This window comes from Procambarus clarkii, chromosome 39 (genome assembly GCF_040958095.1).
Source record: "Procambarus clarkii isolate CNS0578487 chromosome 39, FALCON_Pclarkii_2.0, whole genome shotgun sequence".
NCBI classification, from domain to species: Eukaryota; Metazoa; Arthropoda; class Malacostraca; order Decapoda; family Cambaridae; genus Procambarus; species Procambarus clarkii.
In genome coordinates, this window is record NC_091188.1 from 36,055,380 (window position 1) to 36,199,558 (window position 144,179).

Consider the following 144,179-nt stretch of genomic DNA (forward strand, 5'->3'; position numbering starts at 1 on the left):
TCCCAAGTGATAGTTTTGCTTCCAGGTAAAGGTAGGGTGACCGAGTCGCGGTTCGAGGGACCATACCAAGTGATGCGACGGTTGGGTCCAGTGTCGTACGAGATTGGCAAGCCGGACAGACCCCGAAAGAAACAGGTGTGTCACGTAGACCGCCTGAGACCTTTCTTCACTGTGGAAGGAAGAGCCGCCAGGCAGGACGGAACGGTGTCCCGAGAACCCCAGCTGAAGACGGTTCTGTGTGTACAGGGGGGCCGAGAACTCCCGGATGAGGAAAGAAAGTGGTCCAGGGCGGACGGCACCTGTCTCACCAACACTGAGAGTCTGACAAAGATCAAGGTCAAGCCCATCAAGGGGAAGGACGACGTAGTAGCAGATGCCCTATCCCGCATACACTAACCAGACATGACTCTTATTTTAAGGGGAGGGGTATGTGACGGTGTTCCCCCCCTTATAATTCTCCCACGCCTGTAGTAAGAGTCATGTCCACTTTTCCCGAGCGTTCTCTACGTAGCAGGCTTCAATTTGATATATGGGAGAGAGTGGAGTGTTCTCGGAGAGCCGAGAATTTAGTGAAATAGTAATATTTTGGCCTGTGGTATAGGCCCTTTAGGAAGCCAAGATGGCGCTGGCTTTCCTGATTCTCCGCCAAAACTGTGTGACGTCAGTGGCACCGGATTGGTCACCGACAGCAATGTGGCACCGGGAGCCAATGAAAACCTCCCGTGGCGAAAGTGACGTCACGAAGGAAGGGGGTCCGGGCAACGCACCGCGCTGGCGCCATCAGTCAGACACGACACGTCAAGGAGGTTGGACGTGCGACGATTGGTCCTGTCAGTTTGACAGTTGTTTCCCGCTCCCGTGGATTTACGCGTCACCTGAAGTCTGCCAGTACTCTGAGAGGTCTTCCCTAGTTCATGTGCTGAACCAGAGAGGGAACTGACGGTTATTGAGCAACAAGGGCTCCAGTCAGGTACTGTGCAAGAAGAAGAAGTGAAGCCTGTTCAGTGACATATGTGACGTCTGTGGCAGTTCACCAGTTTGTGACGGCGTAGTGGCTGACAGAGCCACTGGGTAGCTGAGGAAGGAGAGGACAATTGGGGATTCCGGACGACTGCAGCTGAGACGTAGGCGGCAGCCGTTGTTGGGAGAAGTCGACGGCCAGGAGACTGACTCCAACTCTACCAGAAGTCGAGAAGGAGCACGGACCTGCAGAGAAGAGGGCACGGAGACGACGCGCTAAACGGTGGGACGACGAGTGGTTCCGGTAGGACACGACGACGTGTGTGTGGGGGCGTTCCTGACACGAGGACCAGGAGCTACATCTCGACTCTCATCGGAGGATAGGTTGAAGTAGGTGTTTCTAGTTTCCCTCCCCATTCCCCTTTAGTTAGCTATGTTAGTCGGCTATATTATCTAGCCTGAGGATTTTATATGTCGTGAGCAAGTCTCACCCGTGTCACAGTAAGGCACCAGTTTGCCGTGTAGTACTATCAAGAGTACTTATAATACTTATGTTGTTTATTGGTGTGTACAGGCACCCGGAACAAGTGATAAATTTACTGTGTTTTGTATATCTTTCTACGGATTTGGATGTGAACATATAGTGATAAATTATATATAATATTATGCCAGTATTTGGAAGTTAGGCTGTGTGCCCAGAAACTATTTTATTTACCATTTATTGATGTTTGATTTGTATACATTATATATGTCTATGTTCATGCAGTGATTAATCATTTGTGAGTACAGTGAGTTATTGCGTTATCGCCCACGAGAGAAAGTACTGAAAACTCCAGTGTTTAATACTTCATAATATGTCATTGAATGAAGGGCAGTGAAAACCATTACAGTGAGTCATTGTAGCATTGATTGTAGAAACGACTGTTTGAGCCTGAGTACAGTATAACTAAGTAATATGTGCTATTGTGCCAATATCGAGTGCGAGTTTCTAGTAGTATTGGAGAACTTAAAGAAACAGCGCGCGTGAATCTAGGAAACAAACAATAAACTTTCGCGCGGGGCCAGGTGATCAGCTGATCGTGACACTTGACGAGGAGGGGAGGTGTTGCCACTTAGTGAGTGCATAATATTCGTGGGAACTACTGGCCGCAGCCAGGATCAGTTGATTTATTTATTATTGTTTGGCCGTGTGCCATCTTTCATGCATTTTAAGTAAAATACAAAACTACCTTTGTGTTTATATCATCCCCTCCATTGATCTTGTGGCTATATTATACTGGAAAGCAAAGAGTGATAAAAGTAAGTACCTGTCTGATTCCTGATCTTTTGAGTGTGACCTTGCCAAGGCTACCACTAATTCAACCAGTCCACTGAGGTGTTACTGGCCACCTAAAACACCAGTTGGCGACCTTGTGGTTAACTGTAGAGCCCGATTGTTGGGGAGGGCACATGACAGTCAAGTGAACGAGTCGTGTTCCCACTCCTTCTCAATCAGAGGCCGGTTGAGATTGACTGGGAGACTCTCCTGGCGTGCAGTGGCGCCGTGAGGATAGAGTGAAGTCCCGCAGGGCTACGGTGAGTGACCTTGAGATAACTGGTGGTCACCCCAGAGATAAGAATAGAGTAGAGTAGTAAACCCCAACATTGGCGACCTCGCCAGGATCTCGATCGAAGTAAAGGTTGCAGTGGTGATAATTGGCAGTGGTGTTGGAGATCAGGTGCAGGTTATCACTCATAGCACAAGATGGAGGATGATAAAGTGACGAGGTTTATTGACTCTAGACGCGAACAGGTGCTGGAGGAGTGCACCAAGGCACAGTTACAGGCAATAGCGGATCATTTTGGAATAAAGCTGAGATCTGCCAGAGTTGGTGAAAGAAGACTAGAGATAATGGCTCAGCTCAGGGCACGAGACGAAGCTTTGGGGGAGGAACGGCCCCAAACACCTGCCAGTGTGGGTGAACACCTGAGCATTGGTGGAAGCAGCAGGGGATCCAGCGGCAGCAGGCACAGCATTAAGCTGGAAATAATGAAGTTGCAGCTGGAAGCACAACTGAAGCGTGAAGAGCGAGAAGCAGAAGCACAGCTGAGGAGAGAAGAAGCACAACAGCGCAAAGAAGAGCGAGAAGCACAGCAGGGCAAAGAAGAGCGAGAAGCACAGCAGCGCAAAGAAGAGCGAGAGGCAGAAGCACAACTGAAGCGTGAGGAGCGAGAAGCACAGATGAAGCGTGAGGAGCGAGAAGCACAGTTGAAGCGTGAGGAGCGAGAAGCACAGCTGCGCCGGGAAGAACAAGAGCGAGAAGCACAGCTACGCAGGGAAGAACACGAGCGAGAAGTTAGGCTGAGACAATTGGAAATAGAAGCCAACCAGGAGGTAGAGCTGAAGCGAGCTGAACTAGGACTAGGTGCACCTGCTCCGCCGCAAACGGAAGACCGACGAGTGAGGGAACGAGACCTGTAGGTCTTTGTGCCTAGTGAAGCCGAAAGTTTCTTCGATCACTTTGAGAGAGTTGCTGCTCTGAAGAGATGGCCGAGGGCGGAGTGGGCGGAGTTAGTTCAAAGGAGGCTCACAGGTGAAGCTCGTGAAGCCTATACTATGCTCGACTTCCAAGAATGCACTAACTACGATGCGGTAAAACGAGCTGTGCTCCATTCCTTCAAGCTCACGCCGGAGCGTTACAGAAAGGGGTTTAGGGAATGTACCCGTTCACCAGGAAAGTCTTATGCGGAGACGGCGAGGCACATGGAAAGAAAGTTCCTTAAGTGGCTGGACTCTGAAGGAGCGAGGTCGGTCGAAGAGGTCAAGGAACTAATGGTCATGGAAAAGTTTATGTCCGTGCTCCCTCCTGAGATCAGGGTGAGGGTAAAGGAGGCGGACATAAAGGACCTGAGGGCCGCAGCCGACCGAGCCGACATGTTAGAAGAAGCCCTACGCCCACGCCGAGAGGGACAGCACCGATCACCCGTGTACTCCGGAAGCAGTAGGAATTATAGGAGGACGGATGGATGGAGGACAGAAGCGAGTTCTCCCAAGTCCCACCGCTCGAGATGGGACGACAGAGGAACAAAAGGTGCTGTAGAGCCGATAGAGGAGAACCAAGCTGAGAGCTCGGGAGCTGTTACTGCAACGAAGGAAACTACAAGTGGTGCGAGAAAGACACAGGGAGCGACGGCCTCTGAAGGCAGTGCTAAGGCGAGCGGTGGCGGATGGTCTCCGCCAAGGTTCCGCTGCTACAACTGCGGAATAGTCGGACACGTCACGCGGGAATGCAGACGCCCTAAGCAGCGGGGACACGTAGCTTTAGTGATGTTCGAGGACCAGAGGGCCGAGGGAGTGCGGGATGAACCCGTGCTGAATGGGGAGAAGAAAGTTCACCCATTCATGTGTCAAGGAACCGTAAGGATGGGGGACGCAGACCCCATCCCAGTGAAGATGCTAAGAGACACCGGGGCTGATTTTACCCTGGTGAGTGAAACCCTGTTCCCCGAGGGTTACGAAAGTACCAGTGTGGGGGTGGCAAGTGTGACCACTGTGGGAGGCCCAGTGAGAGTGCCCCTACACCAGGTAACTTTGGATTCCGATTACGGCTGCCAGACCCTAGTGGTGGGAGTCTGTACATCAATGCCCAAGATGGAGGCACAGGTCATCTTGGGGAATGACGCATGTGGAGGATGTGTCCTCCCGAATCTCGTGAAGGGCGAAGAGTGCCTAGAACAATACAAGGAGACAGGCGGAGAGTTGAACGCCTGTGGGGGCGAGAAGGGAATCGCACCGGTGGCGATCCCAGTTTGTGCTGTAAGGCCGAGACAGCGCGAAGAACAAGGAGGTTGTGGATCTGATGGGGCTGAGGAGACGACTGACAACCTGGGAACAGATCACCTCTGCGTAGGACCCGGAGAACGAGCGGAGGGCGGAGGAAGCCCGAATGGTGAGTTGCAGGTGACCCTCACCAGTTCTCTAGGGGTAGTCCGCACTCGTCTCGGAGAGTTGCAGCAGGAGGAGTTCCCCGAATTGGTTGGTGAGGCCAAAGGAGGACGTGTGGGTCCTGAGAAGGCTTACTTTCCATTCATCTATATTATATATGCCCTGCTATCCATGCTGAGGGAACGATGGACACCAGGAGCGACCGTGGGAACGGTGTATAAATACGTCCAGAAGTTCAAAGAACGTCTCACCCTAGCGAAGGAACTGGCTGGGAAACACCTGAAGGAGGCACAGCGTAAGATGTCGGAGTGGTACGACAGGAGAGCTGCGCAGAGGGATTTTCAGGTCGGATCCCAAGTGATAGTTTTGCTTCCAGGTAAAGGTAGGGTGACCGAGTCGCGGTTCGAGGGACCATACCAAGTGATGCGACGGTTGGGTCCAGTGTCGTACGAGATTGGCAAGCCGGACAGACCCCGAAAGAAACAGGTGTGTCACGTAGACCGCCTGAGACCTTTCTTCACTGTGGAAGGAAGAGCCGCCAGGCAGGACGGAACGGTGTCCCGAGAACCCCAGCTGAAGACGGTTCTGTGTGTACAGGGGGGCCGAGAACTCCCGGAGGAGGAAAGAAAGTGGTCCAGGGCGGACGGCACCTGTCTCACCAACACTGAGAGTCTGACAAAGATCAAGGTCAAGCCCATCAAGGGGAAGGACGACGTAGTAGCAGATGCCCTATCCCGCATACACTAACCAGACATGACTCTTATTTTAAGGGGAGGGGTATGTGACGGTGTTCCCCCCCTTATAATTCTCCCACGCCTGCAGTAAGAGTCATGTCCACTTTTCCCGAGCGTTCTCTACGTAGCAGGCTTCAATTTGATATATGGGAGAGAGTGGAGTGTTCTCGGAGAGCCGAGAATTTAGTGAAATAGTAATATTTTGGCCTGTGGTATAGGCCCTTTAGGAAGCCAAGATGGCGCTGGCTTTCCTGATTCTCCGCCAAAACTGTGTGACGTCAGTGGCACCGGATTGGTCACCGACAGCAATGTGGCACCGGGAGCCAATGAAAACCTCCCGTGGCGAAAGTGACGTCACGAAGGAAGGGGGTCCAGGCAACGCACCGCGCTGGCGCCATCAGTCAGACACGACACGTCAAGGAGGTTGGACATGCGACGATTGGTCCTGTCAGTTTGACAGTTGTTTCCCGCTCCCGTGGATTTACGCGTCACCTGAAGTCTGCCAGTACTCTGAGAGGTCTTCCCTAGTTCATGTGCTGAACCAGAGAGGGAACTGACGGTTATTGAGCAACAAGGGCTCCAGTCAGGTACTGTGCAAGAAGAAGTGAAGCCTGTTCAGTGACATATGTGACGTCTGTGGCAGTTCACCAGTTTGTGACGGCGTAGTGGCTGACAGAGCCACTGGGTAGCTGAGGAAGGAGAGGACAATTGGGGATTCCGGACGACTGCAGCTGAGACGTAGGCGGCAGCCGTTGTTGGGAGAAGTCGACGGCCAGGAGACTGACTCCAACTCTACCAGAAGTCGAGAAGGAGCACGGACCTGCAGAGAAGAGGGCACGGAGACGACGCGCTAAACGGTGGGACGACGAGTGGTTCCGGTAGGACACGACGACGTGTGTGTGGGGGCGTTCCTGACACGAGGACCAGGAGCTACATCTCGACTCTCATCGGAGGATAGGTTGAAGTAGGTGTTTCTAGTTTCCCTCCCCATTCCCCTTTAGTTAGCTATGTTAGTCGGCTATATTATCTAGCCTGAGGATTTTATATGTCGTGAGCAAGTCTCACCCGTGTCACAGTAAGGCACCAGTTTGCCGTGTAGTACTATCAAGAGTACTTATAATACTTATGTTGTTTATTGGTGTGTACAGGCACCCGGAACAAGTGATAAATTTACTGTGTTTTGTATATCTTTCTACGGATTTGGATGTGAACATATAGTGATAAATTATATATAATATTATGCCAGTATTTGGAAGTTAGGCTGTGTGCCCAGAAACTATTTTATTTACCATTTATTGATGTTTGATTTGTATACATTATATATGTCTATGTTCATGCAGTGATTAATCATTTGTGAGTACAGTGAGTTATTGCGTTATCGCCCACGAGAGAAAGTACTGAAAACTCCAGTGTTTAATACTTCATAATATGTCATTGAATGAAGGGCAGTGAAAACCATTACAGTGAGTCATTGTAGCATTGATTGTAGAAACGACTGTTTGAGCCTGAGTACAGTGTAACTATGTAATACGTGCTATTGTGCCAATATCGAGTGTGCGAGTTTCTAGTAATATTGGAGAACTTAAAGAAACAGCGCGCGTGAATCTAGGAAACAAACAATAAACTTTCGCGCGGGGCCAGGCGATCAGCTGATCGTGACACTTGACGAGGAGGGGAGGTGTTGCCACTTAGTGAGTGCATAATATTCGTGGGAACTACCGGCCGCAGCCAGGATCAGTTGATTTATTTATTATTGTTTGGCCGTGTGACATCTTTCATGCATCTTAAGTAAAATACAAAACTACCTTTGTGTTTGTATCATCCCCTCCATTGATCTTGTGGCTATATTATACTGGAAAGCAAAGAGTGATAAAAGTAAGTACCTGTCTGATTCCTGATCTTTTGAGTGTGACCTTGCCAAGGCTACCACTAATTCAACCAGTCCACTGAGGTGTTACTGGCCACCTAAAACACCAGTTGGCGACCTTGTGGTTAACTGTAGAGCCCGATTGTTGGGGAGGGCACATGACAGTCAAGTGAACGAGTCGTGTTCCCACTCCTTCTCAATCAGAGGCCGGTTGAGATTGACTGGGAGACTCTCCTGGCGTGCAGTGGCGCCGTGAGGATAGAGTGAAGACCCGCAGGGCTACGGTGAGTGACCTTGAGATAACTGGTGGTCACCCCAGAGATAAGAATAGAGTAGAGTAGTAAACCCCAACAAGACACAACTCCTGAGGGCAATTGGGCAGAAGTCCTTAGGGGATGTCCCAAGAGACCCTGGTTTCCAAACAGGGACGGCATCACCCTTCCAAACACCAACGGCATCGAGCCAGTCCTCAGGGACTGACGATGACTCCCAGAACCGATTATAAAGACTCAGTAAATACTGAGATGTGCACGGAGAAAGATGGCGAAGCATCTCATAATGAATGCCATTGGAGCCTGCCACCATAAAACTGCAGAGGGGCCAGGGCAAATCTAAAGGACGAGATTCAAAAACAGGTTTATGAAGAAGGAAAGATTGAGGAAGATGAGAACCAGAGCTAACAGAAGAAAAGTGGGAATCCAGTTCGGTCGCGACCTGTAACGGATCCGCCACAAGAGTACCATGGAGGTAAAGGACCGGCAAGACATCGGGAACGAACTTAGGCGCTATCTTGCGGATACGCTTCCAGATCTGCAGCAGATGAGTTTCGGACTTGATGGTGGAAACATAAGACTTCCAACACTAATGCTTAGCTGTATGGAAGGCCTTATGGGCCACCTCACTCTCCTTCCGAAACATAAGAAAAGAATCAGCCGTCTGTCGGCGGCGGTGTCTCATCCAGGCTGCACGCTTACAGCGGACAGCCCAAGCACAGTCCACATTACACCAGGGAATGCACTTCCGTGGTCTCCGAGAGGAAGAGTGAGGATTACAGCGGAGGGCAACGTCGAAGATGGTGTAATGAAAAAGGAGGAGGGCGCATGGGAGAGGTAGAATGGAGAGGTCAGAGAGACCAGCACGGAGGGTAAATAGGTTCCAGTCTGCCTTGGCAAACTGCCACCTAGGGAAGGAGAGGGGAGGGAGAAAAGAGAAAAAGGTAACAGGGATGGGGAAATGGTCACTGCCATGGCGGTCATCAAGAACCCGCCACGTGAAATCCAAGTAAAGAGACGACGAGCAGAGAGAAAGATCAAAACAGGAAAGGGTGCGAGTCCGAGAGAACCAAAGGGGTGGGCTCACCAGAATTCATAAGAAAAAAGGGAGGACAAAAGGATGAACAGTTCGAGAAGGCGACCCCAGGTGTTTGTCAGAACATCACCCCAGAGGGTATGTCGACAATTGAAATCACCCAGCAGGAGCACAGACTCCGGCATGGAGTCCAGTAGGTGTTTAAGATCGGGAAGAGAAAGCGACACATTTGGGCGGAGATAAAAAGGAACAAATCGTGTACCATTTACGCACAAAGACACGTGCAGCAGAACATTGGAGAGGCGACAGAAAAAGTAGGGGGACAAAGAGAACATCAGAACGAATCTAGAGAGCAGAAGAGGAATGGGCTCCAGCAAAAGGTGGGGGAGGGGGGGGGGGGACAAAGAAAAGAATAGCCACGGAAGCGACCAGGATGAGCACCAAGCATCGGCTCTATGGAGACAAACACAAAGGGGCGAAAACTAAAATCGGAACAAATCCACAAGGGCCGTGACAAGGATTTGAACCTGCTTCCGGGAGCATCCCAGACACTTCCTTAATCGACTGAGCTACGACAGGGTTAATAGAGTTGAAACCGAAGTTCTACTGAACATACTGGATCCCGTAGCCTCTCCGAAGCACAAACCAGGATTTTACACAACTCCCCCCTGCACCCGAGCTATGTCAATAGGCCGTTCTCTCTCTTTTTATGGGGAGTTGTGTAAAATCCTTATTTGTGCCTCGGAGAGGCTACGGGATCCAGTAAGTTCAGTAGAACTTCGGTTTCAACTCTTTTTAACCTTGTCATAGCTCAGTCGATTAAGGCAGTGTCTGCGATGCTCCCGGACGCAGGTTCGAATACTCGTCATGGCCCTTGTGGATTTGTTCATTTGATGCATCACGTTAGTGTGATCTTTGTGTGTAAAATCAGACGTTGGAGTGCATGGAAATTGGCGTAATATCCGTGAATATTCCATTGAAGAAAAGACATCGACAAGAAGAGAAAGGACAGCAACAGAGAACAATGAAGAACCAAAGGTGTAAAAGGAACACAGCACGGAAATGAAGCTCAGGATCAGGATCAGGGTCAGCAAAGTCAGGTTTAGAGAGCATGGGTAAATTGGGTAAGGATGGAGGGAAGGGAGCGGGAGGGAGGGAAGGGAGCGGGAGGACCGACCATAGATGGACGAGCAGGGTTTGGAGGAGGAGGAGGAGGGGGGGGGGGGACAACCGAGGGTCAAGGAGAGCAGCAATGGGAGGGGGCAGAAACCGGGGAGCGCACCTCAGCAAGGGCAGTAACCGAGAGGGAAGCTGGGGCCAGAGAAACCTCCAGAGCAGGGGGCGCGACCACCGAAACGGGTGACGACGGAGGGAGAGAGTCTCAGGCAGGGGGCGGGAAAGAAAGTGAAGCCTTCTTACCTGCCAGGGAGGAGGGAGGAGATGAGCCAGGCTTTTGCTACTGACTCAAAGAGACAGGCGTCCCAGCAACAACGTCCTGGGCAACAGACTCGAGCGTCTCAACAGAATAAAAAGAACGAGAGCAAACAACACGATGACCGCTGGGAGAGTGATGGACATCAGCCAGCACAGACAGGCGGCGTGGAGAACTAAGAGACGGAGGAGAAGGATGGGAAGGAGGATCGGAGGGAGACAAGAAAAAAGACACAGGAGACATGAAAAACTGGGCAAAAAGAAGGGTAACCCCAGACAGAGTACCGTTCCTTTACGTTCTGTCCCAAAGGGACAGAACGTAAAGGAACAGAGGAGGAGGCGGTGGGCGTATCTGGATCTAAGGCCTGGAAACGGTTATGAGACTGAGGAAGGTGTGAAGGACGAGGAGAGAAAGAGTGCAACACACGAGGATAAGAGACGCCAGCAAAATGGGGGAAGATGGCGAACTTGGCGCTTCGCCTCAGGAAAAGACAAACGTTCCCGGTGCTTCAAGGTGAGGACAGCTGCGTGACGACGGCTGCCTCAAGTTTGTAATAAACACACACACGGGAGAAGGTAGGGTTGGCCCTCACCGCAATTGAGGCAGTGAGCCAGGGGAGAAGTGCACTCCAACTTTGAGTGACCTTCGTCCCCACACTAGGGACTGAAAGAGACAGTACTCGAGCATCGGAGAGCACCATGCCCAAATCTCCAGCACTTATTACAGAGCCGAGGAGAGGGAATGTACTCCTGGATGGAGCACCTGGCACCAGCAAGAATGACCAAGGACCAAGAGACAAGGGGGAATGTTGGGAATAAGGATTGGGGGGAGATGGGAAAGAAGGAATCATGGCAGACTGGGAAGGAAAAAGGGAAACACCAAAAGTTCTCCTCCTGGGTAACCAAGAGGAGGACCCCCTCAGTTCAGAATATAAAGGACGAGGAATGGGGTGGAGGTGGTGGGCGTGTCCGGGTCTAAGGCCTGGAATGGTTGTGAGGCTGAGAAAGGAGGGAAGGGCGAGGAAAGGTGGAACGCAGCACACGAGCAGATGATAGGCTAGCAAAAGAGGAGAGACGGCGGACTTGGTGTCTTGCCTCAGGAAAAGATAAACCCCCAGTGAGGGGGGGGGGGAGGTAAAAGGTGCAGTATTCACAATGAGAAAGGGAGTCGTGCCAGGGAACGAGGTGGTCCCCTGGGGTGCTTGGGGCTCGACTTTACCAAAGAGGAGGAAGGGGAGCAGTCAGGAGGGTCAAAGGAGTAGCTTGGTTTGAGTCCATTGTAGCAGGAGGCTACAGAGCCCCCGGTCTTCAATCACAGTCCATCTCGGGGGCCTGGCCGCCCACCCCACAAGCCTGAATAAGAGAAGTCGTTTCAGTTTCCATGTGCTATTAATTCTAAAAGTCTTGGGCCTGGAACCAAGGGATACCACTTACCAGGGCAGCCAGCGAGGCCGAGCCTGGGTCAGTGTAGGAAAGGGTGCGTCATCCCAAGCGGTGCCCCCCCCCCCTTTTTAACAGGGGAGTCCTACTGCCTAATCCATTCTCCAACACTGATGCAAAGACCCCATTCTTTCTTTCGCCCCAGCCTGGACACCCAATCATCCACATAGGGCAGCCTTTCACGGGCAACCCCTCCAGCGGGTGGTCAGATGACTCACATGGCCCCCTACGTGTGTGTGTTGTTTCACAAGTACAACTCCCAAAGAGGGGCAGGAAACAGGGCGAAGGCAACCCTTACCGGTCCCAAGAAGGTGTACGTGAGCCCCCTCACCACGACAAGTAAACACTATGGAGGGGATCACATTGCAAAAGCCATTTCTTTTTTTAACGTAATGTATGTGCCTTATTCCATCTGCCCAGTATAGCCGCAGTACCGTTATCACGTCATAGTATCCGTAAATGCATTAAGGGGAAAATAAGTATGGATCTTATTGAGAAAAATTGGTGTAAAATTACGTACCACCATAAGGTTAGCATCATGATACAAATTAGCCAATTGAGATATTTGAGATATTCGAGATATTTCTGATAGTACATCTCCGAACACATCTGCACAGTTAATATTGCTGGAAACGAGGCATATACACACACATGATCAAATACTGTCGAGCACCATTGGAGACAAGTACAGTGGTACTGCGCCCTGATACAGAATTGACAACATCAACTTTGCACTGCATGTTGTTATGCCAAAGGATGGCAGTACCACCAATACTTTTATAGCAGAGAATCCCAGGAAGCAGTCTGAATGAACAGTCACACACAAATGACCTCTCGCAGATGTCTCGAACGCTCAACTTGATTGAAACAATCATCAAGACAAACCCATTTTAGCTAATTTCGACCTCACAAGTGTTGCTCCCGGGAGGAAGCTGTACCTGGCGTTCACTGCTACCACATCAACGAGTCTTCCCTATTGTGCCTGCCTACATTTATCCTGCTACCATGCAGAACAAACCCAAGCCCACTTGAAGGATAGCACACCTATCAGGAATAACCCTAGCAACAGGAATAATGCAGCTGTCCCTCCCTCTGGGGCCACTGGAGGGGGGCACCGACTCTCCCCTTGACAAATATAACAAAACATCTCAGCTGGGTGGAGCGACGTCAGTGACATGGGCCATGGATCAATTAAATAACCGTATGGATCAACTTAAACGAGCTGCCGTCCCTTGTTCTGACTTCAAGCGCTTTGCTGATAACCCATGGCTCAGGTTATTAACCCAAATACATGAAGAACAAATAGCAGTAATCCGAGAGCAGTCGACATTAATCATGAACCTGCAAGGTGAGGCTACAGCCATGCTCAGGAATAATCAAGATCTGTCTACCAGAGTCGACTTCCTCGAACAGGAATTAAGCTCTCTTAAGAACACAGTTACTAATATAAACCCAGCAGAAATCACTAAGAAGCAGAAGACATATTACAAAAGTTTGAAAACAATCTTAACACCCTACAACAGCAACACACTGTTACTCAAGATGAATCAGACCAGCATAAGCTCCTTGATTCTGTCGTTATCTCTTCACGCGATTTTTGTGGGATATTTGGGTTTGATTCTGATTAATTAATAATTAAAGTAGTAAATTAAATTACGAAGGACCACCCGCTTTTAAAGGAAAGAGGGAAACTGAGAATTTCAGATCATTAGATAAGATTCTAGAGAAAACCAGTGACTATGGATATGACTAGAAAGTATGATCATAAGAATAATTAATGGGCTGTATTATTAAAAACCAAACCTCAAACACCTACATTGGGGGGTTATTACTGGAGGTCAGTACGTCCAGGAATCAGTGTGGTTCGTTCACTAATTCTATTAATAATAATCTAATCCTATAATTAATGTTGAATATAATATTATTCATACAAAGAAGAACATGAATATGAGCATAATAATGAGTTACAGTAAATCACACATTATATTGTACATTCTGAATGTATCAAATTGCAAAGTTATGAATAAAAAGAAATAAGCCTTAGCTGGTAATAGATTCCTTTAGATAACCCTGGCAGTCCTCTTAATCTCCAAGTCTGGTACACCGACGAATGACACGGTTAACATGGAGAAGACAGCATGAGGAATTCGTCTCTCGAGCTGCAAGATAAATGACTACCAGTAGCAATTGATTTAACTACTCAATACATATTCAAGATTATTGATATCTACAGATAGAATTCTAATCACCTGTTATTAGGTGTTGTCTTGCCGCGTGACGTGCAATCACCCTACCATTAATACACTTATAAATGATGCATCAAATAAAAGTAATTAACTGTGGGCACTGTGTAAGTATTAAGATTGCCGTAATTACGTATCTCAAATTCAGGTGAGCTTATCCTGGATTAATACGTTTCAAGTTGGCTGATCACGTGTCGTCAGGAACCAAGTCTAGGGGTCCCTTATTTAACACCAGCACTAGTTGAAGATATTATCTGCAAGGTCGTTCACGCCTCACAGTGGCGGCTTTCATCTGTGGATAGACACACGTGTCCTATTTGCTGGACAATGGCGTCTTTTGTGAGTACGGTAAGCGTGGCTTTGCCTCCTTCTGGCCTTGCACGTGTCCGCTTCCCAACACCGTCACCGACTGAGGATGGCGTCGCGTCCCTCCCCCCATGCCGAGTCGACGTTCATTACACAAATTATTGGCATGAACATTAATATTTCTCGCATTCGCGCTCGAAACTCTAAAGACTGGACGGGTTTATTATTTAGAGGAACGAAATATTATTATTTAACTATTTAAGAATAGTAAAGATACAAGGGAGAGGAATTAATGTCTCCCCATAGCATTCATTGATGACGCTACCTCTATCGTGAGGTAAACGTTTTGATTCTAAAGCTCTATTCGGCTTTTAGTTAGAGAACAATTCGTCTGCAATCAGTTGTCATACAGAATGCTTTAATTATGGAGAATTGTATTTAATTCTCACACAAATTGAATATAATGTGTTTTACTGTAAAGAAATCTGACGCAATACTGGCGTCAGATGACGTGAGAATTCTAGCCTAATGCACAGATGAATTATTAGTACAGGAGAATTCTACGAGTTGTTAATTTTACTTACTACAATATTAATATGGTTAGTAATAAGTAATGAGAATACAACAATGCTGTATTCGATGTTGGAAATATCCAACAATTTTGCCCATGAAACTGTGCTGCCATCATGATCCAGGAATTGCGGAATAAGACGGGTTATACAATCCAAGCAAGTGACACCAAATCAGCTTAAAAAGTGGGTATCAAATCGTCTGGTTCAAATAACAGAAAAATTCGCGTTAAATTAGACAGCTGCTCCCACAATTCAGACCTTATCAGAGCCGCTGTCTCTAGTAAACACACTATTTATGTGAATGAATGTCTGACCAAGATCAGACAAAAATTCATATTTATACTACGTGGAATCTGCAAAAATTCCCCGGCAATTAAACATTGTTTTGTGCGAGATGGTAAAATTATAGCTAGGAAGTCTGAATCTGGAAAAACGTATGTTATAACCACTGAGGCACACCTCAATTTTTTCCTGGTTGACTGTGGGATAACAGCTGAATAACTAGAAGTTATTTTATAGTCTCATCTAACTACCAAAGTGTACTTTAGCTTTGCCTTTCCTTTCAGAAGGTTCTATTTTTTTAAATTGTCATCTTTGTTACTCTCTATTTTTCTTGTTTTTACTCTATTTTATATATACTCCTTACACCCTTATTCCATTATTCACTGGCTTTGCCAGTGCTCTCTAGTATAAACTCTATTATTCAATTTACCTGGGTGTATCTTTAATTAATCTACCTCATTTTTATCTTAGTGTAACTTTAGTAATTAAATATAGTGTAATTATATTATTTACTAGCTGTACCCTGCCACGCATTGCTGTAGCTCAGCAATGCAAATGCATGCGCATTGTTGAGCCACAGCAAACTTCCTTGTCCCCCTATCCTCCCCACCATTTCCCCCTACCCTGTTCCCTCGTCCTATCCACCATCCCCCACTCCCCGTCCTCTCGTCCTCCTCACCATTTCCCAATCCTTGCCATGCCCATATCCCCTTGTCCTCCCCACAATTCCCCCCCCGTCCCCCATTCCCACGTCCTCTCCACCATCCCCCACTCCACTGTCCCCTTGTCCTTGTAACCATTCTCCATTCCCCCGTCACTTCGTCCTCTTCACCATCCCACACTCCCCCATCCCCTCGTTCTCTCCACCATTATCCCCGTCCCCTCGTCCTACCCACCATCCCCCATTCTCATCCCCTCGTCCTCCCCATCATTCTGACTTTGGGTGCCGCAGCCACAATGGCTGGAGAATATATTCTAACACATAGGCCCTCTACCAGATATGTCCCCACCATTCCCCACTCCAGTCCCCTCGTCCTCCCCACTATTCACTACTCCCTCAAGATGTACAGTGACCACAACACAGCAGTTGCAACATCAGGATCTGCGGGTTGGTATAAGAATTCAACCAACTACGAACCACTTAGTTTGATGAAAGGAAGCAGTAGAGCAACAGAAGTACACTTTCATCGCATCACGCTTGGATACCCTTGTGCATGGGAAATAGGCTTACAGGTTCCAGAAGATGAGAGGAAATGTCAGAAATGCCCGACAGACCACTGGATCATTATCTAACACAGTGCACAGGTACAAACCATTAGGATTTCAACTTAGATTCAACAAAGCAGAAGAAGTTGTTAAACACATATGGCAAAATCTTACTGAAGCAATTATAAGAGTCATAAATACTCATACTCCGCCCAAGTAAAACAGAAACAAGCAACACTTAGTGGGCCAGCCAGAGGCTTAGGGCCCGCACAGGAATATCCCTGCAAAAAAAAAAAAAGAACAAAAATCCCTCCTTCGTCCAATGCTTTCTCAAATGATCTAATGTCCCCATCAGAAAAATTGGGAGCATCAAATGATCTGATGTTCCCATCACTGACAAATATGAATAACAGTTAAAAAAAACTTTTATTCATATGAAAAAAATAATTAATGATACTCATGAAATGAATGGTATGATAAAAAACACAGCTCAATTCCAATGCAATATCACACAAAATAATTAAATCAAAGTGAAATAAATCGAAATCTATGAAAATTCATTTTATCAATGCAATCAGAAAAATTGAAATGGAATTGTAACATATTTGTTATAGTGTGTGTTGCACTTGCATGCAACGGATGGTGCTGTTTAAAAAAAATGCATGATTTTACCTGTCACGGGTGTGGCATCTATACTTATACTCATGAAATGAATGGTATGATAAACAACACAGCTCAATTCCAACACAATGTCACATAAAATAATTAAATAAAAATGAAAATAGATTAAAATCTATGAAAATGTAATTTACCAATGCAATCAGAAACACTGAAATGGAATCGTAACATATTTAGTAGAGCATGTGTTGCTCTTACGTGCAACAGATGGCACTCTTTTTTTTTAAGAATGTTTTTACCTGTTACAGGTATCGCAGCTATATAGTAGGTATATAAATAAACACCTGTATTCGAATCGAACGTTGTGTCAAAATTTCAAAACAATCGGTGAAGAACTTTTGGAGATTACAGTGTATCTCTTGCGTTCAACAGATAGCACTGTTTAAAAAAAAAAAAACGTTTTTCCTGTCACAGTCGAGGCATGTATGTAGTAGGTATATAAAAACATGTGCCAATTGGAATGCAAAGTTGTGTTAAAATTTCAAATCAATCGGTAAAGAGATTTCGAAGATTTCCCTCACATGAAAAACACACGAAAAACATAGTTTAAAAAAAAACATGTTTTTTCCTGTCACAGAAGTGACATCTATATATTATGTATTTAAAAACCCGCTCGGATCCGAATGGAACGTTGTGTTAAAATTTCAAAGCAATTGGTGGAGAACTTTCGGAGATTAGCGATTTTAAACAAACGAACATTTACATTTTTATTTATATAAAAGTAAACCAATATTTTATAGAATTATCATACTGTCTCATTTCAGCGATTGCCATATTTTATTATTTTGTTTCTATACATATATATATATATATATATATATATATATATATATATATATATATATATATATATATATATATATATATATATATATATATATACCTAACCTAACCTATCTTTATAGGTTAGGTTAGGTTAGGTAGCAGAAAAAGTTAGGTTAGGTTAGGTTAGGTAGGTTAGGTAGTCGAAAAACAATTAATTCATGAAAACTTGGCTTATTAGGCAAATCGGGCCATGCATAGTAGGCTGAGAAGTGCGTTCTGGCTACTAGGTACGACATATATATATATATATATATATATATATATATATATATATATATATATATATATATATATATATATATATATATATATATATATATTTATATATATATATATATAAATATATATATATATATATAAATATATATATATATATATATATATATATATATATATATATATATATAAATATATATATATATATATATATATATAAATATATATATATATATATATATATATATATATATATATATATTTATATATATATTTATATATATATATATTTATATATATATATATATTTATATATATATATATATATATATATAAATATATATATATATATATATATATATATATATTTATATATATATATATATATATATATATATATATATATATATATATATATATATATATATATATATATATGTCGTACCTAGTAGCCAGAACGCACTTCTCAGCCTACTATGCATGGCCCGATTTGCCTAATAAGCCAAGTTTTCATGAATTAATTGTTTTTCGACTACCTAACCTACCTAACCTAACCTAACCTAACTTTTTCTGCTACCTAACCTAACCTATAAAGATAGGTTAGGTTAGGTTAGGGAGGGTTGGTTAGGTTTGGTCATATATCTATGTTAATTTTAACTCCAATAAAAAAAATTGATCTCATATATAATGAAATGGGTAGCTTTATCATTTCATAAGAAAAAAATTAAAGAAAATATATTAATTCAGGAAAACTTGGCTTATTAGGCAAATCGGGCCTTGCATAGTAGGCTGAGAAGTGCGTTCTGGCTACTAGGTACGACATATATACATATATATATATATATATATATGTCGTACCTAGTAGCCAGAACGCACTTCTCAGCCTACTATGCAAGGCCCGATTTGCTTAATAAGCCAAGTTTTCATGAATTAATTGTTTTTCGACTACCTAACCTACCTAACCTAACCTAACCTAACTTTTTCGGCTACCTAACCAAACCTAACCTATAAAGATAGGTTAGGTTAGGTTAGGTAGGGTTGGTTAGGTTCGGTCATATATCTACGTTAATTTTAACTCCAATAAAAAAAAATTGACCTCATACATAATGAAATGGGTAGCTTTATCATTTCATAAGAAAAAAATTAGAAAAAATATATTAATTCAGGAAAACTTGGCTTATTAGGCAAATCGGGCCTTGAATAGTAGGCCAAAAAGTGAGTTCTGGCTACTAGGTACGACATATATATATATATATATATATATATATATATATATATATATATATATATATATATATATATATATATATATATATACATATATATATATATATATATATATATATATATATATATATATATATATATATATATATATATATATATACATATATATATATATATATATATATATATATATATATATATATATACATATATATATATACATATTTATATATATATGTATATATATATATGTATATAAATATATATATATATATATATATATATATATATATATATATGTCGTACCTAGTAGCCAGAACGCACTTCTCAGCCTACTATGCAAGGCCAAATTTGCCTAATAAGCCAAGTTTTCCTGAATTAAAATATTTTTTCTAATTTTTTTCTTATGAAATGATAAAGCTACTCATTTCATTATGTATGAGGTCAATTTTTTTTTATTGGAGTTAAAATTAACGTAGATATATGACCGAACCTAACCAACCCTACCTAACCTAACCTAACCTATCTTTATAGGCTAGGTTAGGTTAGGTAGCCGAAAAAGTTAGGTTAGGTTAGGTTAGGTAGGTTAGGTAGTCGAAAAACAATTATTTCATGAAAACTTGGTTCATTAGGCAAATTGGGCCTTGCATAGTAGGCTGAGAAGTGCGTTCTGGCTACTAGGTACGACATATATATGTATATATATATATATATATATATATATATATATATGTATATATATATATATATATATATATATATATATATATATATATATATATATATATATATATATATATATATATATATATATGTCGTACCTAGTAGCCAGAACGCACTTCTCAGACTACTATGCAAGGCCCGATTTGCCTAATAAGCCAAGTTTTCCTGAATTAATATATTTTCTATAATTTTTTTCTTATGAAATGATAAAGCTACCCATTTCATTATGTATGAGGTCAATTTTTATTTATTGGAGTTAAAATTAACAAAGATATATGACCGAACCTAACCAACCCTACCTAACCTAACCTAACCTATCTTTATAGGTTAGGTTAGGTTAGGTAGCCGAAAAAGTTAGGTTAGGTTAGGTTAGGTAGGTTAGGTAGCCGAAAACAATTATTTCATAAAAACTTGGCTTATTAGGCAAATCGGGCGTTGCATAGTAGGCTCAGAAGTGCGTTCTGGCTACTAGGTACGACATATATATATATATATATATATATATATATATATATATATATATATATATATATATATATATATATATATATTGGTGTATACTGGCAGCAGGTTTTCTTTCAAACATGTTTCATTGAATATGACCGCATATTCTGTATTTATTATTTTCTTGTTTAGGGCTTCTATCCCTCTAACTATTTTCTTAGCATCAGGGCTTAATTGAAATAGGAGTTCTCCAAAACTCATTTTCGTACTTTTAAGGTGAAGAAAAGAAGTGATTTACTATAGAGTGTATTACACTTATTTGTATAATTTGCACGACGTTTCGAACCTCCATGGTTCATTCTCAAGTGAACAGATCTTCTTACAATACTAGTTGATTTTATACCCGCATTAGGTCAGGTGATAATACAATGAAGGTGAAAACATGGGGGGATACATAAGGGATAAACATAGGGCTGCAGAAGTCTTATTGGCCCATACGAGGCATCTCCTATCTAAACACAAAGATTAATCCAGTGTAATTGGCCTGTTATGTTGGACATTGTCTTCTGTGTTGGCATCGATATGTTCTTGTCTTGTCCTTACTCTCATGGTGGGTAGAGTAAATAGTTCCGTGACTTGAGTGTTCATGGTAGGTCGCTCTATTCTTATGTGAATTGCCTCAACAATTTGTAATCTTCTTGAATCTTGGGTTTTGTCTATTATGCAAGTATTCTTGTTCAACATTTCTCTTGTTAGAGTAATGTCATGGGCTTGTCTCATGTGATTCCTAGGGGCACCAGATTGAAGATGGCATATCAAACGCCTCGTCAGCTTGGTCGACGTCATACCTATGTACTTACATTGAAGGTTACATCCTTCGTGGGGGCAAGTGTACATGTATACAACGCTTGACTGCTGTAGAGGGTTCTCCGTCGGCTTCGGGCTGTTTTTGATAAGGAGTTCTATTTCATTATTTCTATTTTATTCATTATCTCTATTTCTATTTATTGTTCTATTTTATTATAGGAGTTATTTATTCTATTTCAAAGACAACAAAACGCAACTACTTCATGCTACAAACGAGTGGAGAAATAGCAACATCGACCATAGTATCCGTACCCGCATTGAACAACACCTCGACATCCTCACAGACCAACATCACCTCAGCACTGAAACAAGGATTATCAAGAAACTAACAACATTATATGGAGGACCTATGGCAATTCCACGACCAAGAGATGGCTTCCTGAACCTTGCAGGAATTAACCTCACTGAGGACCAAGTCACTCTCCTAAATCTGGGCATAAACTGTCATGTTATGTCCAGACCGAGTGAAATGGCCCGGAAAGTAGAGTTGGAAATTCTGTTGGACGACATATTCGACCTCGAGACACAAAAGAAGGTCACAACCAAAGATACCTTACAAGCAGAACTTATTGCAGAAGGAGGAAAGAATCGAGGCAACTACAGAAGCACCATACTGTCCCCCGAGCTTAAAGCGGCAGCTAAAAGCCTTCGTGAGAACAAGGAGATAGTTGTCAGGAGAGGTGACAAGTCGCCAATATATGTCATTCTTAAAAAAGACGAATATCTGGCGAAAATGAACATCATACTCTCTGACCAAACTAAGTTCCAAAGGGTAACGAAGGACACTACAGCCGAATTAAAAGCAAAGGTCAACAAACTGATCGAAACTGTGAACACCAAGAAATCCGGACTCCACCTGCCAAAGATCATTGGGGAATATAAACCTGGATATGCGTATGGAAATGTCAAGACGCACAAGCCTGGAAACCCACTTCGGCCAATCATTAGCCAGATACCCACACCCACGTACAGACTGGCGAAGCGACTCAACGGCCTGCTGACTCCTTATGTTCCCTGCGCCTTCAGCCTGAAGTCTCCAAAGGAATTTGTGGACTTACTGCGGGGCGCACGGGCCACAGGGATAAGAGCCTCGTTGGACGTAGAATCGCTGTTTACCAACGTACCTGTGGACGAGACAATCGGAATGATAGCCGACAGAGTGTATCGTGATCCAGCCTGTACTCCTCTTGACATGCCAGAAAGTATTCTGAGGAAACTACTCCAAGCTTGTACTAAAGAGGCACCCTTCTTGAGCCCGGATGGGCACATGTATAAGCAAGTAGATGGGGTCGCCATGGGTTCTCCCCTAGGTGTCCTGTTTGCAAACTTCTACATGGGTACCATCGAGCAAAAAGTCTTAGTCGACATGAACTTGAAACCGGCCATATACTGCAGGTACGTTGACGACATTTTTACACAGGTACCTGATGTCAGACATCTGCAGGAGCTGAAGGAGGCATTTGAGCAGAGTTCCGTGCTGCGTTTCACTTACGAGACGGAAAAGGATGGGAAGCTGCCTTTTCTAGATGTAACAGTCATGGAAAAGGGCGGAGGTTTCCACACTGCAGTCTACACAAAGGAAACAAACATAGGAATGTGCCTAAATGCCAACAGCGACTGCCCTGACAGGTACAAGAGGAGTGTTGTTAACGCATACGTCGACCGTGCTCTCAGCCACAGCTCAGAATGGAAGCAAGTCGACGAAGAACTCTGTAGGGTAAGGCAGGTCCTAGTCAATAACGGCTTCTCCAATGGTTTCATCGAAGACATCATAAGAAGGAAAGTGAAAAGCCATGCAACCTCCGAAGAGACAACTAACACAACACCTATACCCCCTATTAGACTATTTTACAGGAACTTCTTTTCCACAGCTCATAAAACGGAGGAAAGGGTCCTGAAAGATATTGTTAATAGAAACGTTATCCCTACAGACAAAAATCAGAGGATACAACTGACGATTTACTATAAAACCAGAAAAACGGCCAGCCTACTCATGAGAAACTCTCCAGACACAAAACAGAACGCTTTAAAAGAGACTAACGTCGTCTATGCCTTCAAATGCCCACTTGGGGACTGTAAGCTCCAAAAAACCCAGTATATAGGCAAGACAACAACATCTCTTTCTAGGCGTTTAACGATGCATAAACAACAGGGCTCCATTAAGGAACATATAATCTCTTCCCATAACCAAACCATCTCCAGAGAAATCCTAGTAAACATCACAGAAATCATCGATAAATACAGCGATAGCAGGCGGCTTGACGTTTGCGAGGCACTACACATCAAGAAGTCAACACCAGCAATCAACAGCCAATTATTGCACAACTATATTCTACCCACCTCAAGACTCCGCTCCAATATAGAAGCATCAAGAAATATGGACCAATAGGCTTTCTACAAACACTTCTATTCAATACCCATTGTTTCTGTTCTGTCTTGTGTTGATACTTTTAATACCCTATTAATATCCCCTAGTGTTCTGTCTTGTGTTAATGCCACATCACCCTTCCCACCTCACTCAAATGTAATGCCACATCACCCTTCCCACCTCACTCAAATGTAGATATAAAATCAGGGAAACGCAAGTTCTAATCAGTTGTGTATTTGTGAAGTCTTTGAAAATGTAATAAGTTTTACGAAACGCGCCCGTGTCGCGTCAGACTAGAAATAAAAATGAATTTTGGAGAAGTGATTTTTGATTTACCTCCAACAGTGAAGCGTAATGTACGAAAGATTGAGAAAATTCGTGTTAGAATTATTAATCTTACTTTTTCGGTCATATTTAATAATATATATATATATATATATATATATATATATATATATATATATATATATATATATATATATATATATATATATATATATATATATATATGTCGTACCTAGTAGCCAAAACGCACTTCTCAGCCTACTATGCAAGGCCTAATTTGCCTAATAAACCAAGTTTTCATGAATTAATTATTTTTCGACTACCTAACCTACCTAACCTAACCTAACCTAACTTTTTCGACTACCTAACCTAACCTAACCTATAAAGATAGGTTAGGTTAGGTTAGGTAGGGTTGGTTAGGTTTGATCATATATCTACGTTAATTTTAACTCCAATAAAAAAAAATTGACCTCATACTTAATGAAATGGGTAGCTTTATCATTTCATAAGAAAAAATTAGAGAAAATATATTATTTCAGGAAAACTTGGCTTATTAGGCAAATTTGGCCTTGCATAGTAGGCTGAGAAGTGCGTTCTGGCTACTAGGTACGACATATATATATATATATATATATATATATATATATATATATATATATATATATATATATATATATATATATATATATATATATATATATATATATTGTGACGATAATCTCTTTCAAGAGAGATTGAGCCTGCTCTTCCCTACATCATTACGTCAAAGTACAAGATACTATATAGAAGATACGTTCACCAGTATCGCCAAACGTTTTGCCCAGGAAGCAAATCGTAACCAGCACACCCCGACACCGGCCACAGCCCGTAAACAGCAAACTGCTCAGCCTGCCTGTTGCTAATTGGCTGATGTCTCGTCGCACCTGCACTCCACCACCACCACAAGTCGACGTCTGGGCTGCAGCGCGGCAGTCTCGTCAGAATATCTTTGTGCTCCATGAAGTTGACATCTCTCGCTGGTAGACTTAGCATTGGCTTTCGTCTACCAAGGGAGGTGGCAGCTTGAAGCCAGTATTCCAGCACTCATATTATTTTATTTTGCTATCACTGTAACTTATTTGTCTTAGCGTAACTTTTAATTTGCCAGTGATTATTCATGTTACTTTGTTTGTTGACTTGTCCTGCATTTTATGAGATTACCTTTATTTATGTCTTGTTTTCTAGAGTAATTAAAATTTCATTGTTTATATACTTGTGTTTTGTGTGTCTTCCCATTACCTTATCACTGACGAAAGGACAAACTTTTCTCTTTTTTTGTGTGATGTGACGAGGCCCTGCCCCCAGCTTTTGAAACAGCCGAACACCAACGCTTTACCGTCACATTACGTGGGGGCCTGTCCTAGGAGCTTCAATCAGGTACTGGTGCCAAATAGTAAATTTGTGGTAAGAGTATTTGGCTTTGGTAACGTAGCTTTTCACTATTTTCAATATTCAATTTTATTTTCATATGGTGCTGTGTGTATTGTGCATTCCGAGAGTAGCATATGGTGAAGGCGAGACAACATTGGATTACGTGGTGACTGTAGGCCTCAGTCATTCTCTTAATTGGTCATCTCTCCCTCCGTGTTATTACTCGTGTTTACCATCTTTTGTCCCTAGGATATTTCTCATATTTTCGGCAGATCATCATATTGGTACCCTGGTACTGTGGTCTGTCCCCGGGTCAAGTGCACCTAATCTTCTGCAATCTGACAGTAGGAGGATAAAGAGGGCCATAGTTCCTCTCGCACGAACTTTAGTTCCTGAATTGGGACCTCAGCAGCAGTTCTCGTCACCAGTTGACACCTCGCACCCCTACACGTCAGTCAGAGATGATGATATTTACATTGGTAGGGAATTAGCCTTCTTTTTCAGAGCACAAAAGTTCGCTAATTCTGTAAGTATCATATTAATTTCAGTGGGAACAACTTGCTTATGTCCTATAGAGACTCGGCAAGGTATGCCTACATTCTTGGACTACCTATTTTACTTTTGAGGCTATTAACTGTTTCATTTGTTTTAGAAACTTGGTTTCGCTTGTTTAGTAGGATTTTCTTGCCCTTATCCTCTTACATGAGTACCGGGTACAAGATTTCCTGCGACCTTGATTTATTAATCATTTATCATCTTGAAATTAACATTAATTGTTAAAGATTCCACAGGATAGGTACCAGTTGCCACGTTGTCCTGTTTCTGACATTCACCATATCACAACAGTATATTCGTTGTGTATTTATTTGCTAATTTCACCATGTTTCGTCTCCAAGCTCTCCGTGCAGATCCAGCAGGTGCAATAGGGACCTTAAGTCATGCCAAGAGGACTGAATTACAAACTCTTGCACATGAGTATCAACTAGAAGTTCCCTACCAAGCCAACAAAAATGAAATACATAACCTGTTACTGGATCATCTCTTAGAGGAAGGTAAGATAGACTCTGAAACTCACGAAACTTACTTTATTGCAGATAAAACTGATTTGGCAACGATGAAACTCAAACTAGAGCTGGCCAAGATCGAACGCGAGCAGCAAAGGGAAGCAGCTGCTATGCAAAGGGAAGCCCTCGAGCAACAAAGGGAAGCAGCTGCTATACGAATGGAAGAAAAAGAACGTGAAATCGCCCTCAAGGAACGTGAAGCTGCCTTAAGGAAAGAAGAACAAGAACGTGAGATTGCAATACTCCGTGAGCAGGAACGAGTACAGCTTGAAACAAAACAACTCCAATTGGAGATGCAACACGAACATGACAAACAACGAGCAACTCTGGCTATGGAATGTCGTCAACGAGAATTCGCGTTGGAAAATTCACACCTCGCTCAACGCCAGCAAGCTACCGCCAATCTTCCCGTCAGTTTCAATATATCACATGCAAGTAAGTTAATGCCACCATTCGTAGAAACAGAAGTTGATGTGTTTTTCACCACCTTTGAAACCCTTCCTAATCAACTTAGTTGGCCTACCGACCAATGGGCAACCCTTCTCAGAGTACATCTTACAGGTAGAGCTGCAGTTACACTCAGTACTTTGGCGTCTGAGAATGACTACCAGACTCTGAAACAAGCAGTGTTGGACGCCTACCTTCTCTCCACCGAAAGTTATGGAAGGAAATTCCGTGACCACCTGAAGGCAAGTGTTGCGAACCCGGATCCAGCGTCCGAGCACGGAGCAGTGACGACCGCACCATCTGTGGGTCAGCTCCCGAAACCCCCTCCAAATGGACGACGACACCTGGTGAGGACGACGTATATTGGCCACAAGGGCCAGTTTCCAGTCCTGTGCAGCTCACAACACAGCCGCTGCTGACCTCTGGTGAGGTGGTGCTCAGACACCAGCGCCATCTATGGAGTGGATAGGTGGGCGTTTGTGTCTGAGCCTGTAAGTGAGGTGCCTTAGTGTGTCCCAGTTATTGATGACGTGTCTGTTTACAGAGCCGACCAGGGACTGCTGTGATGGAAGTTGAGTCAGTCTACCCAAGGCAGCCGTCTCCATACCTTGTGCTTTGCTGCAGCAGCTGTGAAGTCGTCCCCCGGAAGAACACTGTGGTGTTACCCTGCCAGTGGAGTGGCAGTAGAAGGATTACCCGGGAGCGACTGCTGGAGACGATTATCCACTGGGGTACTGAGGACAGGAGAGTGATTGGTGGTATCACACGAGGCTCCTGTCTAGGGCGTTATTCTAATATCGTTCGTGGAGTGGCCTGACCAGCGTTGCGGGTCCGGAACCTGACAGCAGACCTGCTGGATTTGTGGTTGACGGCCTCCACGGCGGTGCCCCCAGTGGACCTGTGTTTTTGGCTGACCTGTGGCCAGGGTAGGCTCAGCTTCCCAGAGGATTCGTTGTGAGGCCACGAAGAAGCACCGAGGATTTAGCACCGAGAGCCTGTGTCCAGAGTCTTCAGCAGAAGACTATTGTGTTTCCCCTGTACAGTGTTAATACCCCTCCCCCTGTGCACTCTTTTATATATTATTTATTTGGTGATGGGAACAATTATAGTCTTAAGTTCTTAACTTTCTTTCCCTACCCCCTTTAAGTTACTTGCGTCACGGATCACATCCCTTGAAAGCCACTACTGGCTTGGGGTCGGATACAACTTCCTCTAACAACATCAGAGTAAGAACCCCGTTGCGTCCCGAGAGGGCCGTAACAGCAAGTACCACTACCTTTCTCGAATTTGCTAATACCAAAAGGAGATATTTTATGAAATGGCTGGAAGCAGCACATGTCTCTACCTTTGCAGAACTCGTCAACCTCATGCTAGTTGAAGAATTCTTGAGGCGTGTGCCGCCCCCTGTCCGTCTATATTTAGAAGATAAAGAAGAAACCGACTACCTAAAGTGTGCTAAGTCGGCTGACACTTACAGCCTCTTCCACCAGCTGACACCAGAACCATCTTCCAGTAAGAAGTCGTGGTACAGTTACGAGAAAGTGAGTACCGATCAAGCTGGGTCGCAATTGTACTGTAAGTATTGTAGACTCTATGGACATACCATAGATGAATGTGGTAAGTCTCAATACAAAGGAAACACCGGATCACCTAAACCCAAACAGACTCCTCCTAAGTCCGGTAAGCCTGTGATGAATGTTGGTGTTCATGTTAATGATCTTTCTTTTTTCAGTAAACACCTGTATACTGGAACTGTCTCTACCAACGGTTCAAATCCGGAGGGACGTTTCAAACTGAAGATTTTGAGGGACACAGCAGCTCTACAATCGATTATTTTGAAGTCGGCTGTGCCCAATATCGCCTACACCGGAGAAACTGTCTTCATCACTGACCTCACTGCTACCACTCCTTATCCTCTCGCCAGAGTCCACCTGGATTGTCCCTTCGTGACCGGAGAAGTCCAAGTCGCCATCAGGGAAAAGCCTTTTCCCATGCCTGGAGTGCAACTTCTCCTGGGCAAAGACTTGGCAGAAGACCTGCAACCGACCAACCTGATCGTCATGGACAAACCCCAGGTGTGTACCTCTGTAATGGATAATCCCATCTTTGAGTATGTTCCAGCAAAGGTTCAAGAGAGTGATGAAGTTTCTCCTCCGGTTTTAGTGACCACCCGTGCACAAGCTGCACGAACACAGCCAGCTGACTCTACTGCTACCGCTATCCCTCAAGACCCTCAGAAACTACCCCCGAATCTGACCAAGTTGGAGTTCCGTAAGTTACAGAGGGAAGATCTTACCTTGACACCATTATTTTTCCAGGCTGAGACTCAACCTGACAGTATTCCTGGGTTCTTCCTAGAGAACGAGTTGCTCTACCGCAGATATAGACCCAGTAAATTGAAGGAGGAGGACAATTGGGCCAACGTCGAACAACTAGTGATTCCTGCCAGCCTGCGGCCCACTATTCTACACCTGGCCCACGGAGCACTCTCCCACTACGGATTTAGCAAGACTTACCATGGAATCCGTCAAGACTACTACTGGCCAGGTATGGTAAATAGCGACAAACAGTACGTCAAACAGTGTCATACATGTCAGATGGCAGGTAAACCGAACATCTTTATTCCCAGAGCACCACTGATTCCCATACAGGTGCCTGCGGAACCTTTCCACAGACTTATTATAGACTGTGTTGGTCCTTTACCTCGGACCAGTTCAGGTAACGCCTATATCTTAACCATCCTGTGTCCTACCACCAGTTTCCCCATAGCAGTTCCAGTACAGAACATTACGGCTGCTACGGTTGTGAAACACTTATTGAAGATCTTCACCCAGTATGGATTTCCAAGGGAGGTTCAGAGCGACTGTGGCACAAACTTCACCAGTGATCTCTTCAAGAGGACACTGGAAGAGTTCAACATCAAACAGGTATTGTCCAGCCCCAATCATCCTGCTTCACAGGGTTCTCTTGAGCGTAGTCATCAGACTATTAAAGCACTCCTGAAGAAGTTTTGTAATGAAACCTCTAAGGATAGGGATAAGCAAATAGACTTAATCATGTGTATATTTAGAAGTCTTCCCAATGAGTCTCTAGGAGTATCTTCTTATGAGATGCTCTACGGACGTAAGTGCCGTACTCCTCTCAAGGCTTTCAAAGACTCTCTACGTGATGCCACCTTCAGTGAGCATCATAATGTGCCCCAGTTTCTTCAAAACCTACAACACATTCTAGAGAGAGTCCACAGTTTTGACCAAGATAATCTATTGAAAGCACAGGAGAGGATGAAGACTCATTACGACCAGACCAGCAAAGTAAGGAAATTTAAGCCGGGAGACTTCGTACTTGCTTATTTCCCTATCCCAGGTTCTCCTTTACAAAACAGGTTTTCAGGACCCTACCGCATCAAGGAGTGCAGAAACAACCACAACTACGTTCTAGAGACTCCAGATAGGCGGCGGAAGACCCAGTTGTGCCACGTCAACCTCCTGAAGCTATATAACGGTACTCCTCCCACTGTCATGATTAATTACTCTTCCTTTAAAGAGCCATACATCCACAGTGAGACCTTCCCTGCTTCTCCTCCCGAAAGCACTGACAAGGAGTCAGTGCTTTCTAATTCGGAAATCCTAACTGATCTTCCCAATTATTTTCAGAACAATCATAGTGCACCTCTTGTCAAAATCTTCAAAGAACATAAAGAGTTGTTCCTAGACGATCCCCAAGAGTGTAATGTTACCCAGCACGACATCCAACTGCTCCCTGACACCCGGCCGATTCGTCAACCCTTCTATCGAATCAGCCCTAGCAAGAAGGAAGTCATTCATGCTGAAGTGCAGTACCTCTTGGATCATGGACTGGCTACACCTTGTGAGTCCCCCTGGGCCTCACCCTGTATCTTGGTGCCAAAACCCCTAGGTAAAGTAGCCACACCATTAATCATTTTAACCAGTCCCCAGCAACGGTATAATTGGACCATGCAGCAAACCGTTGCTTTCGAACAACTCAAATTCCTCCTCTGTTCTAATCCCATTCTCGCCTCGCCAGATATCACCAAGCCTTTCGTCCTTCATGTCGACGCCAGTGGTACCGGCATCGGTGGTGTCCTGATGCAGCAACGAGGGGAGGAGGTTCTACCTGTCAGCTACTACAGCTACAAGTTGAAACCCCACCAGAGGAACTACAGCACTATTGAAAAGGAGCTACTCTCCATCGTCCTGAATCTCCAGCACTTTGCTCCATACCTACAAGGTGCCAGGTCTACCACCATCTTCTCAGACCACAATCCTCTCCGCTTCTTACACCAAGCCCAATTCCATAACCAGCGTCTTCTACGATGGGCTTTATATCTGCAAGATTTCAACCTGGAGATCCGCTATATCAAGGGTTCTGACAACATCATAGCCGACGCCCTCTTTAGAGTCTATGAAGTAGAAGCAACTCCAACTATTACTCCACCACATGAAGACATAACTTCTTCCAGAACCGCAGGCTTAGGAGGAGAGTTGTGACGATAATCTCTTTCAAGAGAGATTGAGCCTGCTCTTTCCTACATCATTACGTCAAAGTACAAGATACTATATAGAAGATACGTTCACCAGTATCGCCAAACGTTTTGCCCAGGAAGCAAATCGTAACCAGCACACCCCGACACCGGCCACAGCCCGTAACCAGCAAACTGCTCATCCTCTGCCTGCCTGTTGCTGATTGGCTGGTGTCTCGTCGCACCTGCACTCCGCCACTACCACAAGTCGACGTCTGGGCTGCAACGCGCCAGTCTCGTCAGAATATCTTTGTGTTCCATGAAGTTGACATCTCTCGCTGGTAGTCTAAGCCTTGGCTTTCGTGTACTAAGGGAGGTGGCAGCTTGAAGCCAGTATTCCAGCACTCATATTATTTTATTTTGCTATCACTGTAACTTACTTGTCTTGGCGTAACTTTTCGTTTGCCAGTGATTATTCATGTTATTTTGTTTGTTGACTTGTCCTGCATTTTATGAGATTACCTTTATTCATGTTTTGTTTTCTAGAGTAATTAAAATTTCATTGTTTATATACTTGTGTTTTGTGTGTCTTCCCATTACCTTACCACAGACGAAAGGACAAACTTTTCTCTCTTTTTTTGTGATGTGACGAGGCCCTGCCCCTAGCTTTTGAAACAGCCGAACACCAATGCTTTACCATCGCAATATATATATATATATATATATATATATATATATATATATATATATATATATATATATATATATATATATATATATATATATATATATATATATATATATATATATACATATATATAAATATATATATATATATATACATATATATAAATATATATATATATATACATATATATGTCTTTCCTGTCATATATAAAACATATATATGTTTTTCTACAGTCTTTCCTGTAGATATATATTATTAAATATGACCGAAAAAGTAAAATTAATAATTCTAACACGAATTTTCTCAATATTCCTTATGTTTCTCTTCACTGTTGATGGTAATTGAAAAATCAGTTCTCCAAAATTCATTTTTATTTCTAGTCTGACGCGAGACTCGAACGTGTTTCATAATAAATTATTATATTTTCAAAGACTTTTAGTTTACGCACACACAAGTATAACCTGCAAACACTAAAAAGAGTTCTTACTATGCTATGATTTAAACAGCTTTCATTTTATTTTATACCCGCATTTTGGGTGAGGTGATATGGTACAACAGTTTTGGATGAGGTGAACAAAACTTTCAACACAAGACAGAACACGAAACAATGGGGATTAATTGGGAAAATTGAAGGTAAGAATGGAAGTAACTGCAAAGGGCCTATTGGCCCATAATTCTTGATGCTTCTATGTTGGAACGGAGTTTTGAAGTGGGTAGAATATAGTTGTGCATTAATTGGCTGTTGATTGTTGGTGTTGACTTCTTGATGTGTAGTGCCTCACAGATGTCAAGCCGCCTGCTATCGCTGTATCTATCGATGATTTCTGTGTTGTTTGCTAAGATTTCTCTGGTGATTGTCTAGTTGTGGGAAGAGATTATATGTTCCCTAATGGAGCCCTGTTGCTTATGCATCCTTAATCGCCTGGAAAGAGATGTTGTTGTCTTGCCTATATACTGATTTCTTTGAGGCTTACAGTCCCAAAGTGGGAATTTGAAGGCATTGACGACGTTGGTCTCTTTTAAAGCGTTCTGCTTTGTGTGTGGAGAGTTTCTCATGAGTAGGCTGGCCGTTTTTTTGGTTTTATAGTAAATCGTCAGTTGTGTCTTCTGATTTTTGTCTGTAGAGATAACGTTTCTATTAACAATATCTCTCAGGACCCTTTCCTCCGTTTTATGAGCTGTGGAAAAGAAGTTCCATCAAAATAGTCTAATAGGGGGTATAGGTGTTGTGTTAGTTGTCTCTTCAGAGGTTGCATGGCATTTCACCTTCCTTCTTATGATGTCTTCAACGAAACCATTGGAGAAGCCGTTGTTGACTAGGACCTGCCTAACCCTACAGAGTTCTTTATCGACTTGCATCCATCCTGAGCTGTGGCTGAGAGCACGGTAGACATAAGCGTTAACAACACTCCTCTTGTACCTATTTGAGCAGTCACTGTTGGCATTTAGGCACATTCCTATGTTTGTTTCCTTAGTGTAGACTGCAGTGTGGAAACCTCCGCCCTTTTCCATGACTGTTACATCTAGAAAGGGCAGCTTCCCATCCTTCTCCATCTCGTAAGTGAAACGCAACACAGAATTCTGCTCAAATGCCTCCTTCAGCTCCTGCAGATGTCTGACATCAGGTACCTGTGTAAAAACGTCGTCAACATACCTGCATTATATGGACGGTTTCAAGTTCATGTCGACTAAGACCTTTTGCTCGATGGTACCCATGTGGAAGTTCGCAAACAGGACACCTAGGGGAGAACCCATGGCGACCCCATCTACTTGCTTATACATGTGCCCATCCGGGCTCAAGAAGGGTGCCTCTTTAGTATAAGCTTGGAGTAGTTTCCTTAGAATGTTTTCTGGTATGTCAAGAGGAGTACAGGCCGGATCATGATACACTTTGTCCATTATCATCCCGATTTTTTCATCCACAGTTACGTTGGTAAACAGTGATTCAACGTCCAACGAGGCTCTTATCCCTGTGGCCCATGTTCCCCACAGTAAGTCCACAAATTCCTTTGGAGACTTCAGGCTGAAGGCGCAGGGAACATAAGGAGTCAGCAGGCCGTTGAGTCGCTTCGCCAGTCTGTACGTGGGTGTGGGTATCTGGCTGATGATTGGCCGAAGTGGGTTTACAGGCTTATGTGTCTTGACCTTTCCATATGCGAATCCAGGTTTAGATTTCCCAATAATCTTTGGCAGGTGGAGTCCGGATTTCTTGGCGTTCACAGTTTCGATCAATTTGTTGACCTTTGCTTTCAATTCGGCTGTAGCGTCCTTCGTTACCCTTTGGAATTTAGTTTGGTCAGAGAGAATGAGGTTCATTTTCGCCAGATATTCGTCTTTTTTAAGAATGACGTATATTGGCGACTTGTCACCTCTTCTGACGACTATCTCCTTGTTTTCACGAAGGCTCTTAGCTGCCGTTTTGAGCTCGGGGGACAGTATGGTGCTTCTGTAGTTGCCTCGATTCTTTCCTCCTTCCGCAATAAGTTCTGCTTGTAAGGTGTCTTTGGAGGTGACCTTCTTTTGTGTCTCGAGGTCGAATATGTCGTCCAACAGGATCTCCAACTCCACTTGCCGGGCTATCTCACTTGGTCTGGACATAACGTGACAGTTTATACCCAGATTTAGGAGAGTGACTTGGTCCTCAGTGAAGTTGATTCCTGCAAGGTTCAGGAAGCCGTCTCTTGGTCGTGGAATTGCCATAGGTCCTCCATATAACGTTGTTAGTTTATTGATTATCCTTGTAATCGAGGCAACTACAGAAGCACCATACTATCACTATCAGAAGCACCGATTTTTATCATCACATTATTACACTCCCATCGTCATCACTACATCACTACACTCCCACCAACATCCCCTGTTTACTAAACTCCCAACATCATCACAACATTACTCCACTCCCATCGTCATCACATTATTTCATTCCCATCCTCATCATCACATTGCGCCACTTCAAACATCATCACCAAATTACTATACACCCAAAATCATCACCATGCACTTCGAACATAATTACCACGACTTCTATACTCACATCATCAACATCATCACAACATTACTTCACTACTAACATCATCACCACATTACTTCACTCCCAACATCATCATCACCACATTACTACATTCCCATCATCACCACCACATTACTACACTCCCATCATCATCAACATGATGATGGGAGTCACTCCCATCATCACCACATTTCTTCAATCCCATCATCATCACAACATTACTTCACTCCCAGCATCATCACATCATTACTAATCTCCCATCATCATCACCACATTACTACACTCCCATCATCACCACATCATTACCACACTTCTATCATTATCACCACATCATTACCACACTCCTATCATTATTACCACATAACTACACTCTCATCATCAGCATCACAACATTACTACACTGCTATCATTGTTATCATATTATTACAGTCCCAATCAATCACCTTCAATCTTCATGATGATGGGATTCTTCATTCCCATCATCATCACCACATTACTCCCATCATCATCACAACAATACTCCACTCCCATCATCATCGCCACATTACTCTAATCCCATCATTTTCATCACATTATTACACTCCCATCCTCATCACCACATTACTCCACTCTCACCATCATCACAACATTACTACACTCCCAACATTATCTCCACATTACTACACTACTAACATCATTATTATTATCACCATCATTACCATATTATTACACTCCCCTCATAATCATCATCATCATCACAACAGTACGCCACTTCCATTATCATAACAACATTACTCCACTCTCATCATCATCATCATAACATTACTCAACTCCCATTATCATCACAACATTACTACACTTCCATCATCATGTTCACATTACATCCCTCTCATCATTATCACCTCATTACTTCATTGCCATCATCATCACCACATTACTCCACTCCCAAGAGCATCACCACATTTTTTCATCCCGTCATCATCATCACTACATTACTCCACTCTCATCATCATCATCACCACGTTACTCCACCTGAATCCTCATCACCACATTACTACACTTCCAACATCATCACCATCATTATCATCATCAAAATATTACTTCACTCCCATCATTATCACAACATTACTTAACATCCGTCATCATCACCACATTACCACACTCCCATCATCATCACCATACTACTACTCTCCTATCATCTTAACCACATTACTCCATCCCCGTCAAAATCACTACTCATTTCATAATCACAAAATTACTGAACTTCCATCATCATCACCACATTATTAACCCATCATCACCACCACATTACTTTACTCCCTTCATAATCACAACAGTACTGAACGCCCATCATCATCACCTTATTACTGCACTCCAAAAATCATTTCCATATTTCTGCACTCCCAACATTACGACAAATGCACTCTCATCCTCATCACTACAACGACTACACTCATAGAATCATCACCACATTACAACACTCCCAACATCATCACCACATTATTACATTCTCAACATCATCACTGTCATTATCACCATAATCATCACACTATTATGCTCTCATCAACATCATCACTACATTACTCCACTCCCACCTTAATCCCCAAATTACTACACACCCAACATCATCTCTATGACTACTATACTCCGAGCGTCATCACCACATTACTACACTCCAAACATCATCACCACATTACAACACTCCAAACATCATCACCACATTACTACACTCCAAACATCATCACCACATTACTACACTCCAAACATCATCACCACATTACTACACTCCCATCATCATCATCGCCACATTACTCCACTCCCAATATCATAACCACATCACTACACTCACATAATCATTACCACATTATTACACTCCCATCATCATCACCATATTACCACATTTCCATCATCATCTTCACCTCATTTTTACACTCTCATCACCATTACCACATTACTCTACTCAAAACATCATAACCACACAACTACTCTTCCATCATCTTCACTACATTACTACACTCTTATCATCATCACCAAATTACTCCACTCCAAGATCCTAACCCTATTACTCCACTCCCATCATCATCACTACATTACTCTACTCGCATCATCAAAACATTACTTTACTCCCACTATCATCACAACTTTAATACACTCCCATCATCATCCTCATTACATTACTCCACTTAGATCATCATCACCATTACTACACTCCCAACATCATCATTATAATTATCATCATCATCATCTCATTAATACACTCCCATCAATATCACAACATTATTACACCCTAATCATCTTCACATCATTACTACCAATCCCAACATCATCACATCATTACTGCCATTCCCCTCATTATCACATCATTACTACCATTCCATCATCATAATAATATTACTGCACACCCATCATCATCACCACATTACTACTCTCCTATCATCATCACAATATTGATACACATCCACTATCACCACCACACTCCTCCAATATCCTGATTATTCCAACAATACTCAAGTCCCATCATCATCACCACATTGCTCGACTCTCATCATCATCACCACATTTTTACACTCCCAACATCATCACCACTTTAGTACACTCCCTACAACATCATCACGACTAATGCACTTCCAACATCATCACCATGTTACTACACTCCAAATATCATCACCATCAATATCACCATCATCACCACATTACTACACTCCCATCATCATCATCATCATCATCATCATCATCATCATCACCTCATTGTTCTACTCAAATTATCATCACAACATTACATCACTTCCATCATATTCATGATATTACTACTCTCCCATCATCATCACCACATTACTGAATTCCCAACATCATAACCACATCACTACACTCCCATAATCATTACCACATTACTACACCCCCATCATCTTCACCACATTACCACACTCTCATCATCACCTTACTACACTCTCATCACCATCACCACACTACTAAAACTCCCATCATCATCACCACATTACTCCACTCCCAAGATCCTCACCACATTACTCCACTCCTATCATCATCACTTCATTACTCAACTCTCATCATCATCACCACATTACTTCACTCCCACTGTCATCACCATTTTAATACACTTCCATCATCATCACCACATAATTACACCCCCATCATCACCACCACATTACTTCACTCATATCATCATCACATCATTACTACACCCCATCATCTTCACCACATTACTGTACACCAAACATAATCTCCATCATATCACCATCATCACCACATTACTACACTCCTATCATTATCATCATCACTACATTACTTCACTCCCATTATCATCTCAACATAACTGCACTCCCATCTTCATCGTGCATCATCACTACATTACTCAACTCCCATCACTATTAAAAAAATTCTCCACTTCCACAAATATCGGCCCATTACTCCACTATCATCATTATCATCACTACATTACTACACTCGCATCATCATCACTACATTCCTCCACTCCCACAATCACCATCACTTTAATACACTCCCATCATCATCACTACAATACATCACTCCTATCATCAACACCACAATACTTCACTCCCTACATCATCACCTCATTACTCCACTCCCATCTTTATCATCACATTATTATATTCCCATCGACATCACCACATTACTACACTCCCACCAACATCAGGCTGCTACGGGCTGCTTCCTGGGGGAGGTGGGGGGGGGGGGGGGTTATAACAAACGTCCCCGCGGCCTGGTCAAGGACCGGGCCGCGGGGATGCTAAGCCCCGAAATCATCAGACGATAACTTCAAGAGAAACACTTTGAACATCATCACAACATTACTTCACTCCTAACATCATCACCACATTACAACATTCTCAACAATATCATCACGAATAATGCACTATAAACATCATCACAACGACTACTACACTCCTATCATCATCACAACATTACTTCACTCCTAACATCATCACCACATTTGCACAGATACGAACCCATTAAGATTTCAACTTAGATTCATCAGAGCAGAGGAACTGTTTAAACACTTGGGACAAAATCTTACTGAAGCGACCATACGAGTAATAAATACTCATACTCCGCCCAAGTAAAACAGAAACAAGCAACACTTTGTGGGCCATCCAGAGGCTTAGGGCCCGCACAGGAATATCCCTGAAAAAAAAAAAAATCATCACCACATTACTCCTCTTCCATTATCTTAACAACATTACTCCTCTCTCATCATCATCATCATCATATTACTACACTCCCATCATCATCACCACCTTACTTCACTTCCATTATCTTAACAACATTTCTCCTCTCTCATCATCATCATATTACTACACTCCCATCATCATCACCATTACTTCACACATAATATCACCATATTAATACACTCCCAAGATCATCACCATCATAATTAAAATATTCACCATATGACTATACTCCTATCATCATCATCATAACGTTACTCATCGCCCATTATCATCACAACATATCTCTGCTCCATCAGCTTCACTACATTACTTAACTCCCATTATCATCATAACATTACTATGCTCCCATCATCAGGGGAGGGGAGCCGGTCGGCCGAGCGAACAGCACACTGGATTTGTGATCCTGTGGTCCCGAGTTCGATCCCCGGCGCCGGCGAGAAACAATGGGCAGAGTCTCTTTCACCCTATGCCCCTGATACCTAGCAGTAAAATAGGTACCTGGGTGTTAGTCAGCTGTCACGGGTTGCTTCCTGGGGGTGGAGGCCTGGTCGAGGACCGGGCCGCGGCGAAACTAAAGCCCCGAAATCATCTCAAGATAACTCAAGATCATCACCACATTAGTACACTCCCATCATCATCTCCACATTACTTTACTCTCATCATCATCACCACATTACTGCTCTCCCATCATCGTCACTACATTATCCACTCTCTTCATCATGACAACATTATTACACTCCCATCATCATCCTCGCCGCATTACTCCACTTCGATCATAATCACCACATTTCGATAATAATCACATTACTTCACCCTCATCATCATCATCACATTTCTTCACTCTCATCATCATCATCACATTTCTTCACTCTCATCGTCATCACAACATTATGTCTTTCTCATCATCATCACATCATTACTACATTCCCATCATCGTCACCACCACATTACTACACTCTCATCATCATCTTCACATTACACCAATCCCATCAACATCATTACGACTAATGCACTCCCAACATCATCACCCCGACTATTACACTCCCATCATCATCACCACCACAGTACCACACTCCAAACACCATCAAAATCATTATCACCATCATCACCACATTACTTCACTCCCATCATCATCTCCACATTACTACAATCCCATCATCATCTCCACATTACTACACTCCCAACAACATCATTACGACTAATGCTCTCCCAACATCATCATCACGACTACTACACTCCCATCATCATCACCACAGTACCACTCTCCAAACATCATCACCACATTACTTCACTCCGTTCATCATAATTACATTACTCCACTCCAATTATCATCACAACATTACTCACTTCCCATCATCATCATCAACACCACATTACTACTCTTCTATCATCATCGCCACTTTAATACACTCCCATCATCATCACCACATTACTCAATTCCCAACATCATATCTACATTGTTACACTTCTATCATCATCACCACATTACTCAACTCCCTTCACCACAATTATTACTCCGCTCCCATCATTGCTCCATTCACATCATCCTCATCACACTATTACTGCACTCTCTTTATCATCACCACATTACTGCACTCCCAAGATACTCACCACATTACTCTATTTCCATCATCATCACTACGTTACTCTACTTCCATCATCATCATCACATTGCTCTACTCCAACAGTCACCGCAACTTTAATACATTCCCACCATCATCACCACATTACTCCACTCCCATATAGTCATCACCACATTACTACACTCCCATCATCATCCCCACCACATTTCTCCTCTTCGATCATCGTCACCACATTATGCCACTCCCAACACCATCACCATCACCATCATTATCATCACATTACTACACTATCATCATCATCACCACACTACTATTCTCCCATCATCATCACCACAATACTCCACTCCAATCGTTATCACTACATTCCTTCACTCTCTTCATCGTCATCACTATATTACTCCACTATCATCATCATCACCACAATGTCAACAAAGTGGAAAAATGCTGACAGACCACTGGAACATTATCTAACAAAGTGCAGAGTCACAAACCCATAAAGATTTAAACTTAGATTCAACAGAGCAGAGGAACTGTTTAAACACTTGGGACAAAATCTTACTGAAGCGACCATACGAATCATAAATACTCATACTCCGCCCAAGTAAAACAGAAACAAGCAATACTTAGTGGGCCAGCCAGAGGCTTAGGACCCGAGCAGGAATATACCACTTCCCCCCTCCCCCCCATAAAAATACAATGCTCCACTCCCATCATCCTCACCACATTACTCCACTTCATCATTATCATCACAGTATTACACCCCCATCATCATCACCACATTACTACACACCTATCACCATCACCATGAATACTACACTTCAAATATCATCACCACATTACTACACGCCCAACATCATCACCACATTACTACACGCCCAACATCATCACCACATTTCTAAAATTCTGAAATCATCTCCACATTACTACACTCCCAAAAACATCCTCATGACTAATGCACTCCCAACTTCATCACCACGGCTACTACACTCCCACAATAATTACATTACTACACTCCAATCATCATCACCACATTACTACACTCCCATCATCACCACCACATTACTCAATTTCCAACATCATAACCACATTACTACACTCCTATCATCATCTCCACATTTCTTCATCCCATCATCATCACCACATTACTTCACTCCAATCATCATCCCTATTACTACACTCCCATCATCATTACCACACTACTTCCCACCCATCATCATCATCACATTACACCACTCCCACCTTCATCCCCGCATTACTCCGATTCCATCATCATCACCACATAAGTCCACTTATCAATATCACTATATTACTCCACTCCCATCATCATCATCACCACATTACTCCACTTCGATCATCATCACAACATTACTACACTCCCAACATCATCACCATTATTACCATCATTATCATCATCACCACATTACTACACTCCCATCAACATCATCACATTACTTCACTCCCATCATCATCACCACATTACTACACTCCCATCAACATCATCACATTACTACACTCCCATCATCATCACCACATTACTACACTCCCATCATCATCACCACATTACTACACTCCCATCATCATCACTACATTACTACACTCTCATTATCATCACTACATTGCTCTACTTCAAAGAACATCACCCCATTACTCCACTCGCATCATCATCACTACATTACTCCACTCCCGTCATAATTACCGCATTACTCTACCCCCATCGTCATCACCACACTGCTACACTCCCATCATCATCACCACATTACTACACTCTCATCAACATCAACACATTACTCCAATCCCATCATCATCATCACATTACTTCAATCCCACCATTATCACCACATTACTCCAGTCCTATTAACTCCTTCACCACATTACGCAACTCCCACAATCTTCACCAAATTACTTCACTATTATCATCATAACTAAATTACTCCACTCATCATCATCACTTTATTACTCCACTGCCATCATTATCACTACATTACTCCACTCATCATCACTATAATACTCCACTCCCATTATCATCACTACATTACTCCACTAATCATCATCACTATATTACTCTACTTCCATTATCATCGCTACATTACTCTACTCACATCATCATCACCATATTACTCAATTCCTATCATAATCATCACATTACTCCACTCTCATCATGATCACACATTACTCCACTTTCACAATCATCATTACATTACCCCTCCCACCAACTTCATCAGTACATTACTACTCTCCCATCATCATCATCATCACCATATTACTACACTCCCATCATCATCACCACATTACTGCACTCCCATCATCATCACCACATTACTGCACTAATCATCATCATTACCACGTTACTACACTTCCATCATCAGTACCACATTACTACACTCCCATCATTATCATCATCATCATCACATTATTACACTCCCATCATCACCACATTACTACACTCCCATCATTATCACCATATTACTACACTCCCATCATCATCGTCACCACGACATATTCCTTACTGTAAAATTTTACCCTCACTAATTTTTCTCTATCTTAGATATTTATTATTCCTCTGTCATATGGCAAAGCCTTACAAACAATACTTCATAAAGGACAATGTATCCCTTGAGGGCATCTGAAGATTCCTTCAACCTCCGAGCTATGACGAAGCCAACAATGACTGCGTCATCTAACGAAGTCGATGAAGAAGAATCCTTCATGAGATGGCTAGAAAATGATCAGTCTTTCGAGGGATGGCTACAAAACGGCCGCACACAACAGGAAACTGCATGTAAACAATGTGAAATGGCTGCAATAAATTATGAACGAAAACGTCGGGAACTGGAATATTATAAACAAAAAGAAAAGGAGCTGTAACAACAAATATTTGAACAACAATGCCAGCTCACCAAAACAATGATTTTGTTTCACAAAAAGAGGGACGAAAAACTAGAGGACCGTGGACAAAGCAACACGGATGACCTCGCACAGGCACTTCAAAACGTTACTGTGTGAAGTTACAAAAAGTTGGTCGGACCAGCCGCCGACTGATTTCTTAGGTCTTTGCAACCATTGAACATTAATTCTCTATAATAAATTTTGTATAACAAATAAATAATTAAATATATAAATAAATAAATATCTTTTTTTTTCCAATATTATTCTGTGTGTGTGTGTATGTGTACTCACCTATTTGTACTCACCTATTTGTGCTTGCGGGGGTTGAGCTTTGGCTCTTTGGTCCCGCCTCTCAACTGTCAATCAACTGGTGAACAGAATCTACATATGAAACTGTGTATGGAGTCAGCCTCCACCACATCACTGCCTAATGCATTCCATCAGTTAACTACTCTGACATTGAAAAAGTTCTTTCTAACGTCTCTGTGGTTCATGTGGGTACTCAGTTTCCACCTGTGTCCCCCTTGTTCGCGTCCCACCAGTGTTGAATAGTTTATCCTTGTTTACCCGGTCGATTCCTCTGAGGATTGTGTAGGTTGTGATCATGTCTCCCCCTACTCTTCTGTCTTCCAGTGTCGTAAGGTGCATTTCCCGCAGCCTTTCCTCGTAACTCATGCCTCTTAGTTCTGGAACTAGTCTAGTGACATACCTTTAGATTTTTTCTAGCTTCGTCTTGTGCTTGACAAGGTACGGGCTCCATGCTGGGGCCGCATACTCCAGGATTGGTCTTACATACGTGGTGTACAAGATTCTGAATGATTCTTTACACAGGTTCCTGAACGCTGTTCTGATGTTAGCCAGCCTCGCATATGCCGCAGACGTATTCTTTTTATGTGGGCTTCAAGAGACAGGTTTGGTGTGATATCAACTCCTAGATCTTTCTCTCTGTCCGTTTCATTAAGTACTTCATCTCCTATTCTGTATCGTGTGTCTGGCCTCCTGTTTCCAGCGCCTAGTTTCATTACTTTGCATTTACTCGGGTTGAACTTCAACAGCCATTTGTTGGACCATTCACTGAGTCTGTCTAGGTCATCTTGTAGCCTCCTACTATCGTCCTCAGTTTCAATCCTCCTCATAATTTTTGCATCATCGGCAAACATTGAGAGAAACGATTTTATACCCTCTGGGAGATTATTTACGTATATCAGAAACAGTATAGGTCCAAGGACTGACCCCTGCGGGACTCCACTCGTAACGTCTCGCCAATCTGAGACCTCACCCCTCACACTGACTCATTGTCTCCTGTTGCTTAGGTACTCCTTTATCCAATGGAGTACCTTCACTTTCACTCCAGCCTGCATCTCCAGTTTTTTCACTATCCTCTTGTATGGCACTGTATCAAAGGCTTTCTGACAATCCAAAAATATGCAGTCTACCCACCCTTCTCTTTCTTGCCTTATTTTTGTTGCCTGGTTGTAGAATTCAAGTAACCCTGTGAGGCAGGACCTGCCATCCCTGAACCCATGTTGATGCTGTGTTTCAAAGTTCTTTCGCTCCAGGTGCTCCACTAGCTTTCTTCCCACAATCTTCTCCATCATCTTGCATGGTATGCAGGTTAGGGACACTGGCCTGTAATTCAGTGCCTCCTGTCTATCCCTTTTCTTGTATATCGGGACTACGTTAGCTGCTTTCCAAATTTCAGGCAGTTCTCCTGTTGCCAGTGATTTGTTATACACTATGGAGAGTGGTAGGGACAGTTCTTCTGCTCCTTCCTTTAGTATCCAAGGGGAGATTCCATCCCGGCCTATAGCCTTTATCACATCCAACTCTAGTAAACACTTCCTTACTTCCCCACTGGTAATCTCAAACTCTTCCAGTGGTTCCTGGTTAGCTATTCCCTCTCTTATCTCTGGGATTTCTCCTTGCTCTAAGGTGAAGACCTCCTGGAATTTCTTATTCAGTTCCTCACACACTTCCTTGTCGTTTGTAGTGAATCCTTCTGCCCCTATCCTTAATTTCATAACCTGTTCCTTTACTGTTGTTTTTCTCCTGATGTGGCTATGCAGCACTTAAGGCTGAGTCTTTGCCTTGCTTGCGATGTCATTTTCGTATTGTCTTTCTGCCTCTCTTCTCATCCTGACATTTTTTTTTTTTTTTTTTTTGAGATATATACAAGAGTTGTTACATTCTTGTACAGCCACTAGTACGTGTAGCGTTTCGGGCAGGTCCCTGGAATACGATTCCCTGCCGTGAAGAATCGTTTTTTCATCCAAGTACACATTTTACTGTTGCTTTAAACAGAGGCTACAGTTAAGGAATTGCGCCCAGTAAATCCTCCCCGGCCAGGATACGAACCCATGACATAACGCTCGCGGAACGCCAGGCGAGTGTCTTACCACTACACCACGGAGACTAATAAATATTCATTCCTGGCATTCTGGTATCTTTCTCTGCTCTCCAGTGTCCTGTTATTCCTATAGTTTCTCCATGCCCTTTTACTTTGCTGCTTAGCTAGCATACATCTCTGATTGAACCATGGGTTTCTCATCTTCATTTCACTGTTTTACTTTTGGGCTGGGACAAACTTGCTTGCTGCGTCCTGCACTTTTGCGTGATGTACCCCATAATATCTTGGGCCTTCTTTTCCTTGAGCTCTGTTTCCCATACTATATCTGTTAGGAATTTTCTTATCTCCTCATAGTTTCCCTTTCGGTATGCTAACCTTTTGGTTTCGGTACCCCTCCTCGAGTTCAATAACCCTTCTTCAATCAGGTACTCAAACACCAATACAATGTGGTCACTCATTCCTACTGGGGCCTCAAAACCGATTTCCCTTATGTCAGAGTCGTTCAGGGTGAAGACCAGGTCGAGTCTCGCTGGTTCGTCATTTCCTCTCATCCTTGTGGGTTCTCTGACATGCTGGGTTAAAAAGTTACTAGTCACCACCTCCAGTAGTTTGGCTCTCCACGTATCCTCGCCTCCATGTGGTTCCTTGTTCTTCCAGTCAATCCTTCCGTGATTGAAGTCCCCCATGATGAGCAGGTGGGATCTATTTCTACAGGCAGCAGAGGCTGCCCTCTCAATTATAGTGTTAACTGCCATGTTGTTGTTTTCGTACTCGTTTCCTCTGTGTGTGTGTGTTTGTGTGTGTGTGTGTGTGTGTGTGTGTGTGTGTGTGTGTGTGTGTGTGTGTGTGTGTGTGTGTGTGTGTGTGTGTGTGTGTGTGTGTGTGTGTGTGTGTACTTACCTAATTGTACTTGCGGGAGTTGAGCTCTGGCTCTTTGGTCCTGCCTTCACAACAGTCAATCAACTAATGTACAGGTTCCTGACCCTACTGGGCTCTGGCATATCTACTCTTGAAACTGTGTATGGAGTCAGCCTCCACCATATCACTTCCTATTGCATTCCATTTGTCTACTACTCTGACACTGAAAAAAATACTTTCTAACGTCTCATTGGCTCATTTGGGCATTCAATTTCAACCTGTGTCTCCTAGTGTGTGTGCCCCTTGTGGTAAATTGCCTGTCTTTATCAACCCTATCAATTCCTCTGAGAATTTTGCATGTGGTGACCATGTCCCCTCTAACTCTTCTGTCTCCAAGTGACGTGAGGTTTAATTCCCGTAGTCTATCCTCGAAACATCTACAACTGGGCTAGAGTCAGTGTCCTCCTCTGTCAAATGTCCAAATCTATTTTAGGTAGCTACTGAATACACAGGGAGGGTATTAGGGAGGGCACTTTAACACAAATCCCAGATCCTTTGGGATTTGTGTTAAACCTTGGTTTGTGTCTCGGAGAGGCTGAAGGATCCAGTAAGTTCAGTAGAACTTCGGTTTCAACTCTTTTGTCCATGTCATAGCTCAGTCGATAAAGGTAGCGTCTGGCATGATCTCGCACATAGGTTCAAATCATCGTCACGGCCCTATTGGATTTGTTCATATGATACATACGCTATTTTGATTTCTGTGTGCAATGAAGTGAGGGCGAAGAGGGAGAACGGCCTATTGACATAGCTCGAGTGTATGGGGGGATGGGGGGGGGGAGGGGGAGGAGTTGTGTTAAGCCCTGGTTTGTGTCTCGAAGAGGCTGCAGGATCCAGTAAGTTCTGTAGAACTTCGGTTTCAACTCTTTTGACCATGTCGTAGCTCAGTCAATAAAGGCATCATCTGGGATGATTCGGAAGTAGGTTCGAATCCTTGTCACAGCCCTTGTGGATTAGTTATCATATGACATATTATGGTTCCACGTGTTTAAAAAAAAAAACCACACTCAGCACATTCAAAAGGTCGTTCATCCGTATACACCATCCTGTGTGTCTTCATACTTCCCAGATGCTTGAATCTCTTGCAATACTCTGACTCTGGATTTCCATGAGGTTTGTCACCTGAATGCACTAACATGTGAGTCTTCATGTATTCAAGGTGACGGAATCTTTTTTCACACTCTGGACGCTCGTGAAGTTTGTGACCTGAATGCACTAACATGTGAGTCTTCATATTTCCAAGAAGACTGAATCTCTTCCCACACTCTGGATACTCATGAGGTTCTTTACCTGAATGCACTAACATGTGAGTATCCATATTTCGAAGATGCTTGAATTTCTTCCCACACTCTGGACACTCATGAAGTTTATCACCTGAATGCTCTAACAAGTGACGTTTCATATTTCCAAGAAGAGTGAATACCTTCCCACACTGGTGAGTCTTCATCTTCTTTATGATAGGTGCAGTTTATGTTAAGGTTTTCTCAGGGTAACTGCACGAGTGGGAATAGAGGGAGATGGTCAGGGTCCTACGTCAATGTTGACGGTTAGGCAAGACTTGAGTGATGTTTCTTAGAGTTAAACTTTATGTGAGCACTTGGAGGTCAGTGGTGGTGCTTCTTCTTTATGACAGGTGCAGTTTGTCATGGCATTATGCTTCTATCTGGACACTCACTAGCTGATGCTGACAAAATGGCTCCGACGCGCAGATAAGCGTTCCAATTTTTTTTTTCTAGTTCCATATTTTTTTTTTCCTTCTTCTTGTATTTTAATTATAACTGGTTTTCTACATCTACCAGCTATATTTTTTCTTATCTTTTGTAATTAAAGAATGTACTTGGAATTCGTTCTTAATACATAACACCATACGATTACATATATTTTTTTTAAGGAATCAGTTCTCTCCTTATGGATGCAATAAGTTTACCTGAGAACCACTGACACTCAAAATCAAAATCAAAATGTTTATTCAGGTGCAGACTGTTACCTATCGTACGTTACGGCTCGTGACCCTACAACAGCCAACTTTAAAAAAGGTCTAGGGTTACTAAAAAACTGCCGTTCACAAGAGCGGGTCACCAGTATAACCCCTTAATATGTAATGAGCACTTTGTTAAAATTTTCCTTTAGGACTGAAAAATTATACATATACTTATAATATATATTGTGACGGTAACGCGTTGGTGTTCGGCTGTTCAAAAGCTAGGGGTATGGCCTCGTCACATAGAAACAAAAAAAATAGAAAATCTGGAACTTCGTCTGTGGTAAGGTAATGAGAAGATACACAAAACACTAAGTAAATTTAACAATGCGATTTTAATTACGTTAGAAAAAGCAAAACATGAATAAAATGGACATACAAATTCGTATAATAAAATCAATCAATCAAAATAATAAGAATAATCAAATGACAAAATGAAAAGTTACGTTAAGACAAGTGAGTAATAACAAGTGAACAATATACAATCAAATAAGAGGTGCAGGAATATTGGCTTTAAGCTATCACCTCTCTTAGTACACATAAGCCACAGCTTAGTCTACCAAGGAGACGTGTTAACCTGATGAAAGCACTGGATATTCTGAGAGCGGTAGGTCGTGTGGCCCCAGACATCAGGTAGTGTGGGGGGGTGGAGGGGCAGGTGCAACTGGACCCGCAGCCAATCAGCGAGGAGCAGGCGACAGACAGGTAGTTTGGCGGTTCGAGGTGGAGCAGGTGTTCCTGGCTGCATACGTTTTGCGCTCTGGCAAACCTTGCTGGTGTAGTTGTTGGATATTTCTTCCATACTAGTTTTATATAGATGTATATATCAACGTATTTTGGAGGGAAGAGCAGGCTCAATCTCTTGAAGGAGATTATCATGACAATATATTGAATTTAGTATAATATAAAAACACAGATGATAAAGTTAACTTATACAACAAACCAAAAGTATTGTCATCACACTTAATATAATATAATAAAATATGGCACAACAACAAGTAAACAGACTTATCTCCCACATGTTATTCCTTCGAGTCCCTTGAAGCTACTGACTCTCGCTCTGTCGCTACCCATAATCCTCTCCTCCTCTGCCTCATCCAGGATGAGGGATGGAAACTAAAGACTTTTTAATATTTAAAACTAATTGAACAACCACTTGTTCTCAAAACACATAAGAATGCAAATTACATATAATAGTTACTTGCAAAATATATAAGTTCAATGCCACCTGCTTAATTACAGTAAATAAACAATTATATAAACTTAATAAAAGTGACATCTGGAACTCCCAAACTGAACAGGTCCAGCAATTCTAACTTCCCAAATCTAACAGGTATTAGACGTGTGAAGAGCAACCGCGCTCCTGTCCCCACTGATGCTGCCACACCACACGATAATTTACAAAAATATAATGTGTGTACATATATGATGAAATGGAACAAAAGTTTATTTTAAATTTATATACATATTCAGCTAGGAGTACGTAACACTTCCACCTCCAAGAAAAAAAATGCAATAGATTGAAGATCAATGGCATTTTTTCAAAGTAAAACGTATGACACTTGAGATTTATGGTATTAATTACACCAAACATGTAAAAGTAATAAGAGCACATTTCTGGACAAAAATGAAAACACTCCAAATATAGTTTTACAGGAAACTCAGAAATTTCAATCGTATGACTATGTTCTACATATGTGTCACTGGAGTATGCAAATTTATCTCTCCAGGGTACTATCTCATTTATTTCACTTTGTTTCAGATCATATTTCACACGCCTATCTACAACATTATCATTATTAGCACGAATAGAATTGTCAATAAAGGTAGCTGCTTTCTCACAGTTATCACGGCAATTTATCTTTCTATCTGTTGCTACTATTTCTCTAAGATCAGTCCCGTATTTCCATGTGCTTCCTTTTCCACATGGTGAATTTTTCCAAGACAGGCTCCATTTTCCATTACTTCCCTTTTCTGGAGCTGAACTGCTTAATTGAAGCTGACTGGATGTTGAGTAGATTTGGGACTTCTCCTGGGTATGCTCTGACACAGACATCTGCTCTTCATCACTCTTGATCCTCTGTGGAACACATACTCTCGCCCAATGGATACTAAAATTAGAGAAATTAGCATTAAACCTCACAATTATGTATATAACTTTCCCATTCATAGAACCTTCCGAAACACAAGACACCGACTTAGCAAACCTTTGACCTTCAAACCAAGATAAGTGCAAAGACTACCTGATCGAACTGACTCAGATGATCCATAAGGAACACAGAAATCATTTGCCTCATAACTCTGTCATAACGATCAGTGAAAGAAAACAGGCATATGCCTAGGCACCAAATCTCAATCATAACTCTCAAGACAAGTTCACACCTCCTGATGGTGAATTTGAACACAACACACACTTTCATCAACCGTCTAGTCTGCCAGAAGACTAAATAAAACATGCTGAAAACTTTACAACCCTCACCATCTCTTCCCAAGTGATTTACGTCTGATGACAACCAATCAACCAAGAGGTTTAAGGGTCTTAACATCTTGAAGATGCACAGCAGATTACCTGAGAAACGCCTAAGGACAATCTGAAACCCTTCACAATGATTAACACTAGGTAGGATAACCCTATCCCCCAACTTGAAATACACACCTGGAGCCTCAAACATCTGCTCCCCAGTATGATTTAATCCTTCACCCACAATATGACTCTGAAAGTCAACTCCAATATGACTCTGAAAGTCAACTCCAATATGACTCTGAAAGTCAACTCCAATATGACTCTGAAAGTCAACTCCAATATGACTCTGAAAGTCAACTCCAATATGACTCTGAAAGTCAACACCACACTTGAGTGGAACATACACTTTTATCACCCGTGCATCAAAATTAACTGGATCTGAATATAGAGACACTGCTCTAGTATAACTCACCACTTCCTCAGAACTACTGGTTGCACAACCTACTTGAGTAAACTCTCTCTGCTCAACCACAAGGCTTGACAAAGATGTCCCACAGTCCATTACTTCACAAGAAAATGGCTCCTGCAGAATAAAAGTAGATTTCAACATCCTACACACACTCTGACTCAATGTACCCAATGAGAAATACTTACTCCACATGGAATAAGAATCACAACTCCGCAACTTAGATCCACATGATACTTTACCACTCTCAATGATTTTACCAAAATTTCCTCCCATGACTTCTGGAGCTGCTCGGAGTACTGTCTGCTCACAATCAATAATATCACTACCAAGCTGGGTCACATCCTCACAGACAACTGAAGAGGGAGGCTCAATGGGTCTCCATCTACTCAACAGAAGCTGATCCTCTGGCTGCTTTCCCACACTCTCCAGAACTGGATCTACAGTACAGACTGTCTCCTTGCTTCTCTCTGAAATCTTAGGGTCAGTTCTACTCAATACACTTAAATTAAGGGAATCTGAAACGAGCGGGCAAGTAACAGGTAGTTTGACCTCCTCCCCTATTATATCACCTTGACTAGGGTGAGGCGGGGCCTCTACAACGGACTTACTCTCGACAACTGATTCTAAACTTGGAGTGAGCGGGAATACTTCTGCCAACCCGACATCTTGTCCTAAACCATTCACTTGGCTGGAATACAGAGTCGTGGCTTTTAAGTTTCTCTCAACTCCTGGCACAACGTTCGTAGTGAGCGGGCAAGACAATGGTACATGGACATCCTTTCCCAATTTATTGGAATAAAGCAGTCATAGTATCAGGCTTACTCTCAACAACTAGGTTGGCCACACAGGAATCTGGAACAACCACATCCCACTTCTCCACTGAAGGGGTACTGGTTACTGGAACAAATGCTTGAGTAACAACATTAGAACTGACAACAGGATTTATAATAGTACAGTTATCAGCACAGGTAGAATGGACAAAACCATCTACTACAACAAGTTGTTCATTCATGGAACTAATTTCAGCACAGGCAGAATAAACATGGTCTGCTACTGGCTGTTTACACAAACGGGGATCAATCTCACCCACAACATGATTTATGGCCACATCATTACCCAATATAACATCCACACCTGGGATGGGCAACTGTGTACTAACACCCACAGTGCATAAACTTGGTGTAATGGTGGATCTGAAATTAATGTCTATTAGAGGTAGTTTTACATCCTGCAACACTCTGAAGAACAACAAACTTTCCTCTCTCTCTCTTTTCAACATCAGAAAGAATACTGGATGAAAGTATGGTTTGGGAAGCACCTGTAACACAAAGAATAACCACTGGCTTCCACTTCCCATTAATACACAAAACTTCACCTGAAGACATATATGGTGAATACTGTTTCACCCAATTGGGGTTTACAGATACATGTTTATTAGTAAATTTATTTTGCACACCTCTACAATAAATGAGACCAGTTGGTCGTAACTCAGGGTGCAATATAAAACAGGAATTAATTCCATGGCCTTTTCTCTTACAATGGGAACAGGACCTTACAGTGGACACGCTGGTAGAACCAACCGTAGGTTTAGAAATAACCTTATTATTATTTGACATTCCTGACAATGAAGTAGCAGGGTTAGGTTTTGAAAGAGTAGAGCTCATGGGAGTAACTGAGGCACTAGGACTGGATGGATTCTGATAAGGAGTTCGGTGAGCATTATAATTTACTCTACGACTAGACTTAGGTCAAGTGGCCGTAAACTGGGCCTTAGTCAACAACTCATGCTCATCCGCGAGCTTTGACAGCTCATAAATGTCTGTTACATTCTTTTGTTCTGCCATAAAAGTAGACAACTTGTCTGGGAGACATGACAATACTTCTTCCATGATAAGGAGATTCTTTAGAGCATCAAACTCAGTTACTGAAAGTGACTTTAACCATCTGTTGCAAAAATTCGTCTTCTGACGAGTAAAATCTGCTATTGTCTGATCACTTACCCTCCTTAGGTTCCGAAACTTCTGCCTGTGTGCCTCTGGATTTAATTGATACGCATTTAAGATGCTTTTCTTTACAAATTCGTAATCAAAGCTATGAGCGTCAGGTAGGGATGTAAAAACCTCCTGACTACGCCCCTTAAATTGAGACTGCATAATGGCTACCCACTGATCCCTTGGCCAGTTCATACTGATGGCAATTTTATAAAAATGTGCAAAGAAAACCTCAGGATCCTCCTCATTGAACTTGGGTAACTCTATATACTTATTCATCCTGATGGGTTTATTATCACTATTTGTTGAAACATTACTAGTATTTCCATGCCCAGCTGCCATACGCTGTGTTTCAAGCCTGAAATTAATGTCAGCCATTTGTTGTTGAATCTCTAATTGCCTAGTTTGTTCCTCGGCTTGTTGCTTCTTTGTGGCTTCTAGTTGCAACTCAATTAAACATCTTCTATTTTGTGCCTCAAGTTCTAAACGCCTAGTCTCAAGCTCCTTCTGCTGAGTTTCAACCTCTAACTTTTTCTGTTCCTTTTGAGCATCAAGCTTAGCATATGCTATTTGCGCTTCTAACTCAAGACACTTTAACGCCATTTGCTCACTCGTCTCTTCTCTTAACTCCTCTAGAATTTCTTCCTCTAACTCTCCATTCTCAACAAAATGCGTCACAATGACTTTCAATATTTGGGCTTTAACCATTCTATTGTTGGCGGTCAAATCCAAATGATTTGCCATTTGTATTAACTCAGTCTTTTTTAGGCTCTGAATCCCTTCAAAGTCTGGGTGAGGCAACAACGACACAACTTTCTCCTCCATCGTTACTAACACTTGGCACTTAATTCACAACAATAACTAAAACAATGGCACTGCACTACACTTCACTGTAAAATTGTCACCACACTGAAAATTCGCTTGGCCTCACTGCACAAACAAACATATAGGATGACTTACCTCAAAATCGTGAAACGTTGTTACTTGACACTCAGGAAGGCTTGCTTGGCACATGGAAAAGTTCTTAAGAAACACACAGACACTTGACACACTGGTACCTAGGAAGGCAAGGTTAGATTAGCACAGTTAAGTTTAAGTGGGAACAATATTTCCCGGCACAGGCCCCCATAACTCTTTGTTACCTATCGTACGTTATGACTCGTGACCCTACAACAGCCAACTTTAAAAAAGGTCTAGGGTTACTAAAAAACTGTTGTTCACAAGAGCGGGTCACCAGTATAACCCCTTAATAAGTAATGAGCACTTTGTTAAAATTTTCCTTTAGGACTGAAAAATTATACATATACTTATAATATATATATTGAATATAGTATAATATAAAAACACAGATGGTAAAGTTAACTTATACAACAAACCAAAAGTATTGTCATGACACTTAATATAATATAATAAAATATGGCACAACAACAAGTAAACACACTTTTCTCCCACATATTATTCCTTCGAGTCCCTTGAAGCTACTGACTCTCGCTCTGTCGCTACCCATAATCCTCTCCTCCTCTGCCTCATCCAGGATGAGGGATGGAAACTAAAGACTTTTTAATATTTAAAACTAATTGAACAACCACTTGTTCTCAAAACACATAAGAATGCAAATTACATATAATAGTTACTTGCAAAATATATAAGTTCAATGCCACCTGCTTAATTACAGTAAATAAACAATTACATAAACTTAATAAAAGTGACATCTGGAACTCCCAAACTGAACAGGTCCAGCAATTCTAACTTCCCGAATCTAACAGGTATTAGACGTGTGAAGAGCAACCGCGCTCCTGTCCCCACTGATGCTGCCACACCACACGATAATTTACAAAAATATAATGTGTGTACATATATGATGAAATGGAACAAAAGTTTATTTTAAATTTATATACGTATTCAGCTAGGAGTACGTAACACTTTCACCTCCAAGAAAAAAAATGCAATAGATTGAGGATCAATGGCATTTTTTCAAAGTAAAACGTATGACACTTGAGATTTATGGTATTAATTACACCAAACATGTAAAAGTAATAAGAACACATTTCTGGACAAAAATGAAAACACTCCAAATATAGTCTTACAGGAAACTCAGAAATTTCAGTCTTATGACTATGTTCTACATATGTGTCACTGGAGTATGCAAATTTATCTCTCCAGGGAACTATCTCATTTATTTCACTTTGTTTCAGATCATATTTCACACGCCTATCTACAACATTATCATTGTTAGCACAAATAGAATTGTCAATAAAGGTAGCTGCTTTCTCACAGTCATCACGACAATTTATCTTTCTATCTGTTGCTACTATTTCTCTAAGATCAGTCCCGTATTTCCATGTGCTTCCTTTTCCACATGGTGAATTTTTCCAAGACAGGCTCCATTTTTCATTACTTCCCTTTTCTGGAGCTGAACTGCTTAATTGAAGCTGACTGGATGTTGAGTAGATTTGGGACTTCTCCTGGCTATGCTCTGACACAGACAGCTGCTCTTCATCACTCTTGATCCTCTGTGGAACACATACTCTCGCCCAATGGATACTAAAATTAGAGAAATTAGCATTAAACCTCACAATTATGTATAAGACTTTCCCATTCATAGAACCTTCCGAAACACAAGACACCGACTTAGCAAACCTTTGACCTTCAAACCAAGATAAGTGCAAAGACTACCTGATCGAACTGACTCAGATGATCCATAAGGAACACAGAAATCAATTGCCTCATAACTCTGTCATAACGATCAGTGAAAGAAAACAGGCATATGCCTAGGAACCAAATCTCAATCATAACTCTCAAGACAAGTTCACACCTCCTGATGGTGAATTTGAACACAACACACACTTTCATCAACCGTCTAGTCTGCCAGAAGACTAAATAAAACATGCCGAAAACTTTACAACCCTCACCATCACTTCCCAAGTGATTTACGTCTGATGACAACCAATCAACCAAGAGGTTTAAGGGTCTTAACATCTTGAAGATGCACAGCAGATTACCTGAGAAACGCCTAAGGACAATCTGAAACCCTTCACAATGATTAACACTAGGTAGGATAACCTTATCCCCCAACTTGAAATACACACCTGGAGCCTCAAACATCTGCTCCCCAGTATGATTTAATCCTTCACCCACAATATGACTCTGAAAGTCAACTCCAATATGACTCTGAAAGTCAACTCCAATATGACTCTGAAAGTCAACACCACACTTGAGTGGAACATACACTTTTATCACCCGTGCATGAAAATTAACTGGATCTGAATATAGAGACACTGCTTTAGTATAACTCACCACTTCCTCAGAACTACTGGTTGCACAACCTACTTGAGTAAACTCTCTCTGCTCAACCACAAGGCTTGACAAAGATGTCCCACAGTCCATTACTTCACAAGAAAATGGCTCCTGCAGAATAAAAGTAGATTTCAACATCCTACACACACTCTGACTCAATGTACCCAATGAGAAATACTTACTCCACATGGAATAAGAATCACAACTCCGCAACTTAGATCCACATGATACTTTACCACTCTCAATGATTTTACCAAAATTTCCTCCCATGACTTCTGGAGCTGCTCGGAGTACTGTCTGCTCACAATCAATAATATCACTACCAAGCTGGGTCACATCCTCACAGACAACTGAAGAGGGAGGCTCAATGGGTCTCCATCTACTCAACAGAAGCTGATCCTCTGGCTGCTTTCCCACACTCTCCAGAACTGGATCTACAGTACAGACTGTCTCCTTGCTTCTCTCTGAAATCTTAGGGTCAGTTCTACTCAATACACTTAAATTAAGGGAATCTGAAACGAGCGGGCAAGTAACAGGTAGTTTGACCTCCTCCCCTATTATATCACCTTGACTAGGGTGAGGCGGGGCCTCTACAACGGACTTACTCTCGACAACTGATTCTAAACTTGGAGTGAGCGGGAATACTTCTGCCAACCCGACATCTTGTCCTAAACCATTCACTTGGCTGGAATACAGAGTCGTGGCTTTTAAGTTTCTCTCAACTCCTGGCACAACGTTCGTAGTGAGCGGGCAAGACAATGGTACATGGACATCCTTTCCCAATTTATTGGAATAAAGCAGAGTCATAGTATCAGGCTTACTCTCAACAACTAGGTTGGCCACACAGGAATCTGGAACAACCACATCCCACTTCTCCACTGAAGGGGTACTGGTTACTGGAACAAATGCTTGAGTAACAACATTAGAACTGACAACAGGATTTATAATAGTACAGTTATCAGCACAGGTAGAATGGACAAAACCATCTACTACAACAAGTTGTTCATTCATGGAACTAATTTCAGCACAGGCAGAATAAACATGGTCTGCTACTGGCTGTTTACACAAACGGGGATCAATCTCACCCACAACATGATTTATGGCCACATCATTACCCAATATAACATCCACACCTGGGATGGGCAACTGTGTACTAACACCCACAGTGCATAAACTTGGTGTAATGATGGATCTGAAATTAATGTCTATTTGAGGTAGTTTTACATCCTGCAACACTCTGAAGAACAACAAACTTTCCTCTCTCTCTCTTTTCAACATCAGAAAGAATACTGGATGAAATTATGGTTTGGGAAGCACCTGTAACACAAAGAATAACCACTGGCTTCCACTTCCCATTAATACACAAAACTTCACCTGAAGACATATATGGTGAATACTGTTTCACCCAATTGGGGTTTACAGATACATGTTTATTAGTAAGTTTATTTTGCACACCTCTACAATAAATGAGACCAGTTGGTCGTAACTCAGGGTGCAATATAAAACAGGAATTAATTCCATAGCCTTTTCTCTTACAATGGGAACAGGACCTTACAGTGGACACGCTGGTAGAACCAACCGTAGGTTTAGAAATAACCTTATTATTATTTGACATTCCTGACAATGAAGTAGCAGGGTTAGGTTTTGAAAGAGTAGAGCTCATGGGAGTAACTGAGGCACTAGGACTGGATGGATTCTGATAAGGAGTTCGGTGAGCATTATAATTTACTCTACGACTAGACTTAGGTCAAGTGGCCGTAAACTGGGCCTTAGTCAACAACTCATGCTCATCCGCGAGCTTTGACAGCTCATAAATGTCTGTTACATTCTTTTGTTCTGCCATAAAAGTAGACAACTTGTCTGGGAGACATGACAATACTTCTTCCATGATAAGGAGATTCTTTAGAGCATCAAACTCAGTTACTGAAAGTGACTTTAACCATCTGTTGCAAAAATTCGTCTTCTGACGAGTAAAATCTGCTATTGTCTGATCACTTACCCTCCTTAGGTTCCGAAACTTCTGCCTGTGTGCCTCTGGATTTAATTGATACGCATTTAAGATGCTTTTCTTTACAAATTCGTAATCAAAGCTATGAGCGTCAGGTAGGGATGTAAAAACCTCCTGACTACGCCCCTTAAATTGAGACTGCATAATGGCTACCCACTGATCCCTTGGCCAGTTCATACTGATGGCAATTTTATAAAAATGTGCAAAGAAAACCTCAGGATCCTCCTCATTGAACTTGGGTAACTCTATATACTTATTCATCCTGATGGGTTTATTATCACTATTTGTTGAAACATTACTAGTATTTCCATGCCCAGCTGCCATACGCTGTGTTTCAAGCCTGAAATTAGTGTCAGCCATTTGTTGTTGAATCTCTAATTGCCTAGTTTGTTCCTCGGCTTGTTGCTTCTTTGTGGCTTCTAGTTGCAACTCAATTAAACATCTTCTATTTTGTGCCTCAAGTTCTAAACGCCTAGTCTCAAGCTCCGTCTGCTGAGTTTCAACCTCTAACTTTTTCTGTTCCTTTTGAGCATCAAGCTTAGCATATGCTATTTGCGCTTCTAACTCAAGACACTTTAACGCCATTTGCTCACTCGTCTCTTCTCTTAACTCCTCTAGAATTTCTTCCTCTAACTCTCCATTCTCAACAAAATGTGTCACAATGACTTTCAATATTTGGGCTTTAACCATTCTATTGTTGGCGGTCAAATCCAAATGATTTGCCATTTGTATTAACTCAGTCTTTTTTAGGCTCTGAATCCCTTCAAAGTCTGGGTGAGGCAACAACGACACAACTTTCTCCTCCATCGTTACTAACACTTGGCACTTAATTCACAACAATAACTAAAACAATGGCACTGCACTACACTTCACTGTAAAATTGTCACCACACTGAAAATTCGCTTGGCCTCACTGCACAAACAAATATATAGGATGACTTACCTCAAAATCGTGAAACGTTGTTACTTGACACTCAGGAAGGCTTGCTTGGCACATGGAATAGTTCTTAAGAAACACACAGACACTTGACACACTGGTACCTAGGAAGGCAAGGTTAGATTAGCACAGTTAAGTTTAAGTGGGAACAATATTTCCCGGCACAGGCCCCCATAACTCTTTGTTACCTATCGTACGTTATGACTCGTGACCCTACAACAGCCAACTTTAAAAAAGGTCTAGGGTTACTAAAAAACTGTTGTTCACAAGAGCGGGTCACCAGTATAACCCCTTAATAAGTAATGAGCACTTTGTTAAAATTTTCCTTTAGGACTGAAAAATTATACATATACTTATAATATATATATTGAATATAGTATAATATAAAAACACAGATGGTAAAGTTAACTTATACAACAAACCAAAAGTATTGTCATGACACTTAATATAATATAATAAAATATGGCACAACAACAAGTAAACACACTTTTCTCCCACATATTATTCCTTCGAGTCCCTTGAAGCTACTGACTCTCGCTCTGTCGCTACCCATAACCCTCTCCTCCTCTGCCTCATCCAGGATGAGGGATGGAAACTAAAGACTTTTTAATATTTAAAACTAATTGAACAACCACTTGTTCTCAAAACACATAAGAATGCAAATTACATATAATAGTTACTTGCAAAATATATAAGTTCAATGCCACCTGCTTAATTACAGTAAATAAACAATTACATAAACTTAATAAAAGTGACATCTGGAACTCCCAAACTGAACAGGTCCAGCAATTCTAACTTCCCGAATCTAACAGGTATTAGACGTGTGAAGAGCAACCGCGCTCCTGTCCCCACTGATGCTGCCACACCACACGATAATTTACAAAAATATAATGTGTGTACATATATGATGAAATGGAACAAAAGTTTATTTTAAATTTATATACGTATTCAGCTAGGAGTACGTAACACTTTCACCTCCAAGAAAAAAAATGCAATAGATTGAGGATCAATGGCATTTTTTCAAAGTAAAACGTATGACACTTGAGATTTATGGTATTAATTACACCAAACATGTAAAAGTAATAAGAACACATTTCTGGACAAAAATGAAAACACTCCAAATATAGTCTTACAGGAAACTCAGAAATTTCAGTCTTATGACTATGTTCTACATATGTGTCACTGGAGTATGCAAATTTATCTCTCCAGGGAACTATCTCATTTATTTCACTTTGTTTCAGATCATATTTCACACGCCTATCTACAACATTATCATTGTTAGCACAAATAGAATTGTCAATAAAGGTAGCTGCTTTCTCACAGTCATCACGACAATTTATCTTTCTATCTGTTGCTACTATTTCTCTAAGATCAGTCCCGTATTTCCATGTGCTTCCTTTTCCACATGGTGAATTTTTCCAAGACAGGCTCCATTTTTCATTACTTCCCTTTTCTGGAGCTGAACTGCTTAATTGAAGCTGACTGGATGTTGAGTAGATTTGGGACTTCTCCTGGCTATGCTCTGACACAGACAGCTGCTCTTCATCACTCTTGATCCTCTGTGGAACACATACTCTCGCCCAATGGATACTAAAATTAGAGAAATTAGCATTAAACCTCACAATTATGTATAAGACTTTCCCATTCATAGAACCTTCCGAAACACAAGACACCGACTTAGCAAACCTTTGACCTTCAAACCAAGATAAGTGCAAAGACTACCTGATCGAACTGACTCAGATGATCCATAAGGAACACAGAAATCAATTGCCTCATAACTCTGTCATAACGATCAGTGAAAGAAAACAGGCATATGCCTAGGAACCAAATCTCAATCATAACTCTCAAGACAAGTTCACACCTCCTGATGGTGAATTTGAACACAACACACACTTTCATCAACCGTCTAGTCTGCCAGAAGACTAAATAAAACATGCCGAAAACTTTACAACCCTCACCATCACTTCCCAAGTGATTTACGTCTGATGACAACCAATCAACCAAGAGGTTTAAGGGTCTTAACATCTTGAAGATGCACAGCAGATTACCTGAGAAACGCCTAAGGACAATCTGAAACCCTTCACAATGATTAACACTAGGTAGGATAACCTTATCCCCCAACTTGAAATACACACCTGGAGCCTCAAACATCTGCTCCCCAGTATGATTTAATCCTTCACCCACAATATGACTCTGAAAGTCAACTCCAATATGACTCTGAAAGTCAACTCCAATATGACTCTGAAAGTCAACACCACACTTGAGTGGAACATACACTTTTATCACCCGTGCATCAAAATTAACTGGATCTGAATATAGAGACACTGCTCTAGTATAACTCACCACTTCCTCAGAACTACTGGTTGCACAACCTACTTGAGTAAACTCTCTCTGCTCAACCACAAGGCTTGACAAAGATGTCCCACAGTCCATTACTTCACAAGAAAATGGCTCCTGCAGAATAAAAGTAGATTTCAACATCCTACACACACTCTGACTCAATGTACCCAATGAGAAATACTTACTCCACATGGAATAAGAATCACAACTCCGCAACTTAGATCCACATGATACTTTACCACTCTCAATGATTTTACCAAAATTTCCTCCCATGACTTCTGGAGCTGCTCGGAGTACTGTCTGCTCACAATCAATAATATCACTACCAAGCTGGGTCACATCCTCACAGACAACTGAAGAGGGAGGCTCAATGGGTCTCCATCTACTCAACAGAAGCTGATCCTCTGGCTGCTTTCCCACACTCTCCAGAACTGGATCTACAGTACAGACTGTCTCCTTGCTTCTCTCTGAAATCTTAGGGTCAGTTCTACTCAATACACTTAAATTAAGGGAATCTGAAACGAGCGGGCAAGTAACAGGTAGTTTGACCTCCTCCCCTATTATATCACCTTGACTAGGGTGAGGCGGGGCCTCTACAACGGACTTACTCTCGACAACTGATTCTAAACTTGGAGTGAGCGGGAATACTTCTGCCAACCCGACATCTTGTCCTAAACCATTCACTTGGCTGGAATACAGAGTCGTGGCTTTTAAGTTTCTCTCAACTCCTGGCACAACGTTCGTAGTGAGCGGGCAAGACAATGGTACATGGACATCCTTTCCCAATTTATTGGAATAAAGCAGAGTCATAGTATCAGGCTTACTCTCAACAACTAGGTTGGCCACACAGGAATCTGGAACTACCACATCCCACTTCTCCACTGAAGGGGTACTGGTTACTGGAACAAATGCTTGAGTAACAACATTAGAACTGACAACAGGATTTATAATAGTACAGTTATCAGCACAGGTAGAATGGACAAAACCATCTACTACAACAAGTTGTTCATTCATGGAACTAATTTCAGCACAGGCAGAATAAACATGGTCTGCTACTGGCTGTTTACACAAACGGGGATCAATCTCACCCACAACATGATTTATGGCCACATCATTACCCAATATAACATCCACACCTGGGATGGGCAACTGTGTACTAACACCCACAGTGCATAAACTTGGTGTAATGATGGATCTGAAATTAATGTCTATTTGAGGTAGTTTTACATCCTGCAACACTCTGAAGAACAACAAACTTTCCTCTCTCTCTCTTTTCAACATCAGAAAGAATACTGGATGAAATTATGGTTTGGGAAGCACCTGTAACACAAAGAATAACCACTGGCTTCCACTTCCCATTAATACACAAAACTTCACCTGAAGACATATATGGTGAATACTGTTTCACCCAATTGGGGTTTACAGATACATGTTTATTAGTAAGTTTATTTTGCACACCTCTACAATAAATGAGACCAGTTGGTCGTAACTCAGGGTGCAATATAAAACAGGAATTAATTCCATAGCCTTTTCTCTTACAATGGGAACAAGACCTTACAGTGGACACGCTGGTAGAACCAACCTTAGGTTTAGAAATAACCTTATTATTATTTGACATTCCTGACAATGAAGTAGCAGGGTTAGGTTTTGTAAGAGTAGAGCTCATGGGAGTAACTGAGGCACTAGGACTGGATGGATTCTGATAAGGAGTTCGGTGAGCATTATAATTTACTCTACGACTAGACTTAGGTCAAGTGGCTGTAAACTGGGCCTTAGTCAACAACTCATGCTCATCCGCGAGCTTTGACAGCTCATAAATGTCTGTTACATTCTTTTGTTCTGCCATAAAAGTAGACAACTTGTCTGGGAGACATGACAATACTTCTTCCATGATAAGGAGATTCTTTAGAGCATCAAACTCAGTTACTGAAAGTGACTTTAACCATCTGTTGCAAAAATTCGTCTTCTGACGAGTAAAATCTGCTATTGTCTGATCACTTACCCTCCTTAGGTTCCGAAACTTCTGCCTGTGTGCCTCTGGATTTAATTGATACGCATTTAAGATGCTTTTCTTTACAAATTCGTAATCAAAGCTATGAGCGTCAGGTAGGGATGTAAAAACCTCCTGACTACGCCCCTTAAATTGAGACTGCATAATGGCTTCCCACTGATCCCTTGGCCAGTTCATACTGATGGCAATTTTATAAAAATGTGCACAGAAAACCTCAGGATCCTCCTCATTGAACTTGGGTAAATCTATATACTTATTCATCCTGATGGGATTATTATCACTATTTGTTGAAACATTACTAGTATTTCCATGCCCAGCTGCCATACGCTGTGTTTCAAGCCTGAAATTAGTGTCAGCCATTTGTTGTTGAATCTCTAATTGCCTAGTTTGTTCCTCGGCTTGTTGCTTCTTTGTGGCTTCTAGTTGCAACTCAATTAAACATCTTCTATTTTGTGCCTCAAGTTCTAAACGCCTAGTCTCAAGCTCCCTCTGCTGAGTTTCAACCTCTAACTTTTTCTGTTCCTTTTGAGCATCAAGCTTAGCATATGCTATTTGCGCTTCTAACTCAAGATGCTTTAACGCCATTTGCTCACTCGTCTCTTCTCTTAACTCCTCTAGAATTTCTTCCTCTAACTCTCCATTCTCAACAAAATGCATCACAATGACTTTCAATATTTGGGCTTTAACCATTCTATTGTTGGCGGTCAAATCCAAATGATTTGCCATTTGTATTAACTCAGTCATCTCGTTACAGCGGGTGAGTTTGGCAGTTTGGCAAACTAAGTTTGGCAGTTTCCGCCCACTTTTTTACGAGACCATTTGCAATTCTTTGCGGGTCAGGATGTGTAACAAAGTTATGCTTTTTACCCCTTACTTTATTTACGTCTTGCCAGATTTCCTTCAAGTTTTTGTTACTCCCAACTTTCTCTGCAAACTCCTGCCAATACTACACGGGAGACATCTCCCGTCACGCAGGGTGCAGCCGCACCTCCACAGATCTCCAATATCAGCTAATGATACTGGTAATGGCTCAAAAGGGCCACCACTTACGGGCTATTCATGACCGTGCCACCTTTTGGGTGGCTTAATCTTCATCAATCAATCTGCCAATACTTGCTCCTAATTTCCTTTCTCTTCTCCCCACACAGCCTAGCAACTGCCAGTAAAGCATTCTTCCCTTTCTTAGTCCTACCATCCCTATTACAATTCATGTGAGCTCTCCTCATTGTTAATGTCCACCCCTTAAACATCTTGTCATGTGTATAATTTTCTTTTCTGGGAGGATGTTTTTTTATACTAGATGTTTTCCGGTTCAATGTTGCATTAAATACATCTACCTCCTTACCTCTACCTCTACCTTAATTAGACCTTCATAAAATGCTTCTTCCGAAATTGGCTTATAAGTATCATACCAAGACTTAATATGACCAACAAGACCCCTTAATTCTGCCTCATTAAACCTTTTCCTCTCAAGGCAGGCATGCTTTTTATCTAGTTTAAGTTTTTATCTGTATTTATAATGCAAAATGATCACTTAGCATTTCATCCATGTTATGTGAGCAGATGATTGTGCTGAGAGGGCCAATAGTACAAGATAAAAGAGTTCCTAAAAGAGTGGCAATAGGGAAGCCCCGGCCCCTAGGGAAAGAATATTCCCAATAATACTAATAGTTAGGTTAGAAAAAAATATCTGCAGTCTAAGGTAATCCCCTATTCCACACTCAGCAGGATGAAAGGAAAACTCCTATCTTATACCATATTTATTAAACCCTCTAATAACCTCCCCATATTCATTAATACACTATTTACTTTACCACTCTACCTTATGTTATACACCTTGGCCCACCTAGGTAGGATGCAAGGTTTACAATTACAAAACTAGGGTAAAGTCTACTTAAAGAAAAGCACTTGTAAGGCTTGAAGCAGCCTGGGTAGCTATGAGCCATGTGGTACCCTAGTCACAATGGAGTACACTTAGTGATGCCAAAACACTGGCTTAAAATACCTCTAAACAAAACACGCACCTAGCTAGTAGTACAGTACACTAATGATTACTTAACTTGTAGAACATAGATTATAGGGAGAGGAGAAAGGAGTGGGAGGAAGACAGAGTCCCACAGGGGAAGGCAGGACGCCACAGCTGCCAGCCAGAGAGAAGAGCAGCACAGCCGCTCGAGCTCATTTAAGTATACTGCTGGGACGGATACTTAGCTGATCGTACAACAGCAATCATCTCAAGTTTACTCTGACATTCGTTACTAGTTACTTTAACAGTTCTAAGAATAGCTGATAACTAGTTCAATATTATATTTAATAATCAACAAGCTCAGAGTCTGAATGCTCTGTGAGAAATTAGAGTCATCTTACGTTTGGTAAGGACGACGGGAATACATGCATAACCCGGCTTTTAGGAGCCATTATATAAATGTTATTGTTAATTAAATATCCTTCTCACATGATTCAATGCTATGAATTACTGTAAAGTAATTATTTAGAGCTCAATTGGATCTCTGGTTTCCAACTAGGAACCCAGGGTCGTAACAATCCACAGTAAGACAATTCCCCTTTATGCCCTCAGCATTTATCAAACAAGCATAATCTAATCTCTTTCCCCTCAGATGAATAGGAGAGGGCTCGCCCAGCAGTTTAACATCTTCATGTTCCTGCAAAAACTGGTACCATCTGCAACCATTCCTATTTGCTTTACCTTTTGATCCTAAAGCTGGATGTCTACCACAAGTGTATCCCCTACCACAAGTGTATCTTCAGAAAAGAAGGAATCTGGCAAGTATCTTAAATCAAGGGAGCTATCAGAGATGCATAGATTAATGAAATGTAAATTAACTCTCGGTCTTGTAATTGTATCCGCAAGTTAATACTTTCAATACCTCCATATCTCTGAGGGATTCCAGTTATCTCGGCAGGTATGGTACTTTTGACATAACATGAGACACCCTTAGTTCCTCCATCAGCATATAAGTGAAAACCTCTATAGCTATTTAGCCTCAGATTGCTACCATCCCTATCCCCAGTTTCCTGGAGTGCTACTATGTCAATATTCTCTCTAAGAGTATAATAGTGTACATCCACCGCTCTAGTTTTTAATCCATTAACGTTCCAAGATAATATTCTCAATCTACTTTCATCCATGACTAATAATAAAACTACCTTTACCCTGTCCTTCACATTCCATGAAGTACGAGAGTATCTTAGAATCTTCCTTCCAACACCGTAACATTTTTTCTTTCTTCTCACTTGCATAACTACTACTAACATCGAAGGTAATATTATTCATATCTATTTTCTTTGTTATTTCTGTATACCGTTTTATTTTAACCTTTGTTTCAACATTTGTCACTACAGGAGGTTGATCACTGCTAACATTACTAGAAAGTGTATTCTCCTGACTATCCTCTATCATCGTTACGTCCTGCGCTTCCTTACTTTCTTCTACACACGTTTCACTTTCCATTTCCTGTCCTGTTTTACTTTCAAATACACGTCCTGTTTCACCACCGTCTTCACCCCGTCTACCCTCCATAGCCAATTTTTCCAATGCCTCAATCCTCAATGCCTCAGTCTAGTTTTTTTTAGATATTCCAAAATTTGATTACCAGCCTCAGAGTTGACCATATTGTGCTGAACCTTGTCCTCGCAAGGTTTCAGTTTTTCCACTGCATTACCTACTTTCCCTAGGCTCGCCTTAATTATCTCCGTTCCCTTCTCTCACACATTGTTCATAGGGGCTGTCGTTGGCTTCCAGCTGTTTCCTCCATGTTCATGTGCACAATCTTTCCTTCCTTCGAGGATACATCTATCCTGCTTGTAGAACCCGTCCAAGTCTCTCTCAGATGAGGCTTCATGGGGGCATAGATAGGAACCAGCATTGTGGCTGCCTCGACAGTTGCAACAAAATGGGACGATTTTTTAATTTTTTTCACTCATGACTCCACACTCTCGCGAGTCGTGTTTCTTACCACAATACCGACACCTGGGGTCAAACTGGCATTTCCAAGCCATATGTCCCCAACGTGAACACTTCATGCATAATATGGGCTCCTCAATGTATTTCTCAACATTCCTGTAGCCTATTCCTTGCACAAAAATTCTTTCCGGCGCCTCACCCTTTACCAAGGCAACAATCTGGCTTTGATTGTCACCACGAACACTGTTCCTCTTTGCCCATACAACACTATCATTGTTGAGAAGACAATCAGGATCAAAATAAGTTGGATACTTAAAAACTATGATCTTAGTGTGCATCATACCTTCTTCCGGAGTAACCATCACAACATTCTCAAAACCAACCGTCGTCAGGCCTTCCACGGCCTTTTCTGTCCCAACCATTTTGTAGGGCCGGTGAAGACCCTCCTTGAAGAGTGGTTCATATTCCAAACACTCCTTAGCCAGACTTACCGTCCACTCCAGCTTTTGATGGAAGTTCAGTTGGCATGTTGTAGGGAACAACAGCCTCTTCCTTCTATTAAATGGCTTCTCTTGCGTCCTGCTGAGTAGGGTTTCATTTTTGGTCTCTTTGTTATTTCATCTTCACTCTCACTGTTTCGCTGTCTGTGAATATTTCGCCGTTTATATCTGTTCATTACTACTTCAAACGGCCTGTTATTATCTTGTCTGCCCTCCTCACTATCACTTAGGCATACCGCGTCAGCCATTTCCTCGACAATCAAAGGCACTGTCAACAATCGAGAACAAATTTACAATATCCAGTTGTAGCAGCCACGTGCAAAAACGAAGAGTGTGGGGCAACACTCCACCTCCCACCAAGCAGCGGACGCCAAGAGTGCCAACACTGCGTCCGCACACGACCGCAGGCCGGTCACGCACGCTCTCTGATATATTGCATAATTAATAGAGATTCACAAATTAAACTTATATTTGTATATGTTATCAGAAAGGCAGAGATAAAATAGTTTTTGTAAATCCATCACAGAGATTATATCTTATTAGAGAGGAAAGATATTCATAATTTAAACAAGGTTTCTTGGCCGACGCTCTCCCTATCGATGGGAACTATGACCATTTGAAGATCAATGTTATTTTAGTCTATATATTGTCATAAACGAATTTTCTATGTCATAATAAAGACAGAAATATAAGCTGCATGTTAATACTTTGCATAAATATAACTGAAGTGAAAGTGAAGATATATGCCTTTTTATAGTTATGTCATGGCTACCTCAGGGAGTGTGAAGGCCTGCAGACAAGCCAATCAATTGCATATATGCAAAGTAATTCATTTGCATATATGCAAACTAACATTAAAGGTCTATATGTAAGCATAAACACAGATGTAGACGATAATGAGACTACATTTCAAGGAAAATATATCTTAAATGAAAGCCAATATATGGTTAAATAAATAGCCAATACCCAGCCCAATACCACACCATCGCCTGTGTCCAGACACATGAAAACCTCCAATGCATCAGTATCCTGACAGGCAGGCAATGCAGGCTTCACAATTCCAAAAAATTATGTAATTCAGAGAGATGCGTTGATAAACGTTAATGTTTTATATTTTAAATACATATATAAACATTGTTTTCAAACGTTTATTAGTTTATTGTAACAATATCTCAAGTATAAGAACCAACATATATTTTGGATTTAAAAATTTCCTTATATTCATACACGATAGGCTTTCATCATGGTCATCCCTAAAGTCAAATTACTGACCCCGCCCAGGTTGCAACCCCACAACAAGCTGACTGAGTACCTACTTATTGCTAGGTGAACAGTTGCATTACGTAAAAGGAAATGTACCCAATTAACCATTTCTGTCCCGCCCAGGATTCGAACATGGAATTCTCGATTGTGCGTCGAGAACGAACACAACTGTACTACTGGGATCCCTATATACATGATGATATGTTCTATAGCATCAGAAAATTGGAAACATAAAATATATTTGCAAATATTTGTCATTAAAGTATTTATTTTGGAAAGATGTGTATTTTAGTTACCCCTAATATAGAGCACGAATATCATAGACTCATTATGTGAATGGTAGATTATTGTGCACCCCATACTCATCTTGTGAGTCATAGTACATTTTGAAACCTTTTCTCATCGTGTGAATCTTTGTGTTCTCCATGGTCATCCTGTGTGCAATAGTTTTTTGTGCAACCCATACTCATCCTGTGAGTGGTAGTTCATTGTGAACCCTATATTCATCCTATACTCATACTCATCCTTATTATTTTTACACCCCATACTCATTGTCTTAACTGAATTACGGACCCGTAATTTTAATAAGAGCCATCAGTAATTATCATGACAAATGGCTTAGGCTACACTTTCGCCTTCGACAAACTGCCGTTGCAGGTGCGTGGTTTATTGTGCACCCCGCACTGCCAGCCCTGCAAGGAACGGGCACTAGAATGTGAACATGTGAACCATTACCCCCCCTTCCCACTTCTCCTGTTAATTATAATTCTAATAATAATAAAAATTAAATAATAATAATAATAATGGAAAAAACGTACTGTAATGCCGTAGTGCTTAAATAAAGGCAAAGGAAATACCCAATAAATGTGTAAGTGTAAAAAAAAAAAAAAAATCTGATCTAACCATTATTCTTGCTCAATGAGTTGTTGATATGAGCCTGGGTTCTTAGTTGGAAACCAGAGGTCAAATTGAGTTCCAAATAATGTGAGAAGAATATTTAATTAACAATAACGTTTATACGTAGAGTGTCTCATACCTTGGTTCCGTTCTCCTTGCCAAACGTATGATGAATCTTGTTTCTTACAGAGCATTCAGACTCTGAGCTTGTCGATGATTAAATATAGTATTGAACTAGTAATCAACTATTCTTAGAACTGTTAAAGTAACCAGTATTTAATGTCGGTGAAGACTTGTAATGTTTAAAGCTATACGATCAGCTAGGTATCTTCCCCGGCAGCAGCTTGAGAGAGCTCGGTCGCTGGGCTCTCCCACGATCTTGTCTGGATTGCCGTGATGGTGTCAACAACTCCCTTGTGTGGTTCTGTCTCCTCCTCCTCCTCTCTTCCCTAACCTTATTCTGGGTTTATTCTACTGTTAAGTTCCTTTGTATTATTGTTACCATGCTACTACCTAGGTGTGTGTTTTGTTTAGAGGTATTTTAAGCCAGTGTTTTGGCATCACTAAGTGTACTCCATTATGACTAGGGTACCACGTGGCTCATAGCTACCCAGGCTGCTTCAAGCCTTACAAGTGCATTTCTCCAAGTAGACTTTACCCTAGTTTTGTAATTGTAAACCTTGCATCCTGCCTAAGTGGACCAAGGTGTTTAACATAAGGTAGAGTGGTAAAACAAATATTTGTATTAATGTATATGGGGGTTATTAGAGGGTTTAATAAATAAGGTACAAGCTAGGAGTTTTCCTTTCATCCTGCTGAGTGTGGAATAGGGGATTACCTTAGACTACAGACAGTTATTCTAACGTATCTATTATTTAATGAAAATATTCTTTCCCTGGGGGCCGGGGCCTCCCTATTGCCACTATTTTAGGAACTCTTTTATCTTGTACTATTGGCCCTCTCAGCACAATCACCTGCCCCTCGCCATAACAGTTGTATACAATGATATTATTTGATTATACATTGTTCTGTTGTGAACTTTGTTTACAGTGCCTCTAGATATACATCCCCACAACAGTTAACTTACTCCCAGGTACCGACCTACTGCTAGGTGACCAGCAGTTCATCTACCAGTGAACACCACCTGTCACCTCACCTAGCAATGAACACCACCTGCACAACGCACCTCACCACCTGCTGGTACGATGGAGAGAGCAAAGTATACAATTTTCAAGTATAAGAATCAAGATATATGTAGGATTTAATAACGTCCTATAAAATTTCAATAATATCTTTATTGCATTTTATCATCTTCATCATTTACATAAAAAATAGCATACAAATGTAGTCATTTTAATACACAAAACAGAAGTAGATTTATATAGTATGCTAATTATGATGCAGGATCGCCATTAAATACTGAATTATAAACCACAATATGTTGTTTATCATCAGAAATTCAGAAACTTAACATATATTTTCAAATATTTGCAATTAAATTATTTATTTACAAAACATGTATTTTAGTTATCCTAGTTAGCTCTGAGAACACACCTTCTCGCAGCAGGAATTTATTCCCACCAATCTGACAGGTGCTATAATGAGACCCACTGGATAGGCCATGAACAACAGTGAACTACTAGAACACTTATTGAACACTGGCACAGCAGTTGCAACATCAGGATCTGTGGGTTGGTACAAGAATTCAACCAACTACGAACCACTTAGTTTGATGAAAGGGAGCAGTAGAGCAACAGAAGTGCACTTACATCGCATCAGGCTTGGATACCCATGTGCATGGGAAATAGGCTTACAGGTTCCGGAAGATGAGAGGAAATGTCAACACTGTGGAGAAATGCCCGACAGACTACTGCATCATTATCTAACACAGTGCATAGTTACAAACCCATTAAGATTTCAACATAGATTCAACAGAGCAGAAGAAGTTGTTAAACACATATGGCAAAATCTTACTAAAGCGACCATACGAGTATTAAATACTCATACTCCGCCTAAGTAAAACAGAAACAAGCAACACTTAGTGGGCCACCCAGAGGCTTAGGGCCTACGCAGGAATATCCCTGAAAAAAAAACACTGGCAATTACTGCACTCGACACTGGCAATATCAAAATATATTTAATATGTAAGTGAACAATAAAGAAATAAAGGTAAAAATTTAACCATTATTTACAAAAATCTAAAGATATTGAGTTGCATATATGGAGGAACTTAAAAATAAGATTTAATTAATAATAAAGTTACATTAAAAAAAGAACAATTGACAACTAATATTATTGAGCATATATATATAAATGGAAATTTAGCACATTTAATTAATTTCATTAAAGGAAAGAATAAATTATTTCAAATTTATATTATTAATTTACCAGAATTCAGATAAATATTCAAATTACAAGTCCAATTATTTCCTAACTGAAGATTGTAATGCGCTATCATATATTGTAAAATGCAAATTAGATAGAGATATGTAATATAAACACAAAAACGTCAGCTGCAATTTCGAAAAGAATTTTATTATATACCATTTAATTAAACTGCTCTTTCACCTCGTGGGCGCTTACGCTGATACGTTTTTTGGCAATTCCAAAAATTTTTGAGATTGAAAATATTTTGTCTTTGGAACATATTTTAGCCTTTTCAATATAAGGTTTTCTTGATATGAAGCACCATAAGTAATTTCTCTTTTCACCTTTAGTTTTAGTTTTTTTTTGGTCCCAAACTGCCCTAGAAACAAGGTACTTATCTAAAGTTTGTGATAGTACATAATTTCCTTCTCCATGTAATGCTCTCTTCAGATTTAACATTTGGAGCGTTGAAACATTATAAACTTTTTCAATTAATTCTGGCAGCTTTTGTGGTTCCAGTTAACAGTCAGTTTAAGGATGTTATTTAGTGACTCACAATTGTTATTTGTGCATAACTTATCCATTTTAGCGTTTGTGTGAGGCACACACACTTAATTCCATAGAGAAGATTTCAAATGGCTATCAAAATAAGCTTTGAACTTTGGGTATTTGTAAAAGTAAAGAACGAGATTGTTGATTCCTCTATCAAACTGATCCTCACAACCACTTCTTACTAGTCCAGTTTTACCCCAAAATTTCTTTTGGATACAAATCCTGTCGGTGTTTGTACAACCAATATTGTCAGTCAAATAGTGTCGAACATTTTCCTTCAAGTGATTACTACACAATAACAATGTTGCCTTCGGAAAACAAAACCTAAGTGCCTTTCTTAAATCGATTTTCTGATCACTACCAATCATTACGTTTGAGTTATTAATACAGTCTGCGAGTTTGCTGCTTAGGTGGGAAAAAATGATAAGTCTCGTATTTACCATCCCAGTGTAAATACATAGGCTGAGGAATAGAGGGTTGCTTAATGTTTCCTATTTTATTACAGTGGTGTTCTTGCACACAATTGTTGTTAAATAACAAGGGCCAAGATTGAAAGTCCTGTCAACACCGATGACATTAGGGTTTTCTTTTCCTGCCGCACACAAATGTTGCTTGAAATCTTCATATTGTTCCTTCGAATACAATATCACACAGGGGACTTTGTTCTTTTTATGAATTATCTCCTGTGCATAATCATGAGTATCTATCATCATAATTACATTTAAAACGTCATCAGCAACAGTGTGCCTATGGATAGGTTTGCGTTCCTTTTTCTTGTCATGGTATTTTTTACTCTTTACCTGTTGGAAGTCTCTTGGGGGCTAAACCTGATTCTTCCTTAAGAATATTTTGATAAACCTCTCGTGGACATTGCATCTTAACCGTCTTGCCTATATTTTCTAAAATTTCAGGCCTGGTCCAAACATATGGAATGTTTTATTGTGAATTACCATGTATCGTGTCTGCTTGCCAAAGTATTCTACAATAGCTACAGACTGCAGCTCTTTAATAACAGTTACTCTTTTTTTCAAGCTTTCCTGACATTTGAGAACTACGTAATAGCGGTGCACGGTGATGAGAGTATCTGGAGAGGGCTGTGGTTCTAAGGAAACCCTCTGCGCTTTCCCTTTTGATGTTGCTTTTTTACAATATATATTATTTTTCAGATATATCATCTTCAAAGTTTTATTAGTGTTCCATACAAAGGAGTTCATGGTAGTACTTCTGGCACTGTTCCACACTCCACAGTCGTCTTGAAAGTTCGACCGTGTTTTGTCGCCCTTAGTAAGATTATGTGAATTTTTTACCACATAAAATGTATTTTCTTTAGGCCCATTTGGGACACTTTTAAACACTTTGCTATTCTCTCGCAAGTGCCAATAGACTTCTTCTACAACTAAAAAGTTTCCATTGTGAAGCTTGCCAGAACTTTCGCTATCATTCGACAATGTTGGCTTCTTTTAAAAAAGTGTGTGTCTCTTTAAAGTCATACTGTATTTTGGATACAAAATGAGTAAAATCCTTTCCCATTGGAGTTGATGTGTACATGGGTGGTACAGATAATGGTGATCGACACAAACTCAGAGGATGTCATAGTGCTTTGGGTACAGTCTATGGACATGTGACCCAGTGGAGGCAAGGACATTAATGGAACAAAATGGTTAGGTGTCCATGTTTAATCTTCGTGCTTGACATTGCCGCTCCACATAATATAAATGGGAGCCTGCTTCACCTCACACCGAGGCGAATGTGAATGACAATTGTGTTGTGATATTTAAATTGTGAATGATATTTAATGGCTGAATGAAACCTTCAAAATACATTTAGTTATTAAATGATCAGAAAAAAGTAGTTCTCCAAATTTTCTAAAAATCGCTCATTTAACACAATTTGACTCCTTATGCATTCCACTAAACACTAATATCATGTTTAAATATATAATTTATGTATTATTCCCTAAAATAATTTATATAAATTAAAGTTGCTGGAAAGTGGTGTGAAAGAATCTGAAATCGTTTTGTTGTCTTATATTGGCGTGTTCTTATTAACTATGTCTCAAGTGCACAGTTTATCATACAAGAAGATTAACATTCGTCAACCCTTAAAATCTTATATGTTATCTTGCTGATGCAAAATGGGTGAATCTTTAAGAACAGCTAGTATCTATATGACAAATGGTGTTTTCCCTAACTCAAACATTGTAGGGTTCATTATTCTACACATATTTCTAATGACTCTTAGATGTTTACATTCTCTGAAGTATAATTGTGAAGGCTGTGTTCATCACTCTCACCACAGATTCTTAAACTCCTCTCTGCAGGTTCAACTATAATTGTTTCCATTCTGAATCTCCATGGACATTTGTATCCAAAATGAAACCAATGTGGTTTCCTTCAGCCAGCACATTTGCTCATTCATTTCCACAGATTCCAACATGGTAGGGGATTTACAGAAATTTGGCTATTCATTTTGTTATCTATTATATGAATGCATTTCTATATGATAAGACAAATACATGAGTTTATGATAAATTCGGTTTCTGTGATATAACATTGGTATGCTGATTTTTCTTTAAACCCCATACTGAACTAAATCACGAGAGTATATATTGCTTTTTAAGAAGCACCACCACTGACCGCCAATTAAGTGCTCACATCAATTATAACTCTATAAGAAATAACACACAAGTCATGCCCAACTGTCGATCAATATTGACGCTGCACACACACTCAGGCGCCTCGACTCAAAATTGCCACTCATCAGTCATATGGAGGAGAAAACTTTGACAAATTTTACAACACAATCGTTGTAAATAACCACGTCAACACGGACTCTGGACACTATATACATCATCTCCCAACATCATCACTCGTGCTGTCATCAAGATGGAAATGTTAGGACTTTTCCTTTATTGATTCTATATACACAGCAATGTGCTGTTACCCTGCTATTTCCCGGCCAACAGCCCCGCTTCTGTGCCAGGTAAGTCCGCTACGGGCTCACCGTAGCTACTTGGAACTGGTTTTTCCGAGTAGCTGAATTTTAAACAACAACAACAGCTGCTACCCTATTCTATATGAAAGATTACACAGTGTAGATCAAAAGCTAGCTATAAGCTCATCTAATACTCCCATCTCACAGGATGGTTAGTCAAACATTCAATCAGGGTAGAAAATCCAAGTCAAGGGTACAAAAACAAATCAAGTTTGACTAAAAATCAGGAGAGAACAATAAGTGCATTAAGGCTGATCTAGCTATTAACCTCCACTAGCACACTCTGGTACAGCGCAAAAATATCTTCCAATTTTCCTGAGTGTATGAAGTGATTACAGAGCTCAAAGCTACCTCATACTACTTGGTCTGAAGTCACTTATAACAAGGCAATTACAGATATAGTGTTGGGGAGTATGTCCCAGCTCTTGTTTACATAGTTTATAATTGGAATGTTCACCATTGGGGGATTCATTACCTACAACCACCTGACATATATATCGATATCCCGTTACCTAATTTCTAGTGCAACCCAATCCCCTAATATATGAACCTAAGCTATTCAATTTGTACCATAGATTTATTAAGTTGGATTAGAGCATGTGGCTATACCAAAGGAAACAGAGTTAGTATAAATGGGGTCGAGTCAGAGTGGGAAAATTTTGTAGGTTGAGTAAGAACATAAGAACATAAGAACAAAGGCAACTGCAGAAGGCTTATTGGCCCATACGAGGCAGCTCCTATTTATAACCACCCAATCCCACTCATATACTTGTCCAACCCACGCTTGAAACAATCGAGGGACCCCACCTCCACAATGTTACACGGCAATTGGTTCCACAAATCAACAACCCTGTTACTGAACCAGTATTTACCCAAGTCTTTCCTAAATCTAAACTTATCCAATTTATACCCATTGTTTCGTGTTCTGTCTTGTGTTGATACTTTTAATACCCTATTAATATCCCCTTTGGTATGTCCATTCACCCACTTGTAAACCTCTATCATGTCACCCCTAACTCTTTGCCTTTCCAGTGAATGCAACTTAAGCTTTGCTAATCTTTCTTCATATGAAAGATTTCTAATTTGGGGAATTAACTTAGTCATCCTACGCTGGACACGTTCAAGTGAATTTATATCCATTCTATAATATGGCGACCAAAACTGAACTGCATAATCTAAATGGGGCCTAACTAGAGCAAGATATAGCTTGAGAACCACACCAGGTGTCTTGTTACTAACGCTGCGATTAATAAATCCAAGTGTCCGATTTGCCTTATTACGAACATTCATGCATTGATCCTTTTGTTTTAAATTCTTACTAATCATAACTTCCAGATCCCTTTCGCAATCCGACTTCGCAATCTCAACACCATCTAGCTCGTATCTTGTAACTCTATCATCATTACCTAGCCTCAGAACTTTACATTTATCAGCATTAAACTGCATTTGCCAATCCTTTGACCATTTCAAAACCCTATCTAGATCAACTTGAAGTGATAGTGAGTCCTCCTCCGAATTAATTTCCCTACCGATTTTCGTATCATCGGCAAATTTGCAAATGTTGCTACTCAAACCTGAATCTAAATCATTTATATATATTATAAACAACAGAGGTCCCAGGACAGAGCCCTGAGGTACTCCACTAACAACATTATCCCACTCTGACTTAACCCCATTTATACTAACTCTCTGTTTCCTTTGGAATACCCATGCCCTAATCCAAGTTAATATAGCACCCCTAATACCATGAGCTTCTATTTTTTTAATTAGTCTTTCATGTGGCACTGTATCAAAAGTTTTGCTAAAGTCAAGGTACACAACATCACAATCCTTACCACTATGAACTGCCTCAACTATGCTAGAATAAAAAGATAACAAATTTGTTAAACATGAACGGCCATTTATAAAACCATGTTGCGACTCAATTATAAATTTATGTTTTTCAAGATGAAGTCGAATTTTATTTGCTATTATAGATTCGAGTAACTTTCCGACAATAGACGTTAGGCTAATTGGTCGATAGTTAGATGCAAATGATCTATCTCCTTTCTTAAAAACTGGTATCACATTAGCAACTTTCCAAAACTCTGGCACTCTGCCTGACTCTATTGATTTATTAAATATGGTTGACAGTGGGTCACAAAGCTCCTCTTTGCATTCTTTAAGCACCCTGGCAAACACTTCATCCGGCCCTGGGGATTTGTTTGGTTTGAGTTTTACTATTTGTTTAAGAACATCCTCCCTGGTAACTGCAAAACTCGTCAACCTGTCCTCGTCCCCACCCACATAGACTTGTTCGGCTGAAGGCATATTGTTAAGTTCCTCTTTAGTAAATACAGATACAAAATATTTATTAAAAATACATCTCATCTCTTCATCACTATCTGTTATTTGACCTGTCTCAGTTTTTAATGGACCTATCCTTTCCATAGTCTTAGTACGATATAACTGAAAAAACCCTTTAGGATTTGTCTTTGCTTGCCCTGCTATGCGAACTTCATAGTTTCTTTTTGCTTTCCTTATCTCTTTTTTAACATTTCTAACCAGTTGTACGAATTCCTGTTCTAAAGTGGCCTCCCCGTTTTTAATCCTTTTGTACCAAGCTCTCTTTTTACCTATAAGGTTCTTCAAATTCTTTGTTATCCACTTTGGGTCATTAGTATTCGATCTATTCAATTTGTATGGTATACTACGTTCCTGTGCTTGTTTACAGTATTCTTAAATAAGTTATATATTGAATCCACATCGAAATCCCCATTTAAGTCACCTATCGCTGGGTTCATGTCTCGCTCCAAGACCGGCCCACACCCCATACCCAAGACTTTCCAATCAATTTGACTCAAAAAATTTCTTAGGCTATTAAAATCAGCTTTTCGAAAATCTGGCACTTTAACAGAATTTTCTCCTACAGGTCTATTCCATTCTATGCTAAATCTGATTTCTTTGTGATCACTGTTCCCTAGCTCACTCCCTATTTCGATGGCATTAATTTGTGTTTCCTTGTTAGTTAACACTAAATCTAAAATATTATTTTCCCGTGTTGATTCCTTAATGTGTTGCGTAAGAAAGCAATCGTCAATTAATTCTAGAAATTCTTCTGCTTCACTATTCCCTGTTTTGTTCAACCAGTTTATTCCACTAAAATTAAAGTCACCTATGACATAAATACTGTTAGATCTAGATGCTCTAGATATTTCATCCCATAGATGCTTTGCTTCCATTCTGTCTAAATTTGGTGGCCTATATATAACTCCTATTATAATATTATTAGCTTTTTCGTTTAATTCTATCCAAATAGTTTCTGTGTGTGGCTCAGTTTTGATTCCCTCTTTGAGACTACATTTCAAATTGTCCCTAACATATGTGGCTACTCCACCTCCTCGTCTAATATATCTATCTGTGTGAAATAGTTTAAATCCATTTATTTGATATTCCGCTAATAGTTCTTTATTTTCTACATTCATCTACGTTTCGGTAAGTGCAATAATATCTATTTTTTCTGTGCAGACATGAGCATTTAATTCGTTAATTTTATTTCTTAGACTTCTACTGCTAGTGTAATATACCCTAAGTGAATTGTTATTTTGAGGCCCTTCTCTTTCCCTGATTATTTTGCCAATTCCTTTCTCCCACAAACACATACTTTTATTACCTCCTTCCTCCAAATCAATTCCCATACCTCTATCTACTAACAGTTTAAACCAAAACAAACACCTCTAACCACTTCTTCCAACGAGTTCGCAACAGCAACAACCCCAGCCCTCGATAGATGCACCCCATCACGAGCATACATTTCATTTCTTCCATAGAAGTGTTCCCAGTTGTCTATGAAAGATATTGCATTTGATTTGCAATATCTTTCCAGCCGGCAATTGACACCAATTGCCCTCGACATCCATTCATTTCCCACTCCTTTTCTTGGAAGAATGCCACATATGATCGGGATTCCTCCCTTGCTCCTAACTAATTCAATGGCTGTCCTGAATCTCTGTATTAGTTCCTCACTCCTAACTCGCCCAACATCATTACCCCCTGCACTAATACAAATAATGGGTTTGTTTCCATTTCCTGTCATAATATCATTCATGTTTCCAACAATATCACCAATTCCAGCTCCCGGATAGCAAACCCTTAATATGTTCCCCCTATCTCTGGCACAAAACGTTCTGTCTAAATACCTCACCTGGGAATCTCCCACAACCAAAATTCGCTTCGATTCTCCCTTTTCCTTTCGAGCAGTTTGAGGGACCTGCGCTTCAATGCTTCTCGTTGCTTTGCCTCCTCTTTGAACAACAGGTCACCACAGCACTCGTCCTCTAATACGTCAAATGCGTTAAAAGTCCTTAGGTGTAGGCTATTAGTTGTCGGTTTTGCCAAGGTCTTCTTAAGACCCCTGTCTTTCACAACTTGCCAAGACGAGGTCTCCTTATTACTGGTCCCGTCAGTCCTTCTTAATGAGGTCCCGCCAACACTGGCCTCCTCCTTCGTTTCCTCCCAAAGTCTCAGCCGTCGTACCTCCTCCCGCAGGGAATCCATCTCTGCTCTCAGAGCTCCAACCAGACTCACCAAATCCTTCACTAATCCTTCCATTATTGCAATAATAATGAGTACCTCAAGGTCCTGTCCTGGGACCTCTGTTATTTATAATACTGTATATATAAATGATTTAGATTCAGGTTTGTGTAACAACATTTGCACATTTGCCGATGATACAAAAATCGGTAGGGAAATAACACAGAAGAAGACTCACTATCTCTTCAAGTTGATCTAAATAGAGTTTTGAATTGGGTAAAAGGTTGACAGATGCAGTTCAATACTGATAAATGTAAAGTTTTGAGGTTAGGTAATGATATGATAGAGTTACAAGATACGAGATAGATGGTGTTGTGATTGCGAAGTCGGGTATTTCGAAAGGGATCTTGGAGTTATACAAAGGTCAAAGATCAGTCGGTCAGGTGAAGTCACAGTGAGAGGTTGTGTTAACCGGAGCTCCTGAGTGTTGTTATATTATCATAGCAATATGGAAGTTGTAGTTAAGGACCTGGTGACTCTAGTGGGAGCCCTGAGGACAGAGTTGGACTCTCTGCGGGAGGAGGTGCGTCAGCTTAAAAAACAACGAGAAGTAACGAAGGAGGAGACCAGCAGTAAAGGGACCTCGTCTTGGAGAGTTGCGAAAGACAGGGGCCTTAAGAAGACTTTGATAAAGCCGCCTTCAAACGCCATAGCAACTTCAAATTCATTTGACGTTTTGGAGGACGAGTGCTGTGGAGAGACTGTGGATCGCGCAAAAGGGAAAGCAACGAAGAGAAAGGAAGCGCAGGCCCCTCAGAAAGTAAAGGAAGTACCTAAGCAAACATTAGTTGTGGGAGATTCCCAGATAAGGTATTTGGATAGAACGTTTTGTGCTAGAGATAGGGGGAACAGGTTAAGGGTTTGCTATCCCGGAGCTGGCATTGGTGATATTATAAACAACATGAATGATATTATGGCTGGTAATGGGAACAATCCCATTATTTGCATTAGCGTGGGAGGAAATGATGTTGGTCGAGTCAGGAGTGAGGAACTGATTCAGAGGTATAAAACAGCCATAGAGTTAGTTAGGAGCAAGGGAGGAATCCCGATCATATGTGGCATTCTTCCAAGAAAGGGAGTGGGAAATGAATGGATATCGAGGGCACTTGGTGTCAATTGCCGGCTGGAAAGATATTGCAAATCAAATGCAATATCTTTCATAGACAACTGGGAACACTTCTATGGAAGAAATGAAATGTATGCCCGTGATGGGGTGCATCTATCGAGAGCTGGTGTTGTTGCTGTTGCGAACTCGCTAGAAGAAGTGGTTAGAGGTGTTTGTTTGGGTTTAAACTGTTAGTAGATAGAGGTATGGGAATTGATTTGGAGGAAGGAGGTAATAAAAGTATGTGTTTGTGGGAGAAAGGAATTGGCAAAACGATCAGGGAAAGAGAAGGTCCGCAAAATAACAATTCACTTAGGGTATATTACACTAACAGTAGAAGTCTAAGAAATAAAATTAACGAATTAAATGCTCTTGTCTGCACAGAAAAAATAGATATTATTGCACTTACCGAAACGTGGATGAATGTAGAAAATAGAGAACTATTAGCTGAATATCAAATATATGGATTTAAGAACATAAGAACATAAGAACAAAGGTAACTGCAGAAGGCCTATTGGCCCATACGAGGCAGCTCCTATTCTATAACCACCCAATCCCACTCATATACTTGTCCAACCCGTGCTTGAAACAATCGAGGGACCCCACCTCCACAATGTTACGCGGCAATTGGTTCCACAAATCAACAACCCTGTTACTGAACCAGTATTTACCCAAGTCTTTCCTAAATCTAAACTTATCCAATTTATATCCATTGTTTCGTGTTCTGTCCTGTGTTGATACTTTTAATACCCTATTAATATCCCCCCGGTTATGTCCATTCATCCACTTGTAAACCTCTATCATGTCACCCCTAACTCTTCGCCTTTCCAGTGAATGCAACTTAAGCTTTGTTAATCTTTCTTCATATGAAAGATTTCTAATTTGGGGAATTAACTTAGTCATCCTACGCTGGACACGTTCAAGTGAATTTATATCCATTCTATAATATGGCGACCAAAACTGAACTGCATAATCTAAATGGGGCCTAACTAGAGCAAGATATAGCTTGAGAACCACACCAGGTGTCTTGTTACTAATGCTGCGATTAATAAATCCAAGTGTCCGATTTGCCTTATTACGAACATTTATGCATTGATCCTTTTGTTTTAAATTCTTACTAATCATAACTCCCAGATCCCTTTCGCAATCCGACTTCGCAATCACAACACCATCTAGCTCGTATCTTGTAACTCTATCATCATTACCTAACCTCAGAACTTTACATTTATCAGCATTAAACTGCATCTGCCAATCCTTTGACCATTTCAAAACCCTATCTAGATCAACTTGAAGTGATAGTGAGTCCTCCTCCGAATTAATTTCCCTACCGATTTTCGTATCATCGGCAAATTTGCAAATGTTGCTACTCAAACCTGAATCTAAATCATTTATATATATTATAAACAACAGAGGTCCCAGGACAGAGCCTTGAGGCACTCCACTTACAACATTTTCCCACTCTGACTTGATTCCATTTATACTAACTCTCTGTTTCCTTTGGTATAGCCATGCCCTAATCCAGCTTAATATAGCACCCCCAATACCATGAGACTCTATTTTTTTAATCAGTCTTTCATGTGGCACTGTATCAAAGCTTTGCTAAAGTCAAGGTATACAACATCGCAATCCTTACCACTATCAACTGCCTCAACAATGCTAGAATAAAAAGATAACAAATTTGTTAAACATGAACGGCCATTTATAAAACCATGTTGCGACTCAATTATTAATTTATGTTTTTCAAGATGAAGACGAATTTTATTTGCTATTATAGATTCGAGTAACTTTCCCACAATAGACGTTAGGCTAATTGGTCGATAGTTAGACGCAAGTGATCTATCTCCTTTCTTAAAAACTGGTATCACATTAGCAACTTTCCAAAACTCTGGCACTCTGCCTGACTCTATTGATTTATTAAATATGGTTGACAGTGGGTCACAAAGCTCCTCTTTGCATTCTTTAAGCACCCTAGCAAACACTTCATCCGGCCCTGGGGATTTGTTTGGTTTGAGTTTTACTATTTGTTTAAGAACATCCTCCCTGGTAACTGCTAAACTCGTCAACCTGTCCTCGTCCCCACCCACATAGACTTGTTCGGCTGAAGGCATATTGTTAAGTTCCTCTTTAGTAAATACAGATACAAAATATTTATTAAAAATACTACTCATCTCTTCATCACTATCTGTTATTTGACCTGTCTCAGTTTTTAATGGACCTATCCTTTCCCTAGTCTTAGTACGATATAACTGAAAAAACCCTTTAGGATTTGTCTTTGCTTGCCCTGCTATGCGAACTTCATAGTTTCTTTTTGCTTTCCTTATCTCTTTTTTAACATTTCTAACCAGTTGTACGAATTCCTGTTCTAAAGTGACCTCCCCATTTTTAATCCTTTTGTACCAAGCTCTCTTTTTACCTATAAGGTTCTTCAAATTCTTTGTTATCCACTTTGGGTCATTAGTATACGATCTATTCAATTTGTATGGTATACTACGTTCCTGTGCTTTGTTTAGAATATTCTTAAATAAGTTATATATTGAATCCACATCGAAATCCCCATTTAAGTCACCTATCGCTGGGTTCATGTCTCGCTCCAAGACCGGCCCACACCCCATACCCAAGCCTTTCCAATCAATTTGACCCAAAAAATTTCTTAGGCTATTAAAATCAGCTTTTCGAAAATCTGGCACTTTAACAGAATTTTCTCCTACTGGTCTATTCCATTCTATGCTAAATCTGATTTCTTTGTGATCACTGCTCCCTAGCTCACTCCCTATTTCGATGTCATTAATTTGCGTTTCCCTGTTAGTTAACACTAAATCTAAAATATTATTTTCCCGTGTTGGTTCCTTAATGTGTTGCGTAAGAAAGCAATCGTCAATTAATTCTAGAAAATCTTCTGCTTCACTATTCCCTGTTTTGTTCAACCAGTTTATTCCGCTAAAATTAAAGTCACCCATGACATAAATACTGTTAGATCTAGATGCTCTAGATATTTCATCCCATAGATGCTTTGCTTCCATTCTGTCTAAATTTGGTGGCCTATATATTACTCCTATTATAATATTATTAGCTTTTTCGTTTAATTCAATCCAAATAGTTTCTGTGTGTGGCTCTGTTTTGATTCCCTCTTTGAGACTACATTTCAAATTGTCCCTAACATATATGGCTACTCCACCTCCTCGTCTAATATATCTATCTGTGTGAAATAGTTTAAATCCATATATTTGATATTCAGCTAATAGTTCTCTATTTTCTACATTCATCCACGTTTCGGTAAGTGCAATAATATCTATTTTTTCTGTGCAGACAAGAGCATTTAATTCGTTAATTTTATTTCTTAGACTTCTACTGTTAGTGTAATATACCCTAAGTGAATTGTTATTTTGCGGACCTTCTCTTTCCCTGATCGTTTTGCCAATTCCTTTCTCCCACAAACACATACTTTTATTACCTCCTTCCTCCAAATCAATTCCCATACCTCTATCTACTAACAGTTTAAACCCAAACAAACCCCTCTAACCACTTCTTCTAGCGAGTTCGCAACAGCAACAACCCCAGCTCTCGATAGATGCACCCCATCACGAGCATACATTTCATTTCTTCCATAGAAGTGTTCCCAGTTGTCTATGAAAGATATTGCATTTGATTTGCAATATCTTTCCAGCCGGCAATTGACACCAAGTGCCCTCGATATCCATTCATTTCCCACTCCCTTTCTTGGAAGAATGCCACATATGATCGGGATTCCTCCCTTGCTCCTAACTAACTCTATGGCTGTTTTATACCTCTGAATCAGTTCCTCACTCCTGACTCGACCAACATCATTTCCTCCCACGCTAATGCAAATAATGGGATTGTTCCCATTACCAGCCATAATATCATTCATGTTGTTTATAATATCACCAATGCCAGCTCCGGGATAGCAAACCCTTAACCTGTTCCCCCTATCTCTAGCACAAAACGTTCTATCCAAATACCTTATCTGGGAATCTCCCACAACTAATGTTTGCTTAGGTACTTCCTTTACTTTCTGAGGGGCCTGCGCTTCCTTTCTCTTCGTTGCTTTCCCTTTTGCGCGATCCACAGTCTCTCCACAGCACTCGTCCTCCAAAACGTCAAATGAATTTGAAGTTGCTATGGCGTTTGAAGGCGGCTTTATCAAAGTCTTCTTAAGGCCCCTGTCTTTCGCAACTCTCCAAGACGAGGTCCCTTTACTGCTGGTCTCCTCCTTCGTTACTTCTCGTTGTTTTTTAAGCTGACGCACCTCCTCCCGCAGAGAGTCCAACTCTGTCCTCAGGGCTCCCACTAGAGTCACCAGGTCCTTAACTACAACTTCCATATTGCTATGATAATATAACAACACTCAGGAGCTCCGGTTAACACAACCTCTCACTGTGACTTCACCTGACCGACTGTTCCTACTCATCTGACCGGGGATGATTTAAACTATTTCACACAGATAGATATATTAGACGAGGAGGTGGAGTAGCCATATATGTTAGGGACAATTTGAAATGTAGTCTCAAAGAGGGAATCAAAACAGAGCCACACACAGAAACTATTTGGATTGAATTAAACGAAAAAGCTAATAATATTATAATAGGAGTAATATATAGGCCACCAAATTTAGACAGAATGGAAGCAAAGCATCTATGGGATGAAATATCTAGAGCATCTAGATCTAACAGTATTTATGTCATGGGTGACTTTAATTTTAGCGGAATAAACTGGTTGAACAAAACAGGGAATAGTGAAGCAGAAGATTTTCTAGAATTAATTGACGATTGCTTTCTTACGCAACACATTAAGGAACCAACACGGGAAAATAGGACCTATCCTTTCTAGGGAAAGGATAGGTCCATTAAAAACTGAGACAGGTCAAATAACAGATAGTGATGAAGAGATGAGTAGTATTTTTAATAAATATTTTGTATCTGTATTTACTAAAGAGGAACTTAACAATATGCCTTCAGCTGAACAAGTCTATGTGGGTGGGGACGAGGACAGGTTGACGAGTTTAGCAGTTACCAGGGAGGATGTTCTTAAACAAATAGTAAAACTCAAACCAAACAAATCCCCAGGGCCGGATGAAGTGTTTGCTAGGGTGCTTAAAGAATGCAAAGAGGAGCTTTGTGACCCACTGTCAACCATATTTAATAAATCAATAGAGTCAGGCAGAGTGCCAGAGTTTTGGAAAGTTGCTAATGTGATACCAGTTTTTAAGAAAGGAGATAGATCACTTGCGTCTAACTATCGACCAATTAGCCTAACGTCTATTGTGGGAAAGTTACTCGAATCTATAATAGCAAATAAAATTCGTCTTCATCTTGAAAAACATAAATTAATAATTGAGTCGCAACATGGTTTTATAAATGGCCGTTCATGTTTAACAAATTTGTTATCTTTTTATTCTAGCATTGTTGAGGCAGTTGATAGTGGTAAGGATTGCGATGTTGTATACCTTGATTTTAGCAAAGCTTTTGATACAGTGCCACATGAAAGACTGATTAAAAAAATAGAGTCTCATGGTATTGGGGGTGCTATATTAAGCTGGATTAGGGCATGGCTATACCAAAGGAAACAGAGAGTTAGTATAAATGGAATCAAGTCAGAGTGGGAAAATGTTGTAAGTGGAGTGCCTCAAGGCTCTGTCCTGGGACCTCTGTTGTTTATAATATATATAAATGATTTAGATTCAGGTTTGAGTAGCAACATTTGCAAATTTGCCGATGATACGAAAATCGGTAGGGAAATTAATTCGGAGGAGGACTCACTATCACTTCAAGTTGATCTAGATAGGGTTTTGAAATGGTCAAAGGATTGGCAGATGCAGTTTAATGCTGATAAATGTAAAGTTCTGAGGTTAGGTAATGATGATAGAGTTACAAGATACGAGCTAGATGGTGTTGTGATTGCGAAGTCGGATTGCGAAAGGGATCTGGGAGTTATGATTAGTAAGAATTTAAAACAAAAGGATCAATGCATAAATGTTCGTAATAAGGCTAATCGGACACTTGGATTTATTAATCGCAGCGTTAGTAACAAGACACCTGGTGTGGTTCTCAAGCTATATCTTGCTCTAGTTAGGCCCCATTTAGATTATGCAGTTCAGTTTTGGTCGCCATATTATAGAATGGATATAAATTCACTTGAACGTGTCCAGCGTAGGATGACTAAGTTAATTCCCCAAATTAGAAATCTTTCATATGAAGAAAGATTAACAAAGCTTAAGTTGCATTCACTGGAAAGGCGAAGAGTTAGGGGTGACATGATAGAGGTTTACAAGTGGATGAATGGACATAACCGGGGGGATATTAATAGGGTATTAAAAGTATCAACACAGGACAGAACACGAAACAATGGATATAAATTGGATAAGTTTAGATTTAGGAAAGACTTGGGTAAATACTGGTTCAGTAACAGGGTTGTTGATTTGTGGAACCAATTGCCGCGTAACATTGTGGAGGTGGGGTCCCTCGATTGTTTCAAGCACGGGTTGGACAAGTATATGAGTGGGATTGGGTGGTTATAGAATAGGAGCTGCCTCGTATGGGCCAATAGGCCTTCTGCAGTTACCTTTGTTCTTATGTTCTTATGTTAAATAATATTTTAGATTTAGTGTTAACTAACAGGGAAACGCAAATTAATGACATCGAAATAGGGAGTGAGCTAGGGAGCAGTGATCACAAAGAAATCAGATTTAGCATAGAATGGAATAGACCAGTAGGAGAAAATTCTGTTAAAGTGCCAGATTTTCGAAAAGCTGATTTTAATAGCCTAAGAAATTTTTTGGGTCAAATTGATTGGAAAGGCTTGGGTATGGGGTGTGGGCCGGTCTTGGAGCGAGACATGAACCCAGCGATAGGTGACTTAAATGGGGATTTCGATGTGGATTCAATATATAACTTATTTAAGAATATTCTAAACAAAGCACAGGAACGTAGTATACCATACAAATTGAATAGATCGTATACTAATGACCCAAAGTGGATAACAAAGAATTTGAAGAACCTTATAGGTAAAAAGAGAGCTTGGTACAAAAGGATTAAAAATGGGGAGGTCACTTTAGAACAGGAATTCGTACAACTGGTTAGAAATGTTAAAAAAGAGATAAGGAAAGCAAAAAGAAACTATGAAGTTCGCATAGCAGGGCAAGCAAAGACAAATCCTAAAGGGTTTTTTCAGTTATATCGTACTAAGACTAGGGAAAGGATAGGTCCATTAAAAACTGAGACAGGTCAAATAACAGATAGTGATGAAGAGATGAGTAGTATTTTTAATAAATATTTTGTATCTGTATTTACTAAAGAGGAACTTAACAATATGCCTTCAGCCGAACAAGTCTATGTGGGTGGGGACGAGGACAGGTTGACGAGTTTAGCAGTTACCAGGGAGGATGTTCTTAAACAAATAGTAAAACTCAAACCAAACAAATCCCCAGGGCCGGATGAAGTGTTTGCTAGGGTGCTTAAAGAATGCAAAGAGGAGCTTTGTGACCCACTGTCAACCATATTTAATAAATCAATAGAGTCAGGCAGAGTGCCAGAGTTTTGGAAAGTTGCTAATGTGATACCAGTTTTTAAGAAAGGAGATAGATCACTTGCGTCTAACTATCGACCAATTAGCCTAACGTCTATTGTGGGAAAGTTACTCGAATCTATAATAGCAAATAAAATTCGTCTTCATCTTGAAAAACATAAATTAATAATTGAGTCGCAACATGGTTTTATAAATGGCCGTTCATGTTTAACAAATTTGTTATCTTTTTATTCTAGCATTGTTGAGGCAGTTGATAGTGGTAAGGATTGCGATGTTGTATACCTTGACTTTAGCAAAGCTTTTGATACAGTGCCACATGAAAGACTGATTAAAAAAATAGAGTCTCATGGTATTGGGGGTGCTATATTAAGCTGGATTAGGGCATGGCTATACCAAAGGAAACAGAGAGTTAGTATAAATGGAATCAAGTCAGAGTGGGAAAATGTTGTAAGTGGAGTGCCTCAAGGCTCTGTCCTGGGACCTCTGTTGTTTATAATATATATAAATGATTTAGATTCAGGTTTGAGTAGCAACATTTGCAAATTTGCCGATGATACGAAAATCGGTAGGGAAATTAATTCGGAGGAGGACTCACTATCACTTCAAGTTGATCTAGATAGGGTTTTGAAATGGTCAAAGGATTGGCAGATGCAGTTTAATGCTGATAAATGTAAAGTTCTGAGGTTAGGTAATGATGATAGAGTTACAAGATACGAGCTAGATGGTGTTGTGATTGCGAAGTCGGATTGCGAAAGGGATCTGGGAGTTATGATTAGTAGGAATTTAAAACAAAAGGATCAATGCATAAATGTTCGTAATAAGGCAAATCGGACACTTGGATTTATTAATCGCAGCGTTAGTAACAAGACACCTGGTGTGGTTCTCAAGCTATATCTTGCTCTAGTTAGGCCCCATTTAGATTATGCAGTTCAGTTTTGGTCGCCATATTATAGAATGGATATAAATTCACTTGAACGTGTCCAGCGTAGGATGACTAAGTTAATTCCCCAAATTAGAAATCTTTCATATGAAGAAAGATTAACAAGGCTTAAGTTGCATTCACTGGAAAGGCGAAGAGTTAGGGGTGACATGATAGAGGTTTACAAGTGGATGAATGGACATAACCTGGGGGATATTAATAGGGTATTAAAAGTATCAACACAGGACAGAACACGAAACAATGGATATAAATTGGATAAGTTTAGATTTAGGAAAGACTTGGGTAAATACTGGTTCAGTAACAGGGTTGTTGATTTGTGGAACCAATTGCCGCGTAACATTGTGGAGGTGGGGTCCCTCGATTGTTTCAAGCACGGGTTGGACAAGTATATGAGTGGGATTGGGTGGTTATAGAATAGGAGCTGCCTCGTATGGGCCAATAGGCCTTCTGCAGTTACCTTTGTTCTTATGTTCTTATGATTAGTAAGAATTTAAAACCAAAAGATCAGTGCATGAATGTTCGTAATAAGGCAAATAGGACACTATGATTTATTAATGGAAGGGTTAATAACAAGACACCTGGTTTTGTTCTTCAGCTATATCTTGTTCTTTAAAGCTATTCATTCCCGTTTCGTCTCTTGGGTGGCTTAATTCTTATCAATCAATCAATTTGTTGCTCTGGTTAGGCCCCATTTTGATTATGCAGTTCAGTTTTGGTCGCCGTACTATAGATTTGATATAAATTCACTTGAACGTATCCAGTATAGAATGACAAAGTTAATTCCCCAAATTAGAAACATTTCATATAAGGAGAGATTAACAAAGCTTAAATTGCATTCACTGAAAAGGCGAAGAGTTAGGTGTGACATGATAGAGGTTTACAAGTTGATGAATGGACATAACAAATGGGATATTAAAAGTATCAGCACCAGACAGAACACGAAATAATGGGTATGAATTGCATTAGTTTAGATTTAGGAAAGGCCTGGGAAAATACTGGTTCGGTAACAGGGTTGTTGATTTGTGGAACCAATTACCGCCAAACGTGGTGGAGTCCATTGATTGTTTCAAACGTGGGTTCGACATGTATATGAGTGGGCTTGGGTGGTTATAAAAATGGAAAAATGTTGTAAGCGGAGTGCCTCAAGCCTCTGGACTGGGACCTCTGTTGTTTATAATAAATAAATGGAAATGGAAAGGGAGTGGGAAATGAATGGATATCGAGGGCACTTGGTGTCAATTGCCGGCTGGAAAGATATTGCAAATCAAATGCAATATCTTTCATAGGCAACTGGGAACACTTCTATGGAAGAAATGAAATGTATGCTCGTGATGGGGTGCATCTATCGAGAGCTGGGGTTGTTGCTGTTGCGAACTCGCTAGAAGAAGTGGTTAGAGGTGTTTGTTTGGGTTTAAACTGTTAGTAGATAGAGGTATGGGAATTGATTTGGAGGAAGGAGGTAATAAAAGTATGTGTTTGTGGGAGAAAGGAATTGGCAAAACGACCAGGGAAAGAGAAGGTCCGCAAAATAACAATTCACTTAGGGTATATTACACTAACAGTAGAAGTCTAAGAAATAAAATTAACGAATTAAATGCTCTTGTCTGCACAGAAAAAATAGATATTATTGCACTTACCGAAACGTGGATGAATGTAGAAAATAGAGAACTATTAGCTGAATACCAAATATATGGATTTAAACTATTTCACACAGATAGATATATTAGACGAGGAGGTGGAGTAGCCATATATGTTAGGGACAATTTGAAATGTAGTCTCAAAGAGGGAATCAAAACAGAGCCACACACAGAAACTATTTGGATTGAATTAAACGAAAAAGCTAATAATATTATAATAGGAGTAATATATAGGCCACCAAATTTAGACAGAATGGAAGCAAAGCATCTATGGGATGAAATATCTAGAGCATCTAGATCTAACAGTATTTATGTCATGGGTGACTTTAATTTTAGCGGAATAAACTGGTTGAACAAAACAGGGAATAGTGAAGTAGAAGATTTTCTAGAATTAATTGACGATTGCTTTCTTACGCAACACATTAAGGAACCAACACGGGAAAATAATATTTTAGATTTAGTGTTAACTAACAGGGAAACGCAAATTAATGACATCGAAATAGGGAGTGAGCTAGGGAGCAGTGATCACAAAGAAATCAGATTTAGCATAGAATGGAATAGACCAGTAGGAGAAAATTCTGTTAAAGTGCCAGATTTTCGAAAAGCTGATTTTAATAGCCTAAGAAATTTTTTGGGTCAAATTGATTGGAAAGGCTTGGGTATGGGGTGTGGGCCGGTCTTGGAGCGAGACATGAACCCAGCGATAGGTGACTTAAATGGGGATTTCGATGTGGATTCAATATATAACTTATTTAAGAATATTCTAAACAAAGCACAGGAACGTAGTATACCATACAAATTGAATAGATCGTATACTAATGACCCAAAGTGGATAACAAAGAATTTGAAGAACCTTATAGGTAAAAAGAGAGCTTGGTACAAAAGGATTAAAAATGGGGAGGTCACTTTAGAACAGGAATTCGTACAACTGGTTAGAAATGTTAAAAAAGAGATAAGGAAAGCAAAAAGAAACTATGAAGTTCGCATAGCAGGGCAAGCAAAGACAAATCCTAAAGGGTTTTTTCAGTTATATCGTACTAAGACTAGGGAAAGGATAGGTCCATTAAAAACTGAGACAGGTCAAATAACAGATAGTGATGAAGAGATGAGTAGTATTTTTAATAAATATTTTGTATCTGTATTTACTAAAGAGGAACTTAACAATATGCCTTCAGCCGAACAAGTCTATGTGGGTGGGGACGAGGACAGGTTGACGAGTTTAGCAGTTACCAGGGAGGATGTTCTTAAACAAATAGTAAAACTCAAACCAAACAAATCCCCAGGGCCGGATGAAGTGTTTGCTAGGGTGCTTAAAGAATGCAAAGAGGAGCTTTGTGACCCACTGTCAACCATATTTAATAAATCAATAGAGTCAGGCAGAGTGCCAGAGTTTTGGAAAGTTGCTAATGTGATACCAGTTTTTAAGAAAGGAGATAGATCACTTGCGTCTAACTATCGACCAATTAGCCTAACGTCTATTGTGGGAAAGTTACTCGAATCTATAATAGCAAATAAAATTCGTCTTCATCTTGAAAAACATAAATTAATAATTGAGTCGCAACATGGTTTTATAAATGGCCGTTCATGTTTAACAAATTTGTTATCTTTTTATTCTAGCATTGTTGAGGCAGTTGATAGTGGTAAGGATTGCGATGTTGTATACCTTGACTTTAGCAAAGCTTTTGATACAGTGCCACATGAAAGACTGATTAAAAAAATAGAGTCTCATGGTATTGGGGGTGCTATATTAAGCTGGATTAGGGCATGGCTATACCAAAGGAAACAGAGAGTTAGTATAAATGGAATCAAGTCAGAGTGGGAAAATGTTGTAAGTGGAGTGCCTCAAGGCTCTGTCCTGGGACCTCTGTTGTTTATAATATATATAAATGATTTAGATTCAGGTTTGAGTAGCAACATTTGCAAATTTGCCGATGATACGAAAATCGGTAGGGAAATTAATTCGGAGGAGGACTCACTATCACTTCAAGTTGATCTAGATAGGGTTTTGAAATGGTCAAAGGATTGGCAGATGCAGTTTAATGCTGATAAATGTAAAGTTCTGAGGTTAGGTAATGATGATAGAGTTACAAGATACGAGCTAGATGGTGTTGTGATTGCGAAGTCGGATTGCGAAAGGGATCTGGGAGTTATGATTAGTAAGAATTTAAACAAAAGGATCAATGCATAAATGTTCGTAATAAGGCAAATCGGACACTTGGATTTATTAATCGCAGCGTTAGTAACAAGACACCTGGTGTGGTTCTCAAGCTATATCTTGCTCTAGTTAGGCCCCATTTAGATTATGCAGTTCAGTTTTGGTCGCCATATTATAGAATGGATATAAATTCACTTGAACGTGTCCAGCGTAGGATGACTAAGTTAATTCCCCAAATTAGAAATCTTTCATATGAAGAAAGATTAACAAAGCTTAAGTTGCATTCACTGGAAAGGCGAAGAGTTAGGGGTGACATGATAGAGGTTTACAAGTGGATGAATGGACATAACCGGGGGGATATTAATAGGGTATTAAAAGTATCAACACAGGACAGAACACGAAACAATGGATATAAATTGGATAAGTTTAGATTTAGGAAAGACTTGGGTAAATACTGGTTCAGTAACAGGGTTGTTGATTTGTGGAACCAATTGCCGCGTAACATTGTGGAGGTGGGGTCCCTCGATTGTTTCAAGCACGGGTTGGACAAGTATATGAGTGGGATTGGGTGGTTATAGAATAGGAGCTGCCTCGTATGGGCCAATAGGCCTTCTGCAGTTACCTTTGTTCTTATGTTCTTATGTTCTTATGTTCTTATGTTCTTAAATATAAATATTTTAGATTAAGGTTTGAGTAGCAACATTTGCAAATTTGCCGATGATACAAAAATCGGTAGGGAAATAAACATGGAAGAAGACTCACTATCACTTCAAGTTGATTTAAATAAGGTTTTGAAATGGTCAAAAGACTGGCAGATGCCGTTTAATGCTGATAAATGTAAAGTTTTGAGGCTAGGTAATGATGCTGATCAATGCTGATATATGTAAAGTTTTGAGGCTAAGTAATGATGATTGAGTTACAAGATACGAGCTAAATGGTGTTGAGATTACGAGATCGGATTGCGAAAGGGATCTGGGAGTTATGATTAGTATGAATTTAAAACCAAAGGATCAATGCATGAATGTTCGTAATAATGCAAATAGGATGCTAGGATTTATTAATCGAAGTCTTAGTAACAAGACACCTGGTGTTGTTCTTCAGCTATTTCTTGCTCTGGTTAGACCCCATTTAGATTATGCAGTTCAGTTTTGGTCGCCATTCTATAGAATAGATATAAATTCATTTGAAAGTGTCCAACGTAGGATGTCAAAGTTAAATCCCCAAATTAGCAATCTTTCATATAAAGAAAGATTAGTAAAGTTAAAACTGCATTCACTGGAAAGGCAAAGAGTTAGGGGTGACATGATAGAGGTTTACAAGTTGATGGATGAGACATAACAAAGGGGAAATTCTTAGGGGTATTAAAAGTATCAACACAAGACAGAACACAAAATAGTGCGTATAAATTATATAAGTTTAGATTTAGGAAAGACTTGGGTAAATACTGGTTCGGTAACAGGGTTGTTGATTAGGGCCCTGATTAGCAGGGCTGCAATTACCGCGTAATGGGGTGGAGGTGGGGACCCTCAATTGTTTCAAGCATTGGCTTGACATGTATATGAGTGGGATTGGGTTGTTATAAATAGGAACTGCCTCATATGGGCCATTAGGCCTTCTGCAGTTACCTTTGTTCATAGGCAGCTCCTATCTATAACCACCCAATCCCACTCATATACTTGTCCAACTCGCGCTTGAAACAATCGAGAGACACCACCTCCACCACGTTACGCGGCAATTGGTTCCACAAATCAACAACTCTGTTACTGAACCAGTATTTACCCAAGTCTTTCCTAAATCTAAATTCATCCAATTTATACCCATTGTTTCGTGTTCTGTCTTGTGTTGATATTTTTAATACCCTTATTACCCTGTTCTTATGTTCTTATGTTAGACTGGTCAACCTGTCCTCGTCCCCCCCCCCAACATAGACTTGTTCGGCTGAAGGCATAGAGTTAGGCTCTTCTTTAGTAAATACAGAGATAAAGATTTATTAAAAATACTACTCATCTCTTCCTCATTATCCAATATATGATCTGTCTCGGTCTTTAATGGACCTATCCTTTCCCTAACCTTTGTTCGATATAACTGAAATAAACTTTAGGATTTGCCTTTGCTTAATCTGCTATACGAACTTCAGAGTTTCTTTTTTTTCAACTTCATAGTGGTGGAGGAATTATTTTTCGAACTTCATAGTAGTGGAGGTGGGCTCCCTCGATTGTTTCAAGTGCGGGTTAGACATGTATATTAGTGGGATTGGGTGGTTATAGATAGGAGCTGCCTGGTATGGGCCAATAGACCTTTTGCAGTTACCTTTGTTCTTATGTTTTTGCCCTGTAACCTAAATGGTTACAGAGGCACATATATGGGCTTAGGGACTGAACCCCACAATACATTTAGCTAAGCTGGTTACAATCTTGATGATATAGTTACAAAATTCAGTGTAAGTCGTCATATTATCAATGGGTTCGAGATCAACCACAATTACAGTTTCTATGCAGGCGATGTCCTGGGGACCATTCCATTATTGTCCTGGGGACCATTCAGGCTTGTTCGCATTTGTGTTCCTCACGTGTGCCCCAAAGAATGAGGTGATTTGGTAAAATGCTGTGCCCAAGATTACTATCCTAGTGCCGGCGGTGGGGTGGTTCAAATAGCCTCGGCTATCACCTCATTATGTCCAGTCGTGATGGTCAAGTGGATTAAGGCGTCTTGTACATACCAGTTGCGTTGCTTCTGGGAGTATGGGTTCGAGTCACTTCTGGGGTGTGAGTTTTCAGTAGCATATTGTCCTGGGGACCATTCAGGCTTGTTCGCATTTGTGTTCCTCACGTGTGCCCCAAAGAATGAGGTGATTTGGTAAAATGCTATGCCCAAGATTACTATCCGAGTGCCGGCGGTGGGGTGGTTCAAATAGCCTCGGCTATCACCTCATTATGTCCGGTCGTGATGGTCAAGTGGATTAAGGCGTCTTGTACATACCAGTTGCGTTGCTTCTGGGAGTATGGGTTCGAGTCACTTCTGGGGTGTGACTTTTCAGTTGCATATTGTCCTGGGGACCATTCAGGCTTGTTCGCATTTGTGTTCCTCACGTGTGCCCCAAAGAATGAGGTGATTTGGTAAAATGCTATGCCCAAGATTACTATCCGAGTGCTGGCGGTGGGGTGGTTCAAATAGCCTCGGCTATCACCTCATTATGTCCGGTCGTGATGGTCAAGTGGATTAAGGCGTCTTGTACATACCAGTTGCGTTGCTTCTGGGAGTATGGGTTCGAGTCACTTCTGGGGTGTGAGTTTTCAGTTGCATATTGTCCTGGGGACCATTCAGGCTTGTTCGCATTTGTGTTCCTCACGTGTGCCCCAAAGAATGAGGTGATTTGGTAAAATGCTATGCCCAAGACTACTATCAGAGTGCCGGCGGTGGGGTAGTTCAAATAGCCTCAGCTATCACCTCATTATGTCCGGTCGTGATGGTCAAGTGGATTAAGGCGTCTTGTACATACCAGTTGCGTTGCTTCTGGGAGTATGGGTTCGAGTCACTTCTGGGGTGTGAGTTTTCAGTTGCATATTGTCCTGGGGACCATTCAGGCTTGTTCGCATATATATATATATATACATATATACATATATATATATATATACATATATATATATATATATATATATATATATATATATATATATATATATATATATATATGTATATATATATATATATATATATATATATATATATATATATGTGTATATATATATATATATATATATATATATATATATATATATATATATATATATATATATATATATATATATATATATACATATATATATATATATATATATATATATATATATATATATATATATATATATATACACATACATACCTACATACATACCTACATACAGAGAGAAAGTGAGAGATGGACACAGAGAACTGGAGAGACACACATCCAGACAGACACACACACACACACAGAATTATTATTAGGAGAACTTAGACCCACACAACCTATAAATTATGTGAGAAATCTTTAAGGAATTCTGATAAAGAAAGAGATCTAGGGGTGGTTCTAAATAGAAAACTATCACCTGAGGACCACATAAAGAACATTGTGTGAGGAGCCTGTGCTACGCATTCCAACTTCAGAATTGCTTTTAAATACATGGATGGCGAAATACTAAAGAAATTGTTCACGACTTTTGTTAGCCCAAAGCTAGAATATGCAGCAGTTCTGGAGTGCCCATATCCTAAGAAGCTCATCAACAAACTGGAAAAGGTGCAAAGACATGCTACTAAGTGGATCCCAGAAATGAAGGGGCAGAAATTAGAGGCCTTAGAGGTCATAGATTTAAACTAACTAAAGAAAGATGAAGAAATATATGAAAAAACATTTTCACAGAGTTGTAGATGGTTGGAACAAGTTAAGTGAGAAGATGGTGGAGGCCAAAACCATCAGTAGTTTCAAAGTGTAATATGCCAGTGCTGGGTAGACGGGACACCAAGAGCATAGCTCTCATCCTGTAACTACACTTAGGTAATTACAGAGTGCAGGTCTGTATACAGACGCCTGGTACTGTATAGAGGCCTGGTTCACTATAGAGCAAGAAGTAAGAGCTTATCTTACTTATTAGCTTATAAGAGTATAGAGCAAAACGTAGAGCTTAAAAAAGCAAAAGTAACACCAGTTCATAAAGGAGGCAATCCGGCAGACATAAACAATTATAGACCAATATCAAATCTACCCATACTATCAAAACCCAGTCTACAACACCTGACCAGACCATATCATTTAAACCACCACCAAGCCCACAAATACATCAACATCAACCAGCATTACACCGTTTAACATACTCTGTCAGATGTAATAACTAAATTTGTGAATTCAAGAACTAATCTATTGTATAACACATTGTTAGTATGAGAAAAACATTACTTACATTCGAAGCCGTGTTTTAAAATGGCGGGGATCTTGTTGTACTGCAGCTCCACACTGTGTGTTCGTTTGCGTATGATGAACGTGTGACAATTTACTACAACAATTATTTAATTATTCTTATTCTTTATTTTACTATTTTTAACGTACATGAAATTTCCAACTTATTTATACACAATAATATAATTGCATTGCCATACCCTTATATATTATGGAAAATACGATGCCATGAACGAAGTCAAAGTCAAGTCGAAGTCAAAGTCATTAGCCGAACATATTAGTCATTTTTTTCTCACAAACGATAGGGGATAACAAAACCACATAGTATATAAGTATACAGTAAAGTCAATGTTATTCAGGAAAGTACATAGTTGATTTACAAACATAATGTTGGATTTATAGATAGAGCTAGTGCATACAATACCTTAAGCCACTATAGTAGGCATAGCATTTCAGGCAACCGGGCAGTATATATGTACCCTTACTCAAATCTCTGAATATGTTAGATATTAAGTCCCTGCACATCCTCTCATGTGTATTTTATATATATAAAACGCTGAACTGTAACGTCAATCCTGACCTTAAAAGCTTCCTAGAAGGTTGTAACAGATCCCACGAGCACCACACCAGAAACAAAATACCTATTTGAGATTCCAAGAGTACGACTTAGTCAAACTAGAAATGCTTTACAAATCAAGGGACCTCGAATGTGGAATGACCTTCCCAATTATGTTAAAGACTGTACCTCTCCCAACCAGTTTAAGATAAAAACTAAGTACTACCTAATTAACTCAATGTAACCTACCTCACCCCCAAAATACCAATCCATATCTTCTGTTTTAAACAATGCTGTTTTGTTGACCAAATTGTATTTTTACTCTTTTTCTGCCATGTTCCCCCCCCCCCTTTTTCCATTTTTTTTCTTATTTTTTCTCAACACAATTTATACTTTAATCTCAATTAGTAATAAGTTTTAGTCTTAGTGTTTTTCCTGCCTGAAGCGCTTTTAGGCAGAATCAGATTGTAGAATATGTAGTTTAGTAGTAGAGTAGTTTACCACATCACATTGTTTGGATGTGTGATAATTGTATGATAGACAGTATGTTAAATGTACTTTTTGTACTGTGATTTGTACCCTATAATATATAGTATAAATATATATACTATACTATACTATATACTATAGTATACAAATACAAATATTTATTCAGGTAAAGTACATACATACAAGGTAAGATACAAAAGTTGATAGATTTATAGATAGAGCTAGTACATACAATGCCTAAAGCCACTATTGTTTATGTCTGCCGGATTACCTCCTTTATGAACTGGCGTTACTCTTGCTTTTTTAAGGATATCAGGGAAGGTATGACACTGAAGGGATTTGTTGAACAGCAGAGCTATAGTTGGCGCAAGGGCGTGGGAGGCGCTCTTGTATACAATGGATGGGATTTCACTGATGTTCCCAGCTTTGGTTTTTAGTGAGTGTATGATGGACACAACATCTGTCGGGCTGACTGGTGAAAGGAGAAGAGAGTTTGGATAGCTGCCTGAGAGATATGCGTTGATATGTGTCCGAGTCTGTGGGATTTTACTGGCAAGGTTAGCACCAACCGATGAAAAGAAGCTATTAAATTCATTCGCCATTTCTAAATCAGATGACGGTGTAAGGCCATCCTTAGAGAGTGATATCTGGTTGTGGGAGTGTTGTTTAGTTCCTAGGTTATTAGAGATGTGTTTTCCATGTGCTTTTCATGTTGACTTTTGCTTTTTTTAATCTAGTCTCATAATATGAAAGTTTAGCTTTTCTTATGATACTGGTAAGCACTGATGAGTACCTCCTAACTACTTCCTTTGTAACTAGGCCAAACCCAATTTTCTTTTTATATTCATGTTTTTTGTTGATTGATTTGATTATGCCACTTGTGAGCCTCGGGTGTTTTTTTTTTATCAGTTACTTGCTTGGTAAGGAGGGGACAGTGAGTGTTGTAGAGGCTTAGAGTTTTGGAGAGAAAGAGGTTAGTTAATGAGTTTATATCCTGTGTATTATTAAATTCAGATTCCCAGTTAATATTGAGAAGTGCATTAGAAAGATTGCCTAAAGCTGATTCACTGTGTAGCCTGAATGAGAGTTTCTTGCTTTCTGGTGGTGCTGTGTCCATGTTTGCTATTAGGAAGGTAGGAAAGTGGTCAGTTGTTCTGTGATAGATTACCCCAGATGTAAGGGGAGATGTTATATTAGTCCATAAGTGATCCAGGGTAGTGGCAGATGTTTGAGTGACTCGGGTGGGCTTGGTGATTGTGGGGATTAGCATACAGGAGTGCATGCTGTTACGGAAATAATCAACTTGAGGGTTGTTTTGAAGACCCAGGTCAGTATTGAAATCACTTCCCAGAATGATGTGATTTTTGTTGAGATTGTTATTTATGATAAGATTCCTTACGTTGTCTGAGAATGAGGCTATGTTGGTATTAGGAAATCTATAGATGGCACCAATAGTCAGGGAGGATTTAAGGGATTTACTTTAGAACTTGGCAAAGGTATATTCACAATAGTCGTCTCTATCACTAATGACACTATTGCAGATGAAGGTATCTTTGTAATATATTGCTGTGCCACCTCCTTTTTTATTAGGCCTGCAGTTACGAATGGCTTTAAAACCAGCTAAATTGTAGAGTTGGGTGTAGTCATTACTAAGCCAAGTTTCTGTTAAAATGATGAAGGATAATTTAGTACCTAGTGCTGTGAGTAGTGCATTTATATCATCAAAATGTTTACCAAATGACCTAAAATTTTGGTTGTAAACTGATAAGCAGATGCTATTTAGGAGTTTGTTTTTTGCAAGATTTGCTGTGTAATACCTGCAATAATGATGATCAATGTGCTGATTTGTGTGGGTATGGGACAGAAGATTTCGATCAGGATCAATATCAGTAAGCATATAGATACAATAATGTCACGATACAATAAGATAAGCAATTACAGGAACAGTTAAATACTAAAACTGCTGTATATAGCAAGTAATTGTAGCAAAACACAACAATAAACGTAGGTACACAATAAATAGAAACAATTAGAAGTAGAGCAAAGATTCCCATAGATATCCAGAAAGGATACAGTAGTTAGGTTAAGAGAGAAGAAAAAATCAGTAGACTGACAAGAATAATATATAGCAAAAAATAAACAGTCAAATAATAATCGTAAAGTAAAGATAATCTTAAAAATCAATTATTTAATACAGCTTAGTTGTAAACCTATAATCAGTATGAACTTAAGAAAAAAAAAGAGCTCAGTAATTAATTACAATAAATGATGTATAAATCAAACTACAATTAAATTAAAAACAAAAACAAAAATAACAGCGTAAGATTATATTTATGAGCAAGATTTTACTAAGACACTGAGGTAAATGCTTACATAAATACAAAGTCTGCTATAATTAGAGAATAATTATAGCAAAACACAAAAATAAATGCAAGTAAACAAATGAATTGAAACAATAGAATTAGAAGTAGAATAAAGATCACTAGATAGCCATGAAGAATACACAAATTTGGTGTAGAGAACAAAAAATCAGTAGAGACTGTCAAGATGAATATATATAAAAAATTGACAAATGATAATTGTAAAGTAAAATAATCTTAAAGATAATTAGTTTTATTTAGCTTAGTTTTTAACCTATAATTAGTATGAATATAATTATGAGAACAAAATGAGATCAATAAATAATTTCAATAAATGACATAAATCAGAACAATTAAATTTAAAATTTAAAAAAGAATAGGGTAAGATTAGATTTAAGAGTAAAATTTTACAATGATACTGAGGTAGATGCTTGCATAAGTGCATAGAGACTTGACTGATTACTTAGGAAATTATATGAATGAGAGAACATTAGGTAAATGGTAAGGCAGAGACAGCACCTAGGACAAAGTTAGATTAAGTTCGGTTAGACTCAGGCACCCAAAGAGTTATTTTAAGTATTAGCATTGGTCAGGTTCAGGTCCTATTGGGTAAACAGAGGCTCCAGTTAATGATTGACGCCCAGTAAATCTTTCCTGGCCGAGGATACGAACCCAGACAAGAGCGCTCACGAAACGACGGGTGGGTATCTTACCACTACGCTACAGAGACTTCTATATTAGGGACTACTATTGTATATATTATATTAGTGACTGCAATTGTTATACATAACAAAAGCTTTTTGACATCCATAAATTCAGGAATTGTTGCTTCCTCAATTACCTTAATAACTATGAATTGTGACTTTACAGATACCAAAGAATTGTTATTGCATAAACAATGTTACATGAAGTTCATTTATGTACTAATTAAAAGAAGACTTAGTTACAGTGACCTTATATGTAGAGACAATTGTTAAGTTCTAAAACATTCCAAGTTACAGTGTGGATGGTGACCTTGAAGAAACATTTATTAAGTAATATTTTATTAACTTCTCAACTGCGCAACGTTATCTCGAGCTTATCTTGAGATTATTTCGGGGCATTAGTGTCCTCGCGGCCCGGTCCTTGACCAGGCCTCCACCCCTAGGAAGCAGCCTGTGACAGCTGACTAACACCCAGGTACCTATTTTACTGCTAGGTAACAGGGGCATAGGGTGAAAGAAACTCTGCCCATTGTTTCTCGCCGGCGCCCGGGATCGAACCCGGGACCACAGGATCACAAGTCCAGCGTGCTGTCCGCTCGGCCGACCGGCGGAACGTGCCTGCAGGCCCTCGACGGAGGGTGTCCAATGTGCCCCGGGTAATTATATTTTTATCATTTAAATTCAAAACTCCCGTGGCTACATGTGGTTCACATCAGCTTCCTCAGGAGTCTTGTAAACAGACGCCATCTTTAAAAAAAATCATGGGCCACATTCCCGGGTGTGAGACTCTCAGTACTGAGTGAGCAACCAAGGCTGGCGCACGCAGTATGAGCTCACAGCACTGTTGTTCAGCTCGTGACTACAGCACCATTTAATAATGTCAAAATATATATATATAACTTTTATTATATAGCCATGATAGTAATGCAGAAGAGCCTGAGTGTGATAATGACTGTGTACAATGTTCAAATATCAGTGATTTAATGCTTTTCACGATGTTCACAGTGCTAGCCACATCACCACTGCATTATTTCGTCCATCTAGGAATCTTCAAACAACTTCTTAGGTTCCTTTACAGAATAAGCTTGTGGTCAATTATTCATTTACAGGAATTAGTGACCAGGATTGTGATAATAGCAGAATAAAAGAATAACAGAATTATCACACAGGATTGTGATAATAGCAGAATTGTGGTGATAAATTAGCACTGTGCGTAGTATTATGGAAGGAGGAATTTTGGTGAGGAAGGAGGAAATCGAGGTAGCCTCACTGTGTGTGTGGCAGCCACTCTTGTTTTGCTCACCATACTAGCTTAGTGATTCATTATGGTGAACACATATGTACATTAGTATATACAATGTGTGTATATAGTGTAATAACAGCCACAGGAGTATGTTGGGAGGAGCTATTTTGGTGAGGGAGGTGACGTCGTAATCGTAGCGTCGTCTGCTGTCAGCTGTGGGAATTCTCATGCAGTGTATGGTGGCCACCGTACTGTTTGGACACAATACCGGCTTACATGCATAGTTCTGGTGAATAAAACATGTAGATAGGCATACATAATATGTGCAAATAGTGTAATAAAAACAATAACAGTACGGTGGGAGGAGCAATGTTGGCGAGTACGATGTTGAAAGAGTGAAGGAGGACTGGCTGGGTATGGCAGCACACACTCGCGAAGTTCTGAGTGTGTTTATGGTGTGTGTATACTGTATAGTGTGTGATACTGTACAGTGTATAAATATATTGTATATATACATAAATTAGCATGATACAGTGGAAATATGTGCCGGATATGTGTACACATGTGTCATGCACGTAACACAGTGTCTTCGGACAGTATGGATGTTCTACTACCATAATATAGTGTACGTGTTCATTATACATAGGATTGACACGTAAAAACAAATAAAATGTATTTGGAACTGTGAGCAAAAAATGAACAAAAATATATTCATGGCAACTCGCGCATCTTGAGCTGTTCGCCCTACTGGCCCCGGGAGCGTAAGCCACGGGCGACCAGGGAATGATGACGTCACGCACGAACTTACGGACCCCATAGCAGCCAAACTAAGTACAATTTCGACCTTTTGTTACCATATCCATACTCAGGGAAGGGTGTTTGATACTTTCAAAACAAAAAATAATTTTTCCAGAGAATTTATTTCCTGCACACTGGGGAGGGGGGGATGTCATATATGGAAGCCGAGCAGCTCAGTGGTTAAGTAATAACAGGTTTTAAGAAAGCGCCAAGTATTGCACATTATTTTATCTATTAATATTATAAACTAATGATAACCTAATTAAATAATAATTTCATATCATTTACATCGGAGTCAGAGGATCCAGTGGTAGTGGCAGCAGCTCTCCAATCCACGTTCCAAGCACGAATGTGTCGATGGGTAGACCCGACCACAGCCGCCGGAACCCCTTCTAACAGAACGACTGAGCGCTCTAGAAAGTGGAAAGCAAAACTGTATAGCATGGTTGACGGTGCCGGCCTTGCGTCCTCTTGTGAGGTTCCATCTTGCCACAAGTGGGTCACATCCAGTATCCATCCACTTAGTGGAGGAGATTTTGCTCATGCCATCCAGATTAGGGCACACACTGTAGCCACGACGTCTAGAGCAGCTAGGGGTAGACCCGAGGCTTCTGGTCTCTGCAATGCTTGCTAGAAGCCAGGGACCCTGGGCCACATATCCCAGGCATGCCACAAGACACATGGGGCTCGGATGAAACGTCATGACGATATCATCCGGTTCGTAGCCGGCCGCCTGCGCAAAGAGGTTTTGAGGTGGAACGTGAAGTCTGTATACCGGATGGAGGGACCTTTGAAATTGAAATTGAAATTGAAATAAGTTTATTGAGGTAAAATGCACACAAAGGGATGAGGTAGCTCAAGCTATTCTCACCCCATTCAGTACAACGTGTTAATACATACATAGACACACATCACAAATAAACATATTACCAAACATCCTGAGAGATAAACATATACATTTCCTCCTTCACAAGTAGTATGTTATCAGACGTACACACAAATACTTTTATGACCTAGGTATACTGTATAGACAATTTGCAAGACACATGCAGATAATTCAACAAAATATTACAATCTTGGTGCAAAATTCTTATATCTCACAAGAATATCATCAACCTTTCCATTGTGACACATCCAGGCTATTTGTTCAGGAACAGTCCTTATCTCAGTGTTGCTATATACATTAATCAACGGACAATCAAGAACATAATGGGCCAGGGTGTGAGACCTTAACATACCACATAGTTTACACTTCGTGTCATTATCATGAACATCTATCCCATATTCCTAGTAATATTTGTACCCAAGCCTGAGCCGCATGTACACAGAGTCACTCCAAGCATTTCTCCTTTTACCATAAGTGAAATGGGTGTTTTGACTCACATACATGTAGTGTTGCATGGTTTGATTACTCTCATACATTATCTCTCTCCTCTCCACTCCCGCCTGTGCCTGAATATTTCTGATTTTGCTTCTTATTTGTCTCATTGTGAATTCACATTCAATGTCAACTTGTGGTTTTGATGTGGCACGTTTGGCCAAGTCATCCGCCACCTCGTTGAGCACTATTCCAACATGAGATGGAATCCACATGAATTTCACACTATAACCTTTCAGCTGTATCTCAGTTATTCTTCTCTTACAGTCCTCAACTATAGACATGAAGACTGGGTTTCGACTGTTTAAGAACTCCAGTGCTCCTCGGCTATCGACAAATACAAAAACATTTTTGTCGTCATGACGTACTTCGTCCAAACACGCCAGAATGGCCTGCAGTTCAGCTTGTGTGGATGATATATAATTACTAAGCCGGAGTTCAATTATCCTGTCCACAGTCCCAGACTCCGTATATTCCCTTATTAGCACACCACACCCTGCCCTGCCATCCTCAGCCACCGACCCGTCGCAATATACATGTAAACTGTTGCCTCTTGGTAACCGAGATATCATGCTTCCATACAAACACCGTAATTGTCCCGGTTCATGATGAATCTTTTTCACCTTGAGGGGTACAATTTCGACGTCTATTTTCTGTACTTTCCAGGGAGCAGACATATTACACTGTCGAGAGGGTTTACAGCAGTCAAGTACGTCGTATTCCCTGAGGTCATGAGCTAATCCCCTCGTGTAGCGTGTCTCCCTCAGTTTCCTGGAAGTGTGTACGTCACTCAAGCAGGTCTGAACGCTCTCAAACAGCTTATCCCCTCCTTTTCTTCGCATGAAACGAATAGATACTCTAGTGTTAATGTCACGGACTCTATCACACACACTCTGTAAATTTAATTCCATTCTCATTATTTCAATCATTGCATTTCTTTGACATCCAAGAATAATCCTCATAGCCTCGTTCTGTATCAGCTCTATTTTTTTAATTCTGCCTTGGCCTGTGTAAGACAATACGGGTGCTGCGTAGTCTATCAGGGACCGAAGAGTACTTATGTATAACATCCGCAAGATAGGTACCCCAACACCTTTACCAGAAAAAGCCAGTGCTTTCAGAGGATGCAGACTGGCTTTGCCTTTTGTAAGGGACCTTTTGTAAGCCTGACATCATAGCTTGCAAAGGTGATGAGGCCTTCATATTAGACACCCAGGCTGATAATTTCCCACTCTCCCGTCCACATCAGAGTAAGTGCGACACGTACGGCACCCCAGAGATCCTTCTAAAGGTCAGGGAATATACCGGGAAGCACACAGCACCCGCCTCTGTAATAACCCTTAATTGGAGAGGAGGATGGTGCAAGAAGAGTGCGTGTGGTCTACAGGATATGGGACTCACCAAGAGCGACCTTGAGATTTGCTCTGTGAAAGCCCTGACCTGGACATATTCCATCTACAGAATATGGTCCAAAACCACATATAGGGGCAGACCACCCTTGTCCCAGGATCACCATGCACAGGTTACATAGGAGTTAATATAGTCTTGCTTAAGTGAACCGCAGCCAGGATCGCTGGTAGCCAACTATCTAAGCAGAGTCGTCATCTGGAGTACCACTTCTCCAAATGGTGTCTCACAAGAGGGTGGATGACCTGGCCGGAGCCCACAAGTGGGTAAGGTGGCGGCTGGAGGGACCCCCATGGGCATACATGATATCTCTCCCGCTCCGGGGCCTTGTTAGGAGCTTCCACTATGAATAGTTTTTTCCATGTATGCCGAAGTCAAGTCACCAATCCTGCTGCTTAGGCAGCTTGCTGTTTTGCCTTCAGTTTTAGTTCTTTTTTAATGATATACTGTGCACCTCTCCCTTTGTGTGTCGTGTCCCTTATAAGAAAAACCAAATGCAAAAGAATTTTCCATTTTGTATATGTCATTTTCATGTTATAATTTTGTGTTATTATTATCATAATAACTCTTGTGGGTTGTGATGAGATCTGCCATTTATGTGTATTTTAGTTTGTGTTTGATAGAGAATTAGGTATGCTTAGGGGTGCCTTCTCGCCATGCCCTGTGGCTGGGGGGATTGGTGCCCTGAAGCTACATAAACACCCTATAACCCCCCCCCCCGAAGTGGCAAGGGGACTTAAGGGACAACATAACGAATTGCTAGTTTCATATGATTGCCAGTCTAGCTAATATAATTCTGAGTTACAAGATTAGATAATTGCCAGTCAGGCTAACATAACTGCCAGTCAGGCTAATATAATTGCCAGTTATATGCTAATATAATTTTAGTATATTTTGGAAGCAGTCTTTCTTGTAAACATATGTTGTTAAATATGACCGGAAAAGTAAGATTAATAATTCTAACACGAATTTTTTCAATATTTCTTACGTTTTTTTTATAATTGTCAATGAGGAAAATATAATTGCCAGTCAGGTTAACAAAATTGCAAGTTACAGCCTAATATGATTGCAAGGTACAGGATAATTGCCAATTATAGAATAATGACATTACTAGATAAAGGATAAGATAAATTACCAGTGAGCCAGTCAGGCTACCAAATACCAATCATGCTAATGCACACATAAATCACAATAGCGTGATATGTCAAACAAATCCACAAGGGCCGTGTAGAGGATCGGCATCCATATCCATAAATCCACAAGGGTCGACATGTTATAAGAACTGCAACCTGGAGTGCTTACTGTTCTCACAAGGCTTTTCACATACGTGAATATGTGACATACTTAACATACTAGTTTACCTTGAAAAGCTTCATAGAAAACACCGACCTTACCTAACCTTTTTAGTATGTTAAGATAAGCATCCTATTCCTCATAATTACAATTATTACTTAACCTATTATATGTATAGGTTAAGTAATAATTGTAATTATGCATCGAAGCATGTTATTGCTCGTAATTACAATTATTACTTAACCTATATAGGTATAGGTTAAGTAATAATTGTAATTACGAAGCAATAAGATGCTTATCTTAACATACTAAGAAAGTTAGGTAGGTCGGTGTTTTTCTATGAAGCTTTTCAAGGTAAACTAGTATGCTTTAGTATGTCACATATGCACGTATTTAATAAGTCAATATTGACTGAAAGAAAGTGCGAGAACGGGTTGGCCTGGGGAGAACCAGAAACCACCACCTGGTACACAATGCTAAAGCAGAGACAAATGCACTGGCTTGGGCACTGTTACGACCTTGGAGTCTTAGTTAGAAACCAGAGGTCAAATTGAGTTCCAAATAATCTTGTGAGAAGGATAGTTAATTAACAATAAAGTTTATATGCAGAGCTTCTCATACCTTGGTTCCGTCTTCCTTGCCAGATGTAAGATGAATTTTGTTTCTCACAGAGCATTCAGACTCTGAGCTTGTTGATTATTAAATATAATATTGAACTAGTTATCAGCTATTCTTAAAACTGTTAAAGTAACTAGTAATGAATGTCGGTGAAGACTTGTAATGTTTATGGCTGTATGATCAGCTAGGCTCCCTTCCCGGCAGCATATTTAAGAGAGCGGAGGAGGGTGTGCTCAGTCTCTCTGGTTCTGGCTGTGGTGGTGTTCACACTCTCCCTCGTGGGCTCTGTACTTTTCTTCCTTCTCTCTCTCTCTCCCCCTTAGCTTATCCTGATTCTCAGTTCTACAAGTTAAGTACCTTATACTGTGTTACCGTATTCTGACAAAGTGTGTAGTTAGTTCTTGTGTAGCCTAAGCTAGGGTTTATATCCCTAAGATTACTCTAGGGTGTTTTTAATGAAACTCCATGTGCTCAAGTTTTACCAGGCTACCTAGAGCCTTTACTAGTGTCCTTCTCCAAGTAGTCTTTACCCTAGTTGCAATTGTAAACCTTGCATCCTGTCTATGTGGACCAAGGTGTTTAACCAGTCTCCGTGGTGTAGTGACCAGTCTCCATGGTGTAGTGGTAAGACACTTGTCTGGCGTTTCGCTAGCGCTTTGTCATGGGTTCGTATCCTGGCCGGGGAGGATTTACTGGGCGTAAATCCTTAACTGTAGCCTCTGTTTCACTCAACAGTAAAATGTGTACTTGGCTGTAAGAAACGATTCTTCGTGGGGGTCGTATTCCAGGGACCTGCCCAAAACCCTACACGTACTTAGTGACTGTACAAGAAAGTAACATCTCTTGTATATATCTCAAAAAAGTAAGGTAGAGTGGTAAAGTGATTTATTGTATTAATGTATATGTGGGATTATTAGAGGGTTTAATAGATAAGGAATAAGCCAGGAGTATCTTTCATCCTGTTGAGAGTGGAATAGGGGATTACCTTAGACTACAGACATTTATCTAGTCAAGCTATTATTCTTTGCTGGTAATATTCTTTCCCTGGGGGCCGGGGCCTCCCTATTGCCACTATTTTAGGAACTCCTTTGTCTTTTAATATTGGCCCTCTCAGTACAACCACATACCCCCATAACAAATTGGTTGGCCTGACTGGGATCTGAAATTTTTATACATAAATTGTAAAAATTTAGATTTTTGAGTGCCGAAACTAAATTTCTTGCATTCTGCAGAACAGTTGTGTGGTAGCCTAGGGGTCCAGTTCAACTAGCAAAGGATACATCTTGCACTGACTGGACATCCAACTGGATCTCTTTACGATTGAGGTAAGTGTGGCCTTGTAACAGGGGCTGTGCAATTTTTTGTATTTTTTTTCCCAATTTTTATTTTTTACTTTTACTTTCGCTAATAACTAGAATAATTCGTAATGGAGGCTAAGTTGCAGGAACTGGCAAAGACACCTTCAATGGTGGAGATTAAGAAACTGACCTAAGCTAAGCTAGTGTTGTTAGGCAAGGAATTGGGCCTTGAGTTAAATGAAGCAAATAAAAAGTGTCTTAACCAATGAAATTTTGTAGAATTGCATACCCCAGGGCTTTTTTGGCAAGTGATACAATTTATGCCAGGCCAGTCCAGCTGAAAGTGAAGCTAGCAGGATAGAATTAGAATTACAGCTGGCAAGATTAAAACTAGTAGAGCAAGAGGCAAGAGTGTTAGCGCAAAATGCTAAGGAAGAGGAGCAAAGGATCAAAATTTGAGGAGGCAAAAATTAGGGGCAATGCCAATGTACCACCACCTGCGGGGATTCAAACCCAAGGCATTATGATATAAATGATAACTTGCCTGAATTTTCAGAGTCAGACCCTGAAAGGTTTTTCAACCATTTTCAGAGACTGGCAATGTCCATGAACTGGCCAGAGGAAGAGTGGGTGAAAATCTTAAAGGGGCGGCCTTAGAGGTAAAGCCCAAGATATTTTTCATAAACATGCCTGACTGCGATTGTTTTGATATATAAGGCCAGGGAATAGATTTTGAGGGGCATATGAAATTATGCCTGAAGCCCACCGCCAAGCTTATCGCAACCTTAGGCCTACTCACAACCAACCTCTCGATGAATTTGCTAGCGATAAAATATTTATTGGAGGGTTTTATACATAATATGCAGAGACGGTAACAGGGTATTTACGAGAAAGGACGGAGGTAGATACTAATATTATGGATTTGGCCAAGACGGCAAAAAAACTACCAGTTGGCGGGCAAAAGGCCCAATAAAAAAAATGTAGCCCAATTTGTAACAAAAGCTATACCCACAGCCAGTCCAGACCAGCCCATTCTAACCCTGTAACTAGTGCACCTTCTTTTTCAGACAAAAGTAACCCTGTTCAATTTCTAACCCCACAACACCTAAGGGTGAACCAAAGGGGAATTCTGCTAGTAATGTCTCTTCTCCCTGACGAGTTTGTGGTCACTGTTAACGTTCAACCCACATTACTAGCCGTTGTTGGCAACTGTACATGGAAAAAAAGACCCAATGCTCTTGTTGTGACACATGTGGGCCTTCTGAAGGGTTAGGGAGTAAGACCTCCAACCCACAGTGGCTGGCCCTGCTTATCCCCCTTCCTGTCGAAAGGGTTTGTTTTTGTCCTCTGAGGGTTCTTCCCGGAAGGACGTGGTGATCTTCCAAGACACCAGTGCCATCCAGGCTTTAATTTTGGAGAGTGCGTTGCAAGGTGCAAACACTCTCAACACCAGAGACGTAGTACTGGTTGAGGGTGTCACTAGTGATACTCGAGCAGTACCCCTCCATAAGGTTACCCTGGAATCTGATTTCCACAAGGGTGTTTGTACAGTCGGAGTCACTTCTTACCTACCTTTCCCTAATGTTAATATAATATTGGGTAATGATTTAGCAGGATAAGGTAGGGGTCTCCAGACTGTCTTTTATGTTGCCTACCCTTAAGGTTTTCCTGGATCTTCCAGCCGCAGAGGATAATGTTGTGTACCCTGTGTGTGCGGTGACCAGGTCTATGGGCCATAAATGTAAGGGCAGCCCTGTGGTAGCCAAGGAGGTAAGTCCTGATGACACGAGGAACTTTCTGAGGGAGTGAAAACCAAGTGGACCTTGCGGACACGTTCATGGCCTGAATCAATGATGAGGCCGAGGACACTGTGGAGAGCCAACCATCACCTACTACCGAGAGTCGTGAGAAAGTGGTGGGGAAACCCTGGCGAGTCTCAGCCAATGGCATCTGACCCAGGCATGGAAGCTTCTTTGTGTGACTTACAGGACGCTGACCCCAATCTTGCAGAATGTCACGATGTAGCTCTCTCTAAGGAGGAAATTGTAGATGCAGCAACTGGGAACTATTACGAGGATCAGATTTTGATAAGAAAATGGAGAATACAGAGTTCTCCCTTGTCATATGTGTGGGAGATAGTCCACCAGGTTATGTTGCCTACCTGCTATAAAGAAAGTTTTGGCAGCTGCTCATGATGACCCTATGGGGGGACAACAAGATATAAATATCACTGTCATGGTAATCTCTTTCAAGAGAGATTGAGCCTGCTCTTCCCTACGTAAAGTTACTTATATATATACAACATTTAGATGCTACCTTCAAAATACGTCTACCAGTAGCACAAAACGTTTTAACCAGGAGGTAAGGTACTCTAAACTCCCCCAACTCCTCACTCCCTCCATGCCGGCTCACCACCGTCGTCAACCAGCAAACTACCATTCCAGCCTGCTTGCTTCTGATTGGTGACCCCCGACTGCACACCTGCACCTCAGCGCCCTCTACCAAGTCAATGTCTGGGCCTGAACCAGTCATTGAAGTCAGAATATCCTGTGCTCTCAAGCTGTAAACAACCTACTGATATACGCTCTGTTTATTGGTGGATGTTCTCAGCTAGCGCTATATTCTCAGCACCTGTTTAATAATTTTTCTGTCTTTATTTTATTTGTAGATTAACGTCACCACAGTTCTTATTTTTTATGTTATAATTTTTTGACTTGTTAATTTGCACTGTACATAGCCAAGGAATTGTCTTATTCATAATTTGTTTTTAAGTTAATTAAAGTTGCATTGTTCATACTATGTGTTTTGCATGTCTTCTCCTACTTTACCACAGATAACAGCCAAGCAGTCGATCTTTTTTTTTGTAAATGTGATTAGGTATTAACATCAGCCAAAGTGAGGACTGCATTACCATATCTTGAGGTTATCTTGAGATGATTTCGGGGCTTTAGTGTCCCCGCGGCCCGGTCCTCGACCAGGCTTCCACCCCCAGGAAGCAACCCGTGACAGCTGACTAATTCCCAGGTACCTATTTACTGCTAGGAAACAGGGGCATTTAGGGTGAAAGAAACTTTGCCCATTTGTTTCTGCCTTGTGCGGGAATCGAACCCGCGCCACAGAATTACGAGTCCTGCGCGCTATCCACCAGGCTAAGAGGCCCCTACACTTTCTACACTGGTCTACACGTGTAGACCATCTACACTTTCCCGTCACATTTTTATGGGGGCCTGTCCAAGGAGCTTCACTCAGGTACTAGTACTAGAACATCAATTTGTGGTAAGTGTACTTGGCTTTGATACAGTTGCTTTTCAATATTTTCATTACTTTTAATATTTATATGGTGCTGTGTATTTTGTGCATTCTGAGGGTAGCATATTGTGAGTGTTGGATAACTCTGGATTACGTGGTGATTGTAGGCCTCAGTCATTCTCATAATTGGTCATCCTTCCCTCAGTGTTATTACTCGTGTATTCCACATTTTGTCCCTAGGATACTTCTCACATTACGGCAGATCATCTTTTTGGTACCCTGGCACTTTGATTTGTCTTTAGGTCAAAGCACCCAGTCTTCTGGAATCCGACCAAAGGAGGATACAGAGGGCCATAGTTCCTCTAGCACGGACTACGTTGCTGAGTTGGGACCTCAACAGCAGTTCTCGTCACCAATTGACACTCGCACCCCTATACGTCGGTCAGAGATGATGATATTTACTTGGGTAGGGAATTAGCTTTTTTTTTCAGAGCACAAAGATCGCTAATTCTGTAAGTATCATATTTCATTTAGTAGGAAAACCCTTGCTTCTGTCCTATAGAGACTCAGCAAGGTATGCCTACATTCTTGGACTACCTTATTCACTTTTGAAACAATTAAATATTTCATTTGTTTTAGAAACTATCGGTTACATTTATTTAGTAGGATTTTCTTGCCCTTATTCTCTTACATTGAGTACCGGGTACAAGATTTCCTGCGCTTTTGGTTGACTAATCATTTACCATACTAAAATTAACGTTAATTGTTAACGATTAAAATTCCACTGTTACCTGTTGCCACGTCATCCTGTTACTGACACTTACCATATCGCAAGTATATTCATTGTACATTTATTTGCTATTTTTCACAATGTTTCGTCTCCAAGCATTTCGTAACGACCCAGCAAGTGAAGTAGGGAACTTAAGTCCTGCCAAGAAGACCGAATTACAAACTCTTGCACACAAGTATCATCTAGATGTTCCCCATGGAGTCAACAAAAATGACTTGCATAATTTAATCTTGGATCATCTCTTAGATGAAGGTAAGATAGACTCTGAAGCTCACGAAAACTATTCTATTGCAGATAAACATGCTCTGGCAGCTATGAAATTGTAGTTCGAACTAGCCAACATAGAGCGGGAACAACAAAAAGAAGCTCTCCATCAACAAAAAGAGGCAATGTCTCCCATGCAAGTAAGTTAATGCCACCATTCTTGAAACAGAGATCGATGTATTTTTCACCACTTTTGAGACCCTAGCTAAAAAACTTAGCTGGACTGAAGATCAATGGTCTCCCCGTCTCAGAGTGCATCTCACAGGTAGAGTTGCAGTTACTCTCAGTACCTTAGCGTCTGAGAATGACTACCAGACCCTGAAGCAAGCAGTTTTGGACGCCTACCTTCTCTCCACCGAAAGCTACAGACGAAAATTCCGTGATTATCTAAAGGCAAGTACCACCACCTTTTTAGAATTTGCCAATACAAAGAAAAAATATTTCATGATATGGCTGGAAGCAGCACATGTCTCTACATTTTCAGAACTCGTCAACCTCATTGTAGTTGAAGAATTCTTTAGACATGTTCCCCCTTCCATCCGTTTATATTTAGCAGACAAAGAAGAAACCGACTACATCAGATGTGCGAAGTCAGCTGACACCTACAGCCTCATCTATCGGCTAACACCCCCTTCCAGTAAGAAGTCTTGGTATAGTTATGATAAAGTGAGTACCGATCAAGCGAGCTCTCAATTGTATTATAAGTATTGCAAGCTCTATGGACATACCATGGATAAATGTGGGAAAGCTCAATACAAAGGCTATAGTGAAACTCCTAAACCCAAACCGACTCCTCCTAAGTCCGGTAAGCCTGTGATGAATGTTGGTGTTCTTGTTAATGATCTTTCTCTCTTCAGCAAACACCTAAATCCTGGAACTGTCTCTGCCAGCAGTACAGATTCGGAGGGACGTTTCAAATTGAAGATCTTGAGGGACACAGCGGCTCTTCAATCAATAATATTGAAATCGGCTGTGCCTAATGTCACCGGAAACCGTCCTTATCACTGACCTCACTGCTACCACTCCTTATCCACTCACCAGAGTCCATCTGGATTGTCCTTTCGTGACCGGTGAAGTCCAAGTCGCCATCAGGGAAAATCCTTTTCCCATGTCTGGAGTGCAACTTCTCCTGGGCAATGACTTGACAGGAGATCTGCAACCTTCCAACCTGATCATCATGGACAAACCACAGGTGTGTAACTCTGTAGTGGACAATCCCATCTTTAAGTATGTTCCAGTAGAGGTCCAAGAAAGTGATGAAGTTTCTCCTCCGGTTTTGGTGACCACCCGTGCACAAGCTGCACGCTCACAACCAGCTGACTCTGCTGCAACCGCTGTCCCTCAAGACCATCAGAATCTACCGAATCTTACTATGTTGGAGTTCTGTAAGTTACAGAGGGAGGATCCTTCATTAACACCATTATTCTTCCAGGCTGAGACTCAACCTGACAGTATTCCTGGGTTCTTTCTAGAGAATCAGTTGCTCTACCGCAGGTACAGACCCAGTAAGCTGAAGGAGGATGACGATTGGGCCAATGTCGAACAACTAGTGGTTCCCACCAGCCTACGGCCCGATATTCTACACCTGGCCCACGGAGCACTTTCTCACTATGGTTTTAACAAAACCATACAAACAATATAAAAACATACAAAAACAAAACCAGAAGAATTACAGCACTATCGAAAAGGAACTTCTCTCCATCGTCCTGAACTTACAGCACTTTGCATCATACCTACAAGGTGCTCGGTCTACCACCATCTACTCGGACCACAATCCCTTATTCTTCTTGCAGCAAGCCCAATTCACCAATCAACGACTTCTACGATGGGCTTTGTATCTGCAGAATTTCAACCTGTAGATCTTCTACATCAAGGGTTCTGACAACATCAAAGCAGACGCCCTCTCCAGAGTCTATGAGGTAGAGGCAGCAACACATACCACTCTACCATCAGAAGAAGTAACTTGACCCGTTAGAGCAGGCTTCGGGGGAGAGTTGTGACGGTAATCTCTTTCAAGAGAGATTGAGCCTGCTCTTCCCTACGTAAAATTACTTATATATATACAACAATAAGATGCTACCTTAGATACGTCTACTAGTAGCACAAAACGTTTTAACCAGGAGACAAACGTACCCTAAACTCCCCCCACTCCCTCCATGCCGGCTCGCCACCATCGTCAACCAGCAAACTACCATTCCAGCCTGCCTGCTTCTGATTGGTGACCCGCCGACTGCACACCTGCACCTCAGCGCCCTCTACCAAGTCGATGTCTGGGCCTGAACCAGTCATTGAAGTCAGAATATCCTGTGCTCTCAAGCTGTAAACAACCAACTGATATACGCTCTGTTTATTGGTGGATGTTCTTAGCTAGCTCTATATTCTCAGCACCTGTTTCATCATTTTTTCTGTCTTTATTTTATTAGTAGAGTAACGTCACCACAGTTCTTATTTTTTATGTTATATTTTTTTGTTTTTTTGCCTTTTGGTCCCCAAACCAGACGGCTCCTGGCGATTATGCACCGACTATCGGCAGCTGAACAAGGTGACCATTGTGGATGCCTATCCGCTGCCCCTCCTAGAAGACTGCATCGATGAGATTGGGAATGCCACTTACGTATCGAAATTCGATCTCTTGAAGGGATACTATCAGATCCCGCTCACCGAACGTGCCAAGCAACTAACTGCGTTTGTAACATCCGATGGTGTCTTATAAGGAGACGATCGTAGTTGGGCTATTCTCCAGCTTGCAATAGCCTGCCTAAACCACCTCGACTGGAAAACACTTCCACAGTCGGACTGGATCTCCTTGGGCGCACCTACCCAAGCAAAGAACCGCTGAAGGTGTCCCATGACGCATCTCGACGTCACCTTCCGCACTGGAATCGCCTCTGGAGATCTCGTCGAAGCACACATGATGGTCAATTAGTAATTATTTATCTTTCTTGTCCTAGGTAATGGCCCCACAACGTCGATTATTAGGCGTTCAAACGCCTGGCCAAACTCAGGAACTGGAACCAAAGGTGCTTTGGGATGGCAAGGACGTTCTTCCCCGCCCTCTGGCACGGGAAACACGTCTTGCAGATTCTTCTTACATCCGCGTCCATGCCCGGCCAATAAAAATGTTCTCGAAGCCGGCTTAAGGTCTTGGTAACTCCCAAGTGACCCGCAGGATCAACTGAGTGAGCAAGCTTTAGCACTGCGCCTCTGTACTGCGCTGGCACCACCACCTGACGCCTCACTCTCAGCATATCATCACTCGCTTCTTCCCTAACTGGTCTCCACTGCCTCATTAGCACTCCCTTCTCCACGAAGAAGTGAGTCGGTGACTCGGGTCCGGCTAAACCTCCTTCCGCCTCCTGTACCAACTCAGGAAACTCTTCCTTTTGCAGCTCACCTAGACGGGTGCGGTCAATATCTAGAGGACTGGTGAGAGTAACTTGGACACTCCTATCCGACCCTTCCTCACCTGTCGCTTGTCCTCTGGCCTCTTCTCGGAACAAACGATCGAGCCCCAGGTCACCCAGCATGTTCCCTTTAGCGTGGCTGGATCCGCTCATATCATCTTCCATGACGTCTCGTCCCGACGTCACCGCGCATACCAGAAATGCAACTCTCTCTCAATTTCCGTTTCGCCACTGCTGGCGCCCGTCCTGCTGCTCTGTCGATACGGCGCTATACACTCCTCACCCTTAATCAAATTCGGGAGAACACATCCCCCACAGGAGTCATTCACTAGGATCACCTGAGCTTCCATCCTGGGCAGTAAAGCACAGACCCCTACCACGAGAGTTTGACAACCATAGTCTGAATTAAGAGTCAACTTATGAAGGGGCATCCTCACTTGTCCCCCCAACGTCCTTATCAGGGCCTCCCCTGTACTGGAACTTCTGTAGTCCTCGGGGAAGAGGGATTTACTAACAAGGGTGAAGCCGGATCCATTGTCCCTCAGCATCCTCGCTGGCACAGGATCAGCTCCCCTTATCTTCATCGTCCCCTCACACACAAAGGGGTGAATCCTCTTCTCCCTCATCACCAGCATATCACCTAAGGTATCGTTGTCTCCTTTGCTTCCTACTCTCGCGAGAGCTACGTTTCCACCGTGCCTGGGGCGACCACACTCCCTTGCAAAGTGTCTTCATCTGCCACAGTTGTAACACCGACTGCCTCTCCTGGGCGACCCTCTACCAGTCATCCTGGTAGCACCAACGGTAGAGGTTCCCTGGGTCCTCCTAGGACTCCCGGTCGTCAGTTCCCGGGCAGCAGCACTCGCTCCCAAGCTAGGTCCACTTCTCACAGCTTGGGGCTTCCTCCCCGCATCCCTTTAGCTCTTGAACCGGGTTACTTCGTCGGGCATACTACTCTTGGGAGAGTCCCCATCCGTCGTCCTCGCTCCTCCTGATCTCCTAAAGTTCCCTCCCGACCTGGGGTAAGGCGAGTGTCTGGGTGGCCCCTCCCTCCTGAGATGTAGTGCCTCCTCCAGCATGTCGGCTCGGTCCGCTGCAGCCTTCAGGTCCTTAATACCTGCTTCTCTCACCCTTACGCGCAACTCAGGATGGAGCACTGACATAAACTTCTCCATCACTATCAGCCGTTTTATATCATCCGCCGATTCCGCTTCCTCCGCCTTCAACCATCGTAAGAATTTCTGTTCCATATCCCTGGCGGTCTTGGCATAAGACTTTCCTGACACTCTCGTACACTCTCTGAACCGCTTCTGGTACATCTCCGGAGTCAGCCGGAATGAGTGGAGCACCGCATTCTTAATTGTGTCGTAACTATTACACTCCTCTAGGTCCAGCATGTTGTAGGCTTCCCGGGCCTCACCAGTGAATCTGCCCTGGACCAGAGCAGCCCAATCATCTTCCGGTCACTCCTTCAGAGTCGCTATCCATTCGAAGCGTTCGAAAAACGCCTCAGCTTCTTGTGGTTCAAACGTTGGTAAGTCACGTTCCCTTACCTTGAGGTCATCACGCCGTGAAGGAAGTGGGGGCAGCCCACGCTCAATGCGACGCACTTCGACTTCTTTCTTTGCCTTTATCTCCTCCAGTCGCAGTTGTCTCTCTCCTTCTTCTCGCCGCAGCCGAGCTTCATGTTCCTCTTGCTGCAGCCGTGCTTCTCGCTCACGCTTCTCTCGCTGCAGCTCAGCTGCACGTTCCTCTCGCTGCAGCCGTGCTTCTCGCTCACGCTCCTCTCTCTGCATTTGCGCTTCTCTTTCCTCTCGTCGCAGCTGGGCTTCCAGTTGCATCTTCATTACTTCCAGTTTCAGGCTCCTCTTACTACAGCTGGACCTTCCACTGCTCTCACGTTCACTGTGAGTTCTCTACACACTGGTAGGCGCATGGGGTGGCTCCAGTCGGGACAGTTCACCTTGCGACGGCTCTTTTTGGGACAGCTCTCCTTGAGATGGCTCCTCACGAGCCGTGAGCTGTGCCATGATCTCTATCCTTCGCTCCGCTATCTTAGTCGTTCTCAACCTGATCCCAAAGTGGTTTGCCACTTGTTGGAGCTGGGCCTTGGTACACTCTTCCAAAATTCTCTCGTCCCTTGTCTCAATAAATTTCCTTACTTTATCCTCCTCCATCTCTATATCATCTAGTATACACTACAGCACAGACAAGTTAGTAGGTACTAATTTCACCGCTTCAGTCCCTCAGCTGGTTGGACAACAGTACCACTGAATTCACTGGCCACACTGTATTAGTACCCTGGCAACACTTGTCTTGAAATTTGGGCAACACTGTAGCTTGGTTACCATACCATAGCAACACTGTAGCCTGATCCGCACTTCCTGGCCAAGTTTCCAGTTCTTGGCTACCGTGGTTCGAATCCTGGCGAGGTCGCCAGTTCTTGTCAGGGGGGGGGGGGCCGGGGCTCCGCTAGCACTCGGCTGCTAGGGGCTCAGGCTCAGAAGGCAGAATACACAGCCCCTCCGACTCCCGGGATTTACCGGAATCTCCTTGGTCCCACAGGAGAGGACCAGCAATGCCCACCACCGCAGGTCTGTGCTTCCACCACTTAAGGGGGTGCCACTGATTCACCCTGGAAGCCCTTCATTCAACCACGGGGAAACTGCTATCAGCAGTTCCGTCCTAGACCCGTGGAGGAGTGAAGGAAGACTCAGGCTTACCTTATAACAATAAATTCCCCTGAGTTTTGCCTGCCAGACAAAAAGGTTGCAGGAACTCCTTTCCCGCCTGCCTCCTCTATCTTCTTCTTAACAAGATCGCCAGTTTGGTTAGTATATCTGCACCCTAGCGATGCAGTTCAGTGGGTGTATTCTATATTGTTTGTTGCCAGAGTGTTGCTACTCCCATAGATCTGCTATTGGACTGTCGGCCCAGGGAACTTTCCCATAAATGCCTGTACTGCTTTTCCACTCTCCAGGCGATAAGAACTTCTATAGAGAACGCAACGTTCCCTAGGTGAAGCCGGATAACCGTCGATAACCGTCGATATGCTCATAGAGAAATATTATAATGGAGGCGCACTTAAGCACAATGGTAAAATGTGTGAATTTACTGACACAAATTACATGATCACACATACAATCACAAGCAATACATGAAAATGAAAATAAGGATAACAAATCTGGAGATCGTCAGCAAGCTATCCCAATCCTGGTTCACCAATGGGCACTGAGCTAATCACTATATTCACACACTCGTCCCTTCCACAAGGCGTTGATCCTCGTTCTAGGAACGGTGTCGTTCCTCCAAAACCCTCAGTGGATGTGACCTAGTCACAGCTAGGCCTGCCCACCACACCGTCCAGACCTCAACGTCCAGCGACGCCGCCCAGCGTCGTCGCCGACTATTTTCCAAGTTTGGCACTCCTCTGCTCAATGAACTTGGTTCCTTTTTGCTTCCCAGAAACGCAGGGTCTCCAATAACTTATGGTGGGCTGCGATGGCTAGTTTAATCCACTGAATAAGGCTTGTAGAGCCTCAAATCCTCGAGAGCTGACCGAGCTGCGTTCTCTCACCTCCACAGTCAGGTCAACTCTGACGTTGGCGCCGCCCGGGCACTCGGTCCACTTGACCATCACGACCGGACAAAATGAGGTGATAGCCGAGGCTATTTGAACCACCCCACCGCCGGCACTCGGATAGTAATCTTGGGCATAGCATTTTACCAAATCACCTCATTCTTTGGGGCACACGTGAGGAACACAAATGCGAACAAGCCTGAATGGTCCCCAGGACAATATGCAACTGAAAACTCACACCCCAGAAGTGACTCGAACCCATACTCCCAGGAGCAACGCAACTGGTATGTACAAGACGCCTTAATCCACTTGACCATCATGACCGGACAAAATGAGGTGATAGCCGAGGCTATTTGAACCACCCCACCGCCGGCACTCGGATAGTAATCTTGGGCATAGCATTTTACCAAATCACCTCATTCTTTGGGGCACACGTGAGGAACACAAATGCGAACAAGCCTGAATGGTCCCCAGGACAATATGCAACTGAAAACTCACACCCCAGAAGTGACTCGAACCCATACTCCCAGGAGCAACGCAACTGGTATGTACAAGACGCCTTAATCCACTTGACCATCACGACCGGACAAAATGAGGTGATAGCCGAGGCTATTTGAACCACCCCACCGCCGGCACTCGGATAGTAATCTTGGGCATAGCCTTTTACCAAATCACCTCATTCTTTGGGGCACACGTGAGGAACACAAATGCGAACAAGCCTGAATGGTCCCCAGGACAATATGCAACTGAAAACTCACACCCCAGAAGTGACTCGAACCCATACTCCCAGGAGCAACGCAACTGGTATGTACAAGACACCTTAATCCACTTGACCATCACGACCGGACAAAATGAGGTGATAGCCGAGGCTATTTGAACCACCCCACCGCCGGCACTCGGATAGTAATCTTGGGCATAGCATTTTACCAAATCACCTCATTCTTTGGGGCACACGTGAGGAACACAAATGCGAACAAGCCTGAATGGTCCCCAGGACAATATGCAACTGAAAACTCACACCCCAGAAGTGACTCGAACCCATACTCCCAGGAGCAACGCAACTGGTATGTACAAGACGCCTTAATCCACTTGACCATCATGACCGGACAAAATGAGGTGATAGCCGAGGCTATTTGAACCACCCCACCGCCGGCACTCGGATAGTAATCTTGGGCATAGCATTTTACCAAATCACCTCATTCTTTGGGGCACACGTGAGGAACACAAATGCGAACAAGCCTGAATGGTCCCCAGGACAATATGCAACTGAAAACTCACACCCCAGAAGTGACTCGAATCCATACTCCCAGGAGCAACGCAACTGGTATGTACAAGACGCCTTAATCCACTTGACCATCACGACCGGACAAAATGAGGTGATAGCCGAGGCTATTTGAACCACCCCACCGCCGGCACTCGGATAGTAATCTTGGGCATAGCATTTTACCAAATCACCTCATTCTTTGGGGCACACGTGAGGAACACAAATGCGAACAAGCCTGAATGGTCCCCAGGACAATATGCAACTGAAAACTCACACCCAGAAGTGACTCGAACCCATACTCCTAGGAGCAACGCAACTGGTATGTACAAGACGCCTTAATCCACTTGACCATCACGACCGGACAAAATGAGGTGATAGCCGAGGCTATTTGAACCACCCCACCGCCGGCACTCGGATAGTAATCTTGGGCATAGCATTTTACCAAATCACCTCATTCTTTGGGGCACACGTGAGGAACACAAATGCGAACAAGCCTGAATGGTCCCCAGGACAATATGCAACTGAAAACTCACACCCCAGAAGTGACTCGAACCCATACTCCCAGGAGCAACGCAACTGGTATGTACAAGACGCCTTAATCCACTTGACCATCACGACCGGACAAAATGAGGTGATAGCCGAGGCTATTTGAACCACCCCACCGCCGGCACTCGGATAGTAATCTTGGGCATAGCATTTTACCAAATCACCTATTCTTTGGGGCACACGTGAGGAACACAAATGCGAACAAGCCTGAATGGTCCCCAGGACAATATGCAACTGAAAACTCATACCCCAGAAGTGACTCGAACCCATACTCCCAGGAGCAACGCAACTGGTATGTACAAGACGCCTTAATCCACTTGACCATCACGACCGGACAAAATGAGGTGATAGCCGAGGCTATTTGAACCACCCCACCGCCGGCACTCGGATAGTAATCTTGGGCATAGCATTTTACCAAATCACCTCATTCTTTGGGGCACACGTGAGGAACACAAATGCGAACAAGCCTGAATGGTCCCCAGGACAATATGCAACTGAAAACTCACACCCCAGAAGTGACTCGAACCCATACTCCCAGGAGCAACGCAACTGGTATGTACAAGACGCCTTAATCCACTTGACCATCACGACCGGACAAAATGAGGTGATAGCCGAGGCTATTTAAACCACCCCACCGCCGGCACTCGGATAGTAATCTTGGGCATAGCATTTTACCAAATCACCTCATTCTTTGGGGCACACGTGAGGAACACAAATGCGAACAAGCCTGAATGGTCCCCAGGACAATATGCAACTGAAAACTCACACCCCAGAAGTGACTCGAACCCATACTCATAGGAGCAACGCAACTGGTATGTACAAGACGCCTTAATCCACTTGACCATCACGACCGGACAAAATGAGGTGATAGCCGAGGCTATTTGAACCACCCCACCGCCGGCACTCGGATAGTAATCTTGGGCATAGCATTTTACCAAATCACCTCATTCTTTGGGGCACACGTGAGGAACACAAATGCGAACAAGCCTGAATGGTCCCCAGGACAATATGCAACTGAAAACTCACACCCCAGAAGTGACTCGAACCCATACTCCCAGGAGCAACGCAACTGGTATGTACAAGACGCCTTAATCCACTTGACCATCACGACCGGACAAAATGAGGTGATAGCCGAGGCTATTTGAACCACCCCACCGCCGGCACTCGGATAGTAATCTTGGGCATAGCATTTTACCAAATCACCTCATTCTTTGGGGCACACGTGAGGAACACAAATGCGAACAAGCCTGAATGGTCCCCAGGACAATATGCAACTGAAAACTCACACCCCAGAAGTGACTCGAACCCATACTCCCAGGAGCAACGCAACTGGTATGTACAAGACGCCTTAATCCACTTGACCATCACGACCGGACAAAATGAGGTGATAGCCGAGGCTATTTGAACCACCCCACCGCCGGCACTCGGATAGTAATCTTGGGCATAGCATTTTACCAAATCACCTCATTCTTTGGGGCACACGTGAGGAACACAAATGCGAACAAGCCTGAATGGTCCCCAGGACAATATGCAACTGAAAACTCACACCCCAGAAGTGACTCGAACCCATACTCCCAGGAGCAACGCAACTGGTATGTACAAGACGCCTTAATCCACTTGACCATCACGACCGGACAAAATGAGGTGATAGCCGAGGCTATTTGAACCACCCCACCGCCGGCACTCGGATAGTAATCTTGGGCATAGCATTTTACCAAATCACCTATTCTTTGGGGCACACGTGAGGAACACAAATGCGAACAAGCCTGAATGGTCCCCAGGACAATATGCAACTGAAAACTCATACCCCAGAAGTGACTCGAACCCATACTCCCAGGAGCAACGCAACTGGTATGTACAAGACGCCTTAATCCACTTGACCATCACGACCGGACAAAATGAGGTGATAGCCGAGGCTATTTGAACCACCCCACCGCCGGCACTCGGATAGTAATCTTGGGCATAGCATTTTACCAAATCACCTCATTCTTTGGGGCACACGTGAGGAACACAAATGCGAACAAGCCTGAATGGTCCCCAGGACAATATGCAACTGAAAACTCACACCCCAGAAGTGACTCGAACCCATACTCCCAGGAGCAACGCAACTGGTATGTACAAGACGCCTTAATCCACTTGACCATCACGACCGGACAAAATGAGGTGATAGCCGAGGCTATTTAAACCACCCCACCGCCGGCACTCGGATAGTAATCTTGGGCATAGCATTTTACCAAATCACCTCATTCTTTGGGGCACACGTGAGGAACACAAATGCGAACAAGCCTGAATGGTCCCCAGGACAATATGCAACTGAAAACTCACACCCCAGAAGTGACTCGAACCCATACTCATAGGAGCAACGCAACTGGTATGTACAAGACGCCTTAATCCACTTGACCATCACGACCGGACAAAATGAGGTGATAGCCGAGGCTATTTGAACCACCCCACCGCCGGCACTCGGATAGTAATCTTGGGCATAGCATTTTACCAAATCACCTCATTCTTTGGGGCACACGTGAGGAACACAAATGCGAACAAGCCTGAATGGTCCCCAGGACAATATGCAACTGAAAACTCACACCCCAGAAGTGACTCGAACCCATACTCCCAGGAGCAACGCAACTGGTATGTACAAGACGCCTTAATCCACTTGACCATCACGACCGGACAAAATGAGGTGATAGCCGAGGCTATTTGAACCACCCCACCGCCGGCACTCGGATAGTAATCTTGGGCATAGCATTTTACCAAATCACCTCATTCTTTGGGGCACACGTGAGGAACACAAATGCGAACAAGCCTGAATGGTCCCCAGGACAATATGCAACTGAAAACTCACACCCCAGAAGTGACTCGAACCCATACTCCCAGGAGCAACGCAACTGGTATGTACAAGACGCCTTAATCCACTTGACCATCACGACCGGACAAAATGAGGTGATAGCCGAGGCTATTTGAACCACCCCACCGCCGGCACTCGGATAGTAATCTTGGGCATAGCATTTTACCAAATCACCTCATTCTTTGGGGCACACGTGAGGAACACAAATGCGAACAAGCCTGAATGGTCCCCAGGACAATATGCAACTGAAAACTCACACCCCAGAAGTGACTCGAACCCATACTCCCAGGAGCAACGCAACTGGTATGTACAAGACGCCTTAATCCACTTGACCATCACGACCGGACAAAATGAGGTGATAGCCGAGGCTATTTGAACCACCCCACCGCCGGCACTCGGATAGTAATCTTGGGCATAGCATTTTACCAAATCACCTCATTCTTTGGGGCACACGTGAGGAACACAAATGCGAACAAGCCTGAATGGTCCCCAGGACAATATGCAACTGAAAACTCACACCCCAGAAGTGACTCGAACCCATACTCCCAGGACCAACGCAACTGGTATGTACAAGACGCCTTAATCCACTTGACCATCATGACCGGACAAAATGAGGTGATAGCCGAGGCTATTTGAACCACCCCACCGCCGGCACTCGGATAGTAATCTTGGGCATAGCATTTTACCAAATCACCTCATTCTTTGGGGCACACGTGAGGAACACAAATGCGAACAAGCCTGAATGGTCCCCAGGACAATATGCAACTGAAAACTCACACCCAGAAGTGACTCGAACCCATACTCCCAGGAGCAACGCAACTGGTATGTACAAGACGCCTTAATCCACTTGACCATCACGACCGGACAAAATGAGGTGATAGCCGAGGCTATTTGAACCACCCCACCGCCGGCACTCGGATAGTAATCTTGGGCATAGCTTTTACCAAATCACCTCATTCTTTGGGGCACACGTGAGGAACACAAATGCGAACAAGCCTGAATGGTCCCCAGGACAATATGCAACTGAAAACTCACACCCCAGAAGTGACTCGAACCCATACTCCCAGGAGCAACGCAACTGGTATGTACAAGACACCTTAATCCACTTGACCATCACGACCGGACAAAATGAGGTGATAGCCGAGGCTATTTGAACCACCCCACCGCCGGCACTCGGATAGTAATCTTGGGCATAGCATTTTACCAAATCACCTCATTCTTTGGGGCACACGTGAGGAACACAAATGCGAACAAGCCTGAATGGTCCCCAGGACAATATGCAACTGAAAACTCACACCCCAGAAGTGACTCGAACCCATACTCCCAGGAGCAACGCAACTGGTATGTACAAGACGCCTTAATCCACTTGACCATCATGACCGGACAAAATGAGGTGATAGCCGAGGCTATTTGAACCACCCCACCGCCGGCACTCGGATAGTAATCTTGGGCATAGCATTTTACCAAATCACCTCATTCTTTGGGGCACACGTGAGGAACACAAATGCGAACAAGCCTGAATGGTCCCCAGGACAATATGCAACTGAAAACTCACACCCCAGAAGTGACTCGAATCCATACTCCCAGGAGCAACGCAACTGGTATGTACAAGACGCCTTAATCCACTTGACCATCACGACCGGACAAAATGAGGTGATAGCCGAGGCTATTTGAACCACCCCACCGCCGGCACTCGGATAGTAATCTTGGGCATAGCATTTTACCAAATCACCTCATTCTTTGGGGCACACGTGAGGAACACAAATGCGAACAAGCCTGAATGGTCCCCAGGACAATATGCAACTGAAAACTCACACCCCAGAAGTGACTCGAACCCATACTCCTAGGAGCAACGCAACTGGTATGTACAAGACGCCTTAATCCACTTGACCATACGACCGGACAAAATGAGGTGATAGCCGAGGCTATTTGAACCACCCCACCGCCGGCACTCGGATAGTAATCTTGGGCATAGCATTTTACCAAATCACCTCATTCTTTGGGGCACACGTGAGGAACACAAATGCGAACAAGCCTGAATGGTCCCCAGGACAATATGCAACTGAAAACTCACACCCCAGAAGTGACTCGAACCCATACTCCCAGGAGCAACGCAACTGGTATGTACAAGACGCCTTAATCCACTTGACCATCACGACCGGACAAAATGAGGTGATAGCCGAGGCTATTTGAACCACCCCACCGCCGGCACTCGGATAGTAATCTTGGGCATAGCATTTTACCAAATCACCTTATTCTTTGGGGCACACGTGAGGAACACAAATGCGAACAAGCCTGAATGGTCCCCAGGACAATATGCAACTGAAAACTCATACCCCAGAAGTGACTCGAACCCATACTCCCAGGAGCAACGCAACTGGTATGTACAAGACGCCTTAATCCACTTGACCATCACGACCGGACAAAATGAGGTGATAGCCGAGGCTATTTGAACCACCCCACCGCCGGCACTCGGATAGTAATCTTGGGCATAGCATTTTACCAAATCACCTCATTCTTTGGGGCACACGTGAGGAACACAAATGCGAACAAGCCTGAATGGTCCCCAGGACAATATGCAACTGAAAACTCACACCCCAGAAGTGACTCGAACCCATACTCCCAGGAGCAACGCAACTGGTATGTACAAGACGCCTTAATCCACTTGACCATCACGACCGGACAAAATGAGGTGATAGCCGAGGCAATTTAAACCACCCCACCGCCGGCACTCGGATAGTAATCTTGGGCATAGCATTTTACCAAATCACCTCATTCTTTGGGGCACACGTGAGGAACACATATGCGAACAAGCCTGAATGGTCCCCAGGACAATATGCAACTGAAAACTCACACCCCAGAAGTGACTCGAACCCATACTCCCAGGAGCAACGCAACTGGTATGTACAAGACACCTTAATCCACTTGACCATCACGACCGGACAAAATGAGGTGATAGCCGAGGCTATTTGAACCACCCCACCGCCGGCACTCGGATAGTAATCTTGGGCATAGCATTTTACCAAATCACCTCATTCTTTGGGGCACACGTGAGGAACACAAATGCGAACAAGCCGGAATGGTCCCCAGGACAATATGCAACTGAAAACTCACACCCCAGAAGTGACTCGAACCCATACTCCCAGGAGCTACGCAACTGGTATGTACAAGACGCCTTAATCCACTTGACCATCACGACCGGACAAAATGAGGTGATAGCCGAGGCGATTTGAACCACCCCACCGCTGGCACTCGGATAGTAATCTTGGGCATAGCATTTTACCAAATCACCTCATTCTTTGGGGCACACGTGAGGAACACAAATGCGAACAAGCCTGAATGGTCCCCAGGACAATATGCAAGTGAAAACTCACACCCCAGAAGTGACTCGAATCCATACTCCCAGGAGCAACGCAACTGGTATGTACAAGACGCCTTAATCCACTTGACCATCACGACCGGACAAAATGAGGTGATAGCCGAGGCTATTTGAACCACCCCACCGCCGGCACTCGGATAGTAATCTTGGGCATAGCATTTTACCAAATCACCTCATTCTTTGGGGCACACGTGAGGAACACAAATGCGAACAAGCCTGAATGGTCCCCAGGACAATATGCAACTGAAAACTCACACCCCAGAAGTGACTCGAACCCATACTCCTAGGAGCAACGCAACTGGTATGTACAAGACGCCTTAATCCACTTGACCATCACGACCGGACAAAATGAGGTGATAGCCGAGGCTATTTGAACCACCCCACCGCCGGCACTCGGATAGTAATCTTGGGCATAGCATTTTACCAAATCACCTCATTCTTTGGGGCACACGTGAGGAACACAAATGCGAACAAGCCTGAATGGTCCCCAGGACAATATGCAACTGAAAACTCACACCCCAGAAGTGACTCGAACCCATACTCCCAGGAGCAACGCAACTGGTATGTACAAGACGCCTTAATCCACTTGACCATCACGACCGGACAAAATGAGGTGATAGCCGAGGCTATTTGAACCACCCCACCGCCGGCACTCGGATAGTAATCTTGGGCATAGCATTTTACCAAATCACCTTATTCTTTGGGGCACACGTGAGGAACACAAATGCGAACAAGCCTGAATGGTCCCCAGGACAATATGCAACTGAAAACTCATACCCCAGAAGTGACTCGAACCCATACTCCCAGGAGCAACGCAACTGGTATGTACAAGACGCCTTAATCCACTTGACCATCACGACCGGACAAAATGAGGTGATAGCCGAGGCTATTTGAACCACCCCACCGCCGGCACTCGGATAGTAATCTTGGGCATAGCATTTTACCAAATCACCTCATTCTTTGGGGCACACGTGAGGAACACAAATGCGAACAAGCCTGAGTGGTCCCCAGGACAATATGCAACTGAAAACTCACACCCCAGAAGTGACTCGAACCCATACTCCCAGGAGCAACGCAACTGGTATGTACAAGACGCCTTAATCCACTTGACCATCACGACCGGACAAAATGAGGTGATAGCCGAGGCAATTTAAACCACCCACCGCCGGCACTCGGATAGTAATCTTGGGCATAGCATTTTACCAAATCACCTCATTCTTTGGGGCACACGTGAGGAACACATATGCGAACAAGCCTGAATGGTCCCCAGGACAATATGCAACTGAAAACTCACACCCAGAAGTGACTCGAACCCATACTCCCAGGAGCAACGCAACTGGTATGTACAAGACGCCTTAATCCACTTGACCATCACGACCGGACAAAATGAGGTGATAGCCGAGGCTATTTGAACCACCCCACCGCCGGCACTCGGATAGTAATCTTGGGCATAGCATTTTACCAAATCACCTCATTCTTTGGGGCACACGTGAGGAACACAAATGCGAACAAGCCGGAATGGTCCCCAGGACAATATGCAACTGAAAACTCACACCCCAGAAGTGACTCGAACCATACTCCCAGGAGCTACGCAACTGGTATGTACAAGACGCCTTAATCCACTTGACCATCACGACCGGACAAAATGAGGTGATAGCCGAGGCGATTTGAACCACCCACCGCTGGCACTCGGATAGTAATCTTGGGCATAGCATTTTACCAAATCACCTCATTCTTTGGGGCACACGTGAGGAACACAAATGCGAACAAGCCTGAATGGTCCCCAGGACAATATGCAAGTGAAAACTCACACCCCAGAAGTGACTCGAATCCATACTCCCAGGAGCAACGCAACTGGTATGTACAAGACGCCTTAATCCACTTGACCATCACGACCGGACAAAATGAGGTGATAGCCGAGGCTATTTGAACCACCCCACCGCCGGCACTCGGATAGTAATCTTGGGCATAGCATTTTACCAAATCACCTCATTCTTTGGGGCACACGTGAGGAACACAAATGCGAACAAGCCTGAATGGTCCCCAGGACAATATGCAACTGAAAACTCACACCCCAGAAGTGACTCGAACCCATACTCCTAGGAGCAACGCAACTGGTATGTACAAGACGCCTTAATCCACTTGACCATCACGACCGGACAAAATGAGGTGATAGCCGAGGCTATTTGAACCACCCCACCGCCGGCACTCGGATAGTAATCTTGGGCATAGCATTTTACCAAATCACCTCATTCTTTGGGGCACACGTGAGGAACACAAATGCGAACAAGCCTGAATGGTCCCCAGGACAATATGCAACTGAAAACTCACACCCCAGAAGTGACTCGAACCCATACTCCCAGGAGCAACGCAACTGGTATGTACAAGACGCCTTAATCCACTTGACCATCACGACCGGACAAAATGAGGTGATAGCCGAGGCTATTTGAACCACCCCACCGCCGGCACTCGGATAGTAATCTTGGGCATAGCATTTTACCAAATCACCTTATTCTTTGGGGCACACGTGAGGAACACAAATGCGAACAAGCCTGAATGGTCCCCAGGACAATATGCAACTGAAAACTCATACCCCAGAAGTGACTCGAACCCATACTCCCAGGAGCAACGCAACTGGTATGTACAAGACGCCTTAATCCACTTGACCATCACGACCGGACAAAATGAGGTGATAGCCGAGGCTATTTGAACCACCCCACCGCCGGCACTCGGATAGTAATCTTGGGCATAGCATTTTACCAAATCACCTCATTCTTTGGGGCACACGTGAGGAACACAAATGCGAACAAGCCTGAGTGGTCCCCAGGACAATATGCAACTGAAAACTCACACCCCAGAAGTGACTCGAACCCATACTCCCAGGAGCAACGCAACTGGTATGTACAAGACGCCTTAATCCACTTGACCATCACGACCGGACAAAATGAGGTGATAGCCGAGGCAATTTAAACCACCCCACCGCCGGCACTCGGATAGTAATCTTGGGCATAGCATTTTACCAAATCACCTCATTCTTTGGGGCACACGTGAGGAACACATATGCGAACAAGCCTGAATGGTCCCCAGGACAATATGCAACTGAAAACTCACACCCCAGAAGTGACTCGAACCCATACTCCCAGGAGCAACGCAACTGGTATGTACAAGACGCCTTAATCCACTTGACCATCACGACCGGACAAAATGAGGTGATAGCCGAGGCTATTTGAACCACCCCACCGCCGGCACTCGGATAGTAATCTTGGGCATAGCATTTTACCAAATCACCTCATTCTTTGGGGCACACGTGAGGAACACAAATGCGAACAAGCCTGAATGGTCCCCAGGACAATATGCAACTGAAAACTCACACCCAGAAGTGACTCGAACCCATACTCCCAGGAGCTACGCAACTGGTATGTACAAGACGCCTTAATCCACTTGACCATCACGACCGGACAAAATGAGGTGATAGCCGAGGCGATTTGAACCACCCCACCGCTGGCACTCGGATAGTAATCTTGGGCATAGCATTTTACCAAATCACCTCATTCTTTGGGGCACACGTGAGGAACACAAATGCGAACAAGCCTGAATGGTCCCCAGGACAATATGCAACTGAAAACTCACACCCCAGAAGTGACTCGAACCCATACTCCCAGGAGCAACGCAACTGGTATGTACAAGACGCCTTAATCCACTTGACCATCACGACCGGACAAAATGAGGTGATAGCCGAGGCTATTTGAACCACCCCACCGCCGGCACTCGGATAGTAATCTTACGTGTGCCCCAAAGAATGAGGTGATTTGGTAAAATGCTATGCCCAAGATTACTATCCGAGTGCCGGCGGTGGGGTGGTTCAAATAGCCTCGGCTATCACCTCATTTTGTCCGGTCGTGATGGTCAAGTGGATTAAGGCGTCTTGTACATACCAGTTGCGTTGCTCCTGGGAGTATGGGTTCGAGTCACTTCTGGGGTGTGAGTTTTCAGTTGCATATTGTCCTGGGGACCATTCAGGCTTGTTCGCATTTGTGTTCCTCACGTGTGCCCCAAAGAATGAGGTGATTTGGTAAAATGCTATGCCCAAGATTACTATCCGAGTGCCGGCGGTGGGGTGGTTCAAATAGCCTCGGCTATCACCTCATTTTGTCCGGTCGTGATGGTCAAGTGGATTAAGGCGTCTTGTACATACCAGTTGCGTTGCTCCTGGGAGTATGGGTTCGAGTCACTTCTGGGGTGTGAGTTTTCAGTTGCATATTGTCCTGGGGACCATTCAGGCTTGTTCGCATTTGTGTTCCTCACGTGTGCCCCAAAGAATGAGGTGATTTGGTAAAATGCTATGCCCAAGATTACTATCCGAGTGCCGGCGGTGGGGTGGTTCAAATAGCCTCGGCTATCACCTCATTTTGTGCGGTCGTGATGGTGAAGTGGATTAAGGCGTCTTGTACATACCAGTTGCGTTGCTCCTGGGAATATGGGTTCGAGTCACTTCTGGGGTGTGAGTTTTCAGTTGCATATTGTCCTGGGGACCATTCAGGCTTGTTCGCATTTGTGTTCCTCACGTGTGCCCCAAAGAATGAGGTGATTTGGTAAAATGCTATGCCCAAGATTACTATCCGAGTGCCGGCGGTGGGGTGGTTCAAATAGCCTCGGCTATCACCTCATTTTGTCCGGTCGTGATGGTCAAGTGGATTAAGGCGTCTTGTACATACCAGTTGCGTTGCTCCTGGGAGTATGGGTTCGAGTCACTTCTGGGGTGTGAGTTTTCAGTTGCATATTGTCCTGGGGACCATTCAGGCTTGTTCGCATTTGTGTTCCTCACGTGTGCCCCAAAGAATGAGGTGATTTGGTAAAATGCTATGCCCAAGATTACTATCTGAGTGCCGGCGGTGGGGTGGTTCAAATAGCCTCGGCTATCACCTCATTTTGTCCGGTCGTGATGGTCAAGTGGATTAAGGCGTCTTGTACATACCAGTTGCGTTGCTCCTGGGAGTATGGGTTCGAGTCACTTCTGGGGTGTGAGTTTTCAGTTGCATATTGTCCTGCGGACCATTCAGGCTTGTTCGCATTTGTGTTCCTCACGTGTGCCCCAAAGAATGAGGTGATTTGGTAAAATGCTATGCCCAAGATTACTATCCGAGTGCCGGCGGTGGGGTGGTTCAAATAGTCTCGGCCATCACCTCATTTTGTCCGGTCGTGATGGTCAAGTGGATTAAGGCGTCTTGTACATACCAGTTGCGTTGCTCCTGGGAGTATGGGTTCGAGTCACTTCTGGGGTGTGAGTTTTCAGTTGCATATTGTCCTGGGGACCATTCAGGCTTGTTCGCATTTGTGTTCCTCACGTGTGCCCCAAAGAATGAGGTGATTTGGTAAAATGCTATGCCCAAGATTACTATCCGAGTGCCGGCGGTGGGGTGGTTCAAATAGCCTCGGCTATCACCTCATTTTGTCCGGTCGTGATGGTCAAGTGGATTAAGGCGTCTTGTACATACCAGTTGCGTTGCTCCTGGGAGTATGGGTTCGAGTCACTTCTGGGGTGTGAGTTTTCAGTTGCATATTGTCCTGGGGACCATTCAGGCTTGTTCGCACGCATATATATATATGTCGTACCTAATAGCCAGAACGCACTTCTCAGCCTACTATTCAAGGCCCGATTTGCCTAATAAGCCAAGTTTTCATGAATTAATGTTTTTTCGTCTACCTAACCTACCTAACCTAACCTAACCTAGCTTTTTTTGGCTACCTAACCTAACCCTTACCTATAAATATAGGTTAGGTTAGGTTAGGTAGGGTTGGTTAGGTTCGGTCATATATCTACGTTAATTTTAACTCCAATAACATTAAATTGACCTCATACATAGAGAAAAGGGTTGCTTTATCATTTCATAAGAAAAAAAATATAGTAAATATATTAATTTAGGAAAACTTGGCTTATTAGGCAAATCGGGCCTTGAATAGTAGGCTGAGAAGTGAGTTCTGGCTACTAGGTACGACATATATATATATATATATATATATATATATATATATATATATATATATATATATATATATATATATATATATATATATATATATATATATATTTGCATTTTTTTCTTTTTATCTGCTTACCTTGACTCCATTGCATCCACATGCAAGCTGATATTGATCCTGAACAAAATCTACTACCTCAAATTTTCAATAACCAACACACTGATCATCACCATTGCAGGTATTACACAGCTCACCAGGCAAAAAACAAACTTCGAAATAACACTTGCTTATCAGGCTTCAACCAAAAAGTCAGATAACTTAGCAAACATTTTGATGATATAAATGCACTACTCTCAGCATTAGGTGCTGAACTATCGTTCATTATTTTAAAAGAAACCTGGCCTAGTAAAGACCATACGCAACTATTCAACTTAGGGGCCATGGTACCCGAAAATCCGAAGAAAAATGGAATATTTACGAAAAATTACGAAAAATACTACAACGTTCTGGCAACACTGTGGTGCAAACCGTTTTATGTTATCTTGAAAAATAACGTAATTAGAGTCAAATTTCCCGCTGCAACTTTCGTGAATCTGTTCCTCGCGGCGTGGGTGCGCCGCGGGGTATTGTATCTTACGTTGTAGAAGTCTTATTTTTCGTAATAGCGTTGAAAATAACATGTTATGCATAAAATGAATATAAACTCACTCATTGGCAACAGTCTCGTGTGAGAGAGAGAGTGGTACGTGGCTCAGCCCCTCAGTCACTGTGTGTGTCTCTTAGGGAGTGGATGTATCGCTGACGCGCTCTCACAATATCTCCCAGAACTCATGCTATTTTTGATATTTGTACTGCAATATGACTTACCAAACGAACAAGAGAAAAGCATTGAAAGATAGATGCATGCGAGCTCTCCATAGAAGGTACGAGCTGGCCACAATGCGTAAATCACACATTATCACGAGTGAAGATCGTGACCGCGAGTATGAGTATCTTGTCGCGGCGCGTTACGCCACTCCAACTTTTACAACTAGATCTGCCCTCACAGCCTTTATTTATTATTCAATTTACATGAAACTTGCACATTATATGTAGAGTTTACGCCTCTAAAAACGGTTGTCATTATTCTTATCTACGTAGATTTATTGATTTTATAAATAGTGATACACTTCATTTTGTTGCATACGTTTTTGAAAAACTTTTAAAAATCTGTATTATTGCACTAAATACATCTGGGATAAAGATCTGACAACCAAATCTTTATTATATAGTAAGGTCATAGCTGAGTGTCGTAGAAATGATTTTGGTTCACAATTGTGGGCTGTGAAATCAATTGAACATTGTTGAAAAATTGTATATTTTTTTTTTTCTCCTTCTCTATTTAGGCTGAGATGCTGAAACTTGGCCTAGGTGCAGCACCTTTCACATGTATCAGGATAATAAATTATGAATACCCTACAACAACTCTCATAGTTCCGGTCAGATGCCCCCTTAGCTGATTATAGAGCCATTCACAACTGTAGGCTTAACAAAAAAGGAGGTGGCACAGCTATATACTACCAAGATACCTTCACCTGCAGCAGTGTTATTAATGATAGAGATGACTACTGGGAATTTACTTTTGCTCAATTTTCAATTAAATCCCTTAAATCCTCCTTGACTGTTGGAACCATATATAGATTTCCCAATACTAACATAGTTGCATTCACAGATAACGTGAGGAATCTTATCATAAACAACAACCTCAACAAAAGTCACATAGTTCTGGGGGGGGGGGGTGATTTCAATATTGACCTAGGGCAACAAAATAGTCCTCGAGTCGACTATTTCCTTAAAGGCATGAATTCCTGTATGATCATCCCCGCAATCACCAGGGCCACTCAAACATCCGCTACTACCATGGATCACTTATGGACCAACATGACAACTTCCCCTCACATCTGGTATAATCACTGACAGAACAACTGACCACAATCCTACCTTCCTTGTAGCGAACATGGCCATAACACCACCAGCTAACAAGAAAATTACCTTTAGGTTTCACAGTGAAACAGCAATAGGCAATCTCACAAATGCCCTCCACAATATAAACTGGGAATCTGAATTTAATAATACACAGGATATAAATTCCGAAACTAGCCTCTTCCTCTCCAAAGTTCTAATCCTTTACAATACTTACTGTCCTCTCCTCACCAAGCAAGTAACTGACAAAAGATTAAATAATCCCTGGCTCACTAATGGCATATTAAATGGAATCGACAAGAAACATGAATATGAAAAATACATAGGATTAGCCTAGTTGCAAAGAAAGTAGTTAAGAGGTACTCATCAGTGCTTACCAGTATAATAAGAAGAACAAAAATTTATGCGGTGATGGTAATGATGGTTGTGAAGTAATGTGGTTATAATGATGGGAGTGTAGTAATGTGGTCATGATGGTGGGAGTGTAGTAATGTGGTCATGATTATGGGAGTTGAGAAATGTGGTGATGTTGATCGGAGTTAAATAATGTAGCGATGATGGTGGTAGTGTAGCAATGATGTGATGATGATAGGGATGAAGTAATGTTGAGATGATGATGGTAGTGAAGTAATGTGGTGATGATGAAGAGAGAGTAGTAATTGGGTTATGATGATAGGAGTTTAGTAATGTGACGATGATGATGATAACGATGGTGATCATGTTGGGAGTGTAGTAATGTTGTGATGATAATCGAAGTGGAGTAATGTGGTGAGGATGATAATGTGAGTGAAAAATTGCGGGGATGACGATGGGTGAGAAGTAATGTGAAGATGATGATAAGCGTGTATTAAAGTAGTGATGATAGTGGACGTGAAATAATGTTGTGATGATGAGGAGAATGGAGTAATATGGTGAGGATCTTGGGAGTGGAGTAATGTGGTCATGATGGAGGGAATGGAGTTACGCAATGATGGTTGTGAAGTAATGTGGTTATGATGATGGGAGTGTAGTAATGTTTTGATGATAATGGGAGTTGAGTAATGTTATGATGATGATGATGGGAGTGTAGTAATGTGGTGATGATGATGGGAATGTAGTAATGTGGTGATAATGATGATGAGAGTGGAATAATGTTGTGATGATAATGGGAGTGAAGTAATGTGGTGATGATGATAGGAGTGTAGTAGTCGTGTTGATAATGTTGGGAGTTTAGTAATGTAGCGATGATGATGTGTGAGTAGTAATGTGGTGATGATGCTGACATTAAAGTAATGTGGTGATGATGTTAGGATTGTAGTAATGTGGTGATGATGTTAGGATTGTAGTAATGTGGTGATGATGTTGGGAATGTAGAGATGCGGTGATGATGTTGGGAGTGTAGTAATGTGGTGATGATATTCGAAGTCTAGTAGCCATAGTGATGGTGTTAGGAGTGTAGTAATGTGTTGAGAATGATGATGGGAGTGTAGTAATGTGGTGATGATGATGGGAGTGTAATAATTTGGTTGTAATGATGGGAGTGGAGTAATGTGATGATGACGATGGGTGTGGAGTATTGTTGTGATGATGATAGGAGGGGAGTAATGTGGTGATTATGGTAGGAGTGGAATAATGTGGTGGTGATGATAGGAGTGTAGTAATGTTTTGATGATGATGGAAGTGTAGCAATGATATTATAATGATAAGAGTGAAGTAATATTGTGATGATGAAGAGAGTGAAGTAATGTTGTAATGATGATGATGATGATAATAATAATGGTGATGATGTTGGGTGTGTAGTAATAGGGTGATGATGATCGAAGTGAAGTGTTATGGACCTGAGTCCAGCGTCGGAGCATGGAGCAGTGACGACAACGCCATCTGTGAGTCTGCTCCCGAAACCCCCTCCAAATGGACAATGCCATCTAGTGAGGATGGGATATACCGGCCACAGGTGCTGGATTCCCGTCTTAATCAGCTCGTAACATAGCCGCTGCTGACCTCTGGTGAGGTGGCGCTTAGACAGTTAACGCCATCTATGGAGTAAATAGGTGGACGTTTCTGTCTAAGCTAGTAAGTGATGTTTCCTAGTGCCCCCAAGTAGTGTCCCCAGTACTAATGACGTGTCTGATTGCAGAGTCGACCTGGGACTGCTGTATTGGACGATGGATCAGTCTACCCAAGGCAGCCAAGGTCTCTTCATGAGTTTGCTCTGAAGAAGCAATTTGTATTTGTATCGCTCCCCCTTTAATTTAACTTGCGTTAAGGAACACATCCCTTGAAAGCCTCCACTAACTTTGGACGAGTCACCCCCAGATGAACTCTGCAGAGAGTATTAGCCTGCCTGTGACGTGGCAGTATCAGGAATCGTCGTATCCGGGGCTGGCTGGTGGAAGAGACTAGCCACTGTAGTGCTTAGTGAGGAGAGTGATCAGCGGGATCACACGAGGCTCCTGCCTAGGGCTCGCAACCCTAGTATCGGTCGTGGAGTGGCCTACACAGCGGAGCTGATCGGAACCTGCCAGCTACAGGCTGGATTGTGGTTGAAGGCCTCCACGACGGAGCACCCAGTGGTACTGTGATTTAGCTGGCCTGTGGCCAGGGTAGATTCGCCAAGAGAATCATAGAGGATTCATTATGGGCCGAAGAAGAGAACCAGGGCTACCCAAAGTGTGCACCATGGAGCATCCAGTGTCTTCGGAGGAAGACAACTCTGTACATTATAGTGTATTTATAACCCCCCGTGTGACTGTTATATATTTATTTATGGTGGTGGTGAAAATATATATAAATCAGAACATTTGTATCGCTCCCCCTTTAATTTAACTTGCGTTACAGAACACATCCCTTGAAAGCCTCTACTAACTTGGGGCCGGATTCCCAAACTCTAATAACATCAGAGAAGAACCCGGTTGCGTCCCAATAGGGCCGTAACATGTAGTAATATGGTGAGGATGACGTTGGGAGTTTAATAATGTGGTGATGATGATGGGAGACTATTAATTAGAGGGGTGATGTTAGTAGGATCGAAGAAATGTGGTGACGATAATGGGAATGGTGTAATGTAGTGATGATGATGAGTGAAGTGGAGAAATGTGGTGAGGATCTTGCGAGTGGATAAATGTAGTGATGATGATGAGATTGTAGAAATGTAATGATGATGATGGGATCGGTCAGTAGTAATGGTACTTAACCAACACAGGTCTTGCCCTATGTACAAGTTAACTAAGAAATTTTTGGATCCATATAAGGTAATCGAGCTTATTAAAGGTATCAAGTACAGACTTAAGAATTTGTTAACAGGAGAGTATATAAATGAACATTTAGACCATATGAAGTTAGCTAAAATGACTGTTGACGAGACTGATGAAGAAGATGACAATGAACTTACCCAAACAGATTCACCTATTGGGACACCACCTTCTGTGGTTGACAGACCACTTGATGTACAGCATCCAAATACTAGCACCTATAATCTTAGATCTAGACCTTTCGTTTCAACCGTACACTCACCCGATGTCCATTGGCTAGATGTTAACGAGGTTATCTCTCAAGATGATAGTTTGTCACATGCAGTTTCATCTATTCCTGACCTTCAGTCAGAGCCAGAGTTGTATAGTGCTCTGGATGAGCTAGGTGTAGATATCAACAGAATTTATAATTAAGTGCACTCTGCAGTTATTCTGTTTTATTTTGCAAAATTCATTTGCAGTATTTCTACCACATGTATCTTATTATTACCATTATATATATAGTATAATGAAGTTTTTTCCCAACTTTATTTTGTGTTATAAACAAATCCACAAGGGCCGTGACGAGGATTCGAACCTGCATCCGGGAGCATCCCAGACACTGCCTTAATCGACTGAGCTATTCAGTCGATTAAGGCAGTGTCTGGGATGCTCCCGGACGCAGGATCGAATCCTCGTCACGGCACTTGTGGATTCGTTCATTTGATGCATCACGATAGTGTGATCTCTGTGTTTGTGTTATAAATTAGATCCCATTGTTAAGTCTACTGCCATTTGTATTTTTTTACAGTGCATGTCATAAAGAGTTCATTAATGTTCTAGCAACCACACTGAGGCCTGTGAATCCTGACTGCTATCACTCAGATGTTAGTCTTTTTGATCCAGGTCTTGTATATAGCTTGTAAATATATTGTAAATATATTGTACATTAAAAAAAATCCTCATTATCTAATCTTAAAATTCATTTGTGGTTGTTAGGTCAGAACTTTTGCTCCATTAATGTAAATAATTGTCTTTAATTTTGTATTGTTTCCAAGCAAATACCATTAACACATGTTAATAATTTTGTTTAGGCAATACCTCTAGTTGTATTGTTCATATCTGATAATTAGACATGTATATGTTCTTAATGCTCTAGTTTAATTAAAGCATTGTTACCATGATTTTTCACACCTGATCTTCTTTAAATGTTTATTATGCAAATTTCATATGTAAGCCATTATTGAATGCCACCGAGGTCCTTTCAGTATCATGGTAACTAACTATATAGCTAGCCAGAGCTTGTCGACAAGGGACGTCGACTTGGTAGCATGTCCGAGCGGTGTTAATACTCAAATTGTATGACGGTTGAAACAACCAATCACAGGCGAGTAGGCCTCTGACGTCATGCCAGACAGAGCGGCACCAGCCGTGCTCCCAGCAGGCCTCAGTATTCTCACAGACCCAGAGCAGGTTGGACCTCGGCTGGCCAGTTATACACCTTGTTGCCTCACACTTGGGCAGGTCGAGACAGCTAGGCGCGTCTCCTTGCACCCGTTGCCTCTATTCACCTAGCAATAATTAGGAACTTGGTTGTTAGTCGACCATTGTGGGTCGCTTTCTGAGGAATGGTCAAATACCGTTCATATTAGGAAGCTGGTCGGCCGAGCGGACAGATCACTGGACTTGTGATCCTGTGGTCCCGGGTTCGATCCCGGGCGCCGGCGAGAAACAACGGGCAGAGTTTCTTTCACCCTA